General features: G+C 45.0%; 7 protein-coding genes and 1 pseudogene across 12 annotated transcripts; 7 read left to right on the top strand and 1 right to left on the bottom strand.

The window, feature by feature from the left end:
* Positions 1 to 39,243: 39,243 nt before the first annotated feature.
* LOC133381567 (zinc finger protein 678-like) lies at positions 39,244 to 58,136 on the bottom strand (annotated as a pseudogene).
* LOC133381591 (zinc finger protein 436-like) lies at positions 57,904 to 73,471 on the top strand. 6 transcript variants are annotated; one of them, XM_061620906.1, is made up of 9 exons: positions 57,904 to 57,927; positions 58,928 to 59,102; positions 59,989 to 60,066; positions 63,063 to 63,189; positions 64,462 to 64,542; positions 66,009 to 66,091; positions 66,810 to 66,936; positions 67,295 to 67,369; positions 69,393 to 73,471. In XM_061620906.1, the coding sequence occupies exons 3-9, from the start codon at positions 60,052 to 60,054 to the stop codon at positions 70,814 to 70,816; spliced, it is 1,932 nt and encodes a 643-aa protein (XP_061476890.1). In that variant the 5' UTR covers positions 57,904 to 57,927; positions 58,928 to 59,102; positions 59,989 to 60,051; the 3' UTR covers positions 70,817 to 73,471. The 6 variants fall into 6 exon arrangements, with proteins under 6 accessions (XP_061476890.1, XP_061476886.1, XP_061476887.1 ...); XM_061620902.1 differs by having other exon boundaries at positions 57,917 to 58,159; XM_061620903.1 differs by having other exon boundaries at positions 57,917 to 58,159; positions 59,986 to 60,066.
* A 3,491-nt stretch (positions 73,472 to 76,962) lies between these two features.
* LOC133381634 (zinc finger protein 420-like) lies at positions 76,963 to 104,485 on the top strand. Its single transcript, XM_061620982.1, has 8 exons — positions 76,963 to 77,283; positions 81,619 to 82,122; positions 82,269 to 82,350; positions 82,846 to 82,925; positions 83,572 to 83,698; positions 85,894 to 87,081; positions 103,359 to 103,366; positions 103,513 to 104,485. Exons 2-8 carry the CDS (start codon positions 81,664 to 81,666, stop codon positions 104,401 to 104,403), a joined length of 2,835 nt encoding a protein of 944 aa, XP_061476966.1. The 5' UTR covers positions 76,963 to 77,283; positions 81,619 to 81,663; the 3' UTR covers positions 104,404 to 104,485.
* LOC133381619 (zinc finger protein 213-like) lies at positions 96,145 to 101,809 on the top strand. Its single transcript, XM_061620964.1, has 6 exons — positions 96,145 to 96,279; positions 99,310 to 99,813; positions 99,960 to 100,041; positions 100,539 to 100,618; positions 101,098 to 101,224; positions 101,307 to 101,809. The coding sequence occupies exons 2-6, from the start codon at positions 99,397 to 99,399 to the stop codon at positions 101,339 to 101,341; spliced, it is 741 nt and encodes a 246-aa protein (XP_061476948.1). The 5' UTR covers positions 96,145 to 96,279; positions 99,310 to 99,396; the 3' UTR covers positions 101,342 to 101,809.
* Positions 104,442 to 105,197, top strand: LOC133381618 (zinc finger protein 570-like). The gene has a single exon (XM_061620963.1). It carries the CDS (start codon positions 104,445 to 104,447, stop codon positions 105,195 to 105,197), a length of 753 nt encoding a protein of 250 aa, XP_061476947.1. The 5' UTR covers positions 104,442 to 104,444.
* Positions 105,198 to 105,933: 736 nt separating this feature from the next.
* LOC133381629 (zinc finger protein 22-like) lies at positions 105,934 to 107,193 on the top strand. The gene has a single exon (XM_061620979.1). It carries the CDS (start codon positions 105,947 to 105,949, stop codon positions 106,274 to 106,276), a length of 330 nt encoding a protein of 109 aa, XP_061476963.1. The 5' UTR covers positions 105,934 to 105,946; the 3' UTR covers positions 106,277 to 107,193.
* Positions 107,194 to 109,492: 2,299 nt separating this feature from the next.
* Positions 109,493 to 139,357, top strand: LOC133381643 (zinc finger protein 420-like). Its single transcript, XM_061620989.1, has 9 exons — positions 109,493 to 109,821; positions 113,324 to 113,833; positions 114,032 to 114,113; positions 116,426 to 116,928; positions 117,075 to 117,156; positions 117,638 to 117,717; positions 118,572 to 118,698; positions 120,156 to 121,055; positions 137,830 to 139,357. Exons 2-9 carry the CDS (start codon positions 113,417 to 113,419, stop codon positions 138,714 to 138,716), a joined length of 3,078 nt encoding a protein of 1,025 aa, XP_061476973.1. The 5' UTR covers positions 109,493 to 109,821; positions 113,324 to 113,416; the 3' UTR covers positions 138,717 to 139,357.
* On the top strand, positions 126,284 to 136,778 carry LOC133381627 (zinc finger and SCAN domain-containing protein 31-like). The gene is made up of 4 exons (XM_061620976.1): positions 126,284 to 126,499; positions 128,622 to 129,065; positions 129,264 to 129,345; positions 136,659 to 136,778. The coding sequence occupies exons 2-4, from the start codon at positions 128,649 to 128,651 to the stop codon at positions 136,673 to 136,675; spliced, it is 516 nt and encodes a 171-aa protein (XP_061476960.1). The 5' UTR covers positions 126,284 to 126,499; positions 128,622 to 128,648; the 3' UTR covers positions 136,676 to 136,778.
* Positions 139,358 to 142,402: the final 3,045 nt, after the last annotated feature.

Genomic DNA, 142,402 nt, shown 5'->3' with positions numbered 1-142,402 from the left:
AGTACCCGGCATACGCTGGGGGGTAAAGAAAGGCCGGGGAAGGAACTGGCAATCCCACCCCATATATGTGGTCTGCCTAGTAAACATCGCAAGACGTCACCCTAAGAGTCGGAAATGACTCTCACTACAAGTGCGGGGACACCTTTACCTTCATGCAAAGAAAGAGAAAATGGGTTGAGGAGAAAACCATTTGTGACATGTGGTCACTAATCCAAAGAACGTGAAACAGATCTGAGAATGAACAAAGCACACTTTTTCAGAAACCAGCTTTAGCATGTTCATCATGGGTTGAAGCCCAGTTCTGTTTCACAAATGCATGATCTCCACCCCCTTCTCTGAGAACTATGTGTGGAATATTTTATTTATTTATTTATCATTTGATTTATATCCCACCCTTCCTCCCAGCAGGAGCCCAGGGCGCCAATCAAAAGGACTAAAAACACTTTAAACATCATAAAAACAGACTTTAAAATACATTAAAACAAAACATCTTTAAAAACATTCTTTAAAATGCACATAAGAAGAGCCTGCTAGATCAGGCCAGTGGCCCATCTAGTCCAGCATCCTGTTCTCACAGTGGCCAACCAGGTGCCTGGGGGAAGCCCGCAAGCAGGACCCGAGTGCAAGAACACTCTCCCCTCCTGAGGCTTCCGGCAACTGGTTTTCAGAAGCATCCTGCCTCTGACTAGGGTGGCAGAGCACAGCCAACATGGCTAGTAGCCATTGATAGCCCTGTCCTCCATGAATTGGTCTAATCTTCTTTTAAAGCCATCCAAGCTGGTGGCCATTATTGCATCTTGTGGGAGCAAATTCCATAGTTTAACTATGCGCTGAGTAAAGAAGTACTTCCTTTTGTCTGTCCTGAATCTTCCAACATTCAGCTTCTTTGAATGTCCACGAGTTCTAGTATTATGAGAGAGGGAGAAGAACTTTTCTCTATCCACTTTCTCAATGCCATGCATAATTTTATACACTTCTATCATGTCTCCTCTGACCCGCCTTTTCTCTAAACTAAAAAGCCCCAAATGCTGCAACCTTTCCTCGTAAGGGAGTCGCTCCATCCCCTTGATCATTCTGGTTGCCCTCTTCTGAACCTTTTCCAACTCTATAATATCCTTTTTGAGATGAGGCAACCAGAACTGTACACAGTATTCCAAATGCGGCCGCACCATAGATTTATACAACGGCATTATGATATCGGCTGTTTTATTTTCAATACCTTTCCTAATTATTGCTAGCATGGAATTTGCCTTTTTCACAGCTGCCGCACACTGGGTCGACATTTTCATCGTGCTGTCCACTACAACCCCGAGGTCTCTCTCCTGGTCGGTCACCGCCAGTTCAGACCCCATGAGCGTATATGTGAAATTCAGATTTTTTGCTCCAATATGCATAATTTTACACTTCTTTATATTGAATTGCATTTGCCATTTTTCCGCCCATTCACACAGTTTGGAGAGGTCTTTTTGGAGCTCTTCGCAATCCCTTTTTGTTTTAACAACCCTGAACAATTTAGTGTCGTCAGCAAACTTGGCCACTTCACTGCTCACTCCTAATTCTAGGTCATTAATGAACAAGTTGAAAAGTACAGGTCCCAATACCGATCCTTGAGGGACTCCACTTTCTACAGCCCTCCATTGGGAGAACTGTCCGTTTATTCCTACTCTCTGCTTTCTGCTTCTTAACCAATTCCTTATCCACCAGAGGACCTCTCCTCTTATTCCATGACTGCTAAGCTTCCTCAGAAGCCTTTGGTGAGGTACCTTGTCAAACGCTTTTTGAAAGTCTAAGTACACTATGTCTACTGGATCACCTCTATCTATATGCTTGTTGACGCTCTCAAAGAATTCTAATAGGTTACTGAGACAGGACTTTCCCTTGCAGAAGCCATGCTGGCTCTGCTTCAGCAAGGCTTGTTCTTCTATGTGCTTAGTTAATCTAGCTTTAATAATACTTTCTATCAGTTTTCCAGGGACAGAAGTTAAGCTAACTGGCCTGTAATTTCCGGGATCCCCTCTGGATCCCTTTTTGAAGATTGGCGTTACATTTGCCACTTTCCAGTCCTCAGGCACGGAGGAGGACCCAAGGGACAAGTTACATATTTTAGTTAGCAGATCAGCAATTTCACCTTTGAGTTCTTTGAGAACTCTCGGGTGGATGCCATCCGGGCCCGGTGATTTGTCAGTTTTTATATTGTCCATTAAGCTTAGAACTTCCTCTCTCGTTACCACTATTTGTCTCAGTTCCTCAGAATCCCTTCCTGCAAATGTTAGTTCAGGTTCAGGGATCTGCCCTATATCTTCCACTGTGAAGACAGATGCAAAGAATTCATTTAGCTTCTCTGCAATCTCCTTATCATTCTTTAGTACACCTTTGACTCCCTTATCATCCAAGGGTCCAATCGTCTCCCTAGATGGTCTCCTGCTTTGAATGTATTTATAGAATTTTTTGTTGTTGGTTTTTATGTTCTTAGCAATGTGCTCCTCAAATTCTTTTTTAGCATCCCTTATTGTCTTCTTGCATTTCTTTTGCCAGAGTTTGTGTTCCTTTTTATTTTCTTCATTCGGACAAGACTTCCATTTTCTGAAGGAAGACTTTTTGCCTCTAAGAGCTTCCTTGACTTTGCTCGTTAACCATGCTGGCATCTTCTTGGCCCTGGCGGTACCTTTTCTGATCTGCGGTATGCACTCCAGTTGAGCTTCTAATAGAGTGTTTTTAAACAACTTCCAAGCATTTTCAAGTGATGTGACCCTCTGGACTTTGTTTTTCAGCTTTCTTTTTACCAATCCCCTCATTTTTGTGAAGTTTCCTCTTTTGAAGTCAAATGTGACCATATTGGATTTTCTTGGCAATTGGCCAGTTACATGTATGTTTAATTTAATAGCACTGTGGTCACTGCTCCCAATCGGTTCAACAGCACTTACATCTCGCACCAGGTCCCGGTCCCCACTGAGGATTAAGTCCAGGGTTGCCGTCCCTCTGGTCGGTTCCATGACCAACTGATCTAGGGAATAGTCATTTAGAATATCTAGAAACTTTGCTTCTTTGTCATGACTGGAACACATATGCGGCCAGTCTATGTCCGGGTAGTTGAAGTCCCCCATTACTACCACATTTCCTAGTTTGGATGCTTCCTCAATTTCATATCTCATCTCAAGGTCTCCCTGAGCATTTTGATCAGGGGGACGATAGATCATTCCCAGTATTAAGTCCCTCCTGGGGCACAGTATCACCACCCACAACGATTCTGTGGAGGAGTCTGCCTCTTTTGGGGTTTCGAGTTTGCTGGATTCAATGCCTTCTTTCACGTATAGAGAGACTCCGCCACCAATACGTCCTTCCCTGTCCTTCCAATATAGTTTATATCCAGGGATAACCGTATCCCACTGGTTTTCTCCATTCCACCAGGTCTCTGTTATGCTCACTATATCAATGCTGTCCTCTAAGACCAAGCACTCCAGTTCTCCCATCTTGGTTCGGAGGCTCCTAGCATTAGCGTACAGGCACTTGTAAGCAGTGTCTCTCTTCAAGTGTCTTTGGCACTTGTGGTTAGGCCTGTGGTAATTTTGCTCTTCTGAATTTATATCCTGTGCCCCTGCTCTCACAATGCCTACTTCTAGGCCTACCCCTTTTAAAATTTCATCATTTCTTTGGTTTTTATCCCAGGGGGGAGGTTTATTCCAAACCGGACCTTTCTCTGCTCCTGTCAGGTTTCCCCCCTCAGTCAGTTTAAAAGCTGCTCTGCTACCTTTTTAATTTTAAGTGCCAGCAGTCTGGTTCCATTCTGGTTCAAGTGGAGCCCGTCCCTTTTGTACAGGCCCGGCTTGTCCCAAAATGTTCCCCAGTGCCTAACAAATCCGAACCCTTCCACCCAACACCATCGTCTCATCCACGCATTGAGACTGCGAAGCTGGGCCTGTCTGGCTGGTCCTGCGCGTGGAACTAGTAGCATTTCAGAAAAAGCCACCTTGGAGGTCCTGGCTTTCAGCATCCTACCTAGCAACCTAAATTTTGCTTCCAGGACCTCACGGCTGCATTTCCCCATGTCGTTGGTGCCAACGTGCACCACGACCACTGACTCCTTCCCAGCACTGTCTACCAAACTATCTAAACGACTATCAAGAGTTTTTTTTAAAAAAAGGTTAAAAACCTTGGTTTACATGTTTTTTAAAAAACATATTGAAAAGCAACACAGAAGCAGACTGGGATAAGGTCTCAACTTAAAAGGCTTGTGGAAAGAGGAAGGTCTTCGATAGGCTCCCAAAAGATAACAGAGATGGCACCTGTCTAATATTTAAGGGGAGGGAATTGCACAGGGTAGGTGCCATCACACTAAAGGTCCGTTTCGTATGTTGTACAGAACGGACTTCCTGATAAGATGGTATCTGCAGGAGGCCCTCATCTGCAGAGCACAGTGATCGACTGGGTATATATGTTGACGTGTGTGTGTTGTTGTGTGAAACAGCATACGTTACATTGGAGTTAAGTTGAGCAAGAAACATCACAGAGGCATTAGATCAGGTTAAGAGTCTTTACTACAAGACATTATGGCTTAAGGCTTTATGATTACACGTAGAGTTGCTCCCCCCCCCAGGAGAGAAGTTCTCAGTTCAAAGACATGACACAGAAGACAAACCTCTCAGTTCAGAGGCAAAATACAGAAGACACAACTTATAGACTCTGTTAGAACTTTCCCAGTTGCTATCTCACGTTACCATGACAACGGCTGGCCTTGGAGTATCTGCTCTCAAGCCAGCAAAGACATAACAGTGTTACTTCTCCAAACTTGCAGACTTGATGGAAAATAAAAATCAGTGACAGTACAGTTCAATGGTCAACAATTCCCCCTTTTTCCCATCATGTCTGTAATTCATGACAACAATAACAATAATACATTTCCACAATACATCTTGCAATACAGTTTACATTTCAGTACAGTTCAGAACATCTCTGTACATTTAGCTAACACTTTATTCAATCAAACTTCGGTTGAACACAAGTAAAATATAACGTTTCAGGATCCATTTCAACCTGTTTATGCATTCCAGGACTGGTCACCACCCCCACTGTGAATCTTTCAGGCGGTTTCAGGCACTAGGGCTTTTGCTCTCTCTGCCCCCCCATTTGTGCTTGTGCTTGGCACAGCGTGCCCAGGATCCTCCATTTCCTCAGCCATGCGTTTCTTCAATCTTCGTTTCCAACAAATGAGCTCATTTAACGCATCTCTGAGTGGAATATGTGTGCCCTCCACCTTTATGTCTAGATTTGGCTTAAATGTTTGTGCTTGTGTGTCATCTGACCCTGTAAGAATGACTGTTTGCCTTCGATCCCAAGGCTTCTCTGCAACTTTAATGCTTCTGCTCAGGATTAATTGCTGTGTTTCTGGACACCAAACTCTGAAATATGCATTTTCTTGTGCTCTAGGTGCACGTTTGCCACGTCTCTTACCCTGTGGCTTGTAAATTCAGCTGCGATGCACTCTTTCAGGCATCAGCCTGACTGCATTACATGAATACTGTGGCTGTGTGCTTTTAACAGCTGTCTTTTTACAGCTCTGACCGTCATTCTCTTTCCGCCCCATTAAACTCAAGGCATCAGCACACTTCACACCCATGGTCATTTTAAACTGCCCTTGTGTGATGAAACCCTGACAGACAACTTTGCCTCTTCTTTGCACAAAACATTTCCCTCTGTCAAACAAGACTGAAAATTGACAACTCACCAGTTTTCTTACTGACAATATGTTATGAGCCAATTCTGGTACAAACAAACAATCTGACATTATTCCAAGTTTATCAAATCTCACCAGTCCTCGGGCTTCCACATTCTTCCGCGATCCATCCGCAAGTTGCACAAAATCCTGCACGTCTTCTGAAGTGTAAAACAAACTCCTGTCTTTGATTAATATATGGCTGGCACCGCTGTCAAGAATCCAGTTAACAGGTCCTAAATCTTGAGACTTCTGTTTACAAACAAAGTTCACACTTCCCTGCTTCAAGCCTCCTTCCCTGGAGTTACGCTTGACTGCACAGTCTCTTTGAAGATGCCCACGAGCCCCACAGGCATAACAAGATTTCAGCCGCTGTTGCTCCAGCTTGTTTTCCTGTCTGCAGCTGCTTTCTTCTTTCAGCTTGGCTCTTTGCTTTTCCTCAGCACTTTTCGCCTTTTGTCTCCGCTGCCATTCCTGGGACAGTTTTTCCTCAATAAATGCAACGTTCAGACCTCCGTCAGGCATGGCTTCGAAAGCCATGACCATATTATTCCAAGTCCCATCAAGTGAAGCCAGGATCAGATAGGTCTTCTGAAGGTCAGAGTATTTGACGCCTCGGTCCGTCAGCTCTGCAAACAAGCGCCTGAATTTCGTGAGATGCTCACTCATTTCGCACTCACCCGTGAAGCGCATCTGGTACAGCTTCCTTGCCAAACACAATTTAGATCCCGCAGTCTGTTGCACATGTAGGGCCTCCAACACGTCCCACATCTGTTTGGTGTTTGTAACATCTCTCACGTGTAACAGTTGAGAGTCTGATAGAGCCAGAAGTATAAAAGCTTGCGCCTTCTGATCTCTACGCGTCCAGGCCGCGGTCAGTACCACCGGAGGGGGTCCATCTATAATGTCCCATAAATCCTCTTTTATCAGCAAAGCCCGCATCCTCGGCTTCCAGCTGGCATAATTCTTTTCATTAAGTCGTTCCATCGGCAAGCCTCCCCCAGACAGGTTTACAGCCATGCTGCTCACCTCTGTCTGGCACAATCAATCAAGCTGCCCTCTCTGGAACTCCGTCTGCCGTTCAGACCAGCAACTTACTCTTGAGTAACGCGCTGTGGATCTGGGCCCATAACCCTGTTGACGTGTGTGCATTGTTGCGTGAAACAGCATACGTTACATTGGAGTTAAGTTGAGCAAGAAACATCACAGAGGCATTAGATCAGGTTAAGAGTCTTTACTACAAGACATTATGGCTTAAGGCTTTAAGATTACATGTAGAGTTGCTCCCCCCCCCCCCAGGAGAGAAGTTCTCAGTTCAAAGACATGACACAGAAGACAAACCTCTCAGTTCAGAGGCAAAATACAGAAGACACAACTTACAGACTCTGTTAGAACTTTCCCAGTTGCTATCTCACGTTACCATGACAACGGCTGGCCTTGGAGTATCTGCTCTCAAGCCAGCAAAGACATAACAGTGTTACTTCTCCAAACTTGCAGACTTGATGGAAAATAAAAATCAGTGACAGTACAGTTCAATGGTCAACAATATAAGGGGTAAGACGGTCTTTCAGGTATCCTGGTCCCAAGCTGTATAAAGCTTTGTATAGCAAAACTAGAACCTTGAACTTGGCCTGGCAGCAAATATGAGTTATAAACACTGGGAATCTCGCTGTGATAAAATGATGCATATAAATCTTGAACACCGAAGGACCTGTAATCATTCCAGGGTCACTACACATTCCACTAGACATTCATGAATGACTACTTTCTTTCATAACAGTGCAAAAAGAGATCTGGTACATTTGCAGCATCTAAGGAGCTACATTGCAAAGAAAAGCACAAAGGTTTCATTACAGCTCTGCTGGACATTAGTAGTCAAAATATAAGAATATAGTTTAAGAATCAGATACCACCTTTCGTTTTTGTTGTTAAATGCTCCTTCATATTCAGGTCAGGTCTGAGTACAATAATATAGCATTTGGGGAGGAAGATGCAGCCCAGAAGGCCAGCGCTGGAGGCCAAGATAGAGAAGACCTGCACGGCTACCATGTATTTCCCCTTTGTGCTCAGGTAGGTGGGCACAAAGGAGATCCAAACACTGCAGAAGACCAGCATGCTGAAGGTGATCAGCTTGGCTTCATTGAAGGCCCCAGGCAGTTTCCTGGCTAGGAAAGCCACCGTGAAGCAAATAGCAGCCAGGAAGCCCATGTAGCCAAGGGCACCATAAAACATGGCAACCGACCCTTCATTGCATTGCAGGATGATGTGTCCAGGCTGGGAGTACATGTCTGAGTCCGGGAATGGTGGAGAGACACCCAGCCAGATGGTGCAGATGACAACTTGGACACTGGAACAGGAAATGACAATGGAGTTGGCCAGACACTTCCCCAGCCATCTCCTCACCCTGTTCCCTGGTTTTATGGCCAGGAAGGCCAGCGCCACAGTGATGGTTTTGGCCAAGACAGAAGACACAGCGACTGAGAAGATGATGCTGAAGGCCATTTGTTGGAGAAGACAAGTCACTTTCCTGGGCCGGCCGATGAACAGAAAGGGAGACAAAAAGCAAAGCAAGAGAGAGACGAGGAGGATGAATGATAGATCCCGGTTGTTGGCTTTGACTATCGGGGTTTCTTTGTATTTAGCAAAGATTCCTAACACAAAGCCTGTGGTAAAGAACAATAAGAAGGCAAAGGAAGCTAGAATGATCCCTAAATATTCTTCATGGGACAGGTAGGTGACATTCTTGGGGATACATTGATCTCGGTCTTTGTTGGGATGTTGATCCTCTGGACATATGGTGCAACTCTCTGCATCTGAGAAGAAGGAAAATGACTTCAGTTAATTCACAACACCCTTTCATGAATATTTGTTTGTGTCCTAATATGAGGATGAGTGAGCAGGAGCAAACCTCTGATATCTATGGAACCTGCAGGAGAAGCTCTCCCGCAGACCACAGTGACCTACTACTGGCTCTATAAGAGACATGGCAGTTTCTGATGGTGCTGAAATGACATCACTCCTGTTTGTTGAACCTCCCAGGGGAGCCTAGTCACCAACAACATCATTTTAGGTAGCAGGGCAATGGCAGAGAGCCTTCACTTATGAATGTTCCAGGAAGCCTCAAATATGTGTCCCATCCTCCTGGAGGCAGTTGCACATGTCCTGCTTGCAGACTTTTCATAGTTGCATCTCTGACCACTATGAGAATGAATACCAGCATAGATGGATGTTTGGCCTGATCCAGCAGCCAGGCTATTCTTTCCAGGCTGTTCTGGAGTCAGATCCAGCAGGTATCTCCTAATGTTTTTAATGTTTCCTCTGGAGTCACCCACCTTCCTGAGTGGAGATGGTCCCTTCTGCACATGGAGCACAACCATAACAGCAAACCGGCTGTCCATCCTGAATCTCTTTGGCATAACCAGGGCGACAGCTTTCAGTGCACCTTGAATGAGGCACAGTCTGAAAACAATGATGAGGCATTGTGTTAGGAGTATTTGCGTCCAGGGAATTCATTCCAGGAGTTTGGAAAGGAACCAACAGGATCTCTAGTCCCAATAATCCCAAGAGACTTCTGGCCATTTTTTTGAGGGAATATTTTTTTATTCAGAACAAAATGGCAGGGAAACCTCTTTGTTTCAACATTTTAATCCCACCTTTTTAGACAGAAGGAAAGTCAGAGTTCAACATTAAAAAAATGCCAGGTAGAAGAGCAAAAGAGACTAAATTTCAATCTTAGGGTAAAAGCAACAAAAATAGCAGCAGTAAACACATTGATGATCAATGCAAAGAAAACATTTCACCTGAAGACCCTGAATAATAGAAAAGTTCCTTAATTTCTTTTTAATCAAATGGTTTTAAAGCTGTAAATCAGAAGTGGGGACTTGTTGCCTTCCAAATGTTATCAAAATCTATGGAAGAGGTATCTTGTTTCTGAGATAAAGTGTTATTTTTACAGTGCATAATGGGATCTATACATAGTTGAATGTAAAAGGTTAATTACCTGTAAACTGCCATGCCTTTCTGCTGGGAGCTGAGGAGATGCAGAATTTCAGCAGTATATAGATTCAAAATTGAATGTATTGGCTAGTGGGGCCTTCAAGCAGGCTTTCTGGCTGAGAGGAGGGCGGAAGAATCTGGCCTTCTAAATGAACCAGGAAGAGTTGGAGGTTGTAGTCAGTCTCCGGTTTGGAAAGCCTGAGAAAGGCAAGAGCTGAAATCACTGGCTAGAGCTGTGAAGGTTTGTGGGGGAAAGCTGGTCACTTGAAAGGCAGCCTTGAGAAGAGTTCTACAGCCAAGGGTTAGCAGGTTTGCTGAGAACCTGAGGTGTCAGGTTGCTAGACTGCAGCCATAGCCATGAAAGAAGCCTGAGGGACTTCAGAGGAGAAAGACTGTGGATCTGATTGATAACTTCACATATAGGCCTCAGTGCATCGTTGATGACTGTTAACACCTCACTTTGGCCCTCTCTGCCTGGGTGGCTGTGCGGATTGGGTCCAAATGGAGAGGGCAAGCAAAGAAGCAGGGTCAAAATGAGTGAGGAAGAAGGTAGCTCATCCTGTGAGGAACCCACAAAAATGGGTTAGGGTTAGTGGGCCCCCAAACTTGGGGCCAGTATCAGTTGCTGAAGATAATACTGAACTCGGTGGACCAGTAATATTAGGCACCTTCCTATGTTCCTACCGTGTTAAACTTCCTGGGCCACACAATGGCTTCCGGGTTAATGGTGAACTTTATGCTGGAGGATGTCCGTCCCTCAACGCTCCCAACTTTCACAATGCCATTGGATTGATTAGGAAATAGGACCCAGTTCATGATATCAAAGTTGTCTGTCAGCTCCCCTTTCTCGTCAAAACCCAGTCCGCCCATGGAAGAATTTGAAAAGTGGATTTCTCTTAAGAATGTGTGAAACTAGAGTGACAGAGAGAATGCCAGCATTTAGAAAATATGATGTCAGGGTTGCATAAAATTTTTATCCTTTTGCATTCCATAGAGCACCATCACCACACACACTGAGGGCACAATTTTAAAAGGTGTGGGGCACCTCAGGCCCAGTGACCAAAGCAGCATGCAACTCAAATGTGGAGATGTGAGATTTTGAGACCACTACAAATTAGCATAGGGCAGGGATTGGTTATCTCTGGCTTCCAGGCCAATCATAGCCCTTCAATGAGTCCCACATGGGGACCAAGACCATTTTCACCCCTCTTGGGCAAGAGGAGAGGGTTTGGCAACTTGTATGCACATGCTACTTCGAAGAGTCTTTTGCAAAGGCTTTAAGAGAGCTCCTGCACTCCTGTTTGCTCAAATGGGAGAGCAGGGGCTTTCTTAAAGCCTTTCCCATGTCTCCTTGCATCCTCCTTTTAATCCTCCGTGATAGAAGACTTAGCAGGGGATGGAGCAGAGATTTGGAAGAGGCTTTTCTAGTTCTCCCACCTCTTTAAGTCTCCCAGAATGATGACTTAAGAGAAGCACAAAGGATTGCAAACTTGCTGGCATTCACACATACGTAAGAGGCTTACATCATTAAGGATTCCTAACATTCATTTTCCAGTCTTATTAGACTGCACAAGGCAACATCTGTATAGAAAAGGTGTAGGTTGCACTTACTGTTCCTACAACTCAGGAATGCCAAAGTAGCACAACAGCCCTCAAGAGAAGCACAAGGGATTGGAAATTTTTTGGCACACACACACTTCTCTGAGTCCGAATGGAAATGTGGAGGGACACTGAGAGCAGTGAAACTGACCTCCTTGGGAATTTCTTCTGTGTAGTCTATGCAGCATGCTGGCACGGAGGTACATTAGACTTTAATGGGAGGGAATTTGCATTTCTCTTCTAAGGCAAATGTTAGGTTGCAGCATCCTTCTGGTAGAGAGACCCATACCCGCCCTGGCATGTGGACTTGGTTTCACATTCAGATGTGAATGTGATCTCTTTGACATGTAATCTTTCCCATGCTTGCAATGGATGGATGGATGGATGGATGGATGGATGGATGGATGGATGGATGGATGGATGGATGGATGGATGGATGGATGGGTGGGTGGGTGGATGGATGGGTGGATGGATGGATGGATGGATGGATGGATGGATGGATGGATGGATGGATGGATGGATGGATGGATGGATGGATGGATGGATGGATGGATGGATGGATGGATGGATGAGAAGTTTAAGCTGCCACCTTGTGCCAAGTTGAAGAATAAACATCTCTGTGTTATGTGCCTTCCAGTTCATTTTGACTTATGAATCAGTAACCTACAAGAGCATCTGTTGTAAACCACCCTGTTCAGATTTTGTAAGTTCAGGTCTGTGGCTTCTTTTATGGAATCAATCCAGCTCTTGTTTGGCCTTCCTCTTTTTTTACTCCCTTCTGCTCTTCCCAGCATTATTGTCTTTTCTAGTGAATCATGTCTTCTCATTATGAAAACCTATCCATTGAACATGTATTAATATGGGACTTTCCAAACCATGCATAGGAATAGCAGGCAGATGGAACAAACTTCTTCATAAGCAGTTGAATCTACATGAGATTAAATCACTTTTTAAAAAAGGCAAAATCCCAGAGCAAATTCCACTGCCCCAGTGACACGCAGCCACCAGCCATCACAGTACCACAGTGGACCCTCATGGTATCTGCGACTGCAGGTGAGCTAGAAGGAAGACAGTGACAGAAAGAGCCACTGAGATTTCCCCTGCCTAAAGGAACACATGTGACGATGTGACCAGAACTAGGATAAGGACTGAATCTGGATCTAGGATAAGGATTTTCAAGTATTATTATTATTATTATTATTATTACAGATTTATAAACGACTTGTCCACTAATAGTTACTGAAGATAAAATGAGATAAAATACAATCAATACTGGCTCTAGAAAGAATTTCAGATGGCAGTGGTGTTGCAAAAGACCAAAAAGGAAATACCTGCCATGGCTGCAGACTTTGAAGTCCCAACCCACCTTCTTCACTTGCCATCAAAATCCGTTTTGATCTGGGACTTCCGGGAAGGGTGACTTCGCTTGTGCCTGCTTTTGAGACGGGCTCCCGCCTCAAAAGAAGCTTATCCAGATATAAATCAGTCAGAACATTTTTTTTTTGACTGATGAAATTTCTCCCGGGCAGGGAGAAACGTAGAGATCAACCTCAAAAGCCTGTTTTTGTTGGGAGGACTGGATTTCATTAATTTATGAGAAAAGGTCCAGCCAGCAATGCCGGACGGACTTCCGAACAAGCTCTATCTGATTAATGCGATACGTTTATCTTTTCTTCAAAGAGAAAACGGACTAACAGGCAAGCACCCTTCTTTCTATTATTTTTTTTACTTGGTTTAAATTGTTGCAGCAAAAAGAGATTTGTCAAATGAATCAGCTTTAAAGAACTTCTGGGTGAGCTATAACTCTTCTCTGTTATTCACGAAATTAACAGCTTATCTCTGTTTCTATTGCAAAAAGCTGTCCTGGAAGTGCATTCTAAAGATATAAACAGAAGAGGGATTTCTATTCTGAGGAACATTATATTGTCTGGGACTATTCTCTTTTTGGTCTATTTTATTTTGATGAATCTGCTTCTTCACGACGCCACTAACTGTTTTGATGCTGGGAACTAAATTTGTTTTGTATTCTTGAACATAGAGAGATAAGGCAGGCTGCTCTGTTTATACTGTGATGTCATCAAGCCTGGAATATTAACCCAATTGTTGCTGAAATAAGAAGTGGTTCTTCTTTATTTTTGTTTTGTTTTGTTTTCGTGGTTTTAAAAATGGCAATCAAGAAAGTGGCTGAGAATCTGGAAGTAATTATGTTTCAGAAAATAATGGATGAGATTGAGATAACGAAACAAACCCTGCGACAGGGCAGTAAGGAGCTGAAAATTGAACTGAGCAAAATGACGCAGGAGCCTAAAGAAATAGGGGATCCTGTGAGAGAGGAGAATGAGATCAGAGATGAGAAAAGAAAAAATAAAGGGAAGATACAAGCCCTGGAGATTGGAACAAATGTGGAATTGGAAAAAGATCTGGAGTTTATGGATATTAGAAATAAAATCTACTGTTTGGAATTTAACGTTATCTCTGAAGAAATTAATGAAGATATTAGAGATAAAGTTATCAATGGCTTGGATAATCTTCTGGACTGGAATGACGTGATGGAGCTTGATATAGAGAAAATCTATGGAATTAACTGCAGCCATGTGACAATGGAAAAACTCTCAAGAGATGAGCCAGTGCATTTTGTAAAAAAGAAGAACAGAGATATGACTTTACAACAATATTTCAGCAACTTATTCAGAATCGATGGCAAGAAAATATTTGGGATAGAGGAAATTCCCATCAGACTCTTATTATATGACTATGGCTATGACAGCAAGATTATTATGGAATACTGATAATGGAAGATTGGACACTGAAATTACAGGACTATTGAAGATGGAAGATGGAATTAATATGGATAATGGAATAATGGCTATTGAAATTATTGGACCTAACAGATTTTGATGAGATGGATTAATCGATATGTTTATTTGGACTATGGTTATGACAATAAGATTATTATTATTATTAACGAGATGGATTAATCGACATGTTTATTAGGAGAAAAATTGATAGATATATTTCTTAAAGAATTGAAACCTCTCTTTGACTTTTTGTGGAAAGAATAAAGTAATGTTTATGAGATTTGATGATTAATTAAGATAACTACTGGAGGAAAGTGATTTTATAATATAATTTAAGAGACAGGATTGTTATATATTGTAGACCTATAACTGATTTGATCTGCGACAAATGGGAAGTCAACATTTTATTTTTTTGTTTAATCATTTTTGTTTTGTTTTGTTTTTTGTCTTTGAATGTTTTATGATTTTGTTTTGTATGTTTTATGAAAATTTGAATAAAAATTATTGTAATAAGGATTTTCAAGTAGTATTGTTATTATTATTATTATTTGTTGTTGTTATGTGCCTTCAAGTCAATTACTTTGAATCAGTGACCTCCAAGAGCATCTGTCATGAACCACCCTGTTCAGATCTTGTAAGTCCAGGTCTGTGGCTTCCTTGATGGAATCCATCCATCTCTTATGATTTATAAATGGCTTCTACATTCATAGTTACTGAAGATAAAATGAGATAAAATATAATCCCATACTGGCTCTAAAAAGGATTCCAGATTGCAGTGGTGTTGCAAAAGACCAAAAAGGAAATACCTGCCATGGCTGTAACCTTTGAAGTCCCAACCCACTTTCTTCACCTGCTGTCAAAATCCGTTTTGATCTGGATGAATATGCAGCATTTAAGGCCTGAGCCACGAGGTGGACACTCTTGTAAGTGCTGTAGCTGTCCTGAGACCAGGCTCTCTCAAGTTCCTCTTGGGGTAAAGTCTCTAGGTTCTCCTTCTCTGTGCATCTTGTCCAACCCTCACGCATCACATATTTTGAACATGAACATTTGAATGCTTTCCTCCAGAACTGCAGAGAAGCAAATGAGTCGTAGTGGTCATGTTTTGTCCTTCGGGGAGTCTTCATTACAAAGGACAAAGAACCATGGATATCCAGAAAGTCCTTAGTATCATAAAACAAGGTAGTGTGGATGCCCTGAAAAAATGTTGTGACCCAGACTTTTGGCCCAGTTTGTATCTTACCAAGCATTCTTTGTATAGTGTGGATTGGACCAAACTGGTCTTCAGAGTCCCCATAGTAAACAAATGCATTGGCTTTTCTCCACGTGGCAGGTGGTTCACCCTGTAAAGACATTCTGTACAGAGTCTCTCGTTCTATTCTTTCTGAGAAGGCAACACAGATCCCACTGCTAATCATCAGAGGTATGAAGGCTGTCATGAACCTCTCTCCTTTATCATTGTCTGGAGCAAAGAGGCCAATCCATGTCCATCCAAAATGCAGGAGCAACTTGACAATCCCTGGGTACTGGGTTTCTTCCTTCGGGACCATTCGGTAGACAAAAGGGAACTGTGTTTGATCACTAAGAATATGAGTATCAAAACCAAAACTGACCTAGTGAGGAAAGAAAGAGATTGGTTGCAGCTATCTGTCTGCTTGCCTATGTTTTCTGTTTTTTAAAAAAAGATTTCTGTGACCTCTGTTGATGTCACAATGTAAGTGTCAAAGTCTGAAACCTTGTTCTGTTACTGTGTTGAGCAGGCATGTCTGGTAGCAGCTGTGTAGAGACAAGCTCTGAAAGTGGGGAGACAGAGAGAGAGGGCATTGTTTTGAGTAAGTGTAGATGGGGCATGAATCTGGTAAAATCATTATGATTGTCCTGGACAATTCATTCTCATTAATCTGGAGTTTCAAGTCAATGAAGTAAGGGTAAGAAAGTTAACAATCAGTTGGGAGAAATAATTGTCAGTTGGGAAAGTACTCTTGCATGAAACAGATTATCTTGATCCATTCCAATCTGGATTTGGGCCTGATTATGGGACTGAATCAGCCTTGGTCACCTTGATGGATGATGTTATGTTGTGGTAACCTGTTCTTCAGGCACTTGTACCCCAAATTGTGTTACTGTTCCTAAGAACAATGGTTCCTTTTGTGAGTAAGCAAGGCCTTATAAAAGAGCCTCCAATACCTTTCTTAGTATTATAGGAGAGACAACCTATTTTGAAGAAGAGCCAGCAAGAACAACCATGAATAATACAACTCTATTTTATTTATCTATCCCTAATACAGAAAATACCTTCCCTAAGAATGATTAAAAGAGCATTGATCAGGTATTACAATATAAAAGTATACTTTACCAAGCCTGGGTCTCGATCTCGCAGCCAAGTTAGAGAGCGAGCACCCTTACAGTCTAAAAAGCTCCTTATATACTCTTCTCCCCTGTCTAAAAGCCACCTCAACATAATAACTTGTCACTACGTAGTGCTAATAATATTCCTGTAAAAAGTGATTAATAAGACATTGGTTTCTCTACCTAGTAAGCCATCAAACCACTAAGATTCAAAAGGTTCTATTTCTTAGAGTGCGCTCAAGCGGTTGCTGTCATTCAAAGTTCATCTTGCAGTTCCTACATAAAACTAGCATAATACTAAACCAGCTGTTTCCTGCTTTTCTAAAAAGTTGCTACCTCAAGCCGGACCACATTATTTCCTGTTAGATCTGGAGTTTCTGAAGATGTTTTAATATTTCTTAACACATCAACCCTTCGGGCAGGGAGAGGAGACGGCAGTCTGGTTCGATTAAAGGTCATGCCCGAGGTCTGATATGCTCCTGCTACATATCTTCGAGACATTCCAAATCTAGGATTTGTATTGGGAAGAATCACAATAGTTCCTGGGGGGCGGGGGTCTGATTAATCCATGCCTGCATCTCTGATCTTTTTACTGGCTTATTTATTAAAGCAGGACAAGTTTCAGACATATTTTTACCACTCTCCCTTGACAGTTTATCGGGAGAAGGACAAGAGAGAAGGACAGGGGGAGTGCGACCCTGTTATTCTTACTTGATCTCTCAACGGCTTTTGATATCATTGACGACCATGGTATCCTTCAGGGCCGACTTGGTGAGATGGGTATCGGAGGCACTGTTTTACAGTGGTTCCAATCATATCTCCAGGGCCATTTTCAGAGAATAGCGTTGGGTGATTGTCTTTCAGCCTCCTGGCAGTTGTGCTGTGGGGTTCCGCAGGGTACCATCTTGTCCCCCATGCTGTTTAACATCTATATGAAGCCCTTGGGAGCAATCATCAGGAGATTTGGGGTGAGATGTCAGCAATATGCTGATGATACCCAGCTCTATTTCTCTATAACATCTGGATAGGGAGAGGCCATGCAAGCCTTGGACCAGTGCCTGGATGGTGGTGGGCTCGATGATGGCCAATAAACTGAGTCTGAATCCCAGCAAGATATAAGCGCTGTGGGTTGGTGGTTCCTGAGTTCAGATAATTGATCAGTTGCCTGCTTTGGATGGGGTTGTAATCCCTCTGAAACAGCAGGTTCATAGTCTGGGGGTGCTCCTGGACCCATCTTTGTCATTAGAGGCCCAGGTGATCTCAGTGGCTAGGAGTGCCTTTTACCAGCTTCAGCTGGTAAGATACTGTCGCTGTCAGGATGTCATAAAGGAGTCACAAAATATTCACAAGTTTATCAGGGCATCCAGTTTTCAGAAGGATGGCCCAGAGAGTGGTTCAATTCACAGTATCAAAGGCCTTAGTCAGATCAATGAATGCCATATATAAAGGTCGATTCTGCTCCCGGCATTTTTCTTGAAGCTGTTGTGCAGTGAAGATCATGTCCACTGTCCCCCTGGAAGGGAGGAAACCATTTTGAGATTTGGGGAGGACATCCTCTGAGATCAGTAGGAGGTGATTTGCAAGGATCCTTGGAAGGATTTTACCTGTGGTAGCAAGAAGAGAGATGCCTCAATAGTTCCCACAAAGGGTGATAATTATGGGGTCCCTAAAGTCTTCCAGGATCTCAACCTTCATCCAGATTTTTTTGATGAGCTTATGAAGATGTTGTGTAAGTTCAGGCCCACCTTCTTTAAAGACTTCAGCGGGAATCCCATCAGGTCCACTACCTTTGTTGTTCTTCATCTGATTGATGGCTTTACTGACTTCATCCAAATTAGGGGATACTGCAAGCTCGTCTCTAGTTTGTTGTTGTGGAATTTGCAAGAAGATCTCACCAGCCACAATAGAGTTACGATTAAGGAGATCGTAATAATGCTCTTTCTAGCTCAGTGCAATTGACTCTTTATCCTTAAGAAGTTTGGTACCATCCATTGAACATAAGGGATTTGTACCATGATTTGTTGGTCCATAGATGGCCTTTGTGGCATTAAAAAAGCCCCGTGCATCGTGAGCAACTGCAAAGTGCTGGATTTCTTGAGCTTTCTTTATCCACTAGGCGTTCTTAAGTTCTCTAGTTCTTCCTTGGACCTCAGCCTTTGCACTGGCATAGATGTTTTTCTTAGCAGCACAGTTAATGTTTTTCTGCCAAATATGGAAGGCTTTCCTTTTCTTGTTAATGATATCTTCAATCTCACTATCATTCCCATCTAACTAATCCTGATGTTTCTTAGTTTGGTATCCAATAGTTTGTTCACATGCTGCAATTATGGATGTCTTCAATTTAATCCAGTGTTCCTCGACATTTTCAGGGAGTTCCGTCAGTAGATGTTTCTTGAGAGTTGTTTGAAAGCAAGCTCGCTTAATAGGATCTTGAAGGGCATGGATGTTCATTTTACGCCTTGGTTTTCTTCCTTGGAGCCTACTTTGAGGAACAATATTAATAGCCATAGTGGATCAAATTAATCGGTGATCTGTCCAGCAGTCATCAGCACTTGTCATGGCCCTAGTGAGGAGTACATCACGATGATCTCTGGCACGGACTATTATGTAATCTAGGAGATGCCAGTGTTTTGACTGAGGGTACTTCCATGCTGTTTTAAATTTATTTGTCTGATGAAAGAGTGTGTTTGTAATAACAAGATTATGCTTTGCACATTTAGTCACAAGTAGAATGCCATTCAGGTTGCTATTGCCAACTCCTTCTTTCCCAATGGTTTCGGGCCATAAATTGAAATTACGCCCAACTCTTGCATTGAAATCGCCCAAGAGGATAACTTTATCCTCCTTAGGTGTCTCTGATAAGATGGTGTCCAGCTGGTTATAAAAAATTTCCTTGATGTCTTCATCAGGATCTAATGTTGATGCATAAGCACTTAGAATAGTTGCCTGCTGGGTTTTAGCAAGTTTTAACTGGAGAGTTGAGAGTCGTTCATTAATGCCACTAGGAACTTCTGACAAGAGCTTCAGAAGATCATTTTTAATAGCAAAGCCTACTCCATGTATTTCTCATTCTTGTTCAGGCAGTCCTTTCCAGAAGAAGGTATAACCTCCTTTTTCTTACTTCAGTTGTCCTCCTGCTCTTTGAGTTTCTTGAAGTGCTGCTATGTCAATATTAAACCATCTCAAATCCCTTGCGATGATGGCAGTCCTGCATTCAGGACATTCACTATCTGTATTGTCCAGCAATGTCCATATATTCCATGTTCCAAAATTCAATTGTCTTTTGCGACCGCTAAGTGGTGACCCCACTGGCGAGGTGATCCAGTCAGGGTGAGAGATGAGGCAAACTATGTTTAGGGCACCTTTTCTAGCCTCCTCCCCATATGGGGTGAGCAGAGTGGATCCTGAATAGGACTGCTCAGTCATGGATATAGCTGCCAAACTACTCAACTGCCTTGCTCCTTGAGCCAGGATGCCTGAGTCTGTATCCACCACCCATGTGCCAGTCCATGACTAGGGGCTTCTGGATTTCACAGTCCTGCCCCCGTCGCCATTCGCCAATCACCATGGGACTTTTGATTTAGTTGGAAGATGCCTGTGCATAAATTTGTTTTATGTGGGGAGATTGGCGCACAATGATCAATCTTGACAGGAAAAGGCTTGAATCCAATGGCATGGATACCATGATGAATGGAAGTCTTTTATCTGCTGCAGCCTTCATCTGCCTTCACAGCCGTTGTAATATACACATGGTTATCCTTCACCTGTTCTGCCGTTGAGGACATTCTTCGATTGTTCTTTGTCTGGTTCCTCTCCCTTGACCTTTCCACCATGGATGACCCTGCTGGGAGCACATGACTCCCAATGGCATCGCTCACAGCGTTCATTGGAACACACGAGCCCACTCACCACTACAAGGTGACAATCCAGCAAGCGGTATCAATGGTAAGATAGCTGTGGTCGTTTCTGGACCAGGATTGCCTGAGCACTGTTGTCCATGCACTGGTAACCTCTAGGCTGGATTACTGTAATGTGTTCTATGTGGGGCTGCCCTTGAGGTTGGTCTGGAAGCTGCAGCTAGTGCCAAATGCAGGGCTGCAATTGCTCACTGGAGCAGGTATCATCGCGCTGCTGAAATTGCACTGGCTGCCCATTAGCTATCAGGTCAAGTTAAAGGTTTTAGTTTTGGTGTACAAAGCTCTATGCAGCTTGGGACCAGAATACCTGAATACCTGAAAGATCATCTTACCCCTTATATACCCAGTCAATCACTGCATTCTGCAGATGAGGGCCTCCTGCAGATACCATCTTATCAGGAGGTCCATTCTGTACAACAAAGGAAACGGACCTTAGTGTGATGGCACCTACCCCGTGGAATTCCCTTCCCTTAAATATTAGACAGGTGCCATCTCTGTTATCTTTTGGGAGCCTATTAAAGACCTTCCTCTTTCCACAAGAGGAAATGGACCTTTAGTGTGGTGGCACCTCCTCTTTGGAATTCCTTCAGCTTAAATATTAGACAGGTGCCATCTCTTTTGACTTTTCGGCACCTACTGAAGGAAGTCTATCCATTTTCAACAAGCCTTTTAAGTAGAGACTTTATCCCAGTTTTTAAAGCTTTTATTAAAAGATGTTTTTAACGCTTTTTTGAAGGATGTTTTTAAAGCTGTTTTGTTTTAATATATTTTAAAGTCAGTTTTAAGATGTTTTAGTGTTTTTAGTGTTTTTGTTTGCCACCCTGGGTTCCTACTGGGAAGAAGGGTGTGATATTATACTAATACTAATATTATCACCAAGAAGAAGGAGAAGAAGAAGAAGAAGAATTTGATGTTGATGTTGATGTTGATGAGGGAGATGTGGGGCAAAGGCCAGAGTAAACTGGGGGGGGGAGTGGACAGCCAAGACCTGAATATTAAGCCATTCATTCCCAGGGTCTTAATTTGTAGTGAAGATCAGAAAAAATGAGCCACTGGTTGAGTAGTTCTGAAAGGGTGCTGTGTGTAAAGGGCTTACTAGAAGAAAGTTGCACATTTTCAAAATCAACTGAACTGCCCAAGCAGTCAGAAGTTCAACTGGAGGAGCTTTGAGACCCAAAAGAGATTGTCCCCAGGACCTGGACTGGATTGGGAGGTGAGTTTGGCCAGGGTGGAGGTTGAGGGAACTTGGCCTAAGGAAAAAGCCATTTAAGGAGAGGCTGGAGTTAGCAATAGCATCTCTTGAGTCCTTAGAAACTGTCATCAAGGCACATGTAAGACTCCAAAGTAAATATCAGTATCTTCCTATGTACAAGACAGTTAATAGTTTATCCTGTCTCCAGTACTGTACCTAATTTCTGTCTCCAGTCCCTTGTAAATCCTATTCTACAAAGCTACTAGGAGGCTGTAAAGGCATTTCAAGGGAATAGGTGGCAACGGAAAAGGGTCACATTGAGAAACTTTGAATCATTGTGGCAGAGAGTTCTATAGACCCTGACATGTAAAAATTAGAGAAGCACCAATACCTAAACTTGTGTTTATAGAACATGAGGAAAGGATTGGGTCAGCCCTGCCATGAGGCAAGGTAAGATCAGACGGAGGGTTTCAGGGGAGCAGCAGATCGAGCCCTTGCACCCCCATTGCTGATGTCTGATGGTGCCAAGGGGGGGTGCCACAGTTACTGCTACAGCTAGAGCTGCACCTGGGAGGAGGAGAGAGAGCTGGAAAGACGGTGGTGGCATCTCACACACCTCCCTCATGTGCCTGGCAGACTCTCACTGGAGAGCCTGCACAAGAGGGGAAGGGAAGGGAAAAGCTCCAGTCCCCCTGAGCTCATTCCCGTCATCTGCTAACAGCAAAGTCTTTGCCTTCCCTGCTTCTGCTTCATTTCCCAGGCCTCCTCTGCCCTGCCCTAAAGACCCATTTGCTGTTCCCTCATTTCCTTCCTCCCTTGAACGTTGTGCAATGGGACAACATCTGATTGCGGTACAGTTCCACTTACAGGGTTCTGGAGAACATCTTATTTAGCAGCCAGATTGGCCCATAGAGACTTGATCCAGAGAACATCTCATCCTCAGGATATCAGAGGACAATTCATCTGTGGGCATTGTTCTTGTTGCTGACAGTGCTTACAGTTAAAGGAATTCATAAACTCTGTTGATAACAATAAATACGTTTGGAGTTCATTTACTAATTGTAAGTTCAGATCATGTAGTATATATCATCATGTGCCGATGCCGTAAACTGTATGTGGAGAGGACCTCTAGAGACTTGAGACTATGACTATGCATTTAATTCAACAACACCATTCCCTAGATCAGCCTTTCCCAACCAGTGTGCCTCCAGATGTTGTTGGACCACAACTCCCATCTTCCCTGATCATTGGCAATGCTGGTTGAGGCTGATGGGAGTTGTGGACCAACAACATCTGGAGGCACACTGGTTGGGAAAGGCTGCCCTAGAAGCTTCACGATTTTTTCCAGAAGAGCATGTATAATCAATTCCTTTTAAAAGTAATTATTTTAACTGACATTGTTAAAAAGATTGCCCTGGTACTGTTGAGTTTGCCTCTAAATCGTTTCGACCTATTTTTCAAGAGGTTGTCTGGTATGTCACATTTCTTGATCTGTTTGTTAGCATAATACAATTGTATGTAGTTTATCTCCACTCCACTCCCAACTCCTACCTGTGGGATTTTGTAGATGCCGGACATGATTGAAATCTGGTTGGAAATTTCAGGATTAGTTCCTTCAAGAACAGCCAACAGGTTATTCCATCTTCCACAACGGTAGTTTGGGGGGGAGAATTCTTCACTGGCTGGGAGGTCTAGCATGGCATGGGAGGTCATCCTTGCATTGTAATAGGTCTCATAGATGTTGTAACCAAGAGTGATGTTGGGCAGGATCCTGGGATCCTGGTTGATCTCCTGGATGGCAAACAAGGAGGACAGGATCTTCCAGTACTGTTTCTCCATCCAACTGCAAACAAACAAACAAACAGGGGTGTCCAGCTGCCTTCTTCTATTTAACGAAAACAATGTGTCACATTCTGAAGGACCATTTCAGGGTAGCATGAATCACAAGACCTGATATCCAAATCATGGTCTGTATGTTTGTATGGGGTAGGGTGGGAAGAGACCTGCCCTTGTTGCAAGGTGAATACAGTGCTGTGAAAAAGTATTTGCCCCCTGTCTGATTTCTACATGGTTGCATATTTTTGGCACTGAATGTTATCAGATCTTGAACCAAACCTAATATTAGGGAAAGGGGAACCTGAGTAAACAAACAACACAAAATTTTGATACTTGTTTCATTTATTTATTAAAGAAAGTTAAGGAACACCCGATGCCCCTGTGTGAAAAAGTAATTGCCCCCTTAGACACAAAACCTGGTTACGATGTTGGGGTGGGGGACGATGTGGTGGCAGCAGTGCTGGAGGAAGACAAGCAGGATGATGGTGAGTTGGAAGGGGAAATGGTGCCCATGGGCAGGGTGGCCTGGGCAAAGGGGAGAGATTGCACCCATGTGCCAGTGGCTCTCGCCCTGTGCAGCCACTTCCTTGCATGGTGGGCTCTCATGAACTCCCTCAGCAGTTGCAGCATGCCTGGGAGGTGGCAATGCAGCTGCGGGCGATGTCAGCATCCATGTGGGGTGTGCAGGGTCCTACTCTTCTTCCCCCTGCTTTTCCTCCCCTTTGTGAGTTGGTTGAGTGTTGCATATCCTCTTGGAGGCACAGGGAGAGAAAGCAGCCGGCAAGTTGCTCCAACAACAGAACTTCAAATCAGGGACTAAATCTGCTACCTGCTGTCTACCCTTTTCTCTCCAAGCTAAAGCCTATGTTTCCTGAACATAGGAGGTGGTGAGTAAAGCCTACTTTTATACTTTTTTCTGCTAAAGAAGACTGTTTATTCATCTAATGGGGGGAGGGGAGCTTTAAATTCTCGATTATGTTTTGCCTATTACTCTGCTACAGATAGAACTACAGTTGTTCTTATCTCATAAATCCAGCATGAAGCTGGCCCAGTAACAAATCAGGAACCAGTGCAGATCTCTGAGCAGAGGGGCTATAGCTTGGCAGGGACTCACTCCCATCAGCAATCTGACTGCAGCATTCTGCACTAACTGTAGTTTCCAGGTCAAGTGTAAGGGAAGCCCCACATAGAGTGCATTGCAGTAATCCAGCATTGAAGTCCCCAGTGCCTCAACCACAATGGTCAAGCTCTCCCAGTCCAGGTATGGTCATAGTGTGAGGATTTTAGACATCTCATAAATTAACATTGATAGGTATTGAAAGGCTTCATATTGTTATGAGCATGGGGGTTAGAATGGATGATCCTAATGAGTTCCCTTTCCAGCCCGATTTGGAATCCTATGCCTTGGAATGAGGAACTCACTCTGCTGGTCAGATGAGTCTCTCCTTTGTTAAACAAATAGAGTGGCCAGGTAAGATAATGGGTCTGTTGCCCAGCAATGGTGAATGGGCCAGGAAGACCCTTTTCTCATTGAAACTCTTCAGGAGATCCATCCTGTGCCCCTCCTGGAGTCCAGGAGAGGCTTGTAGTTTTAGCGGTGTCTGGAGAATGGTTGGAGACTAGAGGCAGGCAGAGAGGCTGGCTCTCTGCATCATGGCTATAGGATGCCTCTTGTAACACCGATGGAAAAACTAGATATTGGACTGTTGATAATGTCATGAACCACTGGCCCCACAAGGCACGGAGACCATGCTTCAGACCCAATTCCCACCCTTAAGGCAATTGTTCTGGAACCCAAACACCAAATTCCCCTTGCCAAGGCTGTGCAAACTAACACCAACCCTGCAAGGTAGAAAGTAGGCTGCCACCACCCCTTCACTGGTTCAACTCAGAGCTAGGGGAACTCTGAGCCCAGAAAATAGGTAAACCAAGGTCCTATAAGACAAGAGCCAAACTTACACTCCTTGTCAAGAAACCTCTGGTAAAACCCCACAAATTAGAATTAGGCTTAACTCCTTTTCCCTTTGGTAGTTACGTAGCTGAATGGTCAAGGTGCTGAATTCAGAACCACTCTTACCCTCAATGAACACACCAGGTTAAATAGAAGTAGCTTTATTCAAAAATATAAGTGCACATTAAAATATAGCAGCAAACAATTCTTCAAAACCACATACCCAATCAGGGGTTCAGGTATACAGAAGAGAATTCACACACAAGAAAATAATGACCTAACTAACCTATCTACTTACTTATGAGGTAGTTGGTTGTAATCTCATCGCTCCTCAGAGAGAATAGCATCAGGTACAAAGCAATGGAACCCTGCTTAGGTAGCCACCAGCAAGATGGATACCCATAGGCATCAACCAGGGAAACCTTCCAGAGGGAACAAAGGCTATGGGTCTCAAGCCCTATACTTAAGGAAAAGAAACCCAACGGTCCAAGATTAATTAACCAACCAGGAGCTTACTGATGTAATCCCTTCTCGATGTTTCTTCACTTTTTCGCGCCTTGCAGGCCCCCCTCCCAACGGTGTTCTCAACCTTCAGAAGCCAGCATGACCTTGAGTACCAGGCTCTTACTGATTAGCACAGATAACCACCTGCTTCTGTTCAGGCCTCCCTAACTGCCTTCAGCTGGAAAACGAAACTTAACATTTTTGCCTTTCCCGAGGCCTGTTTTCTGACAAGATGTAACTCCCAGAGTTCTTTGCATTGAGCCATGATATTGCATATTATTTTAACATTTCATAAAAATATACAAGTTCATGACAGATGCCTTGAACCCCTCCATCTTGAGCTCAGGTTGGAATGTGTGTAAATAAATAAACCATATTTCATAAAGACACCACAGTCATCTCTGACCTTCTTCCCAAAGGAAACCAAACCCTGGAGGAGCGCAGGGACCCCCGAAATCTCACTGCTCTGAGATTGGGGAGGCGCGCAGCAATATTATGCAGTAAACCATAGGTTGTCAATTCAGCATGACCAAAAGCCAGCTAGCAGAAGGCTATGTGATGAGCTAAAAACCACCTCATACAGTGTTGCAAAAGATTCTGCAAACAGCTGTCTGCAGTTAGCTAGAAGAATCCGGAAATCAAACAAAGTTTAGCAGTGTACAGATACCCTTAAGCAACTTGTTGGTTACCAGCTATTGTTTTTGAAAACGAGAGAAGACTAGATACAGTACTTTCCAAAAATTTTATTCTTTGATTTTATAGATCTGGAATGATAAATGATTGGATTTCAAATCAGTAAGGATAAGGAAAGGCTCCTACCAATATATAAGTAAAGAAGAAGTTCATGCTACGAGGAAATGAGATGGCAGGAAAGACTTCATGAACACCAACTCATCCCCCTCCCCAACCTACGCATGACATGACTGAGTGACGTGGTAGATTGGAAGGGACCCTAATGGATCACAATCCCTCACACCTACAGTTTTGGGGTATCCAGAAATCCCTAACAGTACATGTCATACTAGATACAACAGGTAAAAGGCACTTCCTTCAAGGGGAGTGCAACCCCACCCAAGCCAGGCAATTGACCAATTCCTTGGACATGGGAACCACTCTCAGTAGCCAATCAGTTGCCTAAGGGAAGCTCACAAGCATTAACAGTGTGGCCTTTGATTAAAATCCAAAGGAGGACATTATGAATTTTCACGGCGAATTTTCAGCTACAAAGGAAGAATGAGGAATTCTCAGAGCAAGAAGCTGAATTAAGCATGGAAAGAGCTGAAGTTCCAGGGCAAAAGAAACAATTGCAATTACTGAAACATGAATACGAGCCAGCATGTAGGGAAGCTGTGCACGTCCTGTAGATTTATTTATTTATTTAAAATATTTCTATCCCGCCCTTCTACCCTGTAATAGGGCACTCAGGGCGCCTTACAAAAATAAAATCAAACCGGTACATAATAAAATTGTAAACAATAAAATCCCAAAAACATTAAAATAAATTAAAATACATAAAATATAGGGCTTTAAAGGTCAGAACCAGCACTTTGAATTGGGCCTGGAAGCAAATTGGGAGCCAGTGGAGTCGACAAAGCACAGGGGTGATATGCTCCCTGCGCCGTGCTCCAGTTAACGTTCTGGCTGCTGCATTTTGAACCAACTGCAACTTCCGAACCGTTTTCAAAGGCAGCCCCACATAGAGTGCGTTCCAGTAATCAAGCCTCGATGTCACCAATGCATGTGTCACTGTGGCCAAGTCAACTGCCTCCAGGAACAGACGCAGCTTGTAGACCAGTTTGAATTGGCCCAAAGCACTCCTGGCTACTGCAGCCACCTGATATTCAAGGATCCAGGAGGACTCCCAAACTGCGGACCTGCTCCTTCAAGGGGAGTGCAACCCCATCCAGAACAGGTTGCAACCCCGTCCCTGGTGCAGTTTTTCCCTTGACCAACAGAACGTCTGCTTTGTTTGGATTAAGTTTCAGTTTGTTAGCCCACATCCTCTCAATCCCTAAATCTTCCTCCAAAGGCAACAGAGATACAAAGGAGGGAGAGAGTTGTATCAGAGATGGCCAGAAACTAGGGGTTGTCCCTAACAGCTACAAAAAATCAGGAGCGCAGGTTAGAGAGCAAAAGGTCACTTACTATGTAATCCTGGTTGAGGGGGGTCGGGAAAAGACATATGGTCTATACAGAGCGTGTCTTGGAGTGATGACCCCGCCAACGAGGTGGTCCCCTTGCCTGTAATAACTCACTGGATTGTATGCATCCACTTGGCATTTTGCTTTCCACATCCCACAGGCTCCATGGGGCATGAGCAGCAGCACCACCACCACCATTCTCACTATGACTGCAATGTTGCCCCCTCCCCTTCTGGCAGCAGTGACTGTAGTAGCACAACTGGAGGCCAGCAGGGCCTTCAGAAGCAAAGGCAGCCACTGGAAATCTCCCACTGACATGTTCCCCCCGCCTGCCCCAAATCTCTCAGGCCCGGCTCTCAGTGGCACGGGGGGGAATTTATGTCCCAGTTCTTCTTCAGGCTTATTACGAGAAGTTACCTCATACTACCTGTGATTCTGATGCTTACGCTATTGGTCTCAGAGTCTTTGGGGAAATCCCAGAGCTAGACAAATAGATCACTGTGATTTTGATAATTATATGGGGAAGACGTTTCCCCTCCTCTGCAACCTCCTGGACTCTTTGCGTGGCTCGAGGGGCAGGTGCAGAGCTGGGAAAAACATGTTTGCAAGAACTCGCTGATGTCACTATCAATCTGGGTCCTGATAGGCCTGAGGAACCGTCCACTTCAAAGTTTAGCAAACAGCAGCCATGATGGGCCAAGGTGATTGGGTGTAAGATTACGCACAGAATGGAATGGAAAGAGGGGATAGGGAGAAATGTGTCTCCCTCTCACAAAAGACTGGAACCCAATGGCGCCACCCAATGAATCTGAATGTTGAAAAAATTAGGACAGTCAAAAGCAAGTCTCTCTTCACACAGCAATAGTGATGTGCTAGAATTCTGTCCGATTCAGATTTGGTACCAAATTATTCTCAGTCATTGAGTATTGATTTTTAATGTAACAAATTTTTGCTGGTTTTCTTGAAAAAGAACATATATATATATATATGCCTCTAAAACCTCAATTGCAAGAATGATAATTTATGGATATTTTGAAATATAAACCTCAAAATATCAATATTCCCTTTAAAATATCAAATACCAAATCTGAATAGGGTGGAATTCGAGCACATCACTATAGTCGATCCAGACTCGTCCTTCCCAGAGTCTGCAGACTGTGCAGCCTCCCATGAATCAACATATGTTCAAATGTGCCTTTCCTGAGACAGATGAGATCCATGGCTCATGGCAGATCAGATGCATGTTTGGTGGGTGAGATCACTATTGAGGTGCAAAGATTTTAAATTATTTGTGGTCCTGGTTAGGGATTAAGCCGCTATCTTGGTGAGATTATATCCCCAGACCTCCATTTCTAAATGAAGCTTTCTTGCCTCTAATCCCTTTTTTAAGTGCTCGTTAACCACACAGGGATCCTCTTGGCCCTGGTAGTGCTTTTCTTGATCTGTGGTATACATACTAGGTATGCTTCTAATATTGTGGTTTTAAATAACTCCCAACCATTTCGGAGAGCTTTGACTGTCTTGACTGTCCCATTCAACTTTCTTTTTAACAAATCCCTCATTTGGGGGAAATTTCCTCTTTTGAAGTCACATGTGACATATTAGATTTTGGAGGCAATGGCCCATTTACATATTTAATGAATTTGATAGCACCATCCACAGCCCAATTAGTTCAACAGCACCTACATCTCGCACCAGGTCCTGGATGCCACTTAAAATCCAGGGTCACCACCCCTCTGGTCAGTTCCACAACCACCTGTTAAAGAAATTTAACAGATCTAGAAATTTTACCACTTTGTCATAACAGAAAAACATATGTATGTATGTATGGACTGCCTTCAAGTCGATCCCGACTTATGGTGACCCTATGAATAGGGTTTTCATGGTAAGCGGTGTGCAGAGGTGGTTTACCATTGCCTTTCTCTGAGGCTGAGAGCCAGTGACTGGCCCAAGGTCACCCAGTGAGCTTTATGGCTGTGTGGGGATTCGAACCCTGGTCTCCCAGGTCGTAGTCCAACACCTTAACCACTTTGCCACACTGGCTCTGCATAGTATCTCTGTAAGGGTAGTTGAAGTCACCTGTTTTTACCTATTACTCATCCTTTGAATACCTCCTTGATCTTGGTCTCCATCTCAAGATCTCCCTGAGCATTTTGATCAGGAGACAACAGCATGTCCCCAGTACTCTACTACTCTTGGAGCCCAATTATCACCACTCAGAATGATTATTTGATGGAGTCTGCTCTTTGGGAGATCTCGAGCTTGTTGCATTGTATGTCCTCATCATACGAAATTTTAAAAACCAAAGAGAAAATGTGTTTGAGATTTATGCGAGCATGAAAAGTGTGTATTCCGTACGAAGGCACAAGAATGGGAACACAAAAACAAAGTAATGGAACACACTGAGTAGGAAGATCAGAAGTTTAATGAAGCTAAGCAAAAGAAGAGAAAGTGAGCTGAGGGGGGAAATATATGCAACATGTAGTCACAAATCCAAAAACCATGAAACATCTGAGAATTAGCAAAACACGCTTTTTCAGAAATCCACTTTAGCATGCTCATCATTCATTGAAACCCACTTCTGCTGCACAAATGCATGATTCCCCTGCCCTTTTTGAGAAGTACGTGTGGAAAATAAATTTCAGACAGTGGGAATCTGGCTGTGATAGAGTGAAGCATACAAATCGTTAACGCCAAAGGACCTGTGACCATTGCAGTGTCGTTACACATTCAATTCCATCATTCATGACTACTTTCTTTCATAATTTATATGATGGAAAGAGAGAGCTGGTACTGTAGCAGCAAACATTCCCAAGACAAGAATGAAGGTTTCATTATTGCTATGTTGAGCGTTACTTGTCAAAATTTAAAATAATAGTTTAAGAATCAGACACCATTTTTAGTTTTTGTCATTAGATGCTCCTTCGTATTCAGAGCAGGCTTGAGTAGAATAATATAACACTTGGTAATGAAGATGCAGCCCAGAGGCCCAGCACTGGAAACCGCTACCATGTATTTCCCCTTCGTGCTCAGGTAGGTGGGCACAAAGGAGACCCAAACACTGCAGAAGACCAGCATGCTGAAGGTGATCAGCTTGGCTTCATTGAAGGCCCCAGGCAGCTTCCTGGCTAGGAAAGCCACCGTGAAGCAGATGGCAGCCAGGAAGCCCATGTAGCCAAGGGCAACATCAAACATGGCAACAGACCCTTCATTGCCTTGCAGGATGATGTGTCCAAGCTGGGAGTACATGTCTGAGTCTGCGAATGGGGGAGGGGGAGACACCCAGCCAGATGATGCAGATGACACCTTGGGCCCAGAGCCGAAAGAATGAGGCTGGAGCGTGTGTGCAAGTAAATCTCGTTTTATTAGAGTGATGGATACATCAAAAGCATTGCACTTCATAGAAAACCCTGTGCTAACTCACTAGAGTCCCTAACTATACTCTAGACATGCTCTGCAGCATGTGAAGGAAGTTGACTCAGCAACACCCCCCCGGGGAGCAGCGGCTTATATAGGAAATGATTTCGAACGTAATCTCTGACTCCTTTGTAATTCCTGTCTTTGCCCTGTCCGTTTCTCGCGGCGGCGGGAACGAGGAGACAGGGGCTGCGCCTCTACTTGTTCATCCGAAGACACCTGCTCCCGAACAACAGGCTCGAGGTCAAGAGGCGGTGCCTCATTGAAATCCTCCTGGGAACTGCTTGGGAAAGGAGGAGCTGGCACTGACTCTGAAGCTTCCCCCCACAAGTCCTCTGCATCAACTGGGGTCGGTGTGCTCGGCTCCTCGGAAAGGGCATTACTCGTGGGAAATGGCTGGAGAGCAGGCTGCCCCCCTCCCGCACGATCCTGCTCAGACACAACAATCCCCAACTCCGCTTCTTCTGACTGCGGAGGCGCCTGAAATTCATGCCTCCCCTCTTCCTGTCCCTTCTGAGTTGGCTGCAGCGTAACAATACTGGAACAGAAAATGACAATGGAGTTGGCCAAACTCTTTCCCAGCCATCTCCTCACCCTATTCCCTGGCTTTGTGGCAGGATGAAGTAACTTCTTGTAACCAGCCTGAAAAAACTGGGACATTAATACCCCCAGTGCCACTGAGAGCCGGGCCTGAGAGATTTGGGGTAGGCAGGGGCCACATCACTGCGAGGATTCCTGTGGCTGCCTGTGCTTCTGAAGCTACCGCTGGACTCTGCCACCGTCAGAGCAACTCTTCAAGGCAGAGCCAGGATGATGTTGCTGCTGCTGCTTATGCCCTGTGGAGTCTGTGGGATGCAGAAGGCAAAATGCCCAGTGAATCTATACGTCAAACTTGCTCCATTTAATTATTACAGGCCAGGAGACCACCTCATTAGTGGGGTCATTGCTCCAAGACATGTGTTGAAACTAAGGGTGCTGAGTTATCATCAATACTTAACCGCCATTTCGAATGGAACACACACACCCCACCTACGCCCAAGTCCTGCTTCTTGTATCAATTAGATGTATTGTTTAACCTCCTTTTGGCACTGTGGTGTTTTTGGGCTGAAATCCTGGAGCAGAAAAAACTTGCGATCCTTCCCAGTCTTTTTTTTCTAGATTTCTGGCTCTTTTTAATAATTTCTTCTTGGACTACATATCTCATGAAACAAGCACTCAAGCCCTTGGGTCTTTTGCTGACTGTTGGTTAGGGGTACGGAGCTCTATGCACCTGCTCTGTGTCTACCTTTGCCCAATTTAAATCTGAAAAGAGGCTGTTGACCCAGGTTACAGGAACAAAGAGGGGAAATCACCAAGTCTCTCTCTATCCCAGTCTCTCTCTGTGTCAGATTTGCTTAATATGTTTTTAATAATGTTTTTAACCTTTTTAAAAAGTTTTTAAAATGTTTTTAACTCTGTTTTGTCTTAATGTATTTTAAGATTTGTTTTTATGATGTTTTAAAGTGTTTTTAGTGCCTTGTTTGCCGCCCTGGGCTCTTGCTGGGAGGAAGGGCGGGATACAAATTAAATAAATAAATAAATAAGTGCGATCAAAAAGAGAAGATACAGGCTCTGGTGCTATGTAAATGATTTATTTGAGTGCTCTACGCTTTTCAGAGAATATACCTCCTGCCTCAGGAGCTAAAAACACAAACATTCAAATAGACACAATTAACGTCTTGCAGAGAACAGTGGTCATTAATATGAACATGACATTCCTTTTTTGAGGCAGATGAGATCCTTGGTTCATGGCAGATCAGGTGCATCAGTTTACTGGGCAAGATCACTGTTGAGGTGCAGAGATTTCAAATCATTTGTGGTCCTTGGTTAGGGATTAAGCCATCATCTTGGTGGGATGATATCCCCAGATTTCCATTTTCTAAATGAAGCCTTCTTGCCTCTAATAGCTTCTTTGACTCTGATCATGATCCACACAGGCATCCCCTTGGGCCTGGTGGTACCTTTCTTGATATACGTTCTAGTGGAGCTTCTAAAAATATGGTTTAAAACAATTCCTAAGCATTTGGGAGAGCTTTGACCAACTCGACTTTCCTGTTCAACTTACTTTTTAACAAACCCCTCATTTTGGGGAAATTGCCCCTTTTGAAGTTTTGTTAGATTTTAGGAGCAATGGCCCATTTGCATATTTATCGAATTTGATAGCACAGCCTCACTCCATCAGTTCAACAGCACTTACATCTCACACCAGGTCTTAGGCACCACTTAACATTAAGTCAAGGGTCACCACCCTTCTGATCAACTCCATGAGCAACTGTTCAAGGGCACAGACATTTAGGGTATCTCAAAATTTTACGTCATTGTCATGACACAGACACACATGAACAGTGTCTGTGTGAGGGTAGTTTAAGTCACCTGTTATTATAGCATTCCTGTTTTAGATGCCTCTTTGATTGCATTCTCCATCTCAAGATCTCTCTGAGTATTTTGATCAAGGGATGACCGTATGTCCCCAGTACTATATTACTCTTGGAGCCCAGTATCACCACCCACAATGATTCTGTGATGTAGTCTGTCCTATGGGAAATTTATAGCTTGTTGGACTGTATGCCATTATCATAATGTATCATTATACAGCATTTTAAAAACAAAAGATGAAACATGTTTGAGAAGTGTGTCAGCAGGAAAAAACCATGCATTTTGCATGAAAGCACAAGAACAGGTATTTTAAAAAAAAACCAAACTAATTGAACAAGCTAAGTTGAAAGGTGAGAGGTATGGTGCAGCTATGCAAAGGAAGAGAAAATGAGATGAAGGGAAAATATTTCCAACAAGTGGTTGCATATCTAAAGAACATGAGACAGATCTGTGAATGAGCAAAGCACACGTTTTCAGAAACCAGCTCCAGCATGCTCATCACTGGTTGAAACCTAGTTCTGCCACTGAAATGCATTATTCCACTCACCCACCCCCGCATTCTTTGAAAAATATGTGTGGAACATGAGTTACAGACAGTGGGAAGCTGAGTTGCAAACAGTGGGAATCTGGCTGTGATAGAGTAATACATGCAAATCATTAACACCAAAGGACCTGTGACCATTGTGGTGTCATTCCACATTCAATTCCATCATTCATAACTATTTTCTTTCATAATTTATGTGAAGGAAAGAGAGAGCTGGTACAGGAGAAGCATCCAAGGAGCTACATTCCTAAGACAAGCATGAGGGTTTCATTACTGCTCTGTTAGCCATTAGTTGTCAAAAATTTAAAATAATAGTTTAAGAATCAAATACCGTCTTTAGTTTTGGTTATTAGATGCTCCTTCGTATTCAGATCAGGCCTGAGCACAATAATATAGCACTTGGGCATGAAGATGCAGCCCAGAAGCCCAGCACTGGAGGCTGGGATGGAGAAGACCTGCACGGCTACCATGTATTTCCCCTTCGTGCTCAGGTAGGTGGGCACAAAGGAGACCCAAACACTGCAGAAGACCAGCATGCTGAAGGTGATCAGCTTGGCTTCATTGAAGGCCCCAGGCAGCTTCCTGGCTAGGAAAGCCACCATGAAGCAGATGGCAACCAGGAAGCCTATGTAGCCAAGGGCGCCATAAAACATAACAATAGAGCCTTTGTTGCATTGTAGGATGATCTCTCCAGGCTGGGAGTGCATATCAGAGTCTGGGAATGGGGGAGAGACACCCAGCCAGATGGTGCAGATGACAACGTGGACACAGGAACAGAAAATGACAATGGAGTTGGCCAATCTTTTTCCCAGCCATCTCCTCACCTTGTTTACTGGCTTTGTGGCCAGGAAGGCCAGCACCACAGTGATGGTTTTGGCCAACACAGAAGAGACAGCAACTGAGAAGATGATGCTGAAGGCCATTTGTCGGAGAAGGCAGGTCACTTTCTTGGGCTGGCCAATGAACAGCAAGGAAGACAAAAAGCAAAGCAAGAGAGAGATGAGGAGGATGAATGATAGGTCCCGGTTATTGGCTTTGACTATTGGAGTTTTTAGGAATTTAATGAAGATTCCTAACACAAAACCTGTAGTTAAACACCAAAAAAGAGGGAAAAGAAGCCAGGATGATCCCCAAAAGTTCTTCATGGGACAGGTAGGTGATATTCTTGGGGATACATTGATCTTGGCCTTTGTTGGGATGTTGATCCTCTGGACATATGGTGCAGAGCTCTGCATCTGAGAAGGAAAATGGCTTCAGTATCATTCACAACCTTACTTGCATACTGCCTAATATTTTTGGGAAAATGTGGGGATGTGGGAGAGATCAAGAAACAGGCATTCGCAGCAGGAGTGGGCTTCTGATACCTTTGGAATTTGCAGGAGAAGCTCTCATGCACACCACAGCAACCTACTACTGAGTATACAAGGGATAAGGCAATTTCCAAGTAACCCAGTCCTGAGCATTACAGGGCTTTATGTGTTAGTGTCGGCACCTTGAACCTGGCCCAGTAGCAGATTGGCAACCAATGCAAGTCCCACAAGTAAGTTGTTATATGTTGATGGTAGCTGCCTCCCATAAACTTGTGACCTCAAGTCCAACCTCAAGGGTAGCCCCATATGCCACCATTGTAGTAATCAACCTTGTCTTTGAAATCTTCACAGAAAATGTCTGAATGAATATTTTATTTTAAAAAAATAATGTTCTGGGTGGGGGGATTAGCCTGCTCTATCAGGGCAATCTACAACATGGCATAATAAAAACTCTACATCAGTATCTGTCAACACTGATCTCCTTTCAGATAAAACCATCATTAGAATCAGATTCACTTTACATGCATACACAGCCGCTGAAATAACAGGGCACAGGAATGACATAATTGCTGGTTACTGATGAACCTCCCTGGGGAGTCTGTGCCCAGTCACCAACAACCTTCTTGCACTCGGGTCCTGCTTGCGGGCTTTCCCCAGGCACCTGGTTGGCCACTGTGAGAACAGGATGCTGGACTAGATGGGCCACTGGCCTGATCCAGCAGGCTCTTCTTATGTTCTTATGTTCTTAACCTAATTTCAGATAGCAGAGGGAATGGAAAACAGTCTTCAGTGATGAATGTTACAGGAAGCCTTCAAGATTTGTCCCATCCCCCTGAGAGCAGTTGCACTTTCCTCTGGGGCTGTTCTTTCCTCTGGAGTCACCCACCTTCCTGAGTGGAGATGGTCCCTTCCGCACACGGAGCACAAGCATAGCAGCAAACCAGCTGGCCTTCCTGAATCTCCTTGGCATATCCAGGGCGACAGCTTTCAGTGCACCTGGAACGAGGCACAGTCTAAAAACAAAGATAAGGGGCATCGAGAGCAATGTATTAGGAGTGTTTGTGTCTAGAGTCATTTATAGAGTTTGGAAAGGAACCAACAGGACCTCAGGTGAGCTCAGTCCCTTTATTTTCAGGGAATCTGTTTGATACAGAACAACACAGCACAGAAACCTCACTGGCATGTTTGCTTGTTTGTTTCGACATTTCCATCCCACCTTTCTAGACAGAAGAAAAGTCAGAGTACAAAACTATAAGATTCCAGGAGAAAAGCAAAATAAACTAAATCTCAGTCCTAGAATAACAGCAGTAAAAATAGCAGCGATAGAAGACCCCAATGATGTATAAATAAAACATGTCACCTTAAGACCCTGACTTTAAAAAAAAAAGTCGCCTCTTATAAATTGTGTGCTGGTTCTAAAGCTGGAAATCAGAAGTGCAGAACCTATGGCCTTCTAATGTTGTTGGACTCTGGAAAAGACATCTAGTTTCTGAGATAATGTCTTATTTTTAAAATGTATGAAGGGATCAGTGGGCCCTAAAAAGATCTCTTTCAAGTAAAAAAAGGCCAGGGTAAAGAGATGCAGCCTACGGAGCTGTGACTGATAAGTCAATTGTTTGGACACCAGGCAAGAGGAATCCCTAGCAGGGCTGGTGCCAGAGGGTGGCCACGTTGGGAATTGGCAGAGGGCCCCTGAAGCCCAGAGGGGCCCCTGAAAGGTGGGAAGGTGGCACTCCCATTCTTCAATCTGTGGCACTGTCGGGTGCTACAACTGGACTCTGCAGTGGATCACAGAGAGGGGGCTCCCAGATGCCCGCAATTCAGACACCGCAGGGTTCAAAAAGCTGGCACGCACGGCCCACCTACCTCTCCCGTCAGTGTGAATGCCTTGAGCTCTGTGTGTGCATGCCTACCATCACCCAAGGTGGTGGTGGGGCTTCCCTAAGGGGCTAAGCCCCCCTGCCGCCATCTTGGTGGATGGCAGACATGCGCGCTAAGCATTCACACTGCATGAGAGGTAGGTGGGGCACATGGGTGGGCTTATTAGCCCCGTACAACTGGGAAGACATTCAGAGGCATACATTGGCTTTGACAATGGAAGTAGATAAAACATAGCCATCGTGGCTAGTAGCCATTGAAAGCCTTGACAGTTTTTCTGTTTGGCCTGAGGCTTTGGGGCCTGTATGAGATAGTTGTCAGCCAGCATCTCTGCTAGGAGCACTCACTGCACTGCAACAGAACCTTCCATGCTATTCTGTTGCAGCAAACAATGACAAGGCTTGTGGCGCCTGCAAGGAGTCAGGAACATTTGGACCTCCAGAGGTTGGTGAACTGCAACTCCCATCAGCCGCAGCAAGCATGGCCAACAGCCAGGGACGATGAGAGTTGCAGTTCAGCAAACATCTGGAGGGCCAAAGTTTGCCTACACCTGCCATGAAGGCTAACAGATTTGTTGTAGGTTTAGATCCCCACATCATGAGATGCAGGAAGTATTCTCCTGAATTTATGGATTCAATTAATGTATGTGTCGCTTCTCACAAAACATCCCAAAGGGATTGTACAATGGAAGCATCAACAATAAAAAAAGTTCAGGTTTAAAAAAACTGAGTTCAGGTCCAATACAGATAGACAAAACTTCAATTTAACAGGCTTGTTGGAAAAAGGCCAACAGAAAACACCCGATATGTAACAGGAGGGAGTTCCCAAGGGTAAGTGCTGCCACACTAAAGGCCCGATTCCTGCATCGTACAGAATGGACCTCCTGATCTGAAGAAGGCCCTCTCCTGCTTTAAAAGATGTAAACGTACTGCCTTCAAGTCGATTCCAACTTACGGCGACCCTATGAAGAGGGTTTTCATGAGGCTGAGAGGCAGTGACTGGCCCAAGGTCACCCAGGGAGCTTCATGGCTATGTGGGGATTCAAACCCTGGTCTCCCAGGTCGTAGTCCAACACCTTAACCACTACACCACACTGGCGCTCTCTCTCCTGCTTTAGCTGGGTATATAAGGGGAGAGATTATTTCAGATTTTATATGTACAGAGAGAGACGTGGTTGTGGAGCATGGGATTGTAAATACTTATGTATTTTCTATCCCAGGCTTCCTCAGAAAGGAGCCTAGGGCAGCAGTAGTGAGATCTGAGGGAAATGAAACACAGAAAGTATAGACAGCACCAATTTCATTAGGGACCCCCCTCGCTGGATCACCTTGTAGTGGTGAGTGGGTTTGCATGTTCCAATGAACCCTATGAGCGATGCTGTCGGGAGTCATGTACTCCCAGCAGGGTCAGAATGTCCTCAACAACAGAACAGGCAGAGGATAACAATGTGTGTTACAACGGCTGTGAAGGCGGATGAAGGCTGCAGCAGATAAAGGACTTCCAATCGTCGTGGTACCCATGTCACTGGAGCAAAGCCTTTTTCTGTCAAGATTGTGTGTTGATCATGCGCCAATCTCCCCACGTAAAACAAAATCACGCACAGGCGTCTTCCATAACAAAAGTCCCATGGAAAGACTTTATTTTAGAAGACAATCTTACTCAGTCACGAGTGATCGCCAAGCATTAGGGACCATTTACAAAACAGCTTTCGGTGATAACACAGACATCCTGGGTTGGGTAACCTAATTAACACATTCATTTTGGATTGTGAAACCTCAAATGGTCAGTTAAAGGCATGATCGTCCTTCTTGCAGGGGCAACTGCAGAGCAGAGGTAGGGAGCCTCCAGTGCAGAAGCCAAAAGTGGCCCTCCAAACATCTGTACCTGGCCCTTGGAATTTTCCCAAGCCACACCCCCTACTCAGCCACACCCCTTCTCAGTCCCCATGACAAAGTGATAAGGTAACAAGTGAGTTGTGCAGCTGAGTGACTAGAGGGTAATTATCACCCATTTATTTATTTATTACTTCATCAGCTTAAACTGTAATGAGGGCACACTTAACGGCATTGTGTGGTAGGAGCTAAATCCTGTTTAAAAAAAACAACAACAACCCTCAAGGCTCAGGAGCTAAAGTTTTCAGCTCTACCCTGGCAAGGAAATCTTGAGGGATCACAGTATACCAGAAATTTAAATTTAATCCCAATTTTAGAGAGAGAGTTAAGAAAAGAAAAATAAATCCACTGATATATAGTACGGATCACACAAGTGAACTTAGAATCAAAAAGGCAAGTGTATGTAGGTTTTAGTTTTTAAAGTGGAAAAGGATAGCATATAAGGTAAATGATAAATGTAGGACTTAGCTAAAAGTTTCAGCCTCAGTTCAGTTTAAAACCAGTTAAAACTACTTTAGTTTTTCAAAACCAAAGTGTAAGTTAATCACCACTTAATCACCAGCCATTGTCCGTTCCACACTTAATCACCACCCTCTGTCTGCTCTCCTGACAAGACATTAGTACTGGAGATGTGCTATTGTCCCCCTGACCAAAATGCCCAGAGTGATCTTGAGTGGAGAATGAAATCAAAGAGGCGTCCCAAACAGGAAGTGCTATAGTAATGAGTGACTTCCAATTACCCCCACATACACTGGGTACATGTGTGTTCTAGCCATGACAAAGAGTTAACATTTCTAGATACCCCTAATGACTGTGCCCTAGAACAGTTAATTACCAGAGGAGACATAAGAGTCCAACACAGTAGAAATTTCAAAGGAGGCAAACTCCTCCACACAATTGCTGCTGGTGGCTTCATACTGGGGCAGCTGGTTGGCCACTGTGAGAACACGATGCTGGACTATGCAGGCATTTGCCTGATTTAGCAGCCAGGCTCCTCTTGTGTCCTTAAATCAAGCAACACAACACTTTTAGGTACAGGAACCAAATTTTAATCAGGAGCTCCTAACCAGTCTGCCAGTAGCCTCTTCCTGTTTCATTTTATAGGGGCTATTGGACCTAAACACAGCTTGCCCAGAGCTACAGTGGTCTCAGGCAACATTGCACTCAAAGGCCAAGAGGGGCTGAAGAGCAGTTCTTGATGGACAGTAGATGGAAGAAGCAACCACACTATCACATTGTTTAATTAAACATTATTGTCCAAGGCTACAGCAGGGGAGATTTTAAAAACTGCTGTCAATGCCGAATTTCAAGATGCATATTAAACATAATATTAGGCATACAAAATACATCTTACACATGCATCTATCCTCATGGCCATTTAGAATCACATAGTCACTGGGAGGCAATGGCTCCCACGCAAGTTCAGTGCCCATAGAGCCACAGCAATTGCGGTTTCAGTACATTTCGAGTCCTGATACAGTTGCTTATTAAGGTTTGATTGGTCAAGTAATCTATTTCATAATTATTTACATACTATATCCTGGGTTTGCATCTTTGAAAAATGAAAGTGTGCTCCATCTGAAGAACTTCCCACATTCCAATCACTGCTAGGATTTGCAGCATTCCTCCTTGTGTGTATTCTTTGATGTGACTGAAGGTGTCTACTCCGATGGAAGCTCATTCCACACTCTGAGCATTTATATGGCTTCTCACATGGATTCTTCGATGTGTGTTGAGGTGTGTGCTCTGATTGAAGCTCTTTCCACACTCAGAGCATTTGTAGGGCTTCTCCTCTGTATGGGTTCTTTGATGTCTCTTGAGGTGTGTGCTCTGATTGAAGCTCTTTCCACACTCGGAGCATTTGTAGGGCTTCTCCCCTGTGTGAATCCTTTGATGCACTTTAAGGATTCGGCTATCACTGAAACTCTTGCCACACTCAGAGCATGTATAGGGCTTCTCCTGCGTATGAGTTCTTTGGTGCACTTTCAGGCTTCTGCTGACACTGAAACTCTTTCCACACTCAGAGCATTTATAGGGCTTCTCTTGTGTGTGAATTCTTTGATGCACTTTAAGGCTTCTGCTATCACCAAAGCTCTTTCCACACTCAGAGCATATAAAAGGCTTCTCCCCTGTGTGGATTCTTTGATGGGATTTAAGGATTATGCTTTGACTAAAACTCTTTCCGCATTCTGAGCATTTATAGGGCTTCTCCCCTGTGTGAATTTTCTGGTGTATTTTAAGGTTTCCACTATTGCTGAAACACTTTCCACATTCCGAGCATTTATCTAGCTTCTCCCCTGTGTGAATTCTTTGATGTGATTTAAGAATTATGTTTTGACTAAAACTCTTTCCACACTCAGTGCATTTATAGGGCTTCTCCCCTGTGTGAATTCTTTCATGTCTTTTAAGGTGTGTACTATGACTGAAACTCTTTCCACATGCTGAACATTTATAGGGCTTTTCCCCTGTGTGGATTCTTTGATGTTTACTAAGGTTTGAGCTTAGGTTGAACCTTTTCCCACACTCAGAGCATTTATAGGGTTTCTCCCCTGTGTGGATTCTTTGATGCGATTTAAGTTCCGGGCTGCGACTGAAGCCCTTTCCACACTCTGTGCATTTATAGGGCTTCTCCCCAGTGTGAATTCTTTGGTGTCTTTTTAGGTTTCTGCCATCACTGAAATTCTTTCCACACTCTGTGCATTTATAGGGCTTCTCCCTTGTGTGAATACTCGCATGCCATTTCAGGCTTATGCTATGACTGAACCTCTTTCCACACTCAGAGCATTTATAAGGTTTTTTGCCTGCATGGAATCTTTGATGTAAGTTAAGGTCTGAGCTGCGAATGAATTGCTTTCCACACTCCAGGCATTTATATGCTTTATCTCCTGTGTGAATTCTTTGATGTTTAATAAGGTATATCTGCTGACTGAAAACCTTCCCACACTCAGAGCATTTCAACAGTTTCTCCCTATTATGAGTTTTCCTTTGGTTTCCCTCACAATATTCTTCTGCTATATGAATTTCATGGAAGTCAGTCCCTTCAAAAACAATGGACCTGTTCCCCCACTTCTGTTTCTCTTCCGTTTTCATTCTCTGGTGTTCACTCTCTTTATTGCTCTCTCCCCCATCATCTGAAAGAATCAAAGGAGACATGTGATCAGGGAGGAACAGATCCACAAATCACGGAACAAACCCAATTAATTATTGTTTTTAACAAAGTGGAAAATATTTAACGAAGAGGCAGATACTTCCAAATATATTAAATAGCCTGTGATGGAACCACAGAACTAAAAATCAGTGTGATGTAAAGAGCTTTGGCTCTTTTGCATGCACAAGATCACAGGTTCAATACATGGCATCTCCAAACGAAGGTACTCAAGTAACAGTCCTGGGAAGACAGAGACCTTGATGGGCCACTTCCAATCAAAGTAGATAATTCTAGGCAATTTATTTATTATTTTTATTTATTATTTGATTTACATCCTGCCCTTCCTCCCAGGAGGAGCCCAGGTGGCAAACAAAAGCACTAAAACATCATAAAAACAGACTTTAAAACATATTAAAACAAAATATCTTTAAAAACATTTTTTAAAAACCTTTAAAAAATCTTTAAAAAAAGGTTTAAAAACATTTTTTTAAAAAAGGTTTAAAAACATATTAAAAAGCAATTCTAACACAGACACAGACTGGGATAAGGTCTCAACTTAAAAGGCTTGTTGAAAGAGGAAGGTCTTCAGTAGGTGCAAAAAAGGTAACAGAGATGGCACCTGTCTAATATTTAAGGGCAGGGAATTCCAAAGAGTAGGTGCCACAGCACTAAAGGTCCGCTTCCTTTGTTGTGCAGAATGGACCTCCTGATAAGATGGTATCTGCAGGACGCCCTCACCAGCAGAGCACAGTGATCGACTGGTTATGTAAGGGATAAGATGGTCTTTCAAGTATCCTAGTCCCAAGCTGTATAGGGTTTTGTACACCAAAACTAGAACCTTGAACTTGGCCTGGTAGCAAATGGGTAGCCAGTGCAAATCTTTCAGCAGCACGGTGACATGGTGGCAGTACCCTGCCCCAGTGAACAGTCTCGCTGCCACATTTTGCACCAGCTGCAGCTTCCAGACCAACCTGAAGGGCAGCCCCACGTAGAGCGCATTACAGTAATCCAGCGTGGAGGTTACCAGTGTGCGGACAACAATGGTCAGGCTATCCTGGTCCAGAAATGACTGCAGCTATCTTACGTGCCAGAGCTGGTAAAAGGAACACCTAGCCACTGAGGTCACCTGGGCCTCTAGCAACAAAGATGGATCCAAGAGCACCCCTAGACTATGAACCTGCTCTTTTAGAGGGAGTACGACCCCATCCAAAACAGGCAACTGATCAATTATCTGAACTCAGGAACCATCTAGTGTCTCTGTTTTGCTAGGATTCAGTCTCAGTTTATTGGCCCTCATCCAGCCTACCACAGAGTCCAGGCCACGGTCCAGGGCTTGCATGGCCTCTCTCGAATCAGATGCTACAGAGAAATAGAGCTGGTTCTGCTGACACCTCACCCCAAATCTCCTGATGACCACTGCCAAGGGCTTCATATAGATGTTAAACAGCATGGGGGACAAAATGGTACCCTGCGGCACCACAAAGCGCAACTGCCAGGGGGCCAAAAGACAATCACCCAATCCTATTCTCTGAAAACAACCTTGGAGATAGGATTGGAACCACTGTAAGACAGTGCCTCTGATACGCAAGTAAGAGTAACAGGGTCGCACTCCCCCTGTCCTTCTCCCAATAAAGGGCATCCATCAGGGCGACCAAGGCCAATTCAATCCCATAACCAGGCCTAAACCCAGACTGGAATAGGTCAAGATAATCTGTTTCACCCAAGACTACTTGCAATTGCTGCGCCACAACCCTCTCAATCACCTTCCCTAAGAAGGGAGTATTTGCGACCGGTCAGTAATTGTTGCAAACCAGTGAGTCCAGGGTGGGCTTTTTCAGCAGCAATCAGATCACTGCCTCTTTCAGGGTGGCTGGAACCACTCCGTCTTGCAAACACATATTGACCACACCCTGGATCCACTCATCATACCCCCTTGCAAGCTTTAATAAGCCAAGAAGGACAAGGGTCAAGAGGACAAGTTGCTGGCCACATCATCCCAAGTACCTTGTCTACATCATCAGGCCGCATCAACTGAAACTGTTCCCAAGAAGTTGCAGCAGACATTGCTCTAGACACCTCACTGGGGACTACAGTATATGTAGATGGGGCATCAAGACTGCTATGGAGGTGAGCAACTTTACCCTCAAAGTGCCTTGCAAACAATTCACAGTGGGCCTCCTTGGAGGCGGACCATCTTAATCTGTCCACCACCTGTGCAGGGGAGGATTGGAGCCTGAAGTTTAAACTTCACCAGGAAGCGGTCTGACCATGTCAATTGGGTGACATCCACCACCCCATCTCCAGACCACCCTTTCCTCCATCTGGAGCAAAAACCAAGTTGAGGGTGTGTCCTGCCCTATGCATCAAGCTGGTGACAACATGAGACAGCCCCATTGTCGTCATGGAGACCATGAAGTCCCAAGCCAGAACACTAGAGGCAGCCTCAGCATGGACATTGAAATCACCCAGGACTATTGTTCTGGGCTCCTCCAATACCACAGCCGAGATGGCCTCCACCAGTTTGGTCAGAGAAGCTGCCGGGCAGCAGGGTGGATGGTACACCAGCAGCAACCCTAGTTTACTGCCTCCTCAGCCCAACACCGGGTGCAGGCCCTCACAGCCAGCTCCAAGACAGAGTGGTTTCCTTGTGACAGAGAAGGAAGATCTGTAGACCACAGCAACTCCTCCCCCCCATCCCTGCAGCCTATTCCTCCCAACTCACCCATCCAGGTCTTGGTAATGCATACCAAATTGGCACCTTCATCCATGATCAAATCATGGACGAGTGTGGTCTTATTGTGTACTGATCTGGTATTAAACAACAACACACACAGGCCAGTGGGCACAGCAGATGAACAACAAGGAACCTGTCCATGAGAGGAATGGGAGGGAGGAACAAGGCATAGGTAGCCTTACCCCCGTCTTCTATGGTAGTTCACCACCTCCTCATGGTTATACTTCCCTCTACCTGTGATCACTGAAGTGGGGGTGGCAACACCCATGTTCCTCCTTAGTAAGACTCCTCTTAAACACCTGGTGTGGACACAACAGAGGCCACCAACAAAACCTACCTGAACCAGTTATCCCAGTAGGCCTCTGAGAGAATTGGGAACAATCAGACCCACTCAATATCTTTCCAGGGAGGGCCAGCCTTCTGCCAGTTACAGACTCTCACTCTGAAGGCATCTGGCAACTTTTTCCTATCATTCAGTTCACTGCACAGGCTCCCACCCTGTGCAGGAACTACACATGCACCGCACGCCCTCCCCACCACCAGTCTCCTCTAGATTGGTTAAAAAGGAGAGAGAAAGAAAGAAACAGAAGGGGTAGCACCCTCGGGACTCCCCAAGGGGCAACTTCCTTTGGTGTCCCCCGTTCGGAATATTAGGCAGGCGCCATCTTTGCCATCATTTCAGCGCCTTTTGAAGACTTTCCTCTTTCAACAAGCCTTTTAGGTTGAGACCTATCCCAGACTGCATCTCTGTTAGAATTGCTCAGTATTTTTAATAATGATTTTAACCCTTTTTTAAAGTTTCTTTTTTTAAAAAAAAATTAACACTGTTCTGTTTTAATGTATTTCAAGATCTGTTTTTATGATGCTTTAAAATGTTTTTAGCGCTTTGTTTGCCGCCCTGGGCTCCTACTGGGAGGAAGGGCAGGATACAAATTAAATAATAAATAAATAAAAACCCTGCCGGCAGCAGACCTAGCAATATGATGGTACAGTCTTTAAAGCACAGATGGGGAACTGGATCTTTGGCGGGCTGGATCTTTAATCCCCCCCCCCCCGGAAGACCAATTTTGGCAGATGGGTGAGGCCACCCCCTGCCAATCACTGCCAATTTAAAGGAGCTCACTGTAACCACCGATCAACTGAACAAGAATTATAGTGACCTCCTTTGAAGATATGCTATCAGCAGCATGCAGCTGATTGACACTGCAAGCAGTACTTCAAGGGCTTGCTGCAATCTTTGTTCAGCTGATTTGTAGTTATGGCGAGCTCTTTTGGACTTTGATAGCTGTCAATCACCTGATATTGTGATACCATCAGGTAATCAGCAGTTACAGGGAGCCCCTTTGGGTTCAAACATATGACATAAGGTGTGGGGCAGCTGTACATGGCTTGCGGGGAACAGCCTCGTGACCAAATGCTATTAAAGAAGATGTGCTATTGTTTATTTATTTATTTATTTATTTTATTTCATTTTTAAACCGCCCATAGCAAATAGCTCTCTGGGCGGTGTACAAAAGATTAAAAGTACAGAAATACAAAATATCACAATAAATAAACTGAAACAAAGAGATTTAAAATTGTAACATTAAACATTAATGATTGTTGTTATATGCCTTCAAGTCGATTACGACTTATGGCAACTCTATAAATCAGTGACCTCCAAGAGCATCTGTCATGAACCACCCTGTTCAGATCTTGTAAGTTCAGGTCTGTGGCTTCCTTTATGGAATCAATCCATCTCTTGTTTGGCCTTCCTCTTTTTCTACTCCCCGCTGTTTTTCCCAGCATTACTGTCGTTTCTAATGAATCATGTCTTCTCATTATGTGTTCAAAGTAGGATAACCTCAGTTTCATCATTTTAGCTTCTAATAATAGTTCTGGTTTAATTTGTTCTAACACCCAATTATTTGTCTTTTTCGTGGTCCATGGTATCTGCAAAGCTCTCCTCCACCACCACATTTCAAATGTTGATTTTTCTCTTACCCGCTTTTTTCATTGTCCAACTTTCTCATCTATACATAGAGATCATCTATACTTTTATACATAGAGATCGGGAATACCATGGTCTGAATGATCCTGACTTTGGTGTTCAGTGATACATCTTTGCATTTGAGGACCTTTTCTAGTTCTCTCACAGCTGCTCTCCCCAGTCCTAGCCGCCTTCTGATTTCTTGACTATTGTCTCCAGTTTGGTTAATGACTGTGCCGAGGTATTGATAAGCCTTGACAAGTTCAATGTCCTCGTTGTCAGCTTTAAAGTTAAAGTTGTCAACATTAAAGTTAAAGAAGATATTTTCCCTCAATTTAGACACAAACTACTCCTTTCTACTATTGCAAACTACTGACAAAGCCTCCCCTACCATTCCATGACTATTACGTAGACATATCCCTCTACCACTGGATGACATTTAGTCAGAAGAAATGTCTGCTAGGAGAATACATGCACCTGACAAGGGGTCCCACACCTAAGTACCGACCTGCTGATCTCTCTTCTTCCTCGGAGCTTTCAACAAATGGATCTTCCCCTTCTTCCTGCCAGGAGATGAGGTCAGATCTGGGAAGTGGAAGCCCTTTTTAAAAGGACAGAAATAGAGAAATCATACATTTATTTAATTTGTTTATATTATTATTCCATTTATATTCCACCCTTCCTCCCAGCAGGAGCCCAGGGCGGCAAACAGAAACGCTAAGAACACTTTAAAATAATAAAAAGGCCTTAAAATACATTAAAACAAAACAACGTTAAAAGCTTTAAAAACATTTTTTTTTTTTTAAAAAAAGGGTTAAAAACATATTATTAAAGAAAGCATATTAAAAGCAATTTTAACACAGCCACAGACTGGGATAGGTCTCAACTTAAACGGCTTGTTGAAAGAGGAACGTCTTCAAAAGGTGCCGAAAAGATAGCAGAGATGGCGCCTGCCTAATATTTAAGGGGAGGGAATTCCAAAGTGAAGGTGCCACAGCACTAAAGGTCCGCATCCTATGTTGTGCAGAACGGACCTCCTGATAAGATGGTATCTGCAGGAGGCCCTCACCTGCAGAACGCAGTGATCGACAGGGTATGTAAGGGGTAAGATGGTCTTTCAGGTATCCTGACACGTAAGAACATAGGAAGAGTCCTGAAACTTAAATATAGTCCAGCACTGTATTCTTCCAGCCAGATGCCCACGGGAAGCCCACAAGCAGGACCTGAGTGCAACTGCACTCTCACTTGCGATTCCCAACATACTGCCTCCAACAGTGGAGGGAGAAGAACATTGCCACTGTGGCCAGTAGCCATACATAGCAATATGCCTCGTGACTTTATCTAACCCTTTTATAAAGCTCTCCAAGTTGGTGGCCATCACAACATCTTGTACAGGAGGTGCCCTCCAACATCCCAGCCTCAAGCCATCTAAAAGCAGCTATATAACAGGGCCACCAGGTAAGGGATGGCGAGACCCCACAATCCTGCCAGTGCAAAATAGAGGATGCGAGTGTTTTACCATGCCTTTTAGGGCTTTACGATTTTATATAGGTCACTCTGTAGGCTCCAGGTGGAATAATGACTATTGTTCTAAAACTCTATCCCAGGAACCAGCCATCAATGTCGTTAAGAACATCCCCCCAGTGCACTGATACTGACAGAGAACAGCAGCAGTTCCTGATTTCAGTATCCCTGGCTGTGGTCTTTGCTCCTCTTGCTACCATCCTTCATCATCTGAAGGTCTCCTATATCCTCCCAGCTGGAGCCCAGGGCAGCAATACTATGGAATATGTAGGGCAGATCCCATGCCTGAATTGACTTTTGCAGGAAGGGCATCCCAGGAAATGTCTTAGAAACGGAGGAATTTGTAATAAAGAAACCCTATTTTTACCCGGATCCCCGGTACGAGGGTGATGTTTTGCTGTTGTTACAGTGCTGCCAAATCTTCCTGTGGCTCTTATCTGCCAGAGAGGGGGCTGCCTATTTTCATGACTTGTAGGTCTTTTTTAATGAATGTGCTTAATGTATTTATGTTTTTAAAGATGTTGTCAGTCACTTGGATACCTCTGTATAACAAGCGATGAACAAGTCTTGCAATTATTGTTTTTATTTATTTAATTAATTAAATTTATATCCCACCCTTCCCCCCAGACGGAGCCCAGGGTGGCAAACAAAACGCTAAAAACACTCTAAAACGTCTAAAAACAAAAGACTTTAAAACATATTAAAACAAAACGTCTTTAGAAAAAGGCTTTAAAAACATCTTAAAAAGTAATTCCAGCACAGACGCAGACTGGGATAAGGTCTCTACTTAAAAGGCTTGTTGAAAGAGGAAGGTCTTCTGTAGGCGCCAAAAAAGATAACAGAGATGGCGCCTGTCTAATATTTAAGGGGAGGGAATTCCACAGGGTAGGTGCCGCCACACTAAAGGTCCATTTCCTATGTTGTGCAGAACGGACTTTCCGATGAGATTATATCTGCTGGAGACCCTCATTATTTATATCCCACCTTTCCTCCCAAACAAATGGAAAAAATAAAAAGCTCTAAAAAAATTCCAATAGATGGAGACTGTATTCGATGATGATGATGATGGATAGATAAACAGAGCCATTGTGGTATAGTGGTTAGAGCATAAGACTGGGAACTTGGGCGACCAGGATTCAAATCCCCACTCTGCCATGAAACTCACTGGTTGACTTTTGAGTCAGTCACTGTCTCTCAGCCTAACCTACCGCACAGGATTGTTGTGAGGATAAAATGGGGAGGGGGGGCAGGACCACAGACACCACTTGAGCTCCCTGGAGGATGCACAAGATATAAATGTAATAAATAACAAGGGGTTCAGAACTCTGCTCCTGCCTGGAAGGGTGAGTTTGCCTGAGCGTCACCGGCAAGCCCTATGACCATGAACCAGGCACCTCCTGGCTAAATCCAGCAGCTTAGTCTCCTCTGTGCAAACCACCCTACGCCAGCCTGGTGCCCTCCGGATGTTCTGGACAACTCAACACAGCTGCACTGGCTGTAGCTGATGGGAGTTTCCTGCCATGCTTTCTCCATATCATTTGCCAAAAGGTGAACATGTTCCTATTTTTAAAAAACATTTATTAAATTTCTCTCCTGCCCTTTTTCCCAGAGGAGCATGTTTCCTCCAAGATGTGACACACCAGTGATTTTATTTCATTTTTTTGCGTTTTTCTCTTGTAATAAAGCAAACAGACTGCTGTGCCACTCAGAAGACTAACCATTTTATTACACCTAAAGCTTTTGCAGACTGCAGTCCCCTCTTGTCAGATGCAGGAGACGTTATCCTGAGTTGCACATGCTCTGGGGTGGACAGAATTTAAATGGCGAGGTCAGAAGGAGACGAAATGCAGGCAAGTACAGACTGCTCGTTACGCTATTAAAAGTGGCCGTTCACACAAAAGAGGTTGTCGATAGCACAAACATCTCGGCATTGGTAAGCCAATGACCACAAACAATGCGCTAAAAATCCTTCGTCTCAGTTTAACCTGAAGCTGATACCGCTGAAGCAGTTGATGTGTTGTAATTCACCAGTTTTCCACGAAGACATGCAGGTATGCCTCGCATGCAGAAGGTTCCAGATTCAATCCCTAATGTTTCAAAGCATGGCTGGGAGAAACACCTGTCTGAAACCCTGGAGCAGCCTTTCCCAACCAGTGTGCCTCCAGATGTTGTTGGACCACAACTCTCATTAGCCTCAGCCAGCATTGCCAATGGCTGAGGCTGATGGGAGTTGTCCAACAACATCTGGAGGCACACTGGTTGGGAAAGGCTGCCCTAGAGAGCCAGCCGGAGCCACCAAGTAGACAATACTGAGCTTCCTATGTTCCTGTTGAAGTCTCTGAAGATCCTCTGCTCCAGAATGGTCAATGTAAGGTCACAGTAGGCTGACCATTATGACCTCACGCTGTTACTGCCTACTTGGAGGACAGTCACTGGCCATTGTGACCTCATCTTGATAGCGCCTGATCGAAGGAGGAGGAGTGGCCACTGTGAACTTGCATGGCAAATTGGTTAGAGTGTTGGATTATGGCCTGGGTGACCAGGGTTCATGAAGCTTAGCCATGAAACTCAGTAGGTGATCTTGGGCCAGTCACTGCCCCTCAGCAGAACCCACCTCATAGGGTTGTTGTGAGGATAAAATGGACAGGGGGGGGGAAACATATACGCCACCTTGAGCTTCTTGGAGGAAAGGTGGGATATAAACGCAATAATAAATACATAACTAATTTTGCTTGCCTAAAGAGAAGAGGCAAGACATCCTGCAGATGCTGCCTGCTTGAAAGAGTTGCCGTACTACAGTCGACGAAAGCTTACGCCGTACATTTTTGTTCATGTATTTATATACTTTAAAAAAAAAAACAGCAAGGCAGTGTAAATTTGGATAGTATCTAACGTTAGCCCTACTCAGAGTAGACACTGAAGTTTACATAACTGACTTAGGTTCATTAATTTCAGTAGGTCTGCTCTGAGTAGGACTTAGCTGGGTACAACCCTTGGTCTTTAAGGTACCACCAAAGAACTTGCCTCACCAACCAACCACCTTTCCTTTAAAACTAGATATACTGGGAATGTGACAGCTAGCAAAGCAGAAGGAAGTGCGGTTGAGAATTTATGGAATAAAACTGTTGAGTGGAGACCCTGATCAAGCGCTAGAAGGGGCTGTGGAGCTGTGGGCTGTGGAGAATTGAGACAGAACAGCGACAGGAGACGGAACGCCTGCGAGGCGCAGCGGGGATCCAGCAGTAGCCTGCAACACCACGGAGCAGCAGGAGAGTCTTATCTCACCACCCAGGCATCGTGGCATCGTCACACAGGGCTTGGCCAGCGAAACGCAGTGTTCGTTGTACAAGAAAGGGTGTTGCTAGCAGGAGAAAAGTGATTCCTTCCCTCGCTTAGAATGAAAGTTGTTCCTTACCAAGAGAGGCCAGATTCCCACAATTCCACAGTTCTCCGTGGCTTCCCTGGGCTGAGCCCTCTATCCGGGATGCAGCAGCGCCCAGTCGTCCTCCGTGGAAGGCCGTGAAGTGCACGGCCATCTCCTCAAAGGTCACTAGATCCTGAAAGAAGCAAGGAAGCTCTTAACGCCCGAGATGGATATTTTTAGGATCTACCCTATTATTGTGATGTAAGTTGTTTTAAATTGTTTTTAAGGATACATTTTTAAACTGTTGCAACCTGCCCTGGGATCTGAGGGTGAAGAGGGGGAGGTAATAAATTAAAATACTAATAACAGCAATTCTCCTTACAGGTAACAAAAAAATAAGGCAGGGAGGGTGAGCTGTCTCAGCAGGTCTCTTGCTGGACCCAGAGTTGAATCAATTGCACTCAAAGCCTTCTCAGCGAGCAGCTTTGCCAGACGGGAAAAGAGCCAGGTCTCCTTCAGACCCAGGGGGATGTGCCGAAGAGAAGGGCACCCAGGTTGCATTCCAATCCCCCCCCCAATATTCCAACCTGTACCTGTTCAGACTGCACACCGGTCGTTTCCAGTCCATCGCAAAGAGAAGTCCTGGGAGGAATCCCCAGGACCATTTTGCTATCTCTGAGCATCGTTTGATTTCCTGTAAGGAATGATATACCAGGGGTGGCTAACCTGCTCTTTGGCTCGAGGGCCGCACTGATGATCAGCCACCCCTCCAAGGGCCACATGCCAGTGGTGGCCATGGCCAGTATGTACACTGTCCATGTGCATGCACACCCCCCCCAAATACAGATTACACATGTACATAGGAAGCTGACTTATGCTGAGTCAGTCCACTGGTCCATGCAAAGCTCAACACTGTCCACACAGGCTGGCAGCAGCTCTTCAGATTTCAGAGTCCTCTCCCAGCCATACCTGGACATGTTGGGGATTACACCTTCTGCACTCAAAGCAGGTGCTCTAAGCCAGCGGCACCCAAAACCTTTTCCCCCCGTCTGTGAATATTTTCATGTCTTTTAAGGTGTGCGCTATAACCGAAACTCTTTCCACACACTGGAGATTTATGGGTCCTGAGAGTTGCGAGGAAAGCCCTGTTCCTCTCACAGAGCTGCAATTCCCAGAGTTCCCCTGGAAGAAGAGGGATTTGATTGTTGAGCAGCTATTAGCAATGGTAGCTCTGTGAGAGCAATGGTGGTCTCAGCCCCCCTTAACAAACTACAATTCCCAGGATTCTTTGGGGGAAGCCACGACTGTTTAAATTGATAGGAAATTCCATTAGTTCATCCAGAATGTTTTTTAAAAAAAACACTGGCTAACGTTGGGGTATATTTGGACCCCAATGAGATTTTCAATGGAAGGATGGGGTCACTTTGTACCCCAGAGGCCTCTGGGGCGTGGGAGAGGTTACCACAAGTGTGCTTGACACTACCAAAGCACAGTGAGCCAAAAAAACACTTATTCAGAGGAGGTAGAATTTTTCAATATACATCAGCCCCCTTCTCCATGCATATTGAGTAAATTGGAGTATTTTTGGACCTCAGTGGATTTCTGTTTGTTTTCAGAAGGACCCTGTAGGTCTAATCATGTGTAAAATAAAAAAATAAAAGGTAGAAATCTGCCCCAGGGCTTGTTGCTGGGGTGTTTTTTTTGTTTCCAGAAGGAAAACGGTAAGTGGTAACTGGGACCTTTGTGGTAATTCCATAAAGGAAGCCACAGAGCTGACCTTACAAGACCTGAACAGGGTGGTTCATCACAGATGCTCTTGGAGGTCGCCGATTCATAGGGTCGCCATAAGTCATAATCGACTTGAAGGCACATAACAACAACAGGCTGAAATTTGGGGACATTGTACAGGATAAAATTCATGGCACTGTCCTAGGAGGACACCCTTGTAGGCCTACTTATGTGTAAATTACACAATGAAAAGGGCACCTGGGACCGAAATGGGCCCCTTAAGATTGGACGAAGGTTAGATGTAAGACATGGATGGGGCCTCTGCCTGCTCTTCAGATCTCTCTCTCTCTCTCAAGGTCAGGCAGAGTGCTTCATCTCCCAATCAGATCGGGAGATAAAGCTGCAGCGGTTGATAGGCCCATTCTTGTGGGTTAGCTACCCCAGTTTTATAAGTTCAAAATGCCAGCCTGGATTTATGTAAATCCTGTTGAAACAAAACTCCCTTTTTAAAAAAGAAAGCTTGTTAGAAAGAGTAGAGAGAAGTGTCTCCAGTCGGCACTGGCTCCTCAAAGGGGACATAAATGCAGCCTCTTGATTCCCAACAGAGTTGAAATGTGTCCCATTATAGTCCTTACCCAGAGAAGCAGCAGCCCTGTCACCCTCTTGCACAATCCCCCTGTGCAACAGTCTCTTCATGGCGTCTGATGGAGCGACCTCTGCCTCTGGGAGATCAGTGGCCGCTTTGGGAAACATCCCCTCTGCCTGAAACAGGAGCGAGGAGCCCACACAATGAAATGGGGGAAGAGATATTAGGGAGGCAAAAGCCAAGGACAGCAATAAATCAAATAAATACATAAAATAATTAAATACTAAACCAAAATCATTTCTCAATTGCCTTGGAATTCGGGTTTCCATCTAAACTTATTCTACCTCCCAAATTCTGTAACACACACCCCAGCTGTGTCTTTGGCAAACGAACCCAGAAGAATCTGTGGATTGGGGCTGCTAATTCAACCCTGGCATTAGAGAGGGCATCTCAAACTTCCTCCTAAAGCAAAGCAGGAAGGGAAGAATGAGGAGAGTGCAGCTGGCTGAAGAGGGATCCCTTCGGTCCTTCCCTGGAACTTCATAAACTCACTAAGTTCACAACTAAGAACTTGAACACGTGTTTGTTTATTTCCTCCTCCCTCCCAAATCCGTCTTCCTTTCGTGTTGTGTCTTCTTAGATTTTAAACCTGAGGGTAAGGCCTATCCTTCTTTGTTTTCTTTCTTTAAAAGATTGGTAAGCAGTTCTGCGAGCCTGTTTTTGGCTGAAGAGCAGGACAATATATATATATATTAAACACCCTTTCAAGTGTCCTGTGATCTCCCAAGAAGGCCCTGTTCCATACACTCTGAGCCACTACACTGTTGGGGAGGGGAGGGATTGGGAAATTTGCCTGACCCATAAGAACGGACCATGCTATTGCTGAATTCAGAGCCAGTGTGGTGTAGTGGTCAGAGTGTGGGGCTAGGATCTGGGAGACCAGGGTTCAAATCCCCACTCAGCCATGAAGCTCACTGGGTGACCTTGGGGGCCAGTCACTGCCTCTCAGTCTAACTCTAAACCTACCTCACCAGGTTGTTGCGGGGATTAAATGAGGAGCAGGGAGAGCCACATACGCCACCTTGAGCTCGCTAGAGAAAAGGTGGGATATAAATGCAATAAAATAAATAAATCCTTTCCATGGAAGACGACCTGGAAAAGATAGGCTGCTGGTGGGGGCATTTAGGAGGCCATCCCCACACATTCTCAGTCCCCTGGAACTCCCAGGGGGAAGCACTCACCTGCTGCTCTGCCTGCTTCTCATCCTCTGCCTGGCTCAGGAGGAAACCTTCAGCCAGGGTCACTGCCTGGGAAGTGGTCTTTGGCCCACATTCCCTGACCCAGCTCGCCATCTCCGGGGGCAGGACAGCCAAGAACTGCTCCAGGATCACCAGGTCCAGAAGCTGAGACTTTGTGTGCCTTTCTGGCTTCAGCCACTGACGGCAAAGGTTGTGGAGCTGGCTACAAACCTCTCGGGGGCCTTCGGCCTCCCGGTAGCAGAACTCCCTGAAACGCTGACGCTGAACGTCCAAGTTGGCATTGCCCTCATCCAGGATCTTCTGCACTCTTCTTTCCCAGAATTCCTCGCTGCTCCCAGCCTGGAGGACATGGGGGCTTTTACCAGCCTCAGGGCCGTCCGAGTCTCGCTCTTCCACCTTTGACCTTTGATCCAGCTCAGCCTCCAACAAGACCCGAAGGATCTCCTTGCTCTGCTGCCAATTTCTTGCTTGAGGCGAGGGCTGCCTGAATTTGGGGCCAGGAGGAGACGGCGAGGAGGAGGACATCTTGCCCAAAGGCCCTTCAGTGGGCAAATGTCACCCGCCCCAAAGCAGGAAGAGTCTCTGCGAGAAGCACTGGTGGACTCTGAGTAACCACCGTGGGCTGGTCCCTCCAAAGAAAGCTGATGAGAGCCCCAAGACTCAGAGAGGACTAGCAACCTGGGCGAGGAGGAGACATCAACAATGACATCTTGCAAAGGTCCCCAGTCCTTTGCTGTGCAAATAACACACACTCCAACTGGGAAGAGGCTCTGAAAGAAGCACTCAAGGGTTCTGGTCAGCCACCGAGGCTGGTCCCTGCCAGAAAAGCAGATAAGAAGCCCAAGACTCAAAGAGGACTAGAAAGTTGGGGTTGGGTTGCACAGACCCACATTCAGACAAAATGAATGGTCCACATTCAGACAAGATGACAGAGTGTCTCTGGTTACTACAGCAACCCAAATAACTCGCCTCCTCCAGGACACACCCTCTGCTTGAACCCCATGTCTGCTTCACACATCCCAAACCTCTGCCAGATCCCTTTTACTTTTCCAAACCCTACGCTACAAGCTTAAAGCGGCTGGATGTGACATAAGAACCACATTCAAAAATCGGCAAAAAAACCCCACCCCATAATAATAACAATACAGAGAACCAAATTCATGATGGGCCCTCCCTCCTCCCTCCACCCCCCCTCCAAAAAAAAGGTTCTGGCTTACCAGAGGGAAGGAAAGAAAGAGTCTCCAAGATGTGGGCACCCCGGGAGACCCTCAGATGTCATGACATAGTTTATTTATATACCTTTTTTTCTGACCCCCAAAGCAGCAAATACCGTATTAATAAAAAATACGACCGAAGTGCAACAGGTACAGATGGGCCAGGTGCACAGCCCACCTCTTTGGGGGGGCAAAAAGGGGGGAGATCTCACCTGTCTTTTCCTACCCACCATCTGGGCCCACCCAAGCACCCCCACTTTCAGCCCCTGCCATTTCCTTGCACTCCAACCCACTTTGCACTCCAACCCACTTTGCACTGGGCTGTTCTCCTTGGGGAGGAGGAACGGGGCTGGGGGGGTTAGTTTTGAAGGGAGCAATCTGTTGATCCTGCAAATCCTGGGCTCTTTGGATGTAATGCAAGGCTCAGAAAAGGCCCACTCTCTTCGGGGTGAGGAGAAGAAACCTTAGCCACTTTATCTCCCCCATCACAACCACCAGCAGCAACTACATATTGGCCCCATTCCCTGGGGGGGGAGTGGCCCCATTCCCTGGGAGAGGAGGTTTCCCTCTCCCCTCCCCTCCCCCCTCCCCCCTCCCCCCTCCCCCCTCTCCCCTCCCCTTCCCCCTCTCCCTCTCCCCCTCATCACAACGCCCTTTGCATTCACCCGATCCCTTGGGTGGGGTGCTGATGGCCCTTTGATTTCATGCACGCCCCCCCCAAACACACCCTTCTTTTCCACTTTGCATAATCACACCCCTCGCCCCCCCCCCACCGCTTGCACTCCGGTCCCTGAGACTCCCCTGCACCCCCAATGCACTTTGCACTCACCCGGTCCCTTGGAGGTAAGGGAAGGGGGGTGCCGAGGCTGAAGATGGATGGGAGAGCGGGGGGGGGCAGGAAGCGGGAGCCTCAGTGCCTGTCTAGGCATCAGGACTCTCTCCCTTTAACCCTCAGGTGGATTTTCTGAGCACTCACAGCTGACTCCTCGTCGCCCCCCCCCCAAATATTTTCATCTGGCTAGGATTTGGGCACTTCCCCCACCCCATAATAATCTATGCAGCGAGGCAGCCGCAGCAATCTGTGCACAGCAGCAGGGGGTTTGAAGAGCTGCTTTGCTCTCCAGCACACACCCAGGAATGTGCAAGGCATTCATTTATTTGATCTGCTGAGCTCCTCCAAGGAAAAGGTTAAACTGGTTGGGTCTGCCATCCTAGGGAAGGGTCTCAGTGGAAGAAAGGGGTGTGTGTTTGGGGGGGGGGCTGGAAGGGGTGCTTGTGCAATCCGTTTCCTGTCCACCCCCAGCAAATTCGGGGGGAGGGTCCCTACATTCATCATCAGAGAGAGGAGGAATCACCTGGTGGTGAGTCCCAGGCTTTTAAAGGTCTGATGCTGTCTTCTGATTGACAACAACCATTCTTTGAGTGCACGTTTCAGAGTTTTATACTGCTTTGTAGCTTTATTATTGGGCTTGTAAACTTGCCCCAGAAAACATGTTGAAGGGTGGGGGCGGGAGGGGGAGTGGAAGTCCTTCTAAATAAATGAAGAGGGTTCAGGAGCAAAAGCCCTCCCTTTTTTTTCTTCAAGATGGGCATCTCGGGGGGGGGGACACCCTACAGCCAGATAAGGAGGCGTATAGGCTTGTTTGGTTATTTTGACAAAAATCAATACTCTGCTTAATCAGAACATCAGTGTATAGTTCAGCCATAATTTTGTGTTGGATTTTGGTAAAAAAAAAATTAAATTGTTTAATAGAATTTATATATCAAAGCTCTCTAAGCAATATATATATATAATATTCATTTTAAAACAGCTATAAGATGAACAGCTTAAAAAAAAACCCAAGTTGACGCAAAATTTATCAGCATATAAATAAAGCTGACAGTTTTAAAATAAATGTGCATGACGCAATGGCACGCCTGGGTAGGCTTGTTGTCTAAACAAAATTTTTCAGCAGGTGTTGAAAGAGATATGGGGAAAGTGCTCACCGAATGTCAATGGGCAGAGAGTTCCAAAGAGAAGACGCTGCCATACTGAAGGATCGATTCCTTGCAGGTGCAGAATGGACATGATGTGGCACTTATAAAAGTGCCAATCCTGCAGATTGAATCAGCTGAGTGGGCACATATGGGGTGAGTCAGTCCTCCAAATAAATTGGTACAGAGCTGTTGAGGGCTTAATATGATGATGATGATGCACTCTATGTGGGGCTGACCTTGAGGTTGGTCTGGAAGCTGCAGCTAGTGTAAAATGTGGCAGTGCAACTGCTCACTGGGGCAGGGTATCGCTGCTGAAAGAATTGCACTGGCTGCCCATTAGCTATCGGGCCAAGTTCAAGGTTCTGGTTTTGGTGTGCAAAGCCCTATACAGCTTGGGACCAGAATACCTGAAAGATCATCTTATTCCTTTTAAACCCAGTGCACTCTGCAGGTGAGGTCCTCCTGCAGATACTATCTTATCAGGAGGTCTCTTCCACACAACATAGGATGTGGACTTTTAGTGTTGTGGCACCTCCCCTTTGGAATTCCCTCCCCTTAAATATTAGGCAGGCGCCATCTCTATTATCTTTTTGGCACCTACTGAAAACCTTCCTCTTTCAACAAGCCTTTTAAGTAGAGATCTTACCCCAGTCTGCATCTGTGTTGGAATTGCTTTTTAAGATGTTTTAAATCTGCTTTAAAAAAAATAAAAATAAAAGATGTTTTAATATGTTTTCAAAGATGTTTTATTTTAATATGTTTTAAAGTCTTTTGCTTTTAAGATGTTTTAGAGTGCTTTTAGTCTTGTCTGCTGCCCTGGGCTCCTTCTGGGAGGAAGTGGGGTGATATAAATTTAATTAGTAAATAAAATTTAAAACAATTACCTGCCCTTGACCAGCAGGTCCCAGGGCAGATTACAACAGTTTCTTGAATCTGACCCAGTGACAAATTGGCAACCAGTGCAGATCTCTGAGCCAAAGTGTTATATGCAGGCAGAGTTTCATTCTCATCATGCTTTTCTATCTCCCTCCGGCAGCAGAAGAGGCGCCACTGTCAGCTTCTGGGTCCTTTCCTCTGTGTGGTGAAGTGAGAAAACGCCACTATGCAGCCAACCCAGGTAAGGTATAAGTTTATACTGATATGTGTGTGTAAATATATATATATTGCTTCCCTTAAAAAAAAAGGCCTGAAGTAATTTAGAACCAAAGTTTTAAAAAATACAATGATTGAATCACAGTAACATATTTAAAAATAGATTTAACAATACAATGTGGCATATCATTTGTGCTACCCAATTGCCTGGGGAAACTTGTTTTGCCTGGTGCCGAAAAGATGACAAGGTTGGCGCCAGGCAGGGATCCTTGGGGAGAGCATTCCATACTCAATAGTATAAGGCAGGGATGGTTACATGATTCCTCTTTCAGAGGCTGAAAGAGACCTCTTTCTCCTTCCCTTCGCTTCTAAGAACATAAGAGGAGCCCTATAGCTGGATCAGACCAAAGGCCCATCTAGTCCATCACCTTGTTCTCAGCAGTGGCCAACCAGGTATGCCCCAAAGCAGGATTTGAACCAGAGCTTGGAAAAGTTACTTTTTTTAAACTACAACTCCCATCAGCCCCAGCCAGCATGGCCACTGGATTGGGCTGGTGGGAGTTGTAGTTCAAAAAAGTAACTTTTCCAAGCTCTGATCTGAACACATCAGCACTCTCTCCACTTGTGATTTCCAGCAACTGGCATTCAGAAGCATACTGTCTCCAACAGTGGAGGTAAAACATATCCACCATGGACCTCCAAAATTGGAGGGATAGCCATTCTATAGCTGGAAGGTGTCAGTTGAAAGTCATGTGTGAATTCTACTCTTTTGCTAACATGAACCTTTTTAGTCACAGCAAATCCCACCCTATCTTCTCCTTTTGGAAGGAGAATGGTTTCTAACTCCATGTGGATAAGAAATGGGGCTGGACCTCTCCAGGCACAGAGCAGCAGGGGCTGGGAATGTAGCTGTTACTAGAATTACATGTGAAGATAAATCCAAACAAGGGCAAGTGAAATCATCTCTTGGTCTCTCTCTTGAGGGAGGCTCAGAGGATAATGACAGTTGTGGCTTCCCATTTGTGGAAAGCTCTCCCCAGTGAGGTCCACCTGGTACCATCACTGACATCACTTTTTGCCAACAGGTGAAAAATTACCTTTCCCCCCAGGCTTTTGAAGGACTAGGATGCTGCTGATTCTGGCTTGCTGTTAGCTGTGCCGCTGATCTTTTCTGCTGCTCTTATTGGGGGTCGCTTTGTGTATTTTTTACAAATTGCATGTGCTTTGTGTAAGGCCACATTCACACCATGGATTTATTCCACTGTTGTCGCACTTTAAATATTCATGGCTTCCCCCAAAGAATCCTGGGAAGCGTAGTTTGTGAAGGATGCTGAGCATTGTGAGGAGACCCCTATTCTCCTCACAGAGCTAAAATTTTCAGAGTGGTTTAACAGTTAGTGCCTCTTCTGGTGAATGTAGCTCTCCGAGGGGAATTGGGATCTACGCACAACTCAGCACCATTCAACAGCTATGCTTCCCAGGATTCTTTGGGGGAAGCCATGACTGTTTAAAGTGGAATAACGTATGGCGCAGTGGTTAGAGTGTTGGACTACGGCCTGGGAGACCAGGGTTCAAATCCCCACACAGCCATGAAGCTCACTAGGTGGCCTTGGGCCAGTCACTGCCTCTCAGCCTCAGAGGAAGGCAATGGGAAACCCCCTCTGAATACCGCTTACCATGAAAACCCTATTCATAGGGTCGCCCATAAGTCGGAATTGACTTGAAGGCAGTCCATTTCCATTTTTTTCACTACTAGAAAAAACGTACTGGTGTGAATGTGACCTAAATGTATATTTATGATAATGAATTTTTATTTACTCTTACTAAATGTATATTCTGCCCTTCCTCCCAGAAGGAGCCCAAGGTTCTTTAACATATTGTCAGTGCTTGGAGACCTTTTGTGTAACAAGCAACTAACAAGCTTGATAAATAGTAATAATAATAATAAATAACTGTTTTATAATGCTTTTTTGTTGCATTTTCCCACCCTGGGATGATGATGATGATGATGATAAATGTTTTTATTAGACCTAATAAAGAAATAGTTTTCTTTTGAGGGTCTCAAAACTTTTCCCCTGAGCAGATGTGAAACAGGAGGGGGGCTTGTATTGTTCTTGATCAGGGCCTGGTTGAATCTCCAGTTAGTAGTATCTGAATATCTTTGCAGGCAGAGGAGATTAGTTCCTGCCTAATACAAAAGTCTGAGGCCTGTTGGGACACCGGAAGAGCAGCCAATGTCCCAAGATCCAGTACGACAAAGAAGCATTGGGAAAGAAAAAACTCTCTGAAGTGATCCGTCCAAATCTGTTTCAGGCAGGAATTAGAATGTGGGAAATACTTATGGGATCACAAAGCAAAGGCTTTTTTTTTTAATTGCTCCTCATAATGATACTGGGTTATAGTCAATGAAGTCTTATGCAGAGTAGACCCATTGAAGATAGATAACATACATTCGTCTGAGTAGGACTAATATCAACTATGGCCCACAATATTAAAAACAGTTTAAAGCAAATTACAGTCACAAGAATGGGTCCTAAAATCTCTCAGGCTTCAAAAGCAAGGGTAAAGTGGCACGTGTTCTGTATACACATAATGGTTACCTGCCCTTTTTCAATATTATTTATTTATTCATTTCATTTATATCCCAGCTTTCCTCTGAGGTGCTCAAGGTGGTGTACATGTTTCTCTCCGTTCCCCATGTTATCCTCACAACAACCCTGTGAGGCAGGTGAGAATGAGAGAGAGCAGCTGACCAAGGTCACCCAGTGAGCTTCATCATGGCTAAGTGGCGATTTGAACCCAGATCTCAGTCCAACCACTACCAGCCTTTCCCAATCTTTGGGTCCCCAGATGTTGCTGGACTACAATTCCCAAAATTCCTGACCATTGGTCATGCTGGCTGGAGCTGATGGGAGTTGTAGTCCAACAACGTCTGGATACCCAGAGGTTGGGAAAGGCTGCACTATGCCATGTTGGCTCTCTTTTGTATGTGAGATGCAATATGCCCTCTTTTTATTTCAGGTCCCCGTGTCCTTTGAGGAGGTGGCTGTACATTTCACCAAGGAGGAGTGGGCCTTGCTGGGTCCAGGCCAAAGGGTTCTGTACAGGGAAGTCATGCTGGAGAATTATGGCGAAATAGCCTTTCTCGGTAAGAAACCCTTTGCCCCTGATTTATAGACGTGGAGCAAGAGAAGCTGTTGAAATCTCAACTCCCACGAGTCCTGGCCGACACGGTCAATGGTCATGGATGATATTGGGAGTTGTAGCTATGAGAGAACTAGAAAAGGTCCTCAAATGCAAAGATGTATCACTGAACACTAGAGTCAGGGTCATTCAGACCATGGTATTCCCGATCTCTATGTATGGATGTGAAAGTTGGACAGTGAAAAAAGGGGATAAGAGAAAAATCAACTCATTGGAAATGTGGTGTTGGAGGAGACCTTTGCGCATACCATGGACTGCGAAAAAGACAAATAATTGGGTGTTAGAACAAATTAAACCAGAACTGTCACTAGAAGCCAAAATGATGAAACTGAGGTTATCATACTTTGGACACATAATGAAAAGACATGATTTGGCTTAGGGCGGTATATAAATTAAATAAAATAAAATAAATAAATAAATTCAGTGGAAAAGACAATAATGCTGGGAAAAACAGAAGGAAGTAGAAAAAGAGGAAGACCAAACAAGAGATGGATTGATCCCATAAAGGAAGCCACAGAGCTGAACTTACAAGATCAGAACAGGGTGGTTCACGACAGATGCTCTTGGAGGTCGCTGATTCATAGGGTCACCATGAGTCATAATCGAAGGCACATAACAACAAAGCCCAGCAACATCTGGAGAGCCAAAGGGTCATAGAAACTAGTCAGACCATTGGCCCACATACCTCAGTATTATCTACACTGACTGGCTGTGGCTCTCCAAGGTTTCATGCAGGGTGTCTCCCCCAGGGCTATCAGGAGGTGCCATTGGGACTGAGCCTCCCTGCATGCGAAGCAAAAGCTCCACCACTGAGTTAACAGCCCTTCCCTTGGATTCCACTTCACCATTTCCCCCCGGAGTCTCAATTCAAGCTGGGTAAATAGCGGTCACCAGATGGATAATGCCAAATCCACAATAAGTTCTCCACCTCTGACTGTTACTTGGTTATTTTAAAATATCTTATGCATCCTCCATTTGTCTTAGGGCAACTGAGTGCCCTCCAGATGTTTTAAACTACAGCTCCCATCAGCCCTAGCCATCTCGAGATGATGATGAGAGCACCGCCATGCTGGCTGGGGCTGATGGGAGTTGTGGTCCAAAACACCTGCAGAGTACCAGTTCGGGTCAGGGGAGGGGAGGAACAGAGATGGGCTAGTCTGGAGTCCCTGAAATGCAGAACGAACAGTGACGATTCTCTTGGGTTTTTCCCTTGAAGACGGGCCTCTGATTCCTCGGCCTCGCCTTATCTCCTGGCTGGAAGAAGAGGAAATGGAATTGGTCCAGGAGAAACAGGCAGGTAGGTGGTTGCATTCTGGGGTTGCCCAAGTTGGTTGGTCGGTTTCCAGGGCCCCGTCTGATCTGACTCGGAACTCCAGGAGATGCAAGACCTTGGCGTCTCCTGCAAAACATCTCTGGCGGTTCCACCCATTTGATTCCCTGCGGTCAGTCTCTTTGGAGAGACTTTGTGTTGTCCTCAAGAGGTTCCCTCTCTCAAGGATTGTCCGCACTGTGACCTCACCAAGCCCTGCCTTGTGAATGTTTGGTTTCAGATGTATAAGAACGTAGGAGGAGCCCAGCTGGTGAATGAGATCAAAGGCCCAACATAGTCCAGCATCCTGTTCTTACAGTGGCCAGCCCGGTGCCCCAAAGGAAAACCCGCAAACAGGACTTGAGCGCAACAGCAACACTCTCCCAGCGAGTGATTCCCAGCAGCTGGTGCTGGTATTCAGAGGCATACTGCCCTGACTCTGGTGGGAGAACATAGGCATCATGACAAGTAGCCACTGATAGTCTGATCCTCCATGAATTTGTCTAACTCTGTGTTAAAGCTGTCCATCATGCTAAGGGCCCAGCAATCCAATTTCTAGGTTTAAAGTGACAGAGTGCACAAGAAGAATCTAGGGGAAGGGGGTGATTTTTTCTCCAATCCTTTGTAGGAGCCAAAGCAAGCTCATTAATGCCTGAGCAGATTCTGCCCAGATTAAACTGAGCTTGAGTGGAAAAGGAGAGAGCCAGTGTGGCGTAGTGGTTAGAGTGTTGGACTACGACCTGGGAGACCAGGGTTGGAATCCCCACACAGCCATGAAGCTCACTGGGTGACCTTGGATGAGTCACTGCCTCTCAGCCTCAGAGGACGGCAACGGTAAACCCCCTCTGAATACTGCTTACCATGAAAACCTTATTCATAGGGTCGCCATAAGTCAAGATTGACTTGAAGGCAGTCCGTTTGCATTTGAATGGAAAAGGGGGAGACTAAGATTGCAGTGCAGAACTCCAGGTAGGAGGGAGAGGGAGAGAAAGGGGTGCAGGTCTGGGGGGGGGGAGTGAGCGTAAAGCCTTTCACCCTCCCACATCAGGTCTCTCTTCCACAATACTGAGATTACAAGGTGTGGAAGTCGATGGACAAATGTAGTGTGACCTCCCAAGGAAGTGACGTAAGGACTGAGTGGGGACTTGAACCTGGGGCTCCCCAGTACTTTCGATTTAACTAATAACTTTTTCAGACTGGAACCCTGGGCTCTCCCTGCTTTTAATTAACAATATTATGATAATGTTATTTGTTATTTAATTTAATTTTTGTAAATTATATTGTATTTTTATTGTATTTTATACCTGTATTTATTTTTCTTTGTAAGCCTCCTCGAGGGCCTTTGGCCGAAAGGCGGGGTATAAATAAAATTTAATAATAATAATAATAATTTAAAAACATGCATTCTGCCACCCTGGTTTGTTTGTGTGGGGTTTTTTTTGTCACCCTCGCAGGCACTGGAAAAACATTGGCAGCATGTTCCAGATCCTCTCTTCTCTGTGGAGAAGTAGAAAGAGCTGCAGTGCTCTCAGTTCAGGTAAGGAAGGGACCTGAGGCACTAAAGCGGTACCGTGCCACTTTAAACAGTCGTGGCTTTTCCTCAAAGAATCCTGGGAACTCTCATTTTTTTAGGGTGCTGAGTATTGTTAGGAGACCCCCATTCCCCTCACAGAGCAACAATTCCCAGAGTTCCTTGGGAAGAGGGATTGACTGTTAAACCACTCCGGGGGGGGGCATGCAGGGGCTGGCCTGAGCATTTCCATCTTTATTTGGAGGCCCAGAGGAAGAGACTCTCTTTTTTTAGCTTCACGTGTGTTGCCGCAATGTCGAGGTTGCCCACGCAGAGGATTTGGTGCTGCCTTTTGAGTTTCACAGGGACTTTCCTTCAGTCTCTGTGTTCAGTACCAAATTAGGAAAGTGTTTGTGTCTGGGCCATTGCAAAAAAAAACAACCCGAAAAGGCAACACCTGTTTCAGACACTAATTGGACTTCATGTGTCACTTGGAAGGCAGAGAACAAAAGTAAAGATTTGCTGCTCTGTGATTTTGGACGGGTCTTTCTAATAAGTACTTTTTCAGTATTTTTTAGTAAGTCTTTCTAATAAATACTTTCTAAGTGTTTTTAATAATCCCTGCTTGGATTATTATTATTATTATTGTTATCATCATGATCATCATCATTGCTGTTATTGCTACAGCGTCTGTATGATTACCTTTATCGCTGATGAAGAGAGAGTTCCTTTTCTGTTTTTTCAGGCCTTAGTATCCTTTGAGGAGGTGGCTATTCATTTCACCCGGGAGGAGTGGGCTCTGCTGGATCCAGACCAACAAGCTCTGTACAAAAAAGTCATGCTGGAGAATTATGGGGAAGTGGCTTCCCTGGGTAAGGATTCTTCTCTTCCTTGCTTGAACTCGCTGAAAGGGTTGAATCCCTGTCACGCTCATTATTTATCAGTATGGACATTTCCTTACTTCTTATTACATTTATACCCCACCTTTCCTCCAAGAAACTCAAGGTGGCATTTATTTGCTTATAGCAGCCTCAGCTGGGCAAGCAGCTGACGCCGGGGGGAACGTTCCGGGTCCATCCTGGTCTTTCTCTGCCACGTTCCTGTTTTGTCTTGCCTGCCTTCCAATTTGTCTTCTGGGTGAGATGGGGTTAGGCAGCAGAGAGTGCAGCTTGGAGTTACTTTTGCTGTCATAAATAACAGTGGCTTTTTTTGTTTCATTATCCTATGAAGAAGGACCTCTGATGCCTGAATCTGACCTCCTCTCCTGGCTTGAAGGAAAGATCTTTACCCAAGACAGATTGGCAGGTAGGTCTTTAGATAAGCTGCGAGACTATGAATTGCCTTGACAGGAGTGGGTTGGGGTGGGGGCTCATGCATTCAGAAGAGAGTGGCCTTTTAAGGCTCTGACCTCTACTTGCGCTTCATTTCTTTTTCCTAGGTGTAGAACTTTACATTTATCCCTGTTAAATTTCATTCTGCTGTTCTCAGCCCAATGCTCCACCTATCAAGATCCCCTTGAATTTTCTTTGTCTTCCAAGGTATTAGCTACTCCTCCCAATTTTGTATCATCTGCAAATTTGATAAGCATTCCCTGTACCTCCTCATCCAAGTCATTAATAAAAATGTTGAAGAGCACTGGACCCGGGACCGAGCCCTGCGGTACCCCACTCATTACCTTCCCCTAGTTTGAGAAGGAACCATTGATAAGCACTCTTTGAGCACAATTCTGTAGCCAGCTGCAGAGCCACTTTGATAGTTGTTCCATTTAGCCCACATTCAGCTAGCTTGCTAATCAGAATATCATGGGGCACTTTGTCAAAAGCTTTGCTGAAGTTGAGATATATTATGTCCACAGCATTACCACAGTCTACCAGGGAGGTTACCCGATCAAAAACTGAGATGACATTAGTCTGGCAGGATTTATTCTTGATAAATCCATGTTGGCTTCTAGTAATCACTGCTGTCTCAGTGTAATCACTGTTTTCAAGGTGCTTACAGATCAACCACTTTATAATATGCTCCAAAATGTTCCCAGGGATTGATGTCAGGCTGACTGGTCTGTGGTTCCCAGGTTGCTCCCTTTTGCCCTTTTTGAAGATAGGGACAACCTTTGCCCTCCTCCAGTCATCCAGCACTTCACCCATCCTCCACGATTTTGCAAAAATAATAGACACCGGTTCTGAGAGTTCTTCAGCCAGTTCCATACTCTAGGATACTCGGACCCTGCCGATTTGAACTGGCATATATGAGGCTTATTGATCCACTGTGTTTCAGACCCTACTGGTCCTCCTTCAGGGAAATTCGAAGAATGGTGATTCAAAATTCAGAGTTAGCCTATCTGAATTTTGAATGGCTGTTTTCTGAGTTTCCTTGAAGAGAGACAAGTAGGTTCCAGAACACTTTCATCAGACCCAGATAGTAGCAGCTGCACCTTGCCCTGTTTCTGAATCTACTGACTAGCAGTTTTGGCTCCTGGAGAGGCAGATTGGGGCTGCTTTAAAGGGATAGTCATTGTAAAAGCTGTTCTGCCTGTGGCAATGCCTGGCAGATCTTCACAGTCCCCTGTGTGGTCAGGGAAGTCATGAAATGCTGAGCTGCAGCAAGTGAGGGACCACAGCATGGGTACTGAACCTCCCCATCCTAGTCAGCCTGGGGGAATCCCAACACCATCCTATTGACAGGGATCAGACAGGAAAACAGTTGGGCAGCAGGGTAAATGGTGCACCAACACAATCTCAGTCCTGTCTCAGTGAAACTATTCCCATACTGTGATAAATTGTCCAGTGATTGTCCAACAATAGGTTACTGTGACTCCATTTTTCTACCCACTGGATCCTCCCTTCTGTTCCACACTGAAATTTTGTGGGCATAATTGAATCAAATTGACACCGCCATCCCCTCCATCAAATTGACACCACCGTCTCCTTGTCACACATGCCAAGTCAACATGTTCATCCAGGATCAAAGATGCCTTGCCAGTTACTGATCTGACACCCAGCTCCTGAAATGTGGGGTAGATCGGTGGCCAAGGGAGACACTCAGTGGCTTGTCACTACAGGCTCTGGCAGTATCTCCAGCTTCCAGTTCTGGTCAGACCCAGGTCTCCTAGCTACTGACAGTCTGGCAAAACAGTATTCTCAAATCAATCCACAGACTTTAATTTGCAGCAAGATTTACCTCCACATCAAGGAGACATCTTTGAAGGCATCTCCAGTCAGATCTGGCTTTTATATTCTGGCACTCTCCACAGCACATGGTTTGGTTTGTTCCCTGATGTTAGTTTCTTCTTTGCACTCATGTTTGGTTTCTCTCTTTTTTTTTTAACCAGGGGATACATGGGAGACAGCAAATGATAGTGACGCACATCACATTTCGGAGAACAGTGAAATATACTTGGTTGTGGAAGAGGATGTTGGGAATAAAGATGGAATGAAGAGGCAGGAGGGAAACCAAAGAAATAAAGAGGAGAATAAATCCATTCCTTGTCCTGATGTTGACTTCTGTGAAATCTCAATCCATCAAAACAAACACAAAGGAGACATGCAAGAGTGCCCAGCATGTGTAAAAAGGTTTGCTTGTAAATCAATCATTGGTAACCATTGGAAAACCCAAACAGAGAAACCATATGAATGTCTGGAGTGTGGGAAAAGCTTCACTCACAGCTCAATACTTACTTCACATCAAAGAATCCACACAGGGGAGAAACCATTTAAATGCCCAGAGTGTGGAAAGACCTTCAGTCAGAGCTCAAGCCTTACTTTACATCAAAGAACTCACACAGGGGAGAAACCATATAAATGCCTGGAGTGTGGAAAAAGCTTCACCCACAGAGGACACCTTACTTCCCACCATATATCTCACACAGGAGAGAAACCATATAAATGCCTGGAGTGTGGGAAGAGCTTTAGTCAAAGTGGAACACTTAAAATACATCAAAGGATCCACACAGGTGAGAAACCGTATGAATGTCTTGAGTGTGGAAAGAACTTCAGTTACAGCTCAAGCCTTACTTTCCATGAAAGGACCCACACAGGAGAGAAACCATATGAATGCCTGGAATGTGGAAAGAGCTTTGCCCACAGGGCACACCTTACTTCCCACCGCATATCTCACACACAGGAGAAACCATTTCAATGCCTGATGTGTGGAAAGAGCTTCAATCAGAGGACAAATCTTACTACTCACCAGAAAATTCACACAGAGGAGAAACCATTTCAATGCCTGGAGTGTGGAAAATGCTTCAGTCAGAGATCACACCTTATCTCCCATCAGAGAAACCATACAGGGGAAAAACCATTTAAATGTCTGGAGTGTGGAAAGAGCTTTAGTCAGAGGAGAAATCTTACCTCCCATCAAATAATCCACACAGAGGAGAAACCCTTTAAGTGTCTGGAGTGTGGAAAGCGCTTCAAGCGGAGTGGAGACCTTGCTTCACATCAAAGAAATCACACAGGAGAAAAACCATATACGTGCATAGTGTGTGGAAAGAGCTTCAGGCAGAGGTCAACCCTTACTTCACATCAAAGAATCCACACAGGAGAGAAACCATATGAATGCCTGGAGTGTGGAAAGTGCTTCAGGCAGAGTGGAGACCTTACTTCACATCAAAGAAACCACACAGGGGAGAAACCATATAAATGCATAGGATGTGGAAAGAGCTTCAGGAAGAGCTCAAATCTTACGTCACATCAAAAAACTCATACAGGGAAGAACTGTGTAAAAGTCTTGTGCATGGAAACAGCTTCAGTGTGAATGGTAGCCTTACTTCACAACAGATAACCCATAAAGAGCATAAGACATTGAAATGCCTGGAATGTGGAAAAAGCTTTTGTGTGAACAGTTGTCTTACTTTACATCAAAGAACTCGCACGGGGGGAGGAACCATATGAATGTCCGCGTGTGGAAAGTGATTCGGTGTGAGCGGTAGCTTTATTTTACTTCAGGGGTTCCACACTGGTCCACGAGCTTAGTTCAGGTGGTCCATGGCATGTTTCTGGATTTGTGGTCAAAGATGGGAGACGGCTCATCCATTGCACAAAATATCCATATTGATCTTTAAATGCATTTCTGTTGCTGCATTTATTTCTTACAATGTTTTATTGTGTTACCGTTTGAATTCTATGGAAATAAGAAATTTATCAGAAATAAAAGAAGTAATCAAAATGTAGTTTAAAATCATGAAGCCTCTAGCACCCCAAACTGCAATTGCTACAACAGGCAGGAAAAAGATCATTAACCCCTCAGTGGATTTCAAGTGGTCTGCAGAGGACAAAGTTTGGGTAGCACTGCTTTTCATCAACGAGCTCACAAAGAGGACAAACCATTTAAATGTGTGGAAAGAGTTTCCATGCCTTACTTCACATCAAGGAATCCACACAGGAGAAACTGTATGAATCTTTGGAGTGTGGAAAGAGCTTCTGAGCGGTAGCCTTACTTTACATCAAAGAGCCCACAAAGAGGAGAAACCATTTAAATGCCTGGAGTGTGGAAAGAGCTTTTGTGTGGGTAGTAACCTTGCTTCACATCACAGGACCCACATGGGAGAAACCATTTAAATGCCTGGAGTGTGGAAAGAGCTTCAGGCAAAGGGCTATACTTGCTTCACATTACAGAAACCACACACAGGATAAACCATAGAAGATGGAGAAACCATAGAGTCTGGAAAGAGCTTCATCTGGATACATGTACTTCATATCATAGAACCCACACGGGAGAAACTATTTAAATGCCTGGAGTGTGGAAAGAGCTTCAGGCGAAGGGCTATAGTTGCTTCACATTACAGAAACCACACACAGGATAAACCATAGAAGATGGAGAAACCATAGAGTCTGGAAAGAGCTTCATCTGGATACATGTACTTCATATCATAGAACCCACACGGGAGAAACTATTTAAATGCCTGGAGTGTGGAAAGAGCTTCAGGCGAAGGGCTATAGTTGCTTCACATTACAGAAACCACACACAGGATAAACCATAGAAGATGGAGAAACCATAGAGTCTGGAAAGAGCTTCTTCTGGATACATGTACTTCATATCATAGAACCCACACAGGAGAAACTATTTAAATGCCTGGAGTGTGGAAAGAGCTTCAGCTGAAGGCACATGTTTGCTGCACATCTCAGAAGCCATTCAGAGGAGAAACCATAGAGATGTGTCGAAAGAGCTTGACCAAGAGCCTGAAGCTTATGTCCTGTGTGGAAAGAGCTTTAGCCCGAGTGAACACCTTACTTTACATCAAAGGAATCGTGCTGAAAAGAAGCTATCATCAAATCTTCCTTTCAGTGAACAGAGGAGAAACCTATTAATGTTACTAAACATCAGAGAAGTCGCAAGAAGAGAAACCTTAGAAAAGCTCTGTCTGTGGCTAAAGCTCCTGTGGTAAACATTTTTATGATTATGCTTTTCAATCTATATGTACTTGTGCTACTGGAGAATCAGTATTCCCCATAGTAGAGGGTAGTGTGAATACACTGTATCTTGCTCCCAGGAACAGAGTAGTGAGTATGTGACAGAGAATGTATTGGTTATAAATGTTTTCTGTAAAGCATGGTTTACAAAAAAACGGCAACAAAAACAACAGCAAATACTCTCTAAACAGAAAACCAAACCATGCAATTGAAGTGAGCATTGACAAACTGGGCCACTGTGGAAAGGAGTTTATAACCTAAACAACAGACAAGAAAATATCACTGCCCCTGCTACAGCCATCGCTGCCCTCTTTGTTCTGCCCTGAAATGCCTGTGAAGTTTGAACTCATTCACGACGGTCAGCAGGAACAAGAGCAACTCTAAGTTTGGGGGGGGACTTGAGCAAAGAGTCCTGTGGTTGTGGTGGAAATGTTTCAAGCAGATTGCTATTTTTTTAAAAAAAAATCCAATGTTTATAAGATGATTACAGGAAGTCCTTCACAACCTTTAGTCGTCCATACCAGTGTGGCAGCTAAGAATTTATTTTTCATTCTTTGGTTTAGTTATTTTAGAATTCTTAGAGGGTTAGGTTGACCCAATACTTGTGGGATGGGGGTGGGAAGGAATATATTTGGCTAAATGGTACAGGCTAGTTTATTGGCATTTCTCACAGAAGTTCACGTAATATGCTTTAGCCGTTGTCTTTATTGCTTTTCATACAGTCTCACACTTTAGCTATTTTAGCATTAATCATTTTATACATGTTATTCATCTATTCACACATTTGATTTCCGAGCTTATATACTTCTGCCATTTATATGCTATGATTTTAATAAATATCTCAAATTCATTTTAATTATAACCTGACACTCCTACAAATGTCTGGTTGCAGTCTCCTTTATCTCACTGGATTAAAAACAAATCCTAGGATTGTAATCAGCTATTTTTTACTCACGGTATACCCACTGAAATTCCTTTCTTTCTTTTACCCCTCCCCTGTAGGAGTTTGCAATACATATCTTTAAAACAGAGCATGGAAGGAATTCGATAGGAAAAATAAATTACTTGTAATTTATTACTTTTTTGAGGAACGAGTGGGTAATTTCTTTACATTTTGATTGTAATAGAACAAGGAGTAATTTTATTACTTATTGTAACATTTCTAGCATTACTTTTGGGCGTTATTGGGGGGAGCAGGGGAAGTCTTCTGCTCTGATTTGTAGATGAAAGTCATGTGCCTGAAACTAGGCTTCTGCACAGCATTGCTCTTCTCTTGTGCTCTCTGGGTGTTTTGGAGGCAATGAGGGAGGAGGTGGAGAGTGAGACGGTGGTGGAGTGTAGAGAAAAATTTAAATTGTTTCAAAACTGGACAACACTGGAATGGAGAGAGAAAGCTGTCGGAGGGCAAGGACATGGATGAAGGAGGAGAAGAGCCTCCGCCACCCTCCCTGGCTACTTTGCAGCATTTGCGGTGTTTAAACTTTTTTGCATCCCAGGGGAAAATGTTTGCTTGGGTGGGTGTGCTTTAGTTGGTGGTAGGGCGGGGTCCAATGAAGTGGTTGAGTGAGAGAGGCAACACTTGCTGGCTGAGAGAGTAGGGGGGTTGCAGCTCTGAGTGGTGGCCTCTGCCTATCTCCCCTCCCCTCCTCCCTTCCCAGTGGAGAGACCACCACTGCTAACTAGACCTTCAATCTAAATTAGACCCCTCATATAATGACAATAAAAAAACCTTGGGGTTAATTCCAAATTCTCTCCAGTAATATTTTGATGTACATCTTTCCAAGATCTGTTTACTTTTGGACATAACCACCAGAGATTTATTTATTATTATTTATTTATTATTTGATTTATATCCTACCCCTCCTCCCAGCAGGAGCCCAGGGCGGCAAACAGAAATGCTAAAAACACTTTAAAACATCATAAAAAGACCTTAAAATACATTAGAACAAAACGTTAAAAACATTTTTTTTAAAAAGCTTTAAAAACATCTTTTTTAAAAAAAAAGGGTTAAAAACATTACTAAAGAAAACATATTAAAAGCAATTCTAACACAGAGGCAGACTGGGATAGGTCTCAACTTAAAAGGCTTGTTGAAAGAGGAAAGTCTTCAACAGGCGCCGAAAAGATAACAGAGATGGTGCCTGTCTAATATTTAAGGGGAGGGAATTCCACAGGGTAGTTGCCACCACACTAAAAATCCATTTCCTATGTTGTGCAGAATGGACATCCTGATTAGGGTTGCCAGGTTCCTGGCCTGAGACTGATCCTGTATCTTTAGGAGAAGAGAAAGTCAGCCAAGTGCAGGTGTTCTTGGAACACTGTAAGGAGGAAAACCACAAGGTGGAATTCTCTCTTCCCCCTGCACAACTTTTAAAGACACAGAAGACCTCTTGGAGGCTGGGCCTGGGAACCAAGACGTCTTCTCTATCTTTAAAAGTTGCGCAGGGAGAATTCCACCCTGTAGTTTTTCTCATAACACTGTTGCAAGAACACCTGCACGTGGCTGACTTTCTCTTCTCCTAAAGATACAGGATCAGTCTCAGGCCATGAACCTGGCAACCCTAGTATTGGAGGCACTGTTTTACAGTGGTTCCAGTCATATCTCCAAAGTCATTTTCAAAGAATAGCATTGGGTTACTATGTTTCAGCCCCCTGGCAGTTGTGCTGTGGGGTGCCGCAGGGTACCATCTTATTCCCCATTCTGTTTAACATCTATATGAAGCCCTTGGGAGCGGTCATCAAGAGATTTGGGGCAATGTTTCAGCAGTATGCTGATGATACCCAGCTCTGTTTCTCTGTAACATCTGAATCGGGAGAGGCCGTGCAAGCCCTGGACTGCTGCCTGGACTTGGTGGTGGGCTGGATGAGGGCCAGTAAACTGAGTTTGAATCCTAGCAAGATGGAGGCACTGTGGGTTGGTGATTCCCACGTTCGGATAATTGGTCAGTTGCCTTTGGATGGGGTCGTACTCCCTCTGAAAGAGCAGGTCCATAGTCTGGGGGTGTTTCTGGATCCATCTTTGTTGCTAGAGGCCCAGGTGACGTCAGTGGCAAGGAGTACCTTTAACCAGCTTCGGCTGATAGGACAGCTGCGGCCGTTTCTGGACTGCGATAGCCTGACCATTGTTGTCCACGCACCGGTAATCTCCAGGCTGGATTACTGTAATGCGCTCTATGTGGGGCTGCCCTTGAGGTTGGTCCAGAACCTACAGCAGGTGCTAGTCGGGCGGTATATAAATTTAATAAATAATAATAATAAAATGCTGCAACGAGACTGCTCACTGGGGCAGGATATCGCCAACATGTCACCCTGCTGCTGAAAGAATTGCACTGGCTGCCCATTTGCTCCCAGGCCAAGTTCAAGGTTCTAGTCTCGGTGTAGGAAGCCCTTATTCATTCATTTGTGATCACTCGTGGCCAAGTAAGATTGTCTTCCAAGGTAAGGTCTTTAACAGTGGGTCCATAAGTGACTGTGGAGGCCAATTCCGGATCCACACAACCTCCCACAGTGAGGACACAGGTTTCCAGATGGAAGATGGTTGCAATGAGGATTTGTTTGACGTGACTTCCGCTTAGCTCATTTGTCCCGTTCACCCTGTATTTGCGCTTCTTCAAAGTCCATAGCACCTTTGATAATAGCCGACCTCCATTTGGACATTCATGGGCCAAGACATCCCAGTTCTCTATGCTCATGTTACATATAACATGAAAATGTAACAAAGCCCTATACAGCTTGGGACCAGGATAGCTGAAAGACCATCTTATCCCTTATATACCCAGTCGATCACTGCGCTCTCTCTGCAGGTGAGGGCCTACGGCAGATACCATCTTATCAGGAGGTCCGTTCTGCACAACATAGGAAATGGATCCTTAGTGTGGCGGCACCTACCCTGTGGAATTCCCTCCCTTTAAATATTAGACAGGCGCCATCTCTGTTATCTTTTCTGCGCCTATTGAAGACCTTCCTCTTTCAACAAGCCTTTTAAGTAGAGACCTTATCCCAGCCTGCCTCTGTGCTGGAATTGCTTTTTATGATTTTTTAAACTTTTTTTGAAAGCTTTTTTTAGAGATGTTTTCTTTTAATATATATCAACGTCTTTTTTTTAAGTGTTTTAGCCCTTTTGTTTACTGCCCTGGGCTCCTGCTGGGAGGAAGGGTGAATGAATGATGGGAATTTCTTGCTTATGCAAGGAAGGGAAAATCAAAGAGAGGGTGCAAGAGCTTCCCTCCTGTTTCGGTCAGGGAGAGAGAGGGAGGAAGGTCAGAGCGCCAACCCGTAGGGGCTGGAAGCGAAGCATCCCTGCCTGGGCGCCCCATGCACGTTTCCCTCGATGGCTCCGGTTTTGGAGGCGCGTTTAACTTTCTACGGGTTAAAGTGAACCGCGCCAGATCCCGCAGCTGGGATCTGGCTTATGGAGGAGAATGATGGGAATTCCTTGCTTAGGAAAGAACTGGAAAGCAAAGCGGGGGGGGGGGCAAGAGCCATTCCCCGCAGGCTTCCCTCCTGTTTCGCTCAGGGAGAGAGAGGGAGGAAGGTCAGAGCGCCAATCCGGAGGGGCTGGAAGCGAAGCATCCCTGCCTGGGCGCCCCATGCACGTTTCCCTCCTGGGCTCCTGCTTTGGCGAGAGAAAAGAGGCACTCTTGGCGCTCCTGGCTTTCCAAGGGTTAAAGTGAACTGAGCCAGATTCCTAGAGGGGACAGGAAATGGGGGGGCGGGGTCCTCCGAAGTCTCCCTTCCTGTAGTGGCGGGAGGAGAGAGGGAGCGCTTTTTGTCTCCGCCAAGGACTGCGTCGGCGGCCCCTTCTGGGATCTGGTGAGTTTCCCACCCCTAATCGGTTGCATTTGGGTGAAGGGGAGTCCCAGGGACACGGCGGAGGGTGCATAAGGGGGGCTGTGCAGCTGATCCATCTGGGACTCCCCCATTCTTATTTATTATTTATTTATTTTATGATTTATATCCCGCCCCTTCTCCCAGCAGGAGCCCAGGGCGGCAAACAAAAGCACTAAAAACACTTTAAAAATCATAAAAACAGACTTTAAAATACATTAAAAACAAAACATCTTTGAAAACATTTTATTAAACACCAACCATAACATCTAAATCAGGGAGTGGATTTGCTAAGGCGCAGGAAGGCCCTTTCGGTATGTATTGGAAGTAGGGTTGCCAGGTTCTTGGCCTGAGAGTGATCCTGTATCTTTAGGAGAAGAGAAAGTCAGCCAAGTGCAGGTGTTCTTGCAACTCTGTAATGGGAAAAACCACAAGGTGGAATTCTCCCTTCCCCCTGCCCAACTTTGAAAGATACAGAAAACTTCTTGATTGCCAGTCTTCTGTATCTTTAAAAGTTGTGCAGGGGAAAGGGAGAATTCCACCTTGTGGTTTTTCCCATTTCAGAGTTGCAAGAACACCTGCACGTGGCTGACCTTCTCTTCCCCTAAAGATACAAGATCAGTTCAGGCCATGGACATGGCAGCCCTAATTGGAAGTTGGTGAGTAGATTTAAAGTTGCTTTGCAAGGCTGAGTTGATCTCCTCTTCCATTGCACTCAGATTATCATAGAATCGCAGAGTGGTCGAGTTGGAAGGGGCCCGCGAGGCCATCAAGTCCAACCCCCTGCAAATACTACCCAATAAGAGTGACTGGATGTTAAGGAATCCTCCAACCCCCACCATGGCAAATGTAAAATGCGAACACTTTGCAAAGAAGTTTATGTCTTCCCCTCTAATGACATAAATCCAAGCACTTACACTCTCAGTGTATTGTTAACTTGCGCTACAATGGTAGGCGTATCTACTCAGAAGTAAGTCTATTTGTGTTTAATGGGAATTTACTCCCTGGTATAGCACAGTGGGGAGGAGAGCCTGGCTGGGAGTACAGAGTCCAAATCCCCGCTTGTGTCTCCTGGGTGTCAAGGGCCAGCTAAAGATCACCCCCACAGAAAGTGACTCGGAGTTACGTGCCCTGCCACCTGTGTAGCCGTGGGCAAGCTGCATAGTCCCAAAGAGCCCAGTTGCCCCCCAGCTGGCAGTTGCGGACAAGGAAGGGCCTGGCTTGTGCAGCGGTGGCAAGTTGAGCAGGCCTTAGCCAGCTGGAGAGGACTAGCCTCAGAGAGAGGCAATGGTGAACCTCCTCTGAATATCGCTTACCAAGAACACACTATTCATAGGGTAGCCATAAGTCAGGATCGACTTGCAGGCAGTCCATTTCATTTCAAGTGGATGCAGGCTATTTTGTGACTAGATGGCAGAACGGTGCAAAACTTAAATATAGGCAGCCCGCTATGTTTAAAATTATTTATTAAAAAAGGGGTATAAAATCAAGTAACAATTTAACACAGTTAAATTAATAACATAAACAATAACCTTTAAGACTTAAATATCCTGTTAATTGTCTCAGTGGTTTTGTCATTGGGGCAGAACCTTGGAAAGTGGGAGCAGGTTTCATTTATGCATGTAGGTATGAGCAGTTGGGGGAGGTGACTGGCAGGATGCTTTTCCGTACTATTTTACTAAATTTGGTGCCAGAGCATCCGATGCTGTGCTTTTTGCTAAGGACTCTCTGGGCATGTGGAGGACCGATCCTCTTTGCTCTTCCCTCCTTGCCAACCTCTGAGAAAGGTAGCAATTGCTTTTGGTAAGGAGGATCCGCTTTGGTCATTTGGAATCCCTTCAGATTGGAGCGTTCTGAATCCCATTCTCTTTGTGGGGCCTGCTACGCTTAAGCAGCAGGACTGTTGAGCAGGGTTTTGTTGTACTGTGGAGCCTTGATGTCTGTGAATGTGAATTTGTTGTGTTTGTGTGTGTTTTTCTCGTGGCTTTATTTTTCTCTCTCTTGAGCAGCAGCATAGTGGCATGTTCAGAAGAGCAGCATCCCTTCATGATAGTCACAGCCATGCTCCCTCCCCCTCTCTTTGCTGGTGGGTTGAGAATGAGGTCCTTGTTAATGCCTTCTCCCACAACAACAGACCTCCCTAGGAGCCAGTCAGCATGAAAGGGGAGAGTGTGGGCTACCTCTCAGCAGCTGACTCACCTCTTTTCACTCTGGCTCCAATCAGCAGGAAAGGACAAGGAAGCATCTGAGAAGACTCTTCTCAGTGGCTAACACACTGCTCTTTCATACTGATCAGCTCGTAGGATGCTGGAGACATAGGGACCCTGCTCCCAAACGGAAATGGTCTAAGACTCCCCATGACCCTGGACAACTACATCCCTTTCTTCAGGCTTTGTCTGTGTCTGTGCGTGAGTGCGTGCTTGCATGTGCTAGACTATGTATAAACCTGATAAAAACCCCTTTGCAACTTTCAACAACCCCACCCGACTGCCAAGTCTTTGTAAGTGTGTGACTTGAAGCCTTATTTTTTTTCACTCTTTATATTTTTCAGGCTTTCCATATGTGCCTGGCTGTATTCAGACAGCAGTTTATTCCATTTCCCCAACATTTTGTTTCCTGGCCATTTCCACATTTCATTTGATCTTCCACACGACCTAAAGGCCACTTCTGGAAATCTAGCAGCATCTAGTGGAAATTTAGCGCTCGTTTCAATTAATTGCTTCCAGAAAAATATCTGTTTGCAACCCCATTAAGGTAGATAGCAAAAGTGGATGGCATCCAAGGTTGCAGGATAGAAAAAGAGTTGGGGGACCCCAGGATCATTTGATTCATCTTCATGTGTAGAGACACAGTTAATTTGTCATAGTGGCATTTTTTTACTATTGGACAATTTCATATAGAAATTCTACATTTGCCCCTGACAAAGGCAGAGATTTGTCTGGCCGAAAAGCTTTGGGCATACTCCCTTGATATTTTCAATAAATCCTTTTAAAATTTTATTACCACATGTTTTCCTTTTGACATCCTGGGGTCCCCCCCTTTTTTTCTATCCTGCAACCCCATTAACCCAGGAAATTGTGGCAGTAAAGTGACAAAATGCGGGCCGATATACCGGCCTATGTTTCTTTCCCGCCTTTTTCATGCGGAACAGAACTGCGCATGTATGGAAAGGTGAGGGAGTCGCGATGTCCAATGACATTCATGGCTGTGTCACGCCATGCCTGCTGGTGTGAATGAAAATACAGTGCGACATGGCACCATATCTGTCAAAAAGCCACAGTTCCATAAGGCATCCAGTATTGCAGTGTGAAAGGAACGTTACAAAACGGGACAGAAGTGCTACCATTATAGTCAGTAAAACTAACACACTAAACTCCATATTTGAACTCTCTCTCTCTCTCTCTCTCTCTCTCTCTCTCTCTTCCCCCCCCTCCCCCAAGCTATGCACAAAGCTCATGGGGGGAAATCGTAAAACTCCCCCCCCCAGCCACCTACTTGTGTGTTTGTGTCTGCACATGAGCATGTCCTGAGGCTTTTTTTCCCTTTGGAGGTGATCAACCATTATATTAGCCGTGAAACTCTCTGGGTGACCTTGGGCCAGTCACTCACTCTCAGCCTAATCCTACCTCACAGGGTTGTTGTGAAGACAAAATGGGGAGGGAGAACTCTGTTCACCATTTCAGCTGCTTGGAGGGAGGAAAGTTGGGATACAAGTGTTGGAACTAAATAAGAAAAAGATATGGCTGTCTGTATGCATTCAGCTACGTAACTTCATTTAGTTTGCTTGTGAGTGCCGTCCTTTGGCCCCGCCCACTTGTACTTTGGTCCCGCCCACTTGGCCCTCAGAGGGTTGGCCACGTAAGAAGCTGGCCCTCGGACCCCTGCAGGAGGTCTTTGGAACTGTGGAATCTCCAAGGGCTGCAAAATGAGTTGGGAGCAGGAAGGAAAAGTGTCCTCAAATGGAGCGGGAAGCGGCAGCTCTTTAGGACCGCAGGGATTCTTCTCGCTTCTCACAGCTCTGACTTCACACATTGGCTAAAAGCACTGAAAAGCAGAAGCAGCCAGGCTGGTTCGTCTCACAGAAATTGCTTTGGCTGCCAGCACATTTTCCTTCGTGACTTTCCTTTTCGGAGGCCTAGAGATTTACTCCCTTTTTAAAAGCAAGCAAGGATGCAAGCTCACAGTCTGAGCTCCTTTGCAGGTAGAGCCCTGATGCCGTCTGCCATGCTTCCTAGCGAGACACACTCATGCTTGCTCAGGGAGTTTTTCCGGACCTGATACTGTAGTAATTCTGTAACAGAACATGTCTTGGCTTTGTAGGACTTTTTAGCGCCTCTAATTAAGACAGACAGAAATTGGCTGAAGATGGAGTTCCTTCGGAGCTCTTGGAGGCTTCCTGGGAGCAAGATGGACGAGCAAGACTCCACTGGCCCTGAAGTAGGAAGAGGCTCCCATGCCATCAAGACTGGGAGCAGTGGAGGATTCTGGGAAAGAACCATGCAGCAGGTCCTGGGAGAGGAGGACACCCTCAGCTCAGATGTGCCGCACCAGCAGTTCAGGCAGTTCTGCTACCAGGAGGCCAAGGGCCCCCGAGAGGTTTGCAGCCGACTCCACCATCTCTGCCGTCAGTGGCTGAAGCCAGAAAGGCACACGAAAGCTCAGATGCTGGACCTGGTGATCCTGGAGCAGTTCCTGGCTGTCCTTCCACGGGAGATGGAGAGCTGGGTGAGAGAATGTGGAGCAGAGACCAGTTCCCAGGCGGTGGCCCTGGCCGAAGGTTTCCTCCTGAGCTGGGCAGAGGACGAGAAGCAGGCAGAGCAGCAGGTGAGAGAGAGTTTCATCTGGATAGTCCCAAGGGACAAAAAATGTGAGGGAGGGTACCTTCCAATACCCCTGAGGTTTGGGCCTCTGCCATTTCTGTTGTAATCTTCCTCCCCTTTCAATGCCTTCAATTCTTGTTGCTATTTCAGGAAAAGGATCCGTTGGCAGAAATGGGCACTGATCTCCCCAAGGCAGAGGAGACTCCATCAGATCCCAGAGAGAGGCCACTGGGTAAGGATTACTGTGATGTATCTCAATTTGGTCTCTCCTATCACTTTTGAAATACAGTAGGGCCCCACCTTACAGCGCTTTGCTTTATGGCGCTTTGCTAATGCGGCGGTCTCAGTTAGATGCAATTAGACTAAAGCCCCACTCATATGTTGTTGGTTCTGCTTTTACGGCGTTTTTTTGGCGTCGCGTGCCATTCTCTTCCATGATTCCACTATTCAGCAGTTTTCACTTTACGGCGGGTATCTGGAACATAATCCGCCATATGAGTGGGGCCCTACTGTAATCACATCTTTAATCTTTGGGCGGGGGGGAAAGACACTTGTGGCCAACAGCCGAAAAGGGGCGGGAAGGGATGTCACCCAACTAAAATACAAAATGGGTACAAACGTCTGAACGGCACTGAGCAAATAAGGCTTTTTTAAAAGTCTCTGGGTAGTTAGAAGTGTATTGCTTAATCTCTGAGACATGCATGTTCACCACCTTTGTGTCTCACAGGTGATGAAATGAGGCCAAGACCTCCTCAGCTGTCTCTCGTTTGTGATGGAGGAGAAGCAGCTGGTGTGGAAGTGGATCAGGTATGGGGGAAGGATCAGTGTGGGGAGAGAGGCTGGGGACAGCCTGGTTGCCTCTGTCCCCTGCTCAACTCTCTGGGCCTGAACAAACCTCCCTCCTTCTCCGTGCTTCTTTGTGGCGGAGGGAAAGTAGCTGCTGTGACACTGGAACAGGTAGGGGGAGTGATCCTTGGGGAGGGGAGAGGCTGGGGGCAGCCTGGGTGCCTGAACAAACCTCCCTCCTTCTCCGTGCTTCTTTAAAGCCTGCCCTCAGCAAACACTGTGAAGGTCACTCAGAGAAGGTTTCAATCCAAATGACCAGCCACCTGACCTTAACCAGCCCTTTGAATGTAGCTAGAGTTATTTATCAGTAGCAGCAACGTTGTTTATACTAGATTACATATTCTGTATAACTAGAATAGCCTCCTAAGCAGTATAAAAACCAAATATTTCACAAATATTAAATAGAAACGCCCCTCATTAAAATACAGTCAAACAAAAAATACACCATAAATCTTGAATTATGCAAGTTTATTTGAATGTTTTAATGGAATTAACATTCCATAATCAAAATGTGGACCACAAAAAATCCACTAAAACAACAGTGCAATGTGTAGTAGACAATCTTTATGCTGTCTATGAGAGGGAAATGTGGTTTCTTGTTCTTTAGGGTGCGGTGTCCTTTGAGGACGTGGCTGTGTATTTCACGGATGAGGAGTGGGCGCGGCTGGATCCTGACCAGAGGACTCTGCATAACGAAGTCATGGCGGAGAACTGTGGGATCATGGCCTCTCTTGGTAAGGCTCCCTGTGGGATCATAATATCTGTTTTCAAAATCATTATGTCGACTTATTATGAACCTCCAATATTTTTATGTAGCTCCACAGCGCCACTTGGAGCATCTGCGATTCTAACACCGCTGCAGTGAACCTTCAACAGACAGCCATCAGCTGCTTTCCCTCTGAATATGCGTCCTCCAGTTATGCCTCTCTAAACAGTGGTCAGACAGGTCTGAATGGCCCAGGCCTTTTGAAATGCAAGGTTCAGAGTTCTTAGGGAGATGGAACTAGTCATTTTCTGGTTGGCCAAAGATACCACTGACATCAGAGTCAGAACGGCTTTCATAACTGGGCCAAGCAACAATCCATCTCAGAAAAGAAGCGGGTTTTCCTGATCTCAGATTCCCATAAATACGTGAGGTGGTTGCCTTCCTGAAAACTTCTGGTCGGGAGCCCGAAGGTGCTCTCTTTCAGAGCCAGCGTTTTGCCAAGAACTCTCTATATGCTCTGAAATCCAAAACTCTGTTTGAGCAACTAGCATGTAACTAGCAAATTAGATTGAGTTTATTGGTTTACTCACAAACCTGTGTTTGATTCTTGCCCCCCCTTTTCCTTCCTCCCCCCCCCCAATAAATCTCTCTTGTTATTTGCCTTAACTGGCTTTTACAGACAATTATTGACCACCTGTCATTACAAGTCTGACGGAACAGGCCTGCCGTAGCCATAGACCCATCTAGCCTATTATTGTCTGCTCTGACTGTCAGTATCTTTCTAAATTCTCATGCCCAACAGCTCCATCCAAGATCCTTTAGCTCAAGAGCGGGAACTGGATTCAGCTGGCGGACTGGATCCTTCTTTCACCACCCCTGCAGACAGGGCCACTCGCCTGTCAATCATCTGACATCCTTATGACATCGGGTGAAAACTTGAAGGCCCTTTGGAAGGCCAGTAGTCAGCAACAGGCAGCCGACTGACCCAGGGAGCTCACTTGTATAGGAGATGAATTCAGAGTTATGGTTCCTCACTCCAAGCAGCTGATCAGCAGTGAGAGGCCCACTGTTTCTGCTGCATCAGGAACTCCCTAATGCAGCTGATCCCAGAGACTATGTCTCAGGGCCGGTCAGCTGACAGCACTGTAAGGGAGCCCTAGGAGCACACATTAAGCTCCCGATTGTCCTGCCTGCCCTGACGTCACAGGTCTGGGGAAAACAATCTCACAGGCCACGTTAGGACCTCTACCAAGCCTGCTTAGGCCCAAGCGCAGAGGTTCCTCTCCGCTGCTTTAGCTGAAGAAATGAGGGATTGGCCTTGGGGCCTGCAGGCAAGTGACATCCTCCACCACTGAACGATGGAACCTCAAGTTTCTGTTTTATCCTGTCTTTCGGTTACTCCTAACAATTAAATTCCTTCTGTTCTTCCTTTATGACAAGCTTTATTTGGCATTGTTCAATGATTTGGGGCTGCATTTACTCCTAAGACTCTAAGAACATAAGAAGAGCCTCCTGGATCAGGCCAGTGGCCCATCTAGTCCAGCATCCTGTTCTCACAGTGGCCAACCAGGTGCCTGGGGGAAGCCCACAAGCAGGACCCGAGTGCAGGAACACTCTCCCCTCCTGAGGCTTCCGGCAACTGGTTTTCAGAAGCATGCTGCCTCTGACTAGGGTGGCAGAGCACAGCCATCACGGCTAGTAGCCATTGATAGCCCTGTCCTCCATGAATTTGTCTAATCTTCTTTTAAAGCCATCCAAGCTGGTGGCCATTACTGCGTCTTGTGGGAGCAAATTCCATAGTTTAACTATGCACTGAGTAAAGAAGTACTTCCTTTTGTCTGTCCTGAATCTTCCAACATTCAGCTTCTTTGAATGTCCACGAGTTCTAGTATTATGAGAGAGGGAGAAGAACTTTTCTCTCTCCACTTTCTCAATGCCATGCATAATTTTATACATTTCTGTCATGTCTCCTCTGACCTGCCTTTTCTCTAAACTAAAAAGCCCCAAATGCTGCAACCTTTCCTTGTAAGGGAGTCGCTCCATCCCCTTGATCATTCTGGTTGCCCCCTTCTGAACCTTTTCCAACTCTATAATATCCTTTTTGAGATGAGGCGACCAGAACTATACATAGTATTCGCGGCCGCACCATAGATTTATACAACGGCATTATGATATTGGCTGTTTTATTTTCAATACCTTTCCTAATTTGGTCTTCATTTGCAGAAGGCGATAAACTGGAAACCAAGAATGAGGGAGAATGTGACAGAAGTGACTCAGTAGAGAAACCATGTAAATATTTGGAGTGTGGAAATGGACTCAGTCAGAGCTCTCATCTCACTTCCCATCAAAGAATTCACAGCATAAAGAAACAATTTCAATGTTTGGAATGTGGAAAGAGCTTCTCTCAGAGGTCTGCTCTCGCTTCCCATGAAGGAATTCACAGAGGGGATAAACCATATCACTGCTCAGAATGTGGAAAATGCTTCAGTCAGAGATCCAGTCTCAGTTCTCATCAAAGAATTCATACAGGGGGAAAACCTTATCAATGCTCTGAATGTGGATCAAGGTTCAGTTCCAAGAAAAGTCTTACTTCCCATCAAAGAATTCACAGTGGGGAGGAACCATATCAGTGCTTGGAATGCGGAAAGAGCTTTAGTGGGAAGGCAAATCTGACTTCACATCAAAGAATTCATACAGAGAAGAAACCATATCAATGCTTGGAATGTGGAAAGAGTTTTAATACAAGGGCAAACTTCCACAGGCATCAAAGTATTCACCGTGGGGAGAAACCATATCAGTGCCAGGAGTGTGGGAAGTGCTTCAGTCGGAATGAAAGTCTCACTTCCCATCAAAGAATTCACAGTGGGGAGAAATTGTATCAATGCTTGGAATGTGGAAAGAGCTTCCACTGGAAGGAAAGTTTCACTTCCCATCAAAGAATTCACAGTGGGGAGAAACCATATCAATGCTTGGAATGTGGAAAGAGCTTTCACTGGAAGGAAACTTTCACTTCACATCAAAGAATTCATACAGGGGAGAAACCATATCAGTGCTTGGAATGTGGGAAGAGCTTCTGCCGGAAGGAAACTTTCACTTCACATCAAAGAATTCATACAGGGGAGAAACCATATCAATGCTTGGAATGTGGAAAGAGCTTCTGCCGGAAGAAAAGTTTCACTTCACATCAAAGAATTCATACAGGGGAGAAACCATATCAATGTTTGGAATGCGGAAAGAGTTTTAATACAAGGGCAAACTTCCACAGGCATCAAAGTATTCACCGTGGGGAGAAACCATATCAGTGCCAGGAGTGTGGGAAGTGCTTCAGTCGGAATGAAAGTCTCACTTCCCATCAAAGAACTCACAGTGGGGAGAAGCCATATCAATGTTCAGAATGCGGAAAGAGCTTCAGTCAGAGCTCTAATCTCACTTCCCATCAAAGAACTCACAGCAGGGAGAAGGCATATGAATGGTTAAGATGGAATTTAATTTTAAGAGACTTTGATTACAATGCAGATGAGAATTGCAGCAGTGTCTTGTAATTTGGCAACTGTGCGGCGAAGTTCACCTTGTACCTCAAAGCTGTGGAGCACACACACTCAACACACTTGATGACCAAAATTTCTTCATACTCCTTCCGCAGATCTCCGCAATACAAGTCACTGCTCAGTGCGTTGAATACTTTCTTCAGATCCACTTCTGGGGAGGGGATAGAGAGTGGTCTGGCAACATAAGTTGACAAGCAACTCACGCACTTCAATGCAAACAGCCTCCACATCTCGGGTGTCAGTCATGAACTTGTGGTGCTCCTGACTGTCATGGTCATCCCCATCTTGTCCAGGCATCAGCTTAGATCTGTTCCTGGTACCTGCTGAATCCACACAAGACGTCTGCCAGAAAAGATACAAGTTTCAGGTTTTCATCTGCGACAACTAAATTGGCTGCAAGATTTCTGAAAATGTTTAATAAAACAATGTTTGTTCTTGAATCCAGCTTTACAAAATATCGGAGTACACATTATATTCAGGCAGATATTGTTATTATTGTATTGATGATATTGTGTGTTGCATTGGTATTTTAATTTTGAACATCGCTTACAGAGTAATATTGTGGTGATCCAGAAATGTTATAATAAAAACAACGAAAGCCTCCAGGAAGTTGGGCAGCAAGGGAAACAGCGTTTGTTGGTTTCCTTTCTTGGAATTGTCTGCTAAAAGTTCCACTACCAACTCGTGGGATGATCTATCCAAGTATAGCTGAATATAATATGCCAAGAATTTCCTTCTGGGATCCTCATACAAGGGACACGACCCACGACCTTTTGATTAGCAAACTAGTCAAATGCGGACTACATGGAAATACTGTCAGGTGGATTCACAACTGGTTGGAAAACCGTACTCAAAGAATGGTCGTCGGTGGCTCTGCTTCGGACTGGAAGGAGGTTTCGAGTGGAGTGCCACAGGGTTCTGTCCTGGGGCCGATACTTTTCAACATGTTTATCAATGACTTAGATGATGGGGTGGAGGGAAGCCTTATGAAGTTTGTGGATGATACGAAACTGGGAGGGATAGCTAACACAATGGAAGACAGGAATAAAATCCAAAGGGACCTGGATAGACTAGAAAATTGGGCTGAAATTAATAAAATGACATTCAATAAAGACAAATGCAGGATTCTGCATTTAGGCCACAAAAACAAAATGCATGGGTACAGGATGGGAAATACCCAGCTTAGCAGTAGTGCGTGTGAGAAGGACCTTGGAATTGTAGTGGATCGCAAGTTGAACATGACCCAGCAGTGTGATGCTGCGGCAAAAAAGGCAAACACGGTTTTGGGATGCATAAACAGAGCTATAGTTTCCAGGTCGAGGGAAGTAATAGTCCCACTATATTCTGCATTGGTCAGGCCTCATCTGGAATACTGCGTTCAGTTCTGGGCTCCTCATTTTAAGAAAGATATAGACAAGTTAGAGCGGGTTCAGAAGAGGGCGACGAGGATGATAGCCGGTATGGAGAACAAGTCTTATGAGGAAAGGTTGAAGGAACTTGGCATGTTCAGTCTGGTGAAGAGAAGGCTGAGGGGTGACATGATTACACTCTATAAGTACCTGAAGGGCTGTCACATATAAGAGGGTACAGATTTGTTCTCTGTTGCCTCAGAGGGTAGGACTAGGTCTAATGGTTTTAAGTTGCAGGCGCGTAGATTCAGATTGGACATTAGAAGGAACTTCTTGACAGTAAGGGCAGTTTGGCAATGGAACCGACTGCCTAGGGAGGTGGTGGGATCCCCTTCGCTGGATGTCTTCAAGCAGAGTCTGGACAGCTATCTGCGGGAGATGCTCTAGCTGTGGATTTCCTGCTGTGAGCAGGGGGTTGGACTCGATGGCCTACAAGGCCCCTTCCAACTCTATGATTCTATAACACTTCAACAGGTAATGAATTACGTCTTCTACCTGATCACACCCATAAATGCATTTCCGTTCATTAGTTGAAATTCCCAGGTATCTCACCTCCAGATATGCAGAGAGCATCACTTGAAACCTACATTCTGTGAACGCCATACGAAGTTGTGCATAGGTCAAAACCTCAAAATAATTGGATCTTGCGTGATTGACCTTAAGTTGGGGGTACCAGATAGAAAAGGGTGTGGCAACTATTGTTGCCCTATTTTGGCTGGCTTCATGGTCGAAGATCCAATTCCTTAGTACGAGCTATTTTTCCATGGAGAGGTTATAAGTCTTTAGTTTTGCTTGGCACAGGTGAGCCCATCCTCCATTCCTAAGTTGCTCAAGTCAACAGAGCTTGATGAGGGACTGGTCACCCATTGTGTTTAATCTACACCAATATCTAAGGTAGGAAACATATTTTGCAAAACTTACTTGGGCTCCTGCTGGGACGAAGGGTGGGATATAAATCAAATAATAAGTAAATAAAACTTCTGTCTCGTGTTTGGCTGATTCCCCCCAAAGTTCTGCACCAGAGAGCATTTGGGCTATGATTTTGGCAACAAAAACCTTGAGCACAGGATTAATTAGTTTATTTATTTATTTATTTGATTTATTAGTCGCCCATCTGGCTGGTTATCCAGCCACTCTGGGCGATGTACAGCTTAAAAACATACAAATGCATTAAAACATAAATTAGTTGGCCCCCTCTGTTATAGACAAACTTTCGAATTTGGCCAGTCGATCTGGCACATGAAATTAATATAAGCCATCCATATGTCCAAATAGGTATCCACTTGAAATTGATGTTTGTATGAATTATGTTCAAATGTAGCCAGGGCAATGAAGTCTTCCATCCACTATGTAATAGAAGCTGCAGATTTATTTATTTATTTATCACATTCGTATACCGCCCCATAGGCGAAGCTCTCTGGGCGGTTTACGGCAATTAAAAACAATATACAAATTTTAAACACAGCAATTTAAAAACAATTTAAAAAATTAAAATAATTTAAACACATGCTAAAATGCCTGGGAGAAGAGGAAAGTCTTAACCTGGTGCCAAAAACATAACAGTGTTGGCGCCAGGCACACCTCGCCAACCAGATCATTCCATAAACGGGGGGCCACCACTGCAAAGGCCCTCTCCCTTGTTGCCATCCTCCGAGCTTCCCTCGGAGTAGGCACCTGGAGGAGGGCCTTAGATGTTGAGTGTAGTGTGCAGGTAGGTTCATGTTGGGAGAGGAGGTCCCTCATTTATCCTCCCTGTCTCCAAGTGTGGGCTTCTTAAGGACCATAAGGTGTAAAGTCCGCTTTTCTTGTCCTGTTAAACCCCATACTCAGGGAACATAATTTAAAAGTGCATGACAAACCTGCAGATATTAAGAATTTCACCAGTACAAAATTAATACAGGTAACAACTTTAGACCAGAAAGAATATATCACTGGACAAGCCCACCTCATATGCCTCACTGAGGCATTCTCAGCGTTACACCTCCAGCACCTACCTGTACTGGACTGTGCTTTCCTGTGCAAACATTGTTGAGTCCAAAACACTCAAACGATTTAAGTTTTGCTGAACCCAGACTCCACGGTCTCAGATCTACCCCAAACATTTAAATCACATCCAAGGCGCATTTAAAGCCGATGGCTTCTGCCTGAAACCCTGCAGAGCCGCTGCCGGTCAGTGTTGACTTTACTTAGCTAGATGGGCCAAGGGTCTGACCCAATATAAGGCAGCTTCCTGTCTTTCTGTGTGTCAGTGCCAGCCTCACATGAAACTACATTGTAAGTTGGGTTAAATAAAGGCTCTCATTCAGCTGAAGAAAGGCCGATGGTCTTGTAATTGAAAGACTCAAAGGCAGGAGACTCTGATAGAAAGCTGCAGGGGTGGAGGTAAAGGAGGTAGTCGTCCCCCCGATGAAACATAATCTGCAGATTCCCAGCTTTTGTTGATTACAAATGCCGAGTAAGTTCCGACCATTTGTAGAATTTGAGATAGGAGGCAAAATGTCCTTTTTTGTGTGTGATATCAGCCTCATCGCTTCATTATCTGACTTGTACACAGGTTGTTAATCCATGGAATTAACATAAGCGTAAAACCTGTATTACTAATGAAAGCATATTTCCCCCCTTGCTTAGATTTATTTTTAATGATTTACTGTAAAACAAAATTAGCATTTCTTCGCTGGATTTGGGATCTGGTACACTGCTTCTGTATATGGAGGTTTTATTCTTCTCACAGCTACTCAGGTTGCAACTCACGCCATTCTTTTGCCATATCCCTGCCCTGATGTTTCTTTTAACTGAACAAGACTTTGGTCCGTGTCTTTCTCTCCCCTTCTTTATATCCTCTTAAGACAGGCTCTTTGGCAAGAGAAAAACACACTGTGTCTCCACCGTTATGTTCACAGATTATTAACTTAGTACAGTTATCATATAAGGTTTTGAAACTTCATTTTCACCCTGCAGACCCCGGCTTCTGTTGATGCCTGAAGGTGCAATCCAATCCCCAAACTGCCAAAAGTGCAGGCAGAAGGCTTTTGGCTTCTCCCCCCAGCAGAGGCAAGTGACGGGGCTGAGGCTCCAGGACAAGGAATCACTTGAGAACACTCTTCTTGGTGGCTAACACGCTCCTCTTTCATACTGATTGGCTCGCAAGATGCTGGAGACATAGAGACCCTGCTGGACCTTGTTCCCCTCTAAAAGTAAAGGATCTAAGACCCCCTGGGAGTTTCCCCAGATGACCACACCCATGGTCGTTTCTGGATTCCAGATTAAACCACAGGGCAACTTCTAGCCCTCAGGTCAAACTTGGCCTGTCAGTGGTCCCACTGTGGCCTGTGGGGGTGTTCTTTTCCCCAAACCACACCCACCTGCCGCACATCCCTTCTCAGCTCCCAGCCACAGTCTCTCTGTCATGAGGAGCCGTGGCTCAGTGGGAGAACAGCTGCTCTGCATGCAGAAGGTACCAGCTTCAAACCCCAATGGCCTCTCCAGGGAGGGCTGGGAAGGTCTCCTGTCTGAAACCCTGCAGAGCCGCTGCCGGTCAGTGTTGACTTTACTTAGCTAGATGGGCCAAGGGTCTGACCCAATATAAGGCAGCTTCCTGTCTTTCTGTGTGTCAGTGCCAGCCTCACATGAAACTACATTGTAAGTTGGGTTAAATAAAGGCTCTCATTCAGCTGAAGAAAGGCCGATGGTCTTGTAACTGAAAGACTCAAAGGCAGGAGACTCTGATAGAAAGCTGCAGGGGTGGAGGTAAAGGAGGCAGTCGTCCCCCCGATGAACCATAATCTGCAGATTCCCAGCTTTTGTTGATTACAAATGCCGAGTAAGTTCCAACCATTTGTAGAATTTGAGATAGGAGGCAAAATGTCCTTTTTTGTGTGTGAGATATCAGCCTCATCGCTTCATTATCTGACTGGTACACAGGTTGTTAATCCATGGAATTAACATAAGCATAAAACCTGTTTTGACTAATGAATGCTTAGTTTTTAAAAATTATTTACTGTAAAACAAAATTAGCATTTCATCCCTGCATCTGGGATCTGGTACACTGCTTCTGTATATGGAGGTTTTATTCTTCTCACAGCTACTCAGGTTGCACTCACGCCATTCTTTTGCCATATCCCTGCCCTGATATTTCTCTAACTGGACAAGACTTTGGTCTGCCTCTTTCTCTCCCCTTCCCTTCCATATATCCTTTGTCTCCACCATTATGTTCACAGATTAACTAGGACAGTTATCATATAAGGTTTTGAAACTTCATTTTCACCCTGCAAAGGCTTGCTTCTGTTGATGCTTGAAGCTGCAATTCTATCCCCAAACTGCCAAAAGTGCAGGCGGAAGACTTTTGGCCTCCCCCACCAGCAGGGGCGAGTGACGGGGCTAAGGATCCAGGACAAGAAGGAATCATATGAGAAGACTTCTTGGTGGCTAACACCCTCTTTCATGCTGATTGGCTCATAGGATGCTGGAGACATACAGACCCTGCTGGACCCTGTTTCCCCCTAAAAGTAAAGGGTCTAAGACCCCCTGAGAGTCTCCCCAGACGACCACACCGGCAGCCTCCATCGCCACTATTTAGAACCTTAAGCATCTCTGGGCAGCAGCGTCACTAGCCGGGTGTGGGGAGTGCGGACCGCACCAAGGTGACACCATGAGAGGGGGGGTGTCACCAAGAGCCGCCCCACCCCTAGACACCAGGAAGCGGGACAGGCGGATGGCAGAGAGCTGCCCTGTCTGCGCGGCGCGCGCACAGTGCAACACATGAGGGAGGCGTGAGCGCTGTGAGGGAAGGGCACCGGGCTGGATCTCCCGCGGGATGGAACCTGATCCGAGATCTAGTCGGAAATAAATCCACCCCTCTCCAAAACAAACGAACAACCCCAGATGCAACTCCCAAGTAAATGCGTCCAGCCCAGGGCTGCAGTTTAGAAACACGAGTGTTTCAGCTTGGCGAGGTTCAGGGCTCAAGCCCTTTACGTGCCTTACGCAGAGGTAAAAGTCCCGGGAGGGGAAGAGAGGACGCAGGCGTTGGGGTGGGAAGGGATTCCCCCCCTAAAAAAATCCCGATTCCTATGTTAATACCAGGTATGCTTGGAATACGCGTCTCAGGAGAGCTTTCTAGGGAGATTTCTGGGCCATACAGGAATTGGGAGACTGCAACATGGGAGGAGAAGAGGTTTGGGTTTGGGGGGGGGGGCTTCTCAAATTAGTGGCCTCTGCTGAATTTTCTTTGCAGGGACGCGCCGTCGTCGCTGCGGCCTGAAAGAGAAGGTTGCATGCGGGCGCCTGTTTGCTTTCTTGTCTCTCTGTCTCTCCTCGCCCCCCGCCCCCCCCCGCAATCATCTGCTTGTCATTTAATAATGTTAAGACTTATTAGCGGCTGTAATGCAAACGGTGATGCTTGAATAGAGCGCTGTGCTGGAGCCGGGTGTAATAGCTCCGAGGCATGTTAAGAAAATGTATTTATCCCCAATCAGGAACTCACTCTTTGGGTTCCCAGCACAAACGCTAAATTGAAGGGGTTTAAAACAGATTAAATTGAGTCTTTATTTCCTTCGCACTTTCATCTTTAAACGGCTCGCTTCGCTTGGCCCTCAGCAGATATTCTTGAGGGGCTCTGCTGTGTGTGCGCGTGGGGGGTTTACACTCCTCCTCCTGCTCGTCTCTCTCTTTCTCTTTCCCCCCTCCTCAAAACCTTGGCTGTTTTCATTTTGCCCTACTTGCCGTTTGTTTAGGATGGGGAAGAAATGGGCTGGCAGCTGGTTAGTGGCCCTCAGCGAGCCCTGGTGGCCCGCAGCACCCACACCCCACCGCCTTTCAAGATGTGTCTGATGGGCTAGCTGTTTCCTAGCCCAGGAAAGCCGATGCCAAGATGTGAACTAGCTAGGTTCCAATCCTACCTGCACCTTCAGAAATGCACAGTGGGCAGAAATAAGCCATCCCTGGACTTAATCCACACTTAATGGAGCCATGATGTTTAACTGGGAAGGGGTGGCCCAGACTCGGATCAACGGGGAGCTCTTGTGTTGTGATTTGGATTTTTGATCATCTCCAAGAGAGAGTTGGAGGGGTTCAAGAAACTGACTTTCCCTCCCGTCTGTCAATGTATGTGTTTTTAACTAGTATATGTGTGATAGTGTTAATCTAGGAGTTGGGGGTGCATATGTTTGGGGGTTTTTTGATTTGCAGATCATAATAATTTGGTATTAAGTTGGGGGAGAGGAAGCCGCAAAGAGAGAAATCGACCAGCATGTGTGTAATAAATATCATTATTTATGCTTGACTCTTTAGCGCCTGTTTTTACTCGTGAGAAAACTGTAGAAGCTCCCCCAGATTATCAACCCACTGGATCATAGCCGATCCTGCGACCCACTGAACGTAATGGATATGGCTATTATTCGGGCCGTTATTGATTATGCAAACCTAATCCATTAATGTATCTCATGTAACAGTAAAGTTTAATCTTAAAATGAACATAATTTTGATGTATTTCTTAAACGTTTTTACTTCGAATTCTATTGTTTTCTTACCGAATTTTCACTTTAACCACATGAAACTATGTATAAAAGTAAATACATTTGTAATTTAAAGGTGTAATTTTAATTTTGCTAGTTGTTTATGCCACTTCTATTGCTATTACAAGATCCTCCGTGGCGCAGAGTGGTAAGCGGCAGTCGAAGCTCTGCTCACGGCCCAAGTTTGATTCCAACAGAAGGAGGAAGTCGAATCTCTGGTAAAAGGGGTCGAGGTCCACTCACCTTCCATCCATCCATGGTCAGTAAAATGAGTACCCAGCATACGCTGGGGGGTAAAGAAAGGGCGGGGAAGGAACTGGCAATCCCATCCCATATATATGGTCTGCCTAGTAAACATCGCAAAACATCACCCTAAGAGTCGGAAACGACTCGCACTACAAGTGCGGGGACACGTTTACCTTTTTTTATTGCTATTACATTCAGTGATATGCGGGAATTTATGAGTAACATTAGTACAAAAAACATTACTAAGGGTTCTGTATGGTCTGGTACGGGAGGAGGTCCATGGGGGGGTGACACCATGAGTTACCGCACCGGGTGACACCAACCCTAGTGATGCCACTGTCTCTGGGTCCTTGTCCTTTGGGCCTCCAGGGGACTGGCCCAAACGGAGGGCCACCAAAAAGAATAAAGGCAATAAGGCAGCAGCCTATGGTCTGCAGGCACATAAGGCCAGCTCCCTCAGGTCTGGTCAGTGCCTGGGTGGGAGACCGCCTTGGGTTTCCATCATGAAAAGATAGAATCAATGTTATCAATGTAATAAATAAATAAATAAATAATAAGAATGTCTCTTCTCATCAGTCCCGCTCCTGGGATCTGGCTTACGGAAGGGAATGATGGGAATTCCTTGTTTCAGAGCGTCCACCGGGAGGGGCCGGAGCGAAGCATCCGTGCCTGGGAGGCCCATGCACGTTTTCCTCCTTGGCTACCGCTTTAGAGACAAAAGGAGAGAGGCGCTCTTGGCTTTCTAAGAGTTACAGGGAACCGAGCCACATTCCTAGAGGGGACAGGAAAGGGGGGTCCTCCAAAGCCTCCCTTCCTGTTGGGGCGGGGGTTAGGGGACAGGGAGCGCCTTTTGTCTCCGCCAAGGGCTGCATCGGCGGCCCCTTCTGGGATCTGGTGAGTTTCGCACCCCTCATATGTTGCATTTGGGTGAAGGGGAGTCCCAGGGACACGGCGGAGGGTGCATAAGGGGGGGCTGTGCAGCTGATCCATCTGGGACTCCCCCCCCATAACATCCAAATCAGGGAGTGGATTTGCTAAGGCAGGAAGGCCCTTTCGGTATCTATCGGAAGGTGGTCAGAGGATTTAAAGTTGGTCTGCAAGGCTGAGTTGATCTCCTCTTCCATTGCACTCGGATTATCATAGAATCGCAGAGTGGTCGAGTTGGAAGGGGCCCACGAGGCCATCGAGTCCAACCCCCTGCAAATACTACCCAATAAGAGTGACTGGATGTTAAGGAATCCTCCCACCCACACCATGGCAAATGTAAAATGCGAACACTTTGCAAAGAAGTTTAGGCATGTCTTCCACTGTAATGACGTAAATCCAAGCACTGTTTACACACTCAGTGTATTGTTAGCTTGCGCTACAATAGTAGGTATCTCTACTCAGAAGTGAGTCTATTTGTGTGTAATGGGAATTTACACCCTGGTAAGTGGATGCACGCTGTCTTCTGAGTAGACAGTAGAACGGTTCAGAACTTAAATATAAGCAGCCCGCTATGTTTAAAATTATTTATTTTTGAAAAGGTATAAAATCAAGTAACAATTTAACACAGTTAAATTAATAACGTAAACATTATTCTTTAATACTTAAAAATTCTGTTAATTGTTGCAATGGTTTTATCACTGGGGCAGAACCCTGGAAAGTGGGAGCAGGTTTTATTTATGCATGTAGGTATTAGCAGTTGGAGAGGGGGACTGGCAGGATGCTTTTCCGTACTATATTACTAAATTTGGTCCCAGAGCATCCATTCCTGTGCTGGTTGCTAAGGACTCTCTGGGCATTCGGAGGACCGTTCCTCTTTGCTCCTTCCTCCTTGGCAACCTCTGAGAAAGGTAGCAGTTGCTTTTGGTAAAGAGGATCACCTTCGGTCATTTGGAATCCCTTCAGATTAAGCAGCAGGACTGTTGAGCAGGGTTTTGTTGTACTGTGGAGCCTTGATGTCTGTGAATGTGTATTTGTTGTGTTTGTGTGTGTTTTTCTCGTGGCTTTATTTTTCTCTCTCTTGAGCAGCAGCATAGTGGCATGTTCAGAAGAGCAGCATCCCTTCATGATAGTCACAGCCATGCTCCCTCCCCCTCTCTTTGCTGGTGGGTTGAGAATGAGGTCCTTGTTAATGCCTTCTCCCACAACAACAGACCTCCCTAGGAGCCAGTCAGCATGAAAGGGGAGAGTGTGGGCTACCTCTCAGCAGCTGACTCCCCTCTTTTCACTCCGGCTCCAATCAGCAGGAAAGGACAAGGAAGCATGTGAGAACACTCTTCTCAGTAGCTAACGCACTGCTCTTTTGTGCAGATTAGCTCGTAGTATGCTGGAGACATAGGGACCCTGCTCCCCAAAACATCCCTTTCTTCAGGCTTTCTGTGTCTGTGCGTGCGTGCTTGCATGTGCTAGATTATGTAAAAACCTGATGAAAAACCCCTCTGCAACTTTCAACAACTCCACCCCCTGCCAAGTCTTTGTGTGTGACTTGAAGCTTTCTTTTTTTTCACTCTTTATTTATATTTTTCAGGCTTTGCATATGTGCCTGGCGGTATTCAGACAGCAGTTTATTCCATTTCCCCAACATTTTGTTTCCTGGCCATTTCCACATTTCATTTGATCTTCCACACGACCTAAAGGCCACTTCTGGAAATCTAGCAGCATCTAGTGGAAATTTAGCGCTCTTTTCAATTAGTTGCTTCCAGAAAAATATCTGTTTGCAACCCCCTTAACCCAGAAAATTGTGGCAGTAAAGTGACAAAATGCGGGCCGATATACCGGCCTATGTTTCTTTCCCGCCTTTTTCATGCGGAACAGAACTGCACATGCGTGGAAAGGTGAGGGAGTAGCGATGTCCAATGACATTCATGGCTGTGTCACGCCACGCCTGCTAGTGTGAATGGAAACACACAGCTCCATAAGGCATCCAGTATTGCAGTGTGAAAGGAACGTTACAAAACGGGACAGAAGTGCTACCATTATAGTCAGTAAAACTAACGCACTAAACTCCATATTTGAACACACACACACACACACTCTCTCTCTCTCTCCCCCCCCCCAAGCTATGCACAAAGCTCATGGGGGGGAAATTGTAAAACTCCCCCCCCAGCCACCTACTTGTGTGTTTGTGTCTGCACATGAGCATGTCCTGAGGCTTTTTTTCCCTTTGGAGGTGATCAACCATTATATTAGCCGTCAAGCTCACTGGATGACCTTGGGCCATTCACTCACTCTCAGCCTAACCCTACCTCACAGGGTTGTTGTGAAGACAAAATGGGGAGGGAGAACTCTGTTCACCATTTCAGCTCCTTGGAGGGAGGAAAGTTGGGATATAAGTGTTAGAATTAAATAAGAAAAAGATATGGCTGTCTGTATGCATTCAGCTACGTAACTTCATTTAGTTTGCTTGTGAGTGCCATCCTTTGGCCCTGCCCACTTGTACTTTGGTCCCGCCCACTTGGCCCTCAGAGAGTTGGCCACGTAAGAAGCTGGCCCTCGGGCCCCTGCAGTAGGTCTTTGGAACTGTGGAATCTCCAAGGGCTGCAAAACGAGTCGGGAGCAGGAAGGAATAGTGTCCTCAAATGGCGGGGGAAGCGGCTGCTCTTTAGGACCGCAGGGATTCTTCTCGCTTCTCACAGCTCTGACTTCACGCATTGGCTAAAAGCACTGAAAAGCAGAAGCAGCCAGGCTGGTTCGTCTCACAGAAATTGCTTTGGCTGCCAGCACATTTTCCTTCGTGACTTTCCTTTTCGGACGCCTAGAGATTTACTCCTTTTTTAAAAGCAAGCAAGGAAGCAAGCTCACAGTCTGAGCTCCTTTGCAGGTAGAGCCCTGATGCCGTCTGCCATGCTTCCTAGCGAGACACACTCATGCTTGCTCAGGGAGTTTTTCCGGACCTGATACTGTAGTAATTCTGTAACAGAACATGTCTTGGCTTTGTAGGACTTTTTAGCGCCTCTAATTAAGACAGACAGAAATTGGCAGAAGACGGAGTTCCTTCGGAGCTCTTGGAGGCTTCCTGGGAGCAAGATGGACGAGCAAGACTCCACTGGCCCTGAAGTAGGAAGAGGCTCCCATGCCATCAAGACTGGGAGCAGTGGAGGATTCTGGGAAAGAACCATGCAGCAGGTCCTGGGAGAGGAGGACACCCTCAGCTCAGATGTGCCGCACCAGCAGTTCAGGCAGTTCTGCTACCAGGAGGCCAAGGGCCCCCGAGAGGTTTGCAGCCGACTCCACCATCTCTGCCGTCGGTGGCTGAAGCCAGAGCGACACACGAAGAATCAGCTGCTGGATCTGGTGATCCTGGAGCAGTTCTTGGCTGTCCTTCCACGGGAGATGGAGAGCTGGGTGAGGGAATGTGGAGCAGAGACCAGTTCCCAGGCGGTGGCCCTGGCCGAAGGTTTCCTCCTGAGCTGCGCAGAGGACGAGAAGCAGGCGGAGCAGCAGGTGAGATAGAGTTTCATCTGGATAGTCCCAAGGGACAAAAAATGTGAGGGAGGGTACCTTCCAATACCCCTGAGGTTTGGGCCTCTGCCATTTCTGTTGTAATCTTCCTCCCCTTTCAATGCCTTCAATTCTTGTTGCTGTTTCAGGGAAAGGATCCGTTGGCAGGAATGGGCACTGATCTCCCCAAGGCAGAGGAGACTCCATCAGATCCCAGAGAGAGGCCACTGCGTAAGGATTACTGGGATGTATCTCAATTTGGTCTCTGCTATCACTTTTGAAATACAGTAGGGCCCCGCTTTACAGCGCTTTGCTTTATGGCGCTTTGCTAATGCGGCGGTCTCAATTAGATGCAATTAGACTAAAGCCACACTCATACGGTGTTTGTTCTGCTTTTATGATGGTTTTTAGGCGTCGCATGCCATTCTCTTCAATGTGTTCCACTTTTCAGCGGTTTTCGCTTTACGCCGGGGGCCCGGAACGTAACCTGCCATATGAGTGGGGCCCTACTGTAATCACGTCTTTAATCTTTGGGCGGGGGGGGAAAGACACTTGTGGCCAACAGCCGAAAAGGGGCGGGAAGGGATGTCACCCAACTAAAATACGAAATGGGTACAAACGCCTGAACGGCACTGAGCAGATAAGGCTTTTTTAAAAGTCTCTGGGTAGTTAGACGTGTATTGCTTAATCTCTGAGACATGCATGTTCACCACCTTTGTGTCTCACAGGTGATGAAATGAGGCCAAGACCTTCTCAGCCATCTCTCCTTTGTGGCGGAGGGAAAGTAGCTGCTGTGACACTGGAACAGGTAGGGGGAGTGATCCTTGGAGGGGAGAGAGGCTGGGGGCAGCCTGGGTGCCTGAACAAACCTCCCTCCTTCTCCGTGCTTCTTTAAAGTCTGCCCTCAGCAAACACTGTGAAGGTCACTCAGAGAAGATTTTGATCCAAATGACCAGCCACCTGACCTTAGCCAGCCCTTTGAATGTAGCTAGAGTTATTTATCAGTAGCAGCAACATTGCTTATACTAGATTACATACTCGTTATAACTAGAATAGCCTCCTAAGCAGTATAAAAACCAAATATTTCACAAATATTAAATAGAAACGCCCATCATTAACATACACAGTAAAACTGAATTATGCAAGTTTATTTGAATGTTTTAATGGAATTAACATTCCATAATCAAAATGTGGACCACAAAAAATCCACTAAAACAACAGTGCAATGTGTAGTAGACAATCTTTATGCTGTCTATGAGAGGGAAATGTGCTTTCTTTTTCCGTTAGGGACCCTTGTCCTTTGAGGACGTGGCTGTGTATTTCACGGAGGAGGAGTGGGCGCGGCTGGATCCTGACCAGAGGACTCTGCATGATGAAGTCATGGCGGAGAACTGTGGGATCATGGCCTCTCTTGGTAAGGCTCCCTGTGGGATCATAATATCTGTTTTCAGAATCATTATGTCGACTTATTATGAACCTCCAATATTTTTATGTAGCCCAACAGCTCCACTTGGAGCATCTGCGATTCTAACACCGCTGCAGTGAACCTTCAACAGACAGCCATCAGCTGCTTTCCCTCTGAATATGCGTCCTCCAGTTATGCCTCTCTAAACAGTGGTCAGACTGGTCTGAATGGCCCAGGCCTTTTGAAATGCAAGGTTCAGAGTTCTTAGGGAGATGGAACTAGTCATTTTCTGGTTGGCCAAAGATACCACTGACATCAGAGTCAGAACTGGGCCAAGCAACAATCCATCTCAGAAAAGAAGCGGGTTTTCCTGATCTCAGATTCCCATAAATACGTGAGGTGGTTGCCTTCCTGAAAACTTCTGGTCGGGAGCCTGAAGGTGCTCTTTCAGAGCCAGCGTTTTGCCAAGAACTCTCTATATGCTCTGAAATCCAAAACTCTGTTTGAGCAACTAGCATGTAACTAGCAACTTAGATTGAGTTTATTGGTTTACTCACAAACCTGTGTTTGATTCTTGCCCCCCCTTTTCCTTCCTCCCCCCCCCCAATAAATCTCTCTTGTTATTTGCCTTAACTGGCTTTTACAGACAATTATTGACCACCTGTCATTACAAGTCTGACGGAACAGGCCTGCCGTAGCCATAGACCCATCTAGCCTATTATTGTCTGCTCTGACTGTCAGTATCTTTCTAAATTCTCATGCCCAACAGCTCCATCCAAGATCCTTTAGCTCAAGAGCGGGAACTGGATTCAGCTGGCGGACTGGATCCTTCTTTCACCACCCCTGCAGACAGGGCCACTCGCCTGTCAATCATCTGACATCCTTATGACATGGGTGAAAACTTGAAGGCCCTTTGGAAGGCCAGTAGTCAGCAACAGGCAGCTGACTGACCCAGGGAGCTCACTTGTATAGGAGATAATAATAATAATAATAATAATAATAAATTTAATTTATGTGTCGCCTATCTGGCCAATGGCCACTCTAGGTGACGTACATACAATAAATATGGGAGAATACAATATAAAAATACAGTGAAATATATAAATTATAAGAGCAAACAATACCTAATAGGAGGCATTTAAAACAAGAATATTAAGCCTCCCCAGAAGTCCCGAAAGCCTGCTGAAAAAGCCAGGTCTTTAAGGCCTTGCGGAACATATTCAGGGAAGAGATGTGCCGAAGATCTTGTGGGAGGGAGTTCCAGAGGGTGAATTCAGAGTTATGGTTCCTCACTCCAATCAGCTGATCAGCAGTGAGAGGCCCACTGTTTCTGCTGCATCGGGAACTCCCTAATGCAGCTGATCCCAGAGACTGTGTCTCAGGGCCGGTCAGCTGACAGCACTGTAAGGGAGCCGTAGGAGCACACATTAAACTCCCGACTGTCCTCCCTGCCCTGACGTCACAGGTCTGGGGAAAACAATCTCACAGGCCACGTTAAGACCTCTACCAAGCCTGCTTAGGCCCAAGCGCAGAGGTTCCTCTCCGCTGCTTTAGCTGAAGAAATGAGGGATTGGCCTTGGGGCCGGCATGCAAGTGACATCCTCCGCCACTGAACGATGGAGCCTCAAGTTCCTGTTTTATCCTGTCTTTCGGTTACTCCTAACAATTAAATTACTTCTGTTCTTCCTTTATGACAAGCTTTATTTGGCATTGTTCAATGATTTGGGGCTGCATTTACTCCTAAGACTCTAATCAGTTGGTCTTCATTTGCAGAAGGCGATAAACTGGAAACCAAGAATGAGGGAGACTGTGACAGAAGTGACTCAGTAGAGAAACCATGTAAATATTTGGAGTGTGGAAATGGACTCAGTCAGAACCCCCATCTCACTTCCCATCAAAGAATTCACAGCATAAAGAAACAATTTCAATGCTTGGAATGTGGAAAGAGCTTCACTCAGAGCTCCACTCTCGCTTCCCATGAAAGAATTCACAGAGGGAATAAACCATATCACTGTTCACAATGTGGAAAATGCTTCAGTCAGAGATCCAATCTCAGTTGTCATCAAATAATTCATACAGGGGAAAAACCTTATCAATGCTTTGAATGTGGAAAGAGCTTTAATACAAGGGCAAACTTCCACAGGCATCAAAGTATTCACCATGGGGAGAAACCATATCAGTGCCAGGAGTGTGGGAAGTGCTTCCGTCTGAATGAAGGTCTCGCTTCCCATCAAAGAATTCACAGTGGGGAGAAACTGTATCAATGCTTGGAATGTGGAAAGAGCTTCCACTGGAAGGAAACTTTCACTTCCCATCAAAGAATTCATACAGGGGAGAAACCATATCAATGCTTGGAATGTGGAAAGAGCTTCTGCCTGAAGAAAAGTTTCACTTCACATCAAAGAATTCATACAGGGGAGAAACCATATCAATGCTTGGAATGTGGAAAGAGTTTTAATACAAGGGCAAACTTCCACAGGCATCAAAGTATTCATACAGGGGAGAAACCATATCAATGCTTGGAATGTGGAAAGAGCTTCTGCCGGAAGGAAACTTTGACTTCACATCAAAGAATTCATACAGGGGAGAAACCATATCAATGCTTGGAATGTGGAAAGAGCTTCTGCCGGAAGGAAAGTTTCACTTCACATCAAAGAATTCATACAGGGGAGAAACCATATCAATGCTTGGAATGTGGAAAGAGCTTCTGCCAGAAGAAAAGTTTCACTTCACATCAAAGAATTCATACAGGGGAGAAACCATATCAATGCTTGGAATGTGGAAAGAGCTTCTGCCGGAAGGAAACTTTCACTTCACATCAAAGAATTCACAGTGGGGAGAAACCATATCAATGCTTGGAATGTGGAAAGAGCTTCTGCCGGAAGGAAACTTTCACTTCACATCAAAGAATTCACAGTGGGGAGAAACCATATCAATGCTTGGAATGCGGAAAGAGCTTCAGCGGGAAGGCAAATCTGACTTCACATCAAAGAATTCATACAGGGGAGAAACCATATCAATGCTTGGAATGTGGAAAGAATTTTAATACAAGCACAAATTTCCATCGTCATCAAAGAATTCATGGGGAGAAACCATATCAATGTTTGGAATGTGGAAAGAGCTTCCGTCAGAGCTCCAATCTCACTTCCCATCAAAGAACGCACAGCAGGAAGAAGCCATATGAATGATTGTTTAAGATGGAATTCAATTTTAGGGGACTTTAATTAAAATGCATGAGAGAATTCCAGCAATGGTCTGGAATAAACCATATCAGTGCTCACAATGTGGAAAATGCTTCAGTCAGAGTTCCAATCTCAGTTCCCATCAAAGAATTCATACAGGGGAAAAACCATATCAGTGCTTTGAATGTAGAAAATGCTTCAGTCAAAGACACCATCTCACTTCCCATCAAAGAGTTCACAGCGGGGAGAAACCATATCAATGCTGGGAATGTGGAAAGAGGTTCACTCGGAGCTCCAATCTTACTTCCCATCAAAGAATTCACAGTGGGGAGGAACCATATCAGTGCTTGGAATGTGGAAACAGCTTTAATTCCAAGAGAGGTCTCAGTTCCCATCAAAGAATTCACAGTGAGAAGAAATATCAATGTTTGGAATGTGGAAAAAGCTTCAGCTGGAAAGAAAGTCTTACTTCACATCAAAGAATTCATACAGGGGAGAAACCATATCAATGCTTGGAATGTGGAAAGAGTTTTAATACAAGCACAAATTTCCGTCGTCATCAAAGAATTCACAGTGGGGAGAAACCATATCAATGTTTGGAATGTAGAAAGAGCTTTAATACAAGCACAAACTTCCACAGTCATCGAAGTATTCACCGTGGGGAGAAACCATATCAATGTTCGGAATGTGGAAAGAGCTTCAGTCAGAGCTCCAATCTCACTTCCCATCAAAGAACTCACAGCAGGGAGAAACCATATGGATGGTTGTTTAAGATGGAATTCAATTTTAGGGGACTTTAATTAAAATGCATGAGAGAATTCCAGCAATGGTCTTGTAATTTGGCAACTGTGCAGCGAAGTTGACCTTGTTCCTCAAAGCTGTGGAGCACACACTCGACAGTCTTGATGACCAAAATTTCCTTCTGCAGATCTCCACAATACAAGTCACTGCTCAGTGAGTTGAATAGTTTCTTCAGATCCGCTTCTGGGGAGGGGATAGAGAGTGGTCTGGCAACATAAGTTGACAAGCAACTCATGCACTTCAATGCAAACAGCCTCCACATCTCAGGTATCAGTCATGAACTTGTGGTGCTCCTGACTGTGATTGTCATCCCCATCTTGTCTAGGCATCAGCTTAAATCTGTTCCTGGTATGCTAAATCCACACAAGATATCTGCCAGAAAAGACACAAGTTTCAGGTTTTTGCGATAACGAAATTGGCTGCAAGATTTCTGAAAATGTTTAATAAAACTATTAATGTTTTTTCTTCAATTTAGCCTTTCAAAATTGGGCGTACACGAGATATATGCGGGCAGATATTGTTATTATTGTAATGATGATACTGTGTGTTGTATTGGTATTTTAATTTTGAACATTAGTCAGAGAGTAATATTGTAGTGATCCAGAAATGTTATAATAAAAACAAAGAAAGCCTCAAGCAAATTGCTCATGAAAGGAAACAGGGTTTGTTGGTTTCCTTTCTTACAGGCATACCATGCCCACTGATTTCCTTTTCTGTGTTTACACACAAACACACAGGGAGAACTTTAATGGATCTCCTCTGCCTGTCCAACCCACATCACTTCACTTCACATGAAAGAATCCATACAGGGGGAAAACCTTATCAATGCTTTGAATGTGGAAAGAGTTTTTATACAAGGGCAAACTTCCACAGGCATCAAAGTATTCACCGTGGGGAGAAACCATATCCATGCCAAGAGTGTGGGAAGTGCTTCAGTCGGAATGAAAGTCTCACTTCCCATCAAAGAACTCACTGTGGGGAGAAACCATATCAATGTTTGGAATGCAGAAAGAGCTTCAATCAGAGATCCAATCTCACATCCCATGAAAGAACTCACAGCAGGGAGAAATATGAATGATTAAGATGGAATTCAGTTTTAGGGGACTTTAATTAAAATGCATGAGAGAATTCCAGCAATGATCTTGTAATTTGGCAACTGTGCAGCAAGGTTGACCTTGTCCCTCAAAGCTGTGGAGAACACACTCAACACACTTGATGACCAAAATTTCTTCATACTCCTTCCACAGATCTCCACAATACAAGTCACTGCTCAGTGCATTGAATACTTTCTTCAGATCCACTTCTGGGGAGGGCATAGAGAGTGGTCTGGCAACATAAATTGTTGAGCAACTCATGGACTTCAATGCAAACAGCCTCCACATCTCAGGTATCAGTCATGAACTTGTGGTGCTCCTGACTGCCATTGTCATCCCCATCTTGTCCAGGAGAAAATGTTTAATAAAACAATGTTCTTGAATCCAGCTTTTCAAAATATCGGAGTATACATTATATTCAGGCAGATATTGTTATTATTTTATTGATGATACTGTGTGTTGCATTGGTATTTTGATTTTGAACATCGCTCAGAGAGTAATATTGTGGTGATCCAGAAATGTTATAATAAAAACAACGAAAGCCTCCAGGAAGTTGGGCAGCAAGGGAAACAGGGTTTGTTGGTTTCCTTTCTTGGAATGGTCTGCTGAAAGTTCCACTACCAACTCCTGGGATGATCTATCCAAGTATAGCTGAATATAATATGCCAAGAATTTCCTTCTGGGATCCTTATACAAGGGACAGTTCAACAGGTAATGAATTACGTCTTCTACCTGATCACACCTATAAATGCATTTCCGTTCATTAGTTGGAATTCCCAGGTATCTCCCCTCCAGATATGCAGAGAGCATCACTTGAAACCTACGTTCTGTAAACGCCATACAAAGTTGTGCATAGGTCAAAACCTCAAAATAATTGGATCTTGTGTGATTGACCTTAAGTTGGGGGTACCACATAGAAAAGGGCGTGGTAACTATTGTTGCCCTATCTTGGCTTGCATCATGGTCAAAGATCCAATTCCTTAGTGCGAGTGGGCTAAGGCTTAAATATTTTTCCATGGAGAGGTTATGAGTCTAGCTTTGCTTGGCACAGGTGAGCCCATCATCCTAAGTAGTACAAGTCCACAGAGCTTGATGAGGGACTGGTCATCCATCGTGTTTAATCTACACCAATATCTAAGGTAGGAAACACATTTTGCAAAACTTACTTGGGCTCCTGCTGGGAGGAAGGGTGGGATATAAATGAAATAATTAATAAAGAAATAAAACTTCTGTCTCATGTTTGGCTGATTCCCCCCCAGGTTCTGCACCATAGAGCATTTGGGCTATGATTTTGGCAACAAAAACCTTGAGCACAGGATTAATTAGTTGGCCCCCTCTTGTATAGAAAAACTTTCAAATTTGGCCAGTTGATCTGGCACATGAAATTAATATAAGCCCTCCATATGTCCAAATAGGTAATAGACACCACGGATTTATCCTTCCTGTCTCAAAGTGTGGGCTTCTTAAGAACCATAAGGTCTAAAGTCCGCTGTTCTTGTCCTGTTAAACCCCATTCTCCAGGAATATAACTTAAAAGTGGATGACAAACCTGCAGATATTAAGAATTTCACCAGTACAAAATTAATACAGGTGACAACTTCTGACCAAAAAGTAGATGTCACTGGAGAAGCCCACCTCATATGCCTCCCTGAGGCATTCTCAACATTACACCTCCAGTGCCTCCTGTACTGGACAGTGCCTTCCTGTGCAAACATTGTTGAGTCCAAAACACTCAAACGATTTAAGTTTTGCTGAACCTAGATTCCACTGTCTTGGATCTACCCCAAACATTTAAAGCACATACAAAGCGCATTTAAAGCAGATGGCTTTGCCCAAAGAATCCTGGGAACTGTAGTTTGCTAAGGGTGCTGGGAAGCTGCGGCACTTTGAGGAGAAAACCACAGTTCCCAGAATTCTCTGGGGGGAACAGTCACACATTTTAAATGTGTGTTGGATGTGCTTTAATGTATGGTGTGGATCTGCAAGATGGCTCTACAACTTCCTTCTACGGAGCTCTCCCTGGGTTTTATTTTTGGGAGGGGGTCCCTTCTACAATAGAGGCAGCCTTCGGTGGGGGTCACCACACAAGCTTTTTGAAAGGAGATTGGTCAGTTTCCCTTTTGCTACGCTGATGGTAAGGGCATTTCCGTTGTGGGTCTTTATGAAGCTGACCCCACCAGCAGGGGTGAGTGATGGAGCTGAGGATCCAGGACAAGGAATCACATGAGAAGACCCTTCTCATTGGCTATAACACTCTTTCACACTGATTGGCTCGTAGGATGCTGTAGACATAGAGATCCTGCTGGACCCTGCTCCCCCCTAAAAGTAAAGGGTCTAAGACCCCCTGAGAGTCTCCCCAGAAGACCACACCCATGGTCACCAGCCTCCATTGCCACTATAGAACCTAACGCATCTCTGGGTCCTTGTCCTTTGGACCTCCAGGGGACTGGCCCGAATGAAGGGCCACCAAAAAGAAGAAAGGCAGTAAGGCAGCAACAATGTTTCTTCTCATCCATCCCTCAAAAGATGGGAATTCCTTGCTTATGGAAGATGGATGATGGGAATTCTGCAGCTTGTGCAAAATGCAGCAGCTAAATTGGTAACAGGGACCAGAAGATTCAAACATATAAAACTGATTTTGGCCCGCTTACATTGGCCGCCTGTATGTTTCCAAGCCCGATTTAAGGTGCTGGTTTTAACCTATAACGCCTACACGGCTTGGGATCACAATACCTCACAAAACACCTCTCCTGACATGAACCCGCCCGTACACTGCGCTCAACATCCAAGGCCCTCCTCCGGGTGCGTACTCGGAGGGAAGCTGGGAGTCTGGCAACAAGGGAGGGCCTTCTCAGCGGTGGCCCCCAAATTATGGAATGATGTTGCGGACGAGGTGCGCCTGGCGCCAACATTGGTATCTTTTCGGCGCCAGGCCAAGACTTTCCTTTTCTTCCAGGCATTCTAACAGCATGTGCTGAGCTCTGACCCCAGGTCTTTTACCTGGTTTATCTGTGCGTCATGTTTTTAAAGTTTGTATGGTTTTTAAAATTGTATATTTATTGTTTTTAATGTTCTGTGTTTTTAATTCTTGTAAACCACCCAGAGAGCTTTCCTTATGGGGTGGTATATAAATGTAATCAATCAATCAATCAATCAATCAATAAAATTCCTTGCTTAGGAAAGAACTGGAAAGCAAAGCGGGGGAGGGGGCAAGAGCCTTTCCCCGCAGGCTTCCCTCCTGTTTCGCTCAGGGAGAGAGAGGGAGGAAGGTCAGAGCACCATCCCTGCCTGGGCGCCCCATGCACGTTTCCCTCCTAGGCTCCCGCTTTGGAGAGAAATAAAGAGACAGGCGCTCTTGGCGCTCTTGGCTTTCCAAGGGTTAAAGTGAACTGAGCCAGATTCCTAGAGAGGACAGGAAATGGGGGGCGGGGTCCTCCGAAGTCTCCCTTCCTGTTGGGGCTGAGGAAGGAAGGAGGGAGCGCCTTTTGTCTCCGCCAAAGGCTGCATCGGCGGCCCCTTCTGGGATCTGGTGAGTTTCCCACCCCTAATCGGTTGCATTTGGGTGAAGGGGAGTCCCAGGGACACGGCGGAGGGTGCATAAGGGGGGCTGTGCAGCTGATCCATCTGGGACTCCCCCATTCTTATTTATTATCTATTTATTTTATGATTTATATCCCGCCCCTCCTCCCAGCAGGAGCCCAGGGCGGCAAACAAAAGCACTAAAAACACTTTAAACGTCATAAAAACAAACTTTAAAATATATTAAACTCAAAGCATCATTGAAAACATTTTTTAAAAAACCAACCATAACATCCAAATCAGGGAGTGGATTTGCTAAGGCAGGAAGGCCCTTTCGGTATGTATTGGAAGGCGGTCAGAGGATTTAAAGTTGGTCTGCAAGGCTGAGTTGATCTCCTCTTCCATTGCACTCGGATTATCATAGACTCGCAGAGTGGTCGAGTTGGAAGGGGCCCACGAGGCCATCAAGTGCAACCAACCCCCTGCAAATACTACCCAGTAAGAGTGACTGGATGTTAAGGAATCCTCCCATCCCCACCATGGCAAATGTAAAATGCAAACACTTTGCAAAGAAGTTTAGACATGTCTTCCGCTATACTGACGTAGATCCAAGCACTAATTACACACTCAGTGTATTGTTAACTTGCACTACAGTAGTAGGTGTCTCTACTCAGAAGTAAGTCTATTTGTGTGTAATGGGAATTTACTCCCTGGTAAGTGGATGCAGGCTTTCTTGTGAGTAGACGGCAGAACGGTGCAGAATTTAAATATAGGCAGTCTGCTGTGTTTAAAATTATTTATTTAAAAAAAGGTATAAAATCAAGTAACAATTTAACACAGTTAAATTAATAACATAAACATTATTCTTTAACATATTCTACACATGCCGCCCTGGGCTTCTGCTGGGAGGAAGGGCGGGATATAAATCAAATACACACATACAATCCTGTTAGTGGTTTTGTCACTGGGGCAGAACCCTGGAAAGTGGGAGCAGGTTTCATTTATGCATGTAGGTATGAGCAGTTGGGGGGGGGACTGGCAGGATGCTTTTCCGTACTATTTTACTAAATTTGGTGCCAGAGCATCCGATGCTGTGCTAAGGACTCTTTGGGCATGTGGAGGACCGTTCCTCTTTGCTCCTCCCTCCTTGGCAACCTCTGAGAAAGGTAGCAATTGCTTTTGGTAAGGAGGATCCGCTTTGGTCATTTGGAATCCCTTCAGATTGGAGCGTTCTGAATCCCATTCTCTTTGTGGGGCCTGCTATGCTTAAGCAGCAGGACTGTTGAGCAGGGTTTTGTTGTACTGTGGAGCCTTGATGTCTGTGAATGTGTATTTGTTGTGTTTGTGTGTGTTTTTCTTGTGGCTTTATTTTTCTCTCTCTTGAGCAGCAGCATAGTGGCATGTTCAGAAGAGCAGCATCCCTTCATGATAGTCACAGCCATGCTCCCTCCCCCTCTCTTTGCTGGTGGGTTGAGAATGAGGTCCTTGTTAATGCCTTCTCCCACAACAACAGACCTCCCTAGGAGCCAGTCAGCATGAAAGGGGAGAGTGTGGGCTACCTCTCAGCAGCTGACTCACCTCTTTTCACTCTGGCTCCAATCAGCAGGAAAAGACAAGGAAGCATGTGAGAAGACTCTTCTCAGTGGCTAACACACTGCTCTTTCATACTGATCAGCTCGTAGGATGCTGGAGACATAGGGACCCTGCTCCCAAACGGAAATGGTCTAAGACTCCCCATGACCCTGGACAACTACATCCCTTTCTTCAGGCTTTGTCTGTGTCTGTGCGTGAGTGCGTGCTTGCATGTGCTAGACTATGTATGAACCTGATAAAAACCCCTCTGCAACTTTCATCAACCCCACCCGACTGCCAAGTCTTTGTAAGTGTGTGACTTGAAGCCTTCTTTTTTTTCACTCTATATTTTTCAGGCTTTGCGTATGTGCCTGGCTGTATTCAGACAGCAGTTTATTCCATTTCCCCAACATTTTGTTTCTTGGCCATTTCCACATTTCATTTGATCTTCCACACGACCTAAAGGCCACTTCTGGAAACCTAGCAGCATCTAGTGGAAATTTAGCGCTCTTTTCAGTTAATTGCTTCCAGAAATACATCTGTTTGCAACCCCCTCAACCCAGAAAATTGTGGCAGTAAAATGACAAAATGCGGGCTGATATACCGGCCTATGTTTCTTTCCCCCCTTTTTCACGGGGGAACAGAACTGCGCATGTATGGAAAGGTGAGGGAGTCGCGATGTCCAATGACATTCATGGCTGTGTCACACCCACTGCTGTGAATGGAAATACAGTGCGATATGGCACCATGTCGGTCAAAAAGCCACAGTTCCATAAGGCATCCAGTATTGCAGTGTGAAAGGAACGTTAAAAAGCAATACAGAAGCGCTACCTTAATAATCATTAAAACTAACACACTAAACTCCATATCTGAATGCTTTCTCTCTCTGTCTCTCTGTGCCAAGCTATGCAAAAAGCTTATGGGGGGACAATCCTGCAACTCTCCTCCCCCAGACGCCTTCTTGTTTCTTTGTGTCTGTTTGCACATGAGCATGTCCGGACACTTTTCTTTCTTAATAAATTTCTTAATAGAATGTATGTCTCTGTGTGTATAAGCTTGTGCATATGTGTGTGTGCTAAGGTATGTAAAAAGCGCAAGACAAAAAGATTTGCAACTTCTAACAGGCTCCCCCCACCCTTCCTGAGGGTGTATGTGTGTGCCTTTATTTTTTTCACTTTTGAAGCGGTCAACCATTATATTAGCCATCAAGCTCACTGGATGACCTTGGGCCAGTCACTCACTCTCAGCCTAACCCTACCTCACAGGGTTGTTGTGAAGACAAAATGGGGAGGGAGAACTCTGTCTACCACCTTGAGCTCCTTGGAGGAAACATGGAATATAAGTGTAAGAACTAAATAAGAAAAAAAAAATAGGGCGGCCAGTATGTACGTGCGCATTCGGCTACGTAACTTCATTTACCTTCCTTTTTCGTGCTGTCCTTTGGCCCTGCCCGCTTGGCCCTCAAAGGGTTGGCCACGTAAGAAGCTGGCCCTTGGACCCCTGCAGTAGGTCTTTGGAACTGTGGAATCTCCAAGGGCTGCAAAATGAGTCAGGAGCAGGAAGGAAAAGTGTCCTCAAATGGAGCGGGAAGCGGCAGCTCTTTAGGACCACAGGGATCCTTCTCGCTTCTCACAGCTCTGACTTCACGCATTGGCTAAAAGCACTGAAAAGCAGAAGCAGCCAGGCTGGTTCGTCTCACAGAAATTGCTTTGGCTGCCAGCACATTTTCCTTCGTAACTTTCCTTTTCGGAGGCCTAGAGATTTACTCCCTTTTTAAAAGCAAGCAAGGAAGCAAGCTCAGAGTCTGAGCTCCTTTGCAGGTAGAGCCCTGATGCCGTCTGCCATGCTTCCTAGCGAGACACACTCATGCTTGCTCAGGGAGTTTTTCCGGACCTGATACTGTAGTAATTGTATAACAGACCCATGTCTTGGCTTTGTAGGACTTCTTAGTGACAGACTTCTTAGGACTTCTTAAGACAGACACAAATTGACAAAAGACACTTTGGAGCTCTTGGAGGCATCCTGGGAGCAAGATGGAGAAGGAAGACTCCACTGGCCCTGAAGTAGGAAGAGGCTCCCATGCCATCAAGACTGGGAGCAGTGGAGGATTCTGGGAAAGAACCATGCAGCAGGTCCTGGGAGAGGAGGACACCATCAGCTCAGACGTGCAGCACCAGCAGTTTAGGCAGTTCTGTTACCAGGAGGCCAAGGGCCCCCGAGAGGTTTGCAGCTGTCTTCACCATCTCTGCCGTCGGTGGCTGAAGCCAGAGCGACACACGAAGAATCAGCTGCTGAACCTGGTGATCCTGGAGCAGTTCTTGGCTGTCCTTCCACCGGAGATGGCGAGCTGGGTGAGGGAATGTGGAGCGGAGACCACTTCCCAGGCAGTGGCCCTGGCAGAAGGTTTCCTCCTAAGCCGGACAGATGACAACAAGCAGGCGGAGCAGCAGGTAAGTGTCTTTCATTGGGATAGTCCCAAGGGGCCAAGAGTGTGAAGGGGGGTATCCCAACATTCTCTTCCCATTGCCCAACCTTTTTAGGAAAGCATCCAAGAAAGGATATCCGATACCCCTGAGGTTTTGGCCTCTGCCATTTCTGTTCTAATCTTCCTCCCCTTTCAATGCCTTCAATCCTTGTTGCTGTTTCAGGGAAAGGATCCGTTTGCAGGAATGGGCACTGATCTCCCCAAGGCAGAGGAGACTCCATCAGATCCCAGAGAGAGGCCACTGGGTAAGGATTACTGTGATGTATCTCAATTTGGTCTCTCCTATCACTTTGGAAATAATCACGTCTGTATAATCTCATAAGAGCGTAAGAAGAGCAGGACTGAGCTGGTTGCTAAGGTCTCTCTGGGCATGTGGAGGACCGTTCCTCTTTGCTCCTCCCTCCTTGGCAACCTCTGAGAAAGGTAGCAATTGCTTTTGGTAAAGAGGATCCGCTTCGGTCATTTGGAATCCCTTCAGATTGGAGCGTTCTGAATCCCATTCTCTTTGTGGGGCCTGCTACGCTTAAGCAGCAGGACTGTTGAGCGGGTTTTGTTGTACTGTGGAGCCTTGATGTCTGTGAATGTGTATTTGTTGTGTTTTTGTGTGTTTTTCTCGTGGCTTTATTTTTCTCTCTCTTGAGCAGCAGCATAGTGGCATGTTCAGAAGAGCAGCATCCCTTCATGATAGTCACAGCCATGCTCCCTCCCCCTCTCTTTGCTGCTGGGTTGAGAATGAGGTCCTTGTTAATGCCTTCTCCCACAACAACAGACCTCCCTAGGAGCCAGTCAGCATGAAAGGGGAGAGTGTGGGCTACCTCTCAGCAGCTGACTCCCCTCTTTTCACTCCGGCTCCAATCAGCAGGAAAGGACAAGGAAGCATGTGAGAACACTCTTCTCAGTAGCTAACGCACTGCTCTTTTGTGCAGATTAGCTCGTAGTATGCTGGAGACATAGGGACCCTGCTCCCCAAAACATCCCTTTCTTCAGGCTTTCTGTGTCTGTGCGTGCGTGCTTGCATGTGCTAGATTATGTAAAAACCTGATGAAAAACCCCTCTGCAACTTTCAACAACTCACCCCCTGCCAAGTCTTTGTAAGTGTGTGACTTGAAGCTTTCTTTTTTTTCACTCTTTATTTATATTTTTCAGGCTTTCCATATGTGCTTGGCTGTATTCAGACAGCAGTTTATTCCATTTCCCCAACATTTTGTTTCCTGGCCATTTCCACATTTCATTTGATCTTCCACACGACCTAAAGGCCACTTCTGGAAATCTAGCAGCATCTAGTGGAAATTTAGCACTCGTTTCAGTTAACTGCTTCCAGAAAAATATCTGTTTGCAACCCCCTTAACCCAGAAAATTGTGGCAGTAAAGTGACAAAATGTGGGCCGATATACCGGCCTATGTTTCTTTCCCGCCTTTTTCATGGGGGAACAGAACTGCACATGTGTGGAAAGGTGTCACGCCACGCCCGCTGGTGTGAATGAAAATGCAGTGTGACATGGCACCATGTTGGTCAAAAAGCCACAGCTCCATAAGGCATCCAGTATTGCAGTGTGAAAGGAACGTTACAAAACGGGACAGAAGTGCTACCATTATAGTCAGTAAAACTAACACACTAAACTCCATATTTGAACTCTCTCTCTCTCTCTCTCTCTCTCTTCCCCCCCCTCCCCCAAGCTATGCACAAAGCTCATGGGGGGAAAATCGTAAAACTCCCCCCCAGCCACCTACTTGTGTGTTTGTGTCTGCACATGAGCATGTCCTGAGGCTTTTTTTCCCTTTGGAGGTGATCAACCATTATATTAGCCGTGAAACTCTCTGGGTGACCTTGGGCCAGTCACTCACTCTCAGCCTAACCCTACCTCACAGGGTTGTTGTGAAGACAAAATGGGGAGGGAGAACTCTGTTCACCATTTCAGCTCCTTGGAGGGAGGAAAGTTGGGATACAAGTGTTGGAACTAAATAAGAAAAAGATATGGCTGTCTGTATGCATTCAGCTACGTAACTTCATTTAGTTTGCTTGTGAGTGTCGTCCGTTGGCCCCGCCCACTTGTACTTTGGTCCCACCCACTTGGCCCTCAGAGGGTTGGCCACGTAAGAAGCTGGCCCTCGGACCCCTGCAGGAGGTCTTTGGAACTGTGGAATCTCCAAGGGCTGCAAAATGAGTTGGGAGCAGGAAGGAAAAGTGTCCTCAAATGGAGCGGGAAGCGGCAGCTCTTTAGGACCGCAGGGATTCTTCTCGCTTCTCACAGCTCTGACTTCACGCATTGGCTAAAAGCACTGAAAAGCAGAAGCAGCCAGGCTGGTTCGTCTCACAGAAATTGCTTTGGCTGCCAGCACATTTTCCTTCGTGACTTTCCTTTTCGGACGCCTAGAGATTTACTCCCTTTTTAAAAGCAAGCAAGGAAGCAAGCTCAGAGTCTGAGCTCCTTTGCAGGTAGAGCCCTGATGCCGTCTGCCATGCTTCCTAGCGAGACACACTCATGCTTGCTCAGGGAGTTTTTTCTGGTCCTGATAATGTAGTAATTCTGTAACAGAACATGTCTTGGCTTTGTAGGATTTTTAGCGCCTCTAATTAAGACAGACAGAAATTGGCAGAAGACGGAGTTCCTTCGGAGCTCTTGGAGGCATCCTGGGAGCAAGATGGAGAAGGAAGACTCCACTGGCCCTGAAGTAGGAAGAGACTCCCATGCCATCAAGACTGGGAGCAGTGGAGGATTCTGGGAAAGAACCATGCAGCAGGTCCTGGGAGAGGAGGACACCCACAGCTCAGATGTGCCACACCAGCAGTTCAGGCAGTTCTGCTACCAGGAGGCCAAGGGCCCCCGAGATGTTTGCAGCCGACTCCACCATCTCTGCCGTCAGTGGCTGAAGCCAGAAAGGCACACGAAAGCTCAGATGCTGGACCTGGTGATCCTGGAGCAGTTCCTGGCTGTCCTTCCACGGGAGATGGAGTGCTGGGTGAGGGAATGTGGAGCGGAGACCAGTTCCCAGGCGGTGGCCCTGGCCGAAGGTTTCCTCCTGAGCTGGGCAGAAGACGAGAAGCAGGCAGAGCAGCAGGTGAGAGAGAGTTTCATCTGGATAGTCCCAAGGGACAAAAAATGTGAGGGAGGGTACCTTCCAATACCCCTGAGGTTTTGGGCTCTGCCATTTCTGTTCTAATCTTCCTCCCCTTTCAATGCCTTCAATTCTTGTTGCTCTTTCAGGGAAAGGATCCGTTGGCAGAAATGGGCACTGATCTCCCCAAGGCAGAGGAGACTCCATCAGATCCCAGAGAGAGGCCACTGGGTAAGGATTACTGGGATGTATCTCAATTTGGTCTCTCCTATCACTTTTGAAATACAGTAGGGCCCTGCTTTACAGCACTTTGCTTTATGGCGCTTCGCTAATGCAGCGGTCTCCATTAGATGCAATTAGAGTAAAGCCCCACACATACGGTGTTTGTTCTGCTTTTACGACGGTTTTTAGGCGTCGCGTGCCATTCTATTCAATGAGTTCCACTTTTCAGCGGTTTTCGCTTTACGCCGGGGCCCCGGAACGTAACCTGCCTACTGTAATCACATCTTTAATCTTTGGGCAGGGGGGAAAGACACTTGTGGCCAACAGCCGAAAAGGGGCAGGAAGGGATGTCACCCAACTAAAATACGAAATGGGTACAAACGCCTGAACGGCACTGAGCAGATAAGGCTTTTTTAAAAGTCCCTGGGTAGTTAGACGTGTATTGCTTAATCTCTGAGACAAGCATGTTCACCACCTTTGTGTCTCACAGGTGATGAAATGAGGCCAAGACCTCCTCAGCCATCTCTCCTTTGTGGCGGAGGGAAAGTAGCTGCTGTGACACTGGAACAGGTAGGGGGAGTGATCCTTGGGGGGGAGAGAGGCTGGGGGCAGCCTGGGTGCCTGAACAAACCTCCCTCCTTCTCCGTGCTTCTTTAAAGTCTGCCCTCAGCAAACACTGCAAAGGTCACACAGAGAAGGTTTCAATCCAAATGACCAGCCACCTGACCTTAACCTTAACCAGCCCTTTGAATGTAGCTAGAGTTATTTATCAGTAGCAGCAACATTGTTTACTAAATTACATACTCTTTATAACTAGAATAGCCTCCTAAGCAGTATAGGACCTGCTCTCAGTCCCGCCAACTAAAGCGGCTAGGTTGGTGAAGACTCGGGAGAGAGCTTTCTCTGTGGCGGCCCCCTCGATCTGGAACTCCCTCCCAATAGATCTTCGACATGCCCCTTCCCTAGAAATATTTCGCCGGGGTCTGAAGACTTGGCTCTTTAACCAGGCCTTTACAACCTCTGAGACTTCTAGGGTAAATTAGCCTTGTATTGAAATGCTGATAATTTATTATACTGAACTTGTATGTAATGTATTGACTATATCTTATTTATTGTATTTTATCATATTTTACTGTAAGCCGCCTAGAGTGGCCATTGGCCAGATAGGCGGCCTATAAATTAAAGTTTATTATTATTATTATTATTATAAAAACCAAATATTTCACAAATATTAAACAGAAACGCCCATCATTAACATACACAGTAAAACTGAATTATGAAAGTTTATTTGAATGTTTTAATGGAATTAACATTCCATAATCAAAATGTGGACCACAAAAAATCCACTAAAACAACAATGCAATGTGTAGTAGACAATCTTTATGCTGTCTATGAGAGGGAAATGTGCTTTCTTTTTCCGTTAGGGACCCTTGTCCTTTGAGGACGTGGCTGTGTATTTCACGGAGGAGGAGTGGGCGCGGCTGGATCCTGACCAGAGGACTCTGCATAACGAAGTCATGGCGGAGAACTGTGGGATCATGGCCTCTCTTGGTAAGGCTCCCTGTGGGATCATAATATCTGTTTTCAAAATCATTATGTCGACTTATTATGAACCTCCAATATTTTTATGTAGCTCCACAGCGCCACTTGGAGCATCTGCGATTCTAACACCGCTGCAGTGAACCTTCAACAGACAGCCATCAGCTGCTTTCCCTCTGAATATGCGTCCTCCAGTTATGCCTCTCTAAACAGTGGTCAGACAGGTCTGAATGGCCCAGGCCTTTTGAAATGCAAGGTTCAGAGTTCTTAGGGAGATGGAACTAGTCATTTTCTGGTTGGCCAAAGATACCACTGACATCAGAGTCAGAACGGCTTTCATAACTGGGCCAAGCAACAATCCATCTCAGAAAAGAAGCGGGTTTTCCTGATCTCAGATTCCCATAAATACGTGAGGTGGTTGCCTTCCTGAAAACTTCTGGTCGGGAGCCCGAAGGTGCTCTCTTTCAGAGCCAGCTTTTTGCCAAGAACTCTATATGCTCTGAAATCCAAAACTCTGTTTGAGCAACTAGCATGTAACTAGCAAATTAGATTGAGTTTATTAATTTACTCACAAACCTGTGTTTGATTCTTGCCCCCCCTTTTCCTTTCCAGCCGACTGACCCAGGGAGCTCACTTGTATAGGAGATAATAATAATAATAATAATAATAATAATAATAATAATAATAATAATAATAAATTTAATTTATGTGTCGCCTATCTGGCCAATGGCCACTCTAGGTGACGTACATACAATAAATATGGGAGAATACAATATAAAAATACAGTGAAATATATAAATTATAAGAGCAAACAATACCTAATAGGAGGCATTTAAAACAGAAGAATATTAAGCCTCCCCAGAAGTCCCGAAAGCCTGCTGAAAAAGCCAGGTCTTTAAGGCCTTGCGGAACATATTCAGGGAAGAGATGTGCCGAAGATCTTGTGGGAGGGAGTTCCAGAGGGTGAATTCAGAGTTATGGTTCCTCACTCCAATCAGCTGATCAGCAGTGAGAGGCCCACTGTTTCTGCTGCATCGGGAACTCCCTAATGCAGCTGATCCCAGAGACTGTGTCTCAGGGCCGGTCAGCTGACAGCACTGTAAGGGAGCCGTAGGAGCACACATTAAACTCCCGACTGTCCTCCCTGCCCTGACGTCACAGGTCTGGGGAAAACAATCTCACAGGCCACGTTAAGACCTCTACCAAGCCTGCTTAGGCCCAAGCGCAGAGGTTCCTCTCCGCTGCTTTAGCTGAAGAAATGAGGGATTGGCCTTGGGGCCGGCATGCAAGTGACATCCTCCGCCACTGAACGATGGAGCCTCAAGTTTCTGTTTTATCCTGTCTTTCCGTTACTCCTAACAATTAAATTACTTCTGTTCTTCCTTTATGACAAGCTTTATTTGGCATTGTTCAATGATTTGGGGCTGCATTTACTCCTAAGACTCTAATCAGTTGGTCTTCATTTGCAGAAGGTGATAAACTGGAAACCAAGAATGAGGGAGACTGTGACAGAAGTGACTCAGTAGAGAAACCATGTAAATATTTAGAGTGTGGAAATGGACTCAGTCAGGACCCCCATCTCACTTCCCATCAAAGAATTCACAGCATAAAGAAACAATTTCAATGCTTGGAATGTGGAAAGAGCTTCACACAGAGGTCCAGTCTCACTTCCCATGAAAGAATTCACAGAGGGGATAAACCATATCACTGTTCACAATGTGGAAAATGCTTCAGTCAGAGATCCAATCTCACTTCCCATCAAAGAATTCACAGCATAAAGAAACCATATCAGTGCTTGGAATGTGGAAAGAGCTTCTGCCGGAAGAAAAGTTTCACTTCACATCAAAGAATTCACAGTGGGGAGAAACCTTATCAATGCTTAGAATGTGGAAAGAGTTTTAATACAAGGGCAAACTTCCACAGGCATCAAAGTATTCACAGTGGGGAGAAACCATATCAGTGCCAGGAGTGTGGGAAGTGCTTCCGTCTGAATGAAGGTCTCGCTTCCCATCAAAGAATTCACCGTGGGGAGAAACCACATCAGTGCCAGGAGTGTGGGAAGTGCTTCAGTCGGAATGAAAATCTCACTTCCCATCAAAGAATTCACAGTGGGGAGAAACCATATCAATGCTTGGAATGTGGAAAGAGCTTCAGCGGGAAGGCAAATCTGACTTCACATCAAAGAATTCATACAGGGGAGAAACCATATCAATGCTTGGAATGTGGAAAGAATTTTAATACAAGCGCAAATTTCTGTCGTCATCAAAGAATTCACGGGGAGAAACCATATCAATGTTCGGAATGTGGAAAGAGCTTCCGTCAGAGCTCCAATCTCACGTCCCATGAAAGAACTCACAGCAGGGAGAAATATGAATGGTTGTTTAAGATGGAATTTAATTTCAGGAGACTTTAATTAAAATGCATGAGAGAATTCCAGCAATGGTCTTGTAATTTGGCAACTGTGCAATGAAGTTGTCCTTCTCCCTCAAAGCTGTGGAGCACACACTCAACACACTTGATGATCAAAATTTCTTCGTACTCCTTCCGCAGATCTCCACAATACAAGTCACTGCTCAGTGCGTTGAATACTTTCTTCAGATCCACTTCTGGGGAGGGCAAAGAGAGTGGTCTGGCAACATAAATCGTTGAGCAACTCACACACTTCAATGCAAACAGCCTCCACATCTCGGGTGTCAGTCATGAACTTGTGGTGCTCCTGACTGCCATTGTCATCCCCATCTTGTCCAGGTGAAAATGTTTAATAAAACAATGTTCTTGAATCCAGCTTTCAAAATATCCGAGTATACATTATATTCAGGCAGATATTGTTATTATTTTATTGATGATACTGTGTGTTGCATTGGTATTTTGATATTGAACATCGCTCAGAGAGTAATATTGTGGTGATCCAGAAATGTTATAATAAAAACAACGAAAGCCTCCAGGAAGTTGGGCAGCAAGGGAAACAGGGTTTGTTGGTTTCCTTTCTCGGAATGGTCTGCTGAAAGTTCCACTACCAACTCCTGGGATGATCTATCCAAGTATAGCTGAATATAATATGCCAAGAATTTCCTTCTGGGATCCTTATACAAGGGACAGTTCAACAAGTAATGAATTACGTCTTCTACCTGATCACACCTACAAATGCATTTCCGTTCATTAGTTGGAATTCCCAGGTATCTAGGGAAGACAATTGGACCCTTGGGTGATAACGGAGTCAAAGGTGTACTAAAGAACGATAAGGAGATTGCAGAGAAGCTAAATGAATTCTTTGCATCTGTCTTCACAGTGGAAGATATAGGGCAGATCCCTGAACCTGAACTAACATTTGCAGGAAGGGATTCTGAGGAACTAAGACAAATAGTGGTAACGAGAGAGGAAGTTCTAAGCTTAATGGACAATATAAAAACTGACAAATCACCGGGCCCGGATGGCATCCACCCGAGAGTTCTCAAAGAACTCAAAGGTGAAATTGCTGATCTGCTAACTAAAATATGTAACTTGTCCCTCGGGTCCTCCTCCGTGCCTGAGGACTGGAAAGTGGCAAATGTAACACCAATCTTCAAAAAGGGATCCAGAGGGGATCCCGGAAATTACAGGCCAGTTAGCTTAACTTCTGTCCCTGGAAAACTGGTAGAAAGTATTATTAAAGCTAGATTAACCAAGCACATAGAAGAACAAGCCTTGCTGAAGCAGAGCCAGCATGGCTTCTGCAAGGGAAAGTCCTGTCTCAGTAACCTATTAGAATTCTTTGAGAGTGTCAACAAGCATATAGATAGAGGTGATCCAGTGGACATAGTGTACTTAGACTTTCAAAAAGCGTTTGACAGGGTACCTCACCAAAGGCTTCTGAGGAAGCTTCGCAGTCATGGAATAAGAGGAGAGGTCCTCTTGTGGATAAGGAATTGGTTAAGAAGCAGAAAGCAGAGAGTAGGAATAAACGGACAGTTCTCCCAATGGAGGGCTGTAGAAAGTGGAGTCCCTCAAGGATCGGTATTGGGACCTGTACTTTTCAACTTGTTCATTAATGACCTAGAATTAGGAGTGAGCAGTGAAGTGGCCAAGTTTGTGGACGACACTAAATTGTTCAGGGTTGTTAAAACAAAAAGGGATTGCGAAGAGCTCCAAAAAGACCTCTCCAAACTGAGTGAATGGGCGGAAAAATGGCAAATGCAATTCAATATAAACAAGTGTAAAATTATGCATATTGGAGCAAAAAATCTGAATTTCACATATACGCTCATGGGGTCTGAACTGGCGGTGACCGACCAGGAGAGAGACCTCGGGGTTGTAGTGGACAGCACGATGAAAATGTCGATCCAGTGTGTGGCAGCTGTGAAAAAGGCAAATTCCATGCTAGCAATAATTAGGAAAGGTATTGAAAATAAAACAGCCGATATCATAATGCCATTGTATAAATCTATGGTGCGGCCGCATTTGGAATACTGTGTACAGTTCTGGTCGCCTCATCTCAAAAAGGATATTATAGAGTTGGAAAAGGTTCAGAAGAGGGCAACCACAATGATCAAGGGGATGGAGCGACTCCCTTACGAGGAAAGGTTGCAGCATTTGGGGCTTTTTAGTTTAGAGAAAAGGCGGGTCAGAGGAGACATGATGGAAGTGTATAAAATTATGCATGGCATGGAGAAAGTGGATAGAGAAAATTTCTTCTCCCTCTCTCATAATACTAGAACTCCTGGACATTCAAAGAAGCTGAATGTTGGAAGATTCAGGACAGACAAAAGGAAGTACTTCTTTACTCAGCGCATAGTTAAACTATGGAATTTGCTCCCACAAGATGCAGTAATGGCCACCAGCTTGGATGGCTTTAAAAGAAGATTAGACAAATTCATGGAGGACAGGGCTATCAATGGCTACTAGCCGTGATGGCTGTGCTCTGCCACCCTAGTCAGAGGCAGCATGCTTCTGAAAACCAGTTGCCGGAAGCCTCAGGAGGGGAGAGTGTTCTTGCACTCGGGTCCTGCTTGCGGGCTTCCCCCAGGCACCTGGTTGGCCACTGTGAGAACAGGATGCTGGACTAGATGGGCCACTGGCCTGATCCAGCAGGCTCTTCCTATGTTCTCCCCTCCAGATATGCAGAGAGCATCACTTGAAACCTACGTTCTGTGAACGCCATACGAAGTTGTGCATAGGTCAAAACTTCAAAATAATTGGATCTTGCGTGATTGACCTTAAGTTGGGGGTACCACATAGAAAAGGGCGTGGCAACTATTGTTGCCCTATCTTGGCTGGCTTCATGGTCGAAGATCCAGTTCCTTAGTGCGAGTGGGCTAAGGCTTAAATATTTTTCCATGGAGAGGTTATGAGTCTAGCTTTGCTTGGCACAGGTGAGCCCATCCTCCATTCCTAAATTGCTCAAGTCCACAGAGCTTGATGAGGGACTGGTCATCCATCGTGTTTAATCTACACCAATATCTAAGGTAGGAAACACATTTTGCAAAACTTACTTGGGCTCCTGTTGGGAGGAAGGGTGGGATATAAATGAAATAATTAATAAAGAAATAAAACTTCTGTCTCATGTTTGGCTGATTTCCCCCCAAGTTCTGCACCATAGAGCATTTGGGCTATGATTTTGGCAACAAAAACCTTGAGCACAGGATTAATTAGTTGGCCCCCTCTGGTATAGAAAAACTTTCGAATTTGGCCAGTTGATCTGGCACATGAAATTAATAAAAGCCCTCCATATGTCCAAATAGGTAATAGACACCACAGATTTATCCTTCCTGTCTCAAAGTGTGGGCTTCTTAAGAACCATAAGGTCTAAAGTCCGCTTTTCTTGTCCTGTTAAACCCCATTCTCCAGGAATATAACTTAAAAGTGGATGACAAACCTGCAGATATTAAGAATTTCACCAGTACAAAATTAATACAGGTGACAACTTCTGACCAAAAAGTAGATGTCACTGGAGAAGCCCACCTCATATGCCTCACTGAGGCATTCTCAACATTACACCTCCAGTGCCTCCTGTACTGGACAGTGCCTTCCTGTGCAAACATTGTTGAGTCCAAAACACTCAAACGATTTAAGTTTTGCTGAACCTAGATTCCACTGTCTTGGATCTACCCCAAACATTTAAAGCACATACAAAGCGCATTTAAAGCAGATGGCTTTGCCCAAAGAATCCTGGGAACTGTAGTTTGCTAAGGGTGCTGGTAAGCTGCAGCACTGTGAGGAGAAAACCACAGTTCCCAGAATTCTCTGGGGGGAACAGTCACGTTTTAAATGTGTGTTGGATGTGCTTTAATGTATGGTGTGGATCTGCAAGATGGCTCTACAACTTCCATCTACGGAGCTCTTCCTGGGTTTTATTTTTGGGAGGGGGTCCCTTCTACAATAGAGGCAGCCTTCGGTGGGGGTCACCACACAAGCTTTTTGAAAGGAGATTGGTCAGTTTCCCTTTTTCTACGCTGATGGTAAGGGCATTTCCGTTGTGGGTCTTTATGAAGCTGACCCCACCAGCAGGGGTGAGTGATGGAGCTGAGGATCCAGGACAAGGAATCACATGAGAAGACCCTTCTCATTGGCTATAACACTCTTTCACACTGATTGCCTCGTAGGATGCTGTAGACATAGAGATCTTGCTGGACCCTGCTCCCCCCTAAAAGTAAAGGGTCTAAGACCCCCTGAGAGTCTCCCCAGAAGACCACATCCATGGTCACTAGCCTCCATTGCCACTATTTAGAACCTTAAGCATCTCTGGGTCCTTGTCCTTTGGACCTCCAGGGGACTGGCCCGAATGAAGGGCCACCAAAAAGAAGAAAGGCAATAAGGCAGCAACAATGTTTCTTCTCATCCATCCCACAAAAGATGGGAATTCCTTGCTTATGGAAGATGGATGATGGGAATTCTGCAGCTTGTGCAAAATGCAGAAGCTAAATTGGTAACAGGGACCAGAAGATTCAAACATATAAAACTGATTTTGGCCCACTTACATTGGCAGCCTGTATGTTTCCAAGCCCGATTTAAGGTGCTGGTTTTAACCTATAACGCCTACACGGCTTGGGATCACAATACCTAACAAAACACCTCTCCCGACATGAATCCGCCCGTACACTATGCTCAACATCCAAGGCCCTCCTCCGGGTGCGTACTTGGAGGGAAGCTGGGAGTCTGGCAACAAGGGAGAGGGCCTTCTCAGTGGTAGCCCCCCAATTATGGAATGATGTTGTTGACGAGGTGCACCTAGCGCCAACATTGGTATCTTTTTGGCTCCAGGTCAAGGCTTTCCTTTTCTTCCAGGCATTCTAACAGCATATGCTGAGCTCTGACCCCAGGTCTTTTACCTGGTTTATCTGTGCGTCATGGTTTTAAAGTTTGTATGGTTTTTAAAATTGTATTATTTGTTTTTAATGTTCAGTGTTTTTAATTTTTGTAAACCACCCAGAGAGCTTTCGCTATGGGGTGGTATATAAATGTAATCAATAAAATCCCTTGCTTATGGAAGGAATGGGAAATCAAAGAGAGGGTGCAAGAGCTTCCCTCCTGTTTCACCCAGGGAGAGAGAGGGCGGAAGGTCAGAGCGCCAACCCGGAGGGGCTGGAAGCGAAGCATCCCTGCCTGGGCGCCCCATGCACGTTTCCCTCCTGGGCTCCTGCTTTGGCGAGAGAAAAGAGGCACTCTTGGCGCTCCTGGCTTTCCAAGGGTTAAAGTGAACTGAGCCAGATTCCTAGAGAGGACAGGAAATGGGGGGCGGGGTCCTCCGAAGTCTCCCACCCTGTCGGGGCTGAGGGAGGAAGGAGGGAGCGCCTTTTGTCTCCGCCAAGGGCTGCATCGGCGGCACTTCTGGGATCTGGTGAGTTTCCCACCCCTAATCGGTTGCATTTGGGGGAAGGGGAGTCCCAGGGACACGGCGGAGGGTGCATAAGGGGGGCTGTGCAGCTGATCCATCTGGGACTCCCCCATTCTTATTTATTATTTATTTATTTTATGATTTATATCCCGCCCCTCCTCCCAGCAGGAGCCCAGGGCGGCAAACAAAAGCACTAAAAACACTTTAAAGCAGACTTTAAAATACATTAAAAATAAAATATATTTGAAAGCATTTTTTAGAAAACCAACCATAACATCCAAATCAGGGAGTGGATTTGCTAAGGCAGGAAGGCCCTTTCGGTATGTATTGGAAGGTGGTCAGAGGATTTAAAGTTGGTCTGCAAGGCTGAGTTGATCTCCTGTTCCATTGCACTCGGATTATCATAGAATCGCAGACTGGTCGAGTTGTAAGGGGCCCACGAGGCCATCAAGTCATAAGAACATGAGAAGAGCCTGCTGCATCAGGCCAGTGGCCCATCTAGTCCAGCATCCTGTTCTCACAGTGGCCAACCAGGTGCCTGGGGGAAGCCCACAAGCAGGACCCGAGTGCAAGAACACTTCCCTCCTGAGGCTTCTGGCAACTGGTTTTCAGAAGCATGCTGCTTCTGACTAGGGTGGCAGAGCACAGCCATCATGGCTAGTAGCCATTGATAGCCCTGTCCTCCATGAATTTGTCTAATCTAAGTCCAACCCCCTGCAAATATTACCCAGTAAGCGTGACTGGAGGTTAAGGAATCCTCCCACCCCCACCATGGCAAATGTAAAATGCAAACACTTTGCAAAGAAGTTTAGACATGTCTTCCACTGTAATGACGTAGATCCAAGCACTAATTATACACTCAGTGTATTGTTAACTTGCACTACAATAGTAGGTGTCTCTACTCAGAAGTAAGTCTATTTGTGTGTAATGGGAATTTACTCCCTGGTAAGTGGATGCAGGCTTTCTTGTGAGTAGACGGCAGAACGGTGCAGAACTTAAATATAGGCAGTCGGCTGTGTTTAAAATTATTTATTTAAAAAAAGGTATAAAATCAAGTAACAATTTAACACAGTTAAATTAATAACATAAACATTATTTTGTAACATATTCTACACATGCCGCCCTGGGCTCCTGCTGGGAGGAAGGGCGGGATATAAATCAGATAATAAAGACATACAATCCTGTTAATTGTGTCAGCGGTTTTGTCATTGAACCTTGGAAAGTGGGAGCAGGTTTTATTTATGCATGTAGGCATTAGCAGTTGGGATGGGGACTGGCAGGATGCTTTTCTGTACCATTTTACTAAATTTGGTGCCAGAGCATCCGATGCTGTGCTGGTTGCTAAGGTCTCTCTGGGCATGTGGAGGACTGTTCCTCTTTGCTCCTCCCTCCTTGGCAACCTCTGAGAAAGGTAGCAATTGCTTTTGGTAAGGAGGATCCGCTTTGGTCATTTGGAATCCCTTCAGATTGGAGCGTTCTGAATCCCATTCTCTTTGTGCGGCCTGCTACGCTTAAGCAGCAGGACTGTTGAGCGGGTTTTGTTGTACTGTGGAGCCTTGATGTCTGTGAATGTGTATTTGTTGTGTTTGTGTGTGTTTTACTCGTGGCTTTATTTTTCTCTCTCTCTTGAGCAGCAGCATAGTGGCATGTTCAGAAGAGCAGCATCCCTTCATGATAGTCACAGCCATGCTCCCTCCCCCTTTCTTTGCTGCTGGGTTAAGATTGAGGTCCTTGTTAATGCCTTCTCCCACAACAACAGACCTCCCTAGGAGCCAGTCAGCATGAAAGGGGAGAGTGTGGGCTACCTCTAAGCAGCTGACTCACCTCTTTTAACTCTGGCTCCAATCAGCAGGAAAGGACAAGGAAGCATGTGAGAAGACTCTTCTCAGTAGCTAACACACTGCTCTTTTGTGCTGATTAGCTCGTAGTATGCTGGAGACATAGGGACCCTGCTCCCCAAAACATCCCTTTCTTCAGGCTTTGTCTGTGTCTGTGCGTGCGTGCTTGCATGTGCTAGACTATTTAAAAACCTGATAAAAAAATCCCTCTGCAACTTTCAACAACCCCACCCCCCTGCCAAGTCTTTGTAAGTGTGTGACTTGAAGCTTTCATTTCCTTCCTTCAGAGGTCTTGGAGGCTTCCTGGGAGCAAGATGGACGAGCAATATTCCGCTGGCTCTGATGCAGGAAGAGGCTCCCATGCCATCAAGACTGGGAGCAGTGGAGGATTCTGGGAAAGAACCATGCAGCAGGTCCTGGGAAAGGAGCACACCCTCAGCTCAGATGTGCCACACCAGCAGTTCAGGCATTTCTGCTGCCAGGAGGCCAAGGGCCCCCGAGAGGTTTGCAGCCGACTCCACCACCTTTACCGTCAGTGGCTGAAGCCAGAAAGGCACACGAAAGCTCAGATGCTGGACCTGGTGATTCTGGAGCAGTTCTTGGCTGTCCTTCCACCGGAGATGGAGAGCTGGGTGAGGGAATGTGGAGCGGAGACCACTTCCCAGGCGGTGGCCCTGGCCGAAGGTTTCCTCCTGAGCTGGGCAGAGGACGACAAGCAGGCAGAGCAGCAGGTGAGTGTCTTTCATTGGGATAGTTCCAAGGGGCCAAGAGTGTGAGGGGGGGTATCCCAAAATTCTCTTCCCATTGCCCAACCTTTTTAGGAAAGCATCCAAGAAAGGATATCCGATACCCCTGAGGTTTTGGCCTCTGCCATTTCTGTTGTAATCTTCCTCCCCTTTCAATGCCTTCAATCCTTGTTGCTGTTTCAGGGAAAGGATCCGTTTGCAGGAATGGGCACTGATCTCCCCAAGGCAGAGGAGACTCCATCAGATCCCAGAGAGAGGCCACTGGGTAAGGATTACTGTGATGTATCTCAATTTGGTCTCTGCTATCACTTTTGAAATAATCACATCTGTATAATCTCATAAGAGCATAAGAAGAGCCTGCTGGATCAGGCCAGTGGCCCATCTAGTCCAGCATCCTGTTCTCACAGTGGCCAACCAGGTGCCTGGGGGAAGCCTGCAAGCAGGACCCGAGTGCAAGAACACTCTCCCCTCCTGAGGCTTCCGGCAACTGGTTTTCAGAAGCCTGCTGCCTCTGACTAGGGTGGCAGAGCACAGCCATCATGGCTAGTAGCCATTGATAGCCCTGTCCTCCATGAATTTGTCTAATCTTCTTTTAAAGCCATCCAAGCTGGTGGCCATTACTGCATCTTGTGGGAGCAAATTCCATAGTTTAACTGTGCGCTGAGTAAAGAAGTACTTCCTTTTGTCTGTCCTGAATCTTCCAACATTCAGCTTCTTTGAATATCCATGAGTTCTAGTATTATGAGAGAGGGAGAAGAACTTTTCTCTATCCACTTTCTCCATGCCATGCATCATTTTATACACTTCCATCATGTCTCCTCTGACCCGCCTTTTCTCTAAACTAAAAAGCCCCAAATGCTGCAACCTTTCCTCGTAAGGGAGTCGCTCCATCCCCTTGATCATTGTGGTTGCCCTCTTCTGAACCTTTTCCAACTCTATAATATCCTTTTTGAGATGAGGCGACCAGAACTGTACACAGTATTCCAAATGCGGCCGCACCATAGATTTATACAACGACATTATGATATCGGCTGTTTTATTTTCAATACCTTTCCTAATTATCGCTAGCATGGAATTTGCCTTTTTCACAGCTGCTGCACACTGGGTCGACATTTTCATCGTGCTGTCCACTACAACCCCGAGGTCTCTCTCCTGGTCGGTCACCGCCAGTTCAGACCCCATGAGCGTATATGTGAAATTCAGATTTTTTGCTCCAATATGCATAGTTTTACACTTGTTTATATTGAATTGCATTTGCCATTTTTCTGCCCATTCACTCAGTTTGGAGAGGTCTTTTTGGAGCTCTTCGCAATCTCTTTTTGTTTTAACAACCCTGAACAATTTAGTGTCGTCAGAAAACTTGGCCACTTCACTGCTCACTCCTAATTCTAGGTCATTAATGAACAAGTTGAAAAGTACAGGTCCCAATACCGATCCTTGAGGGACTCCACTTTCTACAGGCCTCCATTGGGAGAACTGTCCGTTTATTCCTACTCTCTGCTTTTTGCTTCTTAACCAATTCCTTATCCACAAGAGGACCTCTCCTCTTATTCCATGACTGCTAAGCTTCCTCAGAAGTCTTTGGTGAGGTACCTTGTCAAAAGCTTTTTGAAAGTCTGAGTACACTATGTCCACCGGATCACCTCTATCTATATGCTTGTTGACACTCTCAAAGAATTCTAATAGGTTACTGAGACAGGACTTTCCCTTGCAGAAGCCATGCTGGCTCTGCTTCAGCAAGGCTTGTTCTTCTATGTGCTTAGTTAATCTAGCTTTAATAATACTTTCTACCAGTTTTCCAGGGACAGAAGTTAAGCTAACTGGCCTGTAATTTCCGGGATCCCCCCTGGATCCCTTTTTGAGTATGCCACTTTCCAGTCCTCAGGCACGGAGGAGGACCCGAGGGACACGTTACATATTTTAGTTAGCAGATCAGCAATTTCACCTTTGAATTCTTTGAGAACTCTCGGGTGGATGCCATCCGGGCCCGGTGATTTGTCAGTTTTTATATTGTCCATTAAGCCTAGAACTTCCTCTCTCGTTACCACTATTTGTCTCAGATCCTCAGAATCCCTTCCTGCAAATGGTAGTTCAGGTTCAGGGATCTGCCCTATATCTTCCACTGTGAAGACAGATGCAAAGAATTCATTTAGCTTCTCTGCAATCTCCTTATCGTTCTTTAGTACACCTTTGACTCCCTTATCATCCAAGGGTCCAGTCGCCTCCCTAGATGGTCTCCTGCTTTGAATGTATTTATAGAATTTTTTGTTGTTGGTTTTTATGTTCTTAGCAATGTGCTCCTCAAATTCTTTTTTAGCATCCCTTATTGTCTTCTTGCATTTCTTTTGCCAGAGTTTGTGTTCCTTTTTATTTTCTTCATTTGGACAAGACTTCCATTTTCTGAAGGAAGACTTTTTGCCTCTAAGAGCTTCCTTGACTTTGCTCGTTAACCATGCTGGCATCTTCTTGGCCCTGACGGTACCTTTTCTGATCTGCGGTATGCACTCCTGTTGAGCTTCTAATATAGTGTTTTTAAACAACTTCCAAGCATTTTTGAATGATGTGACCCTCTGGACTTTGTTTCTCAGCTTTCTTTTTACCAATCCCCTCATTTTTGTGAAGTTTCCTCTTTTGAAGTCAAATGTGACCGTGTTGGATTTTCTTGGCAATTGGCCATTTACATGTATGTTTAATTTAATAGCGCTATGGTCACTGCTCCCAATCGGTGCAACAACACTTACATCTTGCACCAGGTCCCGGTCCCCACTGAGGATTAAGTCCAGGGTTGCCGTCCCTCTGGTCGGTTCCATGACCAACTGGTCTAGGGAATAGTCATTTAGAATATCTAGAAATTTTGCTTCTTTGTCATGACTGGAACACATATGCGGCCAGTCTATGTCTGGGTAGTTGAAGTCCTCCATTACTACCACATTTCCTAGTTTGGATGCTTCCTCAATTTCATATCTCATCTCAAGGTCTCCCTGAGCATTTTGATCAGGGGGACGATAGATCGTTCCCAGTATTAAATCCCTCCTGGGGCACGGTATCACCACCCACAATGATTCTGTGGAGGAGTCCGCCTCTTTTGGGGTTTCGAGCTTGCTGGATTCAATGGCTTCTTTCACGTATAGAGCGACTCCGCCACCAATACGTCCTTCCCTGTCCTTCCGATATAGTTTATATCCAGGGATAACTGTATTCCACTGGTTTTCTCCATTCCACCAGGTCTCCGTTATGCTCACTATATCAATGCTCTTCTCTAAGACCAAGCACTCCAGTTCTCCCATCTTGGTTCGGAGGCTCCTAGCATTAGCGTACAGGCACTTGTAAGCAGTGTCTCTCTTCAAGTGTCTTTGGCACTTGTGGTTTGGCCTGTGGTAATTTTGCCCTTCTGAATTTATATCCTGTGCCCCTGCTCTCACAATGCCTACTTCTAGGCCTACCCCTTTTAAAATTTCATCATTTCTTTGGTCTTTATCCCAGGGGGGAGGTTTATTCTGAACCGGACCTTCCTCAGCTCCTGTCGGGTTTTCCCCCTCAGTCAGTTTATAATCTTGGGGGGGGAATACTTGTGGCCAAGAGCCCAAAGGGGCGAGAAGGGATGTCACCCAACTAAAATACAAAATGGGTAAACGCCTGACCTGTACTGAGCAGATAAGACTTTTTTAAAGGTCTATGGGTAGTTAGACGTGTATTGCTCAACCTCTGAGACAATCATGCTCTACTGGCTTCCCAACACCTTTGTGTCTCACAGGTGATGAGACGAGGCCAAGAAGACCTCCTCAGCCGTCTCTCGTTTGTGATGGAGGAGAAGCAGCTGCTATGGAAGTGGATCAGGTATGGGGGAAGGATCAATGTGGGGAGAGAGGCTGGGGGCATGTCCCCTGCTCAACTCTCTGGGCCTAAACAAACCTCCCTCCTTCTCTGTGCTTCTTTGAAATCTGCCCTCAGCAAACAGCGCGAAGGCCACTCAGAGAAGATTTTGATCCAAATGACCAGCTACCTGACCTTAACTAGCCCTTTGAATGTAGCTAGAATTATTTATCAGTAGCAGCAACGTTGTTTACTAATTTATATATACCATTTATTACTAGAATAGCCTCCTAAGCAGTATAAAAACCAAATATTTCACAAATACTATAAAGAAACACCCATCATTAAAATGTTGTTGTTGTTATGTGCCTTCAAGTCGATTACGACTTATGGCGACCCTATGAATCAGCGACCTCCAAGAGCATCTGTCATGAACCACCCTGTTCAGATCTTGTAAGTTCAGGTCTGTGGCTTCCTTTATGGAATCAATCCATCTCTTGTTTGCCTTCCCCTTTTTCTACTCCCTTCTGTTTTTCCCAGCATTATTGTCTTTTCTAGTGAATCATGTCTTCTCATGATGTGTCCAAAGTAAGATAACCTCCGTTTCATCATTTTAGCTTCTAGTGACAGTTCTGGTTTAATTTGTTCTAACACCCAATTATTTGTCTTTTTCACAGTCCATGGTATGCGCAAAGCTCTCCTCCAGCACCACATTTCAAATGAGTTGATTTTTCTCTTATCCACCTTTTTCACTGTCCAACTTTCACATCCATACATAGAGATCTATGGTCTGAATGATCCTGACTTTGGTGTTTAGTGTGACATCTTTGCATTTGAGGACCTTTTCTAGTTCTCTCTCAGCTGCCCTCCCCAGTCCTAGCCTTCTTCTGATTTCTTGACTATTGTCTCTGTTTTGGTTAATGACTGTGCCGAGGCATTGACAATCCTTGACAAGTCAATGTCCTCATTGTCAACTTTAAAGTTACATAAATCTTCTGTTGTCATTATTTTAGTCTTTTTGACGTTCAGCTGTAGTCCTGCTTTTGTGCTTTCCTCTTTAACTTTCATCAGCATTCGTTTCAAATCATTACGGGTTTCTGCTAAGAGTATGGTATCGTCTGCATATCTTAAATTATTGATGTTTCTCCCTCCAATTTTCACACCTCCTTCATCTTGGTCCAATCTCGCTTTCCGTATGATATGTTCTGCATACAGATTAAACAAATAGGGTGACAAAATACACCCCTGTCTCACACCCGTTCCGATGGGGAACCAATCTGTTTCTCCATATTCTGTCCTTACAGTAGCCTCTTGTCCAGAGTATAGGTTGCGCATCAGGACAATCAGTTGCTGTGGCACCCCCATTTCTTTTAAAGCATTCCATAGTTTTTCATGATCTACACAGTCAAATGCTTTGCTGTAGTCTATAAAACACAGGGTGATTTTCTTCTGAAATTCCTTGCTGCGTTCCATTATCCAATGTATGTTTGCGATATGATCTTTGGTGCCTCTTCCCTTTCTAAATCCAGCTTGGACATCTGGCATTTCTCGCTCCATATATGTTAAGAGCCTTTGTTGTAGAATCTTGAGCATTACTTTACTTGCATGGGATATTAAGGCAATAGTTCGGTAATGACTGCATTCTCTGGGATCCCCTTTCTTTGGAAGTGGGATATATATTGAATGCTTCCAGTCTGTGGGCCATTGTTCTCCATATTGACAAATTTTTGTCAAAATTTGGACAGATTCAGTCTCAGTAGCTTGTAGCAACTCTATTGGTATGCATCTATTCCTGGTGATTTGTTTCTTCCAAGAATTTTAAGAGCAGCTTTCACCTCACATTCTAAAATTTCTGGTTCTTCATCATATGGTTCCTCTGTGAATAAATCTGTCATCCTGTCATCTCTTTTATAAAGTTCTTCAGTGTATTGCTTCCATCTTCCTTTTATTTCATCTCGGTCAGTCAGTGTGTTCCCCTGTTGATTATTCAACCTCCCTACTTGTGGTTTACATTTCCCTTTCATTTCTCTAATCTTTTGGAATAGGGCTCTTGTTCTTCCCATTTTGTTGTTCTTTTCTATTTCTATACAGTAACTATTGCAATAGTTTTCTTTGTCCCTATGTACTAGTCATTGTATAGTTGCATTTAGGGTTCTGACTGTGTTTCTATCTCCTTTTGCTTTTGCTTTCCTTCTCTCTTTAACCATTTTAAGAGTTTCTTCAGTCATCCATTGAGGTCTTTCTTTTTAACTAGAGGTATTGTCTTTTTGCATTCTTCCCTGATAATGTCCCTGACTTCAGTCCATAATTCTTCTGGTTCTCTGTCAGCTAAGTTTAAAGCCTCAAACCTGTTCTTTATTTGATCTTTATATTCTTCTGGGATGTTATTTAAATTGTATTTTGGCATTGTGAGCGCTTTGTTCTTCTTCTTTAGCTTTACTCTGATTTTCAATACGATCAGTTCATGATCTGTACTGCAGTCTGCTCCTGGTCTTGATTTTGCAGAGAGTATGGAACTTCTCCATCTTCTGTTTCCAGTTATATAATCAATTTGATTCCTATATTGACCATCTGGTGATGTCCATGTGTACAGTCGTCTTTTTGGTTGCTCAAAAAATGTGTTGGCAAGAAACAAATCATTGGTTCACAGAATTCAATAAATGTTTCTCCTGCCTCATTTCTGTCTCCTAAGCTCCATTTCCCCACAATTCCTTGTTCTTCTCTGTTTCCTGCTTTTGCATTCCAGTTTCCCATGATTATCATCATATCTTGTCTTGGTGTGTGATCAATTTCCTCCTGTACTTCTGTGTAAAATCTCTCCTTCTGCGTTTGACATTGGAGTGTAGACTTGGATGATGGTTATGTTAATAGGTTTCCCGTTTAATCTCATTGATATCACTCACTCAGACCTTGCATTGTAGCTCCTAATTGCTTTTGCTACATCACTTCTCACTATTAAAGCAACCCCGTTTCTTCTTAATTTCTCATTTCCTGCATAAAATATTTTGTAGTTGCCTGGTTGAAAATGTCCCATTCCAGTCCATTTTAATTCACTCATGCCAAGTATTGTAATGTTCATACGCTCCATTTCTTGCTTGGCAATTTCTAACTTTCCCTGGTTCATGCTTCTCACATTCCATGTTCCTATTGTGTGCATTGTACAACTCCGGACTCTCCTTTCGCATCTGTGCGCATCAGCCTCTGAGCTTCCTTTTTGGCTTTGACCCAGCTGCGTCATTAGTCACAGCGCTACTCGTACTTGTCCTTAGTTCTTCCCCAGTAGCTCGGTGAGTGCCTTCTGACCTGGGGGTCTCATCTTCCAGCACTATCTCGTGTTGCATTTTGGATACTCTGCTCATAGGGTTTTCATGGTAAGAGATATTCAAAGGAGGTTTACCATTGACTTTAAGTTTGGATGCATCTTAGACTGGTGTTTCAGCTTTGACCATTCCGCCATGGGTGCTCCTGCTAGGAGTCTAGCCTCTTGGTCTAGACTCCTGACGGCATTGCTCTCAGCTTCTTCAACACTCTCAAACCCCCTCACCACGTTAAGGTGTAAAATACACAATAAAAGTTTAATTATGGAAATTTATTTGAATGTTTTAATGGAATTAACATTCCAATAAATTTCCATAATCAAAATGTGAAGCAAAATAAATCCATTAAAACAACACAGCAATGAATAGGCAGAAAGCAACACATCAGTGTGTAATACCTAACCTTTATGCTGTCTGTAAGGGGGAAATGTGGTTTCTTGTTCTTTAGGGTGCGGTGTCCTTTGAGGACGTGGCTGTGTATTTCACGGATGAGGAGTGGGCGCGGCTGGATCCTGACCAGAGGACTCTGCATAACGAAGTCATGGCGGAGAACTGTAGGATCATGGCCTCTCTTGGTAAGGCTCCCTGTGGGATCATAATATCTGTTTTCAAAATCATTATGTCGACTTATTATGAACCTCCAATATTTTTATGTAGCTCCACAGCGCCACTTGGAGCATCTGGGATTCTAACACCGCTGCAGTGAACCTTCAACAGACAGCCATCAGCTGCTTTCCCTCTGAATATGCGTCCTCCAGTTATGCCTCTCTAAACAGTGGTCAGACTGGTCTGAATGGCCCAGGCCTTTTGAAATGCCAGTTTCAGGGTTGTTGCTGAAATCAATAACTTGTTGCTGAAATGCAAAACTCTCTTTAAGCAAGTAGCATGTAATTAGCAAATTAGGTTGAGTTTATTGGTTTTACTCACAAACTTGTGTTTGATTGTTGCCCCCCGCATTCCTCCCCTTCCCCCAATAAATCTCTCTTGTTATTTGCCTTCACCTGCTTTTGCAGACAATTATTGACCACCTGTCATTACATTTCCCTAGTTCTAAGACTGACATGGAGCAAGGTACTAAAAGACCAGAGACATCATAAGAATCCCAGAAGTCTGACGGAACAGCCCTGCCATAGCCATAGCCCCATCTAGCCTATTATTGTCTGCTCTGACTGGCAGTATCTTTCTAAATTCTCATGCCCAACAGCTCCGTCCAAGATCCTTTAGCTCAAGAGCAGGAACTGGATTCAGCTGGCAGACTGGATCCTTCTTTCACCCACCCCTGCAGACAGGGCCACTCGCCTGTCAATCATCTGACATCAGCATCAGCTGTCAGTTAATAGACGTCAGCAAAGGCTGTAGTAAGATTTGCCTCCCATTTAAATTCCTTCATGACAAGGTTTATTTGGCATTGTTCAATGATTTGGGGCTTCATTTCCTCCTAAGGCTCTAATCAGTTTCTGTCTTCGTTACAGAAGCCGATAATCTGGAAACGAAGAATAAGGGAGACTGTGGCAGAACTAAGACAGCGGAGAAACCATGTAAATATTTGGAATGTATAAAGGGACTCAGTCAGAGCCCCCATCTCACTTCCCATCAAATAATTCACAGCATAAAGAAACTATATCAGTGCTTGGAATGTGGAAAGAGCTTCACTCAGAGCTCCACTCTCGCTTCCCATGAAAGAATTCACAGAGGGAATAAACCATATCAGTGCTCACAATGTGGAAAATGCTTCAGTCAGAGTTCCAATCTCAGTTCCCATCAAAGAATTCATACAGGGGAAAAACCATATCAGTGCTTTGAATGTGGAAAATGCTTCAGTCAAAGCCACCATCTCACTTCCCATCAAAGAGTTCACAGCGGGGAGAAACCATATCAATGCTGGGAATGTGGAAAGAGGTTCACTCGGAGCTCCAATCTTACTTCCCATCAAAGAATTCACAGTGGGGAGGAACCATATCAATGCTTGGAATGTGGAAACAGCTTTAATTCCAAGAGAGGTCTCAGTTCCCATCAAAGAATTCACAGTGAGAAGAAATCATATCAATGTTTGGAATGTGGAAAAAGCTTCAGCTGGAAAGAAAGTCTTACTTCACATCAAAGAATTCATACAGGGGAGAAACCATATCAATGCTTGGAATGTGGAAAGAGTTTTAATGCAAGCACAAATTTCCGTCGTCATCAAAGAATTCACAGTGGGGAGAAACCATATCAATGTTTGGAATGTGGAAAGAGGTTTAATACAAGCACAAACTTCCACAGTCATCAAAGTATTCACCGTGGGGAGAAACCATATCAGTGCCAGGAGTGTGGGAAGTGCTTCAGTCGGAATGAAAGTCTCACTTCCCATCAAAGAACTCACAGTGGGGAGAAGCCACATCAATGTTCGGAATGTGGAAAGAGCTTCAGTCAGAGCTCCAATCTCACTTCCCATCAAAGAACTCACAGCAGGGAGAAACCATATGAATGGTTGTTTAAGATGGAATTCAATTTTAGGGGACTTTAATTAAAATGCATGAGAGAATTCCAGCAATGGTCTTGTAATTTGGCAACTGTGCAGTGAAGTTGACCTTGTTCCTCAAAGCTGTGGAGCACACACTCGACACTCTTGATGACCAAAATTTCCTTCCGCAGATCTCCACAATACAAGTCACTGCTCAGTGAGTTGAATAGTTTCTTCAGATCCGCTTCTGGGGAGGGGATAGAGAGTGGTCTGGCAACATAAGTTGACAAGCAACTCACGCACTTCAATGCAAACAGCCTCCACATCTCAGGTATCAGTCATGAACTTGTGGTGCTCCTGACTGTGATTGTCATCCCCATCTTGTCTAGGCATCAGCTTAAATCTGTTCCTGGTATGCTGAATCCACACAAGATATCTGCCAGAAAAGACACAAGTTTCAGGTTTTTGCGATAACGAAATTGGCTGCAAGATTTCTGAAAATGTTTAATAAAACTATTAATGTTTTTTCTTCAATTTAGCCTTTCAAAATTGGGCGTACACATTATATTCGGGCAGATATTGTTATTATCGTAATGATGATATTGTGTGTTGTATTGGTATTTTAATTTTGAACATTAGTCAGAGAGTAATATTGTAGTGATCCAGAAATGTTATAATAAAAACAAAGAAAGCCTCAAGCAAATTGCTCATGAAAGGAAACAGGGTTTGTTGGTTTCCTTTCTTAGAGGCATACCATGCCCACTGATTTCCTTTTCTGTGTTTACACACAAACACACAGGGAGAACTTTAACGGATCTCCTCTGCCTGTCCAACCCAGGTGGTGAGCCATGTGACGTCCTTCCCCAGCACCACCTGTGAAGCTCTCACTTGGGGCTACCAGCAGACAGGAACATCGGGTTTATTCTTACCCTTTACAGCTCTAGCACAGATCTCCCTAGATCCCACTGCTAGGCAGCACCACCAGTCACTTTCTGTAACCCAAACTCCCAGAGACTTTGCCTAAGTCTCTCTATAGCTTGTTACTTTGTGACTGTGTGCCTATGCTGTTCCCAACCCCCTTGTATCTTTATATTTAAAGCATAGAACTCTGGATTGCTCTGGATACGTGACTTGTTACAATTTCTCCCTTCACCGCTGCCACCATTAGATACAGTTTCTGTTCAGCCTTGGTAATTACCTTGCCTTCCCTTCTGGTCTGTATATTCCCCCAGCCAAGGATCAGGCCTTTGGTAAACCAAACAAGTGTTTATTTAATATCAGAAATAACAAGATTACTTAAGGAATGTTTCACAAGCGTATGGTTTCATCTATTTTCTGTTAGGTACTTAACTTCTTACTAATTGCCTCAGAACTCCGACTCACTCTCCACACCTCCATACCTCCAACCTCTCTCTCAACCTCTCTAACGCCCCCTCCCAGATTCAACTGTCATTCTTCCATTTATACTCCCAGCCATTCAAACGCTCAGCCAATCATCCAGCATTCTACCGCTCATGTACTCCCCCCTCCTCTTTCACTCCACTTACCATATGTCTTCTATATAAACAGCACTTACCATTTTTACAATATAAGCAGGAACATTACATTTCTCCCCCCTTAAAATAACAGCAAAGTATTATTCCCACTCTAGGATTCATACAACGCGTTAATAATAAAAAACAAGTCTCTAGGGGAAAATGTCTTTTCGCACCCACATCTGGGTCACGTCACTGCAGTCCCGGCCACCTGTCTTGAAAGTCCATTGGCTAATACATTGTCCTTGCCTTTTATAAACTTAAAGTCCACCTGGTATTCTTGTACTGCCCAGGACCACCTCTGCAGCATGGTGTTATTATTTCTCATGGTCTCTAACCATAGCAATGCTCGATCCATTGTCGCTGTAAATCTTCGTCCCCACACGTATGGGCGCAACTTGCTCAGTCCCCACATGACTGCTAGGCACTCCTTTTGGACCGACGAATAATTCTTCTCCCTCTATGTCAGCTTGCGACTAAGATACGCCACTGGATGTCTGGTGCCTCCCCTCTCTTGTAGCAAGACGACTCCCAGTGCTAGGTCCGACACATCCGTAGCCACAATGAATGGTTGCCCAAAATCTGGTGCTATCAATACAGGCCCTTGGCACAAGGCTTGCTTTAGAAGGTCAAAAGCCTTTTGACATTCATCCGTCCACACCACATACTCAGCACATTTTTTCCTTGTTAGCTCATGCAAAGGGGTTGCTATTTCCCCAAAATCTTTAATAAATTTACGGTAGAAACCAGCCACACCTAAAAATGCCCTAACTTGCTTTTTTGTTAAGGGGATGGGCCACGATTGTATTGCCTCAACTTTGCTCCATAAGGGGGTTATTTTCCCACTCCCCACCTTATGTCCTAAATAGATCACTTCATTCAATCCAAACTGGCATTTCTTGGCTTTTATAGTTAGCCCTGCTATCTTAAATGCCTCTAGTACTGCTGTCAGGTGTTGGACATGCTCAGGCACTGACTTGCTGAAAATAGCCACGTCATCAATATAGGCCACAGCAAAGTCTGACATGCCTCGCAACACAGTGTTGATTAGTCTCTGAAAAGAACTTGGTGAGTTCCTTAGTCCCATGGGTAAAGTCACAAACTCATATAACTCATCTGGTGTACTTTACACAGATCTATGGTAGAGATAATGGTTGCTGCTCCCAATAGCCCTAACATTGAATCCACCCTAGCCATAGGATACGCATCTGGGACAGTAATTTTATTGATAATCAATACAAAACCTCGTGGTTCCATCTTTTTTTGGAACCAGTACAATACTTGAGGCCCAGGGACTAATGGATTCCCTGATCGCCCGTAGTTCCAACATGTCTTCAACCTCCTTTCTAATTTCATTCAAAACTTTCCCATTCACACGGTACGGAACAGATCTGATTGGGGCATGATTTCCAGTATCAATTGAATGTCTGGCTATACTGGTTCGGCCAGGTTTGTTGCTGAAGAGATCCCCATAATTTTTTAAAACTCTTAGAATCTCTTTCTTGACTTCTTCCTCTACCTCCTCCGACCATTCCAATTGATCTACCCCTCCTTTTGCTTTGCTTTCCTGTACCAAATCTGGAAGTTCAGGACCACTACCCTCAGGGAACAAGGTGACCTGTAAAACTTTAGCATCCCTGGTGTGATATGGTTTGAGCATATTCACATGAACCACTTCGTGTTTGTTTAATTGGTTTGTGGTAATTACATACGTCACTGTGTCAAGCTTTTCCCTTATGGTATATGGTCCCTCCCAGTTGGCCTGTAATTTATCGTGTTTCCTGGGTATGAATGCCATAACCATATCTCCCACATCATACACACGGTCTCTGGCTGTTCTATCATACCAGTAACTGCGTCTGCTGAGCTTGACTTAAATTCTTTTGCACAACTTCCATCATTGATGCTACCTTGTTGCGGAAGTCTAATACAAAATCGACCACAGATGTTTTGTACTGTTCCCATGAATTTCTTAACAGTTCCAGAGGTCCCCTCACTTTTCTAGCAAACATCAATTCAAAGGGGGAGAAGCCTGTTGACTCCTGAGGGACTTCTCTGTATGCAAAAAAGAAGCACCCCAAACTTTTATCCCAGTCTTGTGGGTGATCTTGTACATAACTTCTTATCATGCCCTACAGAACCCCATTAAATCTCTCAGTTAACCCATTAGTTGCTGGATGGTAAGTAGTTGTCTTTAAATGTTTTAGTCCACAA

This window comes from Rhineura floridana, chromosome 3 (genome assembly GCF_030035675.1).
Source record: "Rhineura floridana isolate rRhiFlo1 chromosome 3, rRhiFlo1.hap2, whole genome shotgun sequence".
NCBI lineage: Eukaryota > Metazoa > Chordata > Lepidosauria > Squamata > Rhineuridae > Rhineura > Rhineura floridana.
Note: the sequence above shows the minus strand (reverse complement) of the source record. Positions and strands in the feature narration are given on the sequence as shown.

Bases quoted from the DNA above. Each gene is read 5' to 3' on its own strand.
- LOC133381627 (XM_061620976.1), top strand. From the start codon at position 128,649: ATGGACGAGCAATATTCCGCTGGCTCTGATGCAGGAAGAGGCTCCCAT. The intron at 129,066-129,263 runs GTGAGTGTCTTT...TTGCTGTTTCAG, and splicing joins ACAAGCAGGCAGAGCAGCAG to GGAAAGGATCCGTTTGCAGG.
- LOC133381634 (XM_061620982.1), top strand. From the start codon at position 81,664: ATGGAGTTCCTTCGGAGCTCTTGGAGGCTTCCTGGGAGCAAGATGGAC. The intron at 82,926-83,571 runs GTATGGGGGAAG...CTTGTTCTTTAG, and splicing joins CTGGTGTGGAAGTGGATCAG to GGTGCGGTGTCCTTTGAGGA. The intron at 83,699-85,893 runs GTAAGGCTCCCT...CTTCATTTGCAG, and splicing joins TGGGATCATGGCCTCTCTTG to AAGGCGATAAACTGGAAACC.
- LOC133381629 (XM_061620979.1), top strand. From the start codon at position 105,947: ATGGATCTCCTCTGCCTGTCCAACCCACATCACTTCACTTCACATGAA.
- LOC133381618 (XM_061620963.1), top strand. From the start codon at position 104,445: ATGCATGAGAGAATTCCAGCAATGGTCTGGAATAAACCATATCAGTGC.
- LOC133381591 (XM_061620906.1), top strand. The intron at 66,092-66,809 runs GTAAGGAAGGGA...CTGTTTTTTCAG, and splicing joins CTGCAGTGCTCTCAGTTCAG to GCCTTAGTATCCTTTGAGGA. The intron at 66,937-67,294 runs GTAAGGATTCTT...TATCCTATGAAG, and splicing joins TGGGGAAGTGGCTTCCCTGG to AAGGACCTCTGATGCCTGAA.
- LOC133381619 (XM_061620964.1), top strand. From the start codon at position 99,397: ATGGACGAGCAAGACTCCACTGGCCCTGAAGTAGGAAGAGGCTCCCAT. The intron at 100,042-100,538 runs GTAAGGATTACT...TGTGTCTCACAG, and splicing joins TCCCAGAGAGAGGCCACTGC to GTGATGAAATGAGGCCAAGA. The intron at 101,225-101,306 runs GTAAGGCTCCCT...ATTTTTATGTAG, and splicing joins TGGGATCATGGCCTCTCTTG to CCCAACAGCTCCACTTGGAG.
- LOC133381643 (XM_061620989.1), top strand. From the start codon at position 113,417: ATGGAGAAGGAAGACTCCACTGGCCCTGAAGTAGGAAGAGGCTCCCAT. The intron at 117,157-117,637 runs GTAAGGATTACT...TGTGTCTCACAG, and splicing joins TCCCAGAGAGAGGCCACTGG to GTGATGAAATGAGGCCAAGA. The intron at 118,699-120,155 runs GTAAGGCTCCCT...CTTCATTTGCAG, and splicing joins TGGGATCATGGCCTCTCTTG to AAGGTGATAAACTGGAAACC.